The following is a 112,266-nucleotide window of genomic DNA, read 5'->3' as shown; positions in this document are numbered from 1 at the left end:
GGTCATCTGATGCAGCACTCCATCACTCTCCTTCTTGGTCAAATAGCCCTTACACAGCCTGGAGGTGTGTTGGGTCATTGTCCTGTTGAAAAACAAATGATAGTCCCACTAAGCACAAACCAGATGGGATGGCGTATCGCTGCAGAATGCTGTGGTAGCCATGCTGGTTAAGTGTGCCTTGAATTCAGCAAGTCTCTTTTTATTGGTGTCCTTTAGTAGTGGTTTCTTTGCAGCAATTCGACCATGAAGGCCTGATTCACGCAGCATCCTCTGAACAGTTGATGTTGAGATGTGTCTGTTACTTGAACTCTGTGACGAAGTTATTTGAGCTGCAATTTCTGAGGCTGGTAGCTCTAATGAAATTATCCTCTGTAGCAGGGTCTTCCTTTCCAGTGGCGGTCCTCATGAGAGCCAGTTTCATAATAGCGTTTGATGGTTTTTGCGACTGCACTTTAAGAAACCTTCAAAGTTATTGAAATTCTCCGGATTGACTGACCTTCATGTCTTAAAGTAATGATGGACTGTCATTTCTCTTTGCTTATTTGAGCTGTTCTTGCCATAATATGGACTTGGTCTTTTACCAAATAGGGCTATCTTCTGTATACCACCCCTACCTTGTCACTACACAACTGATTGGCTCAAACGCATTAAGAAGGAAAGAAATTCCACAAATTGACTTTTAACAAGGCACATCTGTTGGTTCGAATCCAGGCTCTGACGTAGCCTGCCGCGACCGGGAGACCCATGGGGCGGCGTACAATTGGCCCAGCGTCGTCCAGGGTAGGGGAGGGAATGGCCGGCAGGGATGTAGCTCAGTTGGTAGAGAATGGTGTTTGCAACGCCAGGGTTGTGGGTTTGATTCCCACGGTGGGCCAGTATGAATTTTTTTATTTTTATGTATGCACTCACTAACTGTAAGTCGCTCTGGATAAGAGCATCTGCTAAATGACTAAAATGTAAATGTAATTTCAGGTGACTACCTCATGAAGCTGGTTGAGAGAATGACAAGAGTGTGCAAAGCTGTCATCAAGGCAAAGGGTGGCTACTTTGAAGAATCTCAAATATAAAATATATATTTTTTATTTGTTTAACACTTTTTTGGTTACTACATTATTCCATATGTGTTATTTCATCGTTTTGATGTCTTCACTATTATTTTACAATAGTAAAAATAAATAGTAAAAATAAAGAAAAACCCTTGAATGAGTAGGTGTGTCCAAATTTTGACTGGTACTGTATATTATTTTATCAATTTTTTTTAAATGGGGGAAGCCTGGCTTCCCTTGGCGTCCATGAATACACAACACTTTGAGTCATGTGGCTGTGGCTTGCTATATAAAGCAGGCAGACAGGCAGACAGGCATCGAGGCATTCAGTTACTGTTCGATTGAACGTTAGAATGGGCAAAACTAGTGACCTAAGCTACTTTGAGCCTGGTATGATCGTCGGTGCCAGGCGCTTGATCCTGTATCTCTGAAATGGCCGCCCTCTTGGGCTTTTCAAGCACGCATTTTTTAGGGAGAGCTAAGCAGATCAAGGCCCCTTAGGTGCTGCCATAGATTTACATTAGAAGTGCCCATCCAAGAAGGCTCAAGGTCATTGGCCACAGATAAAATGACGTCAAACTACGTTATATCTACCATAGCTTTGATTGGAGTGATCATGTCAACATCATACTTTCAACATCTTAGCTAGCAAGCTAGTCAAGCAGTCATCACGTCGACAATCTACTGGCAAATCCTTTTCAATCCTTGTCATATGAAGAGAAATGATAAATAATCACTATTTTTGCTTCCCCTGCCTGCTATTTGGTGGAGAGGGTGTGTGGTCCAAGTCTGGGTTTAAGGATTTAAAACATCAGTCTGAAAGGGTCTCTTTTCCAAGCTTAAAAGGATAAACATTCACACGCAACACCATGGGCCAGAAAAGGTTGTATACATTGGCCATGCTGTCAATCCAACATGACTTCGGCCACGTTCAAAACAACTGGAAACGACTAGTTACCGGAGTGTAACTCCAGTTCTATGAGTGGAGCGGAGCCCCATAGGGGAGCTCTGCTCCTAGTGGTTTACCCTCTGCCCTAAGGCAGAAACAGCCTGAAGCAAAATTATGCACACACCTACAGCCAATAGGAGTACAGGTGTCCCTATATAAGGAACCCCGTTCCCTCAATCTGCCTCCCGAGATATTATCTTCAGCGAGACTAGAGAGGGTCGGCAGGGCCTTAAGTCCTATGGGGCTCCGCTCCACTCATAGAACTGGAGTTACACTCCGGTAACTAGTCGTTCTATATCGTGGAGCTCCGCCCCATAGGGGAGCTCTGCTCCTAGTGGTTTAAGGCGGAGCGAAACGCTCCAAAATGTACTCCCTGCCGAGCCTAACACTTCCCATTAAAAAATGAAAAAAGGTCAAGCCCAGCAATGGCTGCAACCAATTCCCGCAGTACTGCGACTGAGAAACCCATCAGGGCGTCACAATATACCGCGTCATCGGTTATAGACCCGCCCCATCTAGCTCAATGACAATGGCAATGGCTATTGGGCAGATCATCAGAATAGACGCCGTGCTAATCTGTACTAGCAGATAGCCGTGCCTCAATATTCTGTGACAACGCTATCGTCCACTAATGAAATGACATAAAATGTCATTCTACATTATGTGACCAATAGACCGCCTTACTCACTCAATGGAATCCAGAGATTAGTAGGCAGGGACAAAAAATACCAGTCATACTAAACTGAACCTCAGATAGATGACCTCATATTCTGTCCACTCAATACATGTCTCTACCATACTGATACAGTCAGTCAGGAGACATGTCACAAAATATGCTTTTCATCCAAAGCGGACCTGATAGAGACCTGTCTATCGTCCTGCTTCTCTCTCCTTCATCTCAAGATTCTCCTTCAGCTGCGCTGAGTGCAATCGAGCTTGAGAGTTAAAAAGCTTATTTTTTGCCATAACAAGTTTTCCTCACCAAAGCGGACCTGATTGGAACCTGTCCAATGTCCTGCTTTGTTCTCTAGCTCAAAGTCGCCCTTCAGCTCTGCTGAATACCGACCGAGCTAAAAAGTTAGAAAACATGTCCATCCAGAATATGTTACTTCTAATAAAAGCGGATTTATGAACATGGTCACAATCCTGCTTTCCTTCTCTGTCTTGCTCAAGGTCTCCCTTCAGCCACGCTGAGTACAGACCGAGCCAAAGAGTTAGAAGACATATCCAACAGATAGAAACGGATAAAAGGAGACGGTGTCGACCATGACGCTGCTCTACAAATATCCTCTACCTCTGTTCCTCTGAAAAGAGCAGTAGAAGCTGCTACTCCACGAGTGGAGTGCGCTCTAATACCCTGAGGCGGTTGTTGCCCCACCGCCTCGTACGCCGTCTCAATTCCTTCACAAAGCCAATGAGACAATCGCTGTTTTGAAAGTGGTCTACCTAATGCAGCCGCACCGTGACACACAAACAGCTGAGGCGATGACCTAACCGCTGCTGTGCGCTCAATGTAGCACGCCAAAGCGCGTACTGGGCACAGACAATGAAGCTTTTCCTCACTCCTCTCCCCATGGGGAGGGGGATGAAAAGCCCACAATTCCACGATCTGTGATCTATATGCACTGTTAATAACCTTCGGCACAAATGCCGGGTTAGGACGTAACACCGCTCTGCTCAGATCGCCATTGATGGCAAGGCAGTCGGGTCTCGTCGACAGTGCACACAAATCACTGACCCGCTTAGCGGTAGTCAAGGCGAGCAACAGCGCCGTCTTGATAGACAGCATCTTGAGGGGTATTTGATTCAATGGCTCGAACGGCGACTTACATAGCGCTTCGAGAACCAAGTCCAAATCCCACTTGGGCAGCGTAGCTCTAGGCCTCGGCCTAAGCCGTCGCGTTCCCAATAAGAAACGTTTCACTAATGGGTGACTGAACACGTTTTTCCCGTTAAACCCTTCATGACCAGCTGAAATTGCCGCTGCAAACACTCGAATGGTGGAGGGCGATTTCTGCTTATCAAACATAAACTGCAGGAATGAGAGCACACTCTCTACCTGACAGCTCATGGGGTCCACGTCCTGTGTGTCACACCATTGTGAGAAAACATTCCATCTGCTGGTATACACCTTAGAAGTGGAACTGGCTCTTGCGCCCTGTATGGTTCTGATCACTGCATCAGATAACCCACGGCGCCTCAACCTGTCCCATTCAGGAACCAAGCCCTCAGTGGTTGGCCGATTATGGGCCACTGCCCTATCGAGCCTCCCGCCTGGGTCAACGCGTCTCGTCGATGTGGAATTGGCCAAGGTGGCGCAATCAACATCTGACTCATCTCCGCAAACCACGGAGCCCCCGGGCGATCGGGCGCTATCAGTATCACTGACAGCTCCTCTGACCTCACCCTGGCTAGCAGTGGGAGAATGCAAGACAGCGGAGGGAATGCATACAGGAGAACTTTCGGCCACGGGTAGTGCGCGAATGCGTCTCTTCCCAATGGCGGTTCGTCCTGGTTTCTCAGAGAGAACCATAGGGGACACTGCGCGTTCACACGTGACGCGAACAGGTCCACCTCGGCTCTCCCGAATTGTTCCCAAATTCGTAGAACAATGTCCGGGTGCAGACACCACTCGTCGTCTCGAGGACCCCCTCTTGACATGAGGTCTGCCCCTACGTTCAAGTAGCCCGGAATGTGCGCTGCTCTCAACGAGCGAAGGTGCTTGTGAGCCCACAGCCACAATTCCATTGCCGCCCAATGGAGAGCAGGAGACCTGACTCCTCCCTGGCGGTTTATGTGAGCCACTGTGGTCCGGTTGTCTGACCAGACCAACACATCGCGACCCCGAAGGGTAGACGCGAAGTGGGTCAAAACCAGTCGAACCGTTTCCAACTCTAGGAGGTTGATGTGACGACCTGATTGAGGCCATGCACCTCCTATCGCTTGAGACTGACATGTCCCTCCCCATCCAGTCAGAGAGGCATCTGTAAACACTGGAATGTGGAATGACACCTTGCCCATCGGGACTCCGTGCGTGAGAACGCACGGGTTCCTCCAATAGTCCAGGTCTGCTCTTAGCGAGAGAGGAACCACCACCAACCGATGACGTTGACGCACTGGGTCTAGTCTTAGTTGGGCGAACCACCGCTGTGTTCTGCGCATGTGCAGAAGCCCCAGCGGGACCACAGAGTGGGCTGCCGACATGAGACCCAAAAGTGACATGATCGATAGCGCCGTTACTGTGTGATTCGGATGACACCTCCTCAGGGCTAGTAACAATGCTGCCCTTCGAGGGTCCGAAATTCGAGCCCTCATCATTACAGTGTCTAGCTGTAGTCCCAGGTAGACAATCTGATGACTGGGCCAGGGTGCGCTCTTTTTCCAATTCACAGCGAACCCCAGACGCGTGAGATGAATCACCGTCTGTGTCGTGTGAGTGAACGCCAGCTCTGCTGACGGGGCGAGAACCAGCAGGTCGTCTAGGTAGGCTAATATCCTTATCCCCTGACGACGCAGCGGTCCCAATGCCGCCTCCACACATTTGGAAAAGTGCCAGGGCGTACCCAAACGGCATCCTCGTGAACTCGTACGCCACCCCTTGAAATGCGAACCGCAGAAACTTTCTGTGGCGTGATTGTATCGGCACATGAAAGTACGCGTCCTTTAGGTCTATGCTTGAACAAAAGTCTCCCTTCTGGACACATTCCAGTAGACGTTTTGTCGTCAGCATTCGGAAGGGCCGTTTGGTTATGCTCTCGTTGAGAATGCGTAAATCCAAAATCGGCCTCACTCCCCCCGTCTTTTTGGGCACTAGGAAATAGGGCGAATACAGCCCTTTGTTCCTTTGCTCTCGGGGAACTACTGTGACCGCCTCCTTCGCCAAAAGTTCCGTAATCTCTGACATCAGAGCGGCTACTTTGTCTGGCGTTTTCATCACCGTTTCCACCACTCCCCTGAACGGGGGTGGGGTCCGATGGAATTGGAGGGCATAACCCTTCTGCAACGTCTGATCTAGCCAGCGTGAGAGGGTACAGCTTTGTTGCCACTGCCAGCGATGCAGAGAAAGCGGGCGCGCACAAAGCTGTGGTGCATCCAGTAGGAAGGACCTGTATTCCTCTATGGCCCTCGCCGCCGCTATTCCCCAGCACTGAGTTGGTGGAATAGCCCAAGGCGGGCCCCCCTCGAAAGGGAGAGGAAACATCAGCTCGTTCTGGGTGAATCGGGGGCCTTGATACGTTAGTTACGACCGTAACTCCAGTAATCCGGCCCTCCGTGAACGCAGCACGGTTCTGAACTGCACTGACTGAGGCATTGGCCTGAGACAGAGCGCTCTCCCCGGAAAGCAATTGCGTCATCACGTCATTGTCTGACTGAGACTGCTGCTTGCCATGAGACCCATCCATTGCAGTACTCAATAGAGTCTGAAAGATGTGATCACTGACTGGTACCACATGGTGGTGCCACAATGCCTCCTCACTGGTCTTATGCGGCTGTTCAACGACACACTCAATGTGTGGTGAGCTGCGCTCAGAGCCATGGGCATTGATACGTTCAGAATAGACCGGAGGCGTCCATACCTTGGTTATACCTGTAACCCCGGTATTCCCGCTCTCCGTGAACGTCGCACGGGTCTGATCTGCGCTGACTGAGGCATTAGCCTGCAGTAAGGCGTCATTCCCGGCTAGCGGCTGCGCCTTCATGTCACATTGGGACGGAGGCAACTGCCTGCTATGTGAGACCTTTACTACAGAGCTCCTAGGAGTCTGTAGTAAGAGATCTTTATTAGGTGAGCTAAGGCTGCGCCTTGCTACCTTTACCCTTTTCCTCTCTTGAGCGCGCTCAGCTACACACTCTAAGTGGGTTGAGCTACACTCAAGATGGTGAGGGAGAGACATAGAACGTGAAGTGTTCTGTACCTTATGGAATAAATGTCCTTCTTTGACAATGTCAGAGAGAACCAGCTCTTTATTCACACAATGAAAAACACTACCCTCCACGCCCTGAACAGTGGGGTGGGGGGGAACAGTAGGCCCCTCTGCGTCACGCGCCGGGCCATCCTCCGTTCTCTCCCCCTCGCCTCGTCAGAGATGCCTGCGCTTCTGGGAGACCTTCTGGTGCTGCCAGGCTGGCTTCGTGACGACCTCCCTCGCCGGCGGGACCGTCGCTGCCACCGTCGCTGCTGGAGGGGCCGAGCCCGCTCTCCTGCTGCCTGTGGTGTGCGCCTGTCGCCTGGCCCGTCGCCTCCCTGTAGCTTTGCTGGGGGCGTTGGAGGTGGACGGGTTGGCTGGGGCTTTGCTGGCCTTCATTGCCAACGGCAAATGTTTCGCCAGGTGCCTCCTCTCCTCGTCCAGTTTGGCAATGCGTTCGGTCGCGTCTTTCACGGCGAGGCCAAATAGGCCCTCGCTGGAGACGGGGGCGTTGAGCAAAGATGCCCTGTCGGTCTCCTTCATGGCTGTCATGGAGAGCCAGAGGTGCCGTTCCGTGACCACCGAGGTGGCCATGGTTCTGCCCGCACATATGGCAACCGCCTGCGTCAGGTGGAGGATGGCTCCAGAAATCTTGGAGGCCTCCTCCACTTCCTCGCTGGTCATCTCAGACCTGCCCGTTGTGAGACGGGACAGGGAGGCCGCGAGGAGGGCGATGTTATTCGCCGCCGCTACGCTCTGGGCTCCCAGCGTAAAGGATTTCTCAGCCAATTGGGCTGTGAACCTGTCCTTTTGGGCTGGCAGAGTGGCCTTCTTGGAGGCTGCCCAGGGACTCGAACCCGGCACTAGGAACGCCGTCATGGCGCCTTCGAGCCTGGGGATTCCCCTAGCTGCCCACTCATATCCGCTCACTCTGGTGAAAGGAGTATACGCTCTGGCCGGCGAACGCGCCGCCAGAGGTGTTCCCCACGAGCCCTCGACATACTTGCCGAGAGAGGGAAAGGCTGGAGCCATTGGCTCAGCTGCTCTCCTCGGCTTGGAGTAAGGGCCGCCCTCCATCAGGTCCACCTCCATAGGAAGGGGAACTGGGGGCAGCGCAATCTCAAGTCGGGTGGCTGCCTTCTCAATGAGCTCGGGAAAGTCCGAGCGCAGAGAGGCTGCCGCGAAGGACAGGGCTTCTGACCTAGCAGAGCCCATGTCGTCATCGCACAAGGATCCTTCTGACCTCGCGCTCTCAGAATGAAAGGGGGTCTTGAAGGTAGGCGCCAGAGGTCTGGATTGTCCTACTGGGATATCCGTCTCGGCGCCCTCCTTGTCATCCTCCGATTCTGCACTGTCCTCTGATGCCTCTGAAGCAGAGGCGAGTGTGGACATTACGTCATCCAGAGGGACTTCCTCCTTAAAAAACGCCCGACGCTGCTTCCTCTCCTTCATAGGAAGGAGGGCGCAGGAGGCGCAATTAGGAGGGTTGTCGAGACCGTCCTCGGCGTGCTGCGGCCCCAAACACACGAAACAAAGGTCGTGGGGGTCCGAGGTAGCCATGGTGGTACACCGACACAGGGCCCTTAAAAGGGCCTTTGGGGGTGGGAAAATCCCTGGTGTGCTCATGGTAGAAGACGTTGACGGCTGGCAGTCAACGGCGAAATTCTTCTTTGAGTCTTCGTTGTGGCTTTTTCACTAGTCCAGTCGCTGAAGATAATGGGAGGCAGATTGAGGGAACGGGGTTCCTTATATAGGGACACCTGTACTCCTATTGGCTGTAGGTGTGTGCATAATTTTGCTTCAGGCTGTTTCTGCCTTAGGGCAGAGGGTAAACCACTAGGAGCAGAGCTCCCCTATGGGGCGGAGCTCCACGATATAGAACTCGGAACTGGGAAATGTCATACTTCAGTGAGTTCAAGACCACTGGGAACTCGGAAAGAAACGAGCTCCGACTGGGAAAATACGTTTTGAACGGTCATCCAACTCGGAATTCCAAGTCGGGAACTCAGGCCTCTTTCTAGAGCTCCGACCTGAAGATCACTGACGTCATGATTCAAACTTGTTTTTTTTCCGAGTTCCCAGTTGTCCTGAAAGCACTATAAATCCAGAGAATGCCAGACTTTGATGACAAAATTTGTCCATAAGAAGGACCACCGCACCACCTTCCTGTTCAAGTGAGCACAGCACAACAACGGTGAGTCCAAAAATGTATCGTATGATGCTGCATAAATTATGTAATATGCCAGGGAGATATGTATACTGTAGCTAAGAAAGTAATACTAAGTGTATGTTGTGTTGTAAGCTGTTAGTAGCCCATGTGCCTCACCCTAATAATTTTGTCCCTTTCCCCCTCAGAATTTAGCCTACTGTTTTGTCTTGGTGGTGCACATGTAGCCTATAGCCTGTTTTAGAGAAATGTCATCATCGAATATTGTAAGAGCTTTCTTTGTCTGTTTATATGACCCCTTTATTTAGCCTACGGTTCTGAGTTGTTGTACCGGGAGAATACTGTAAGAACGGCCCATGTTCTGAATTCTGTCGCTGTACATTTCAAAAGTGCTGAACAAATAGTTATATTGTCTACATCCATTTTAGCTCACTTAATCGAAATGACAGATTGCCTCTTATCCGCTCATCGTTCCCTTATGCCATAGTTTGTACATCTCAATTGTTATAAGCCTATTGCTTATATAGGTCTATCTCATTAGTATCTTATTCATCATTTTAGGCAATGTTGGAATGATTTCATTGTTTTGCTTAATTTGTGTATTATAATTAGCTTGTGCTTTTCTTGACGACGAGGAGGAGATACTATATAATGATGTTGGGTCTGTAACCATGTTTGCCAGTGACAGTCTCTCCCCATTCAAATATTTGTTTTCAACAAAAAGTTCAGTAATAGACCTATGTAATTCCAGTTGATAATGCGAGTGTTGTTTTGTTTGAGCAATGCGCTGTGTATGCGCCGGTATATTGTATATAAAAGTTGATCCTCATGATTGTATTTTCCTTCCTTTTTAGACCACATAGGCCTAATAAAATACTTCAAATGGTAGGCTAACCTAGTCTCTCTCTCTCTCTCTCTCTCTCTCTCTCTCTCTCTCTAAGTCACCAGAGAGAGAGAAAGTTAAGGCATCAACATCTTGCTGAATTTATCTGAACTAACATCTATTTATCTGAACGAATAGGCCTACCAATGTCGCAGCTCGTTTGCTTGTACTTGCTTATACTTAGAGCTGTTAATGATATAAGAATAAACATGATGAATTTACTGAAAATAAATGTAATAATGTTTGTGTATGGTTCAAAACTCATTTTAGTGTTTGTTATTATTGAAGGAGAATGCGGTTCTTATCGACTTACACAAATCCACAAGGAGTCAGTAGTAACCATATTTGTTTAAGCAAGTCAGCCATATCAGCTATGGTTTTTAAAAAGGCAGTAAATGAGTCTCAATGAACTGTTTCGCTGCCAGACAAGGCTCCGCTGATAGCCAGGTGTAGCGGTGGTAAGGATTCACGCCATGGTGCTGAAAATAAAACTCTGATGTTGGGAGTTGGGACAGCTTTATGTAGGCCCTAACAGTTTGTGGGCACCGTTTGTCACCGTTATAGTGCAATTAATGTATTGTTTAGTGGCATTTCTGGCATGCATTAAAAAAAATATGTTGAGTTTGCCCAACCAAGAAGCTTGTGGTGAACTTGGAATGTTATTGAACCTATCCACAATTACTGTATGTAGGCTACAGGTTAGTGCTTTAGGTTGTAAAAGTGGTGGAAGTGACTGTCTAACTCGGGGGTGTCAAACGTACGGCCCGCGGGCCGGATCAGGCCCGCAAACGGGTTTAATCCGGCCCACGAGATGATAAAAAAAAAAAAAAAAAAAAAAAAAAAGAAGCTTCAAAACCATTTAGTGAGGGTGAATTTGTAAAAACATGCATGATGAAGGCAGCGGAGATTGTGTGCCCTGAAAAGCGGCAGGCTTTTGCAAATATCAGCCTGACAAGAAACACAGTTGCAGACAGGATTTCCGATCTTTCAGTGGATTTGGACAGCCAGTTGAAGCAAAAAGTAAAGTCATTTATTGTGTTTTCGGTTGCAATTGATGAAAGCACGGACATTACAGATGTTGCACAACTGGCCATTTTTTCATCCGCGGAGTTGATGACACATTGACCGTCACCGAGGAGTTCGTGGAGTTGGTGCCGATGACAGATACAACGAGGCTTTGTGTTGCAAGTCATTAAAGATGGATAACGTCATGAAGGTGGTCATCCAAACTGTTAATTTCATCCGATCCAGAAGCCTGAATCACCGTCAGTTTGACAGCCTTCTCAGAGAGAAAGACCACATCTATGGCCTGCCATACCACACTGAGGTAAGATGGTTAAGCCGAGGTGCTGTGCTGAGGCGTTTCTTTGATTTACGAGAAGAAATTGAACAGTTCATGGAAGAAAAGGGCAAACCAGTGTTAGAATTTCATTCCGCAGAATGGATGCCGGACCTTGCATTTATGGTGGATGTTACAGAGCACCTGAATAACTTGAACAAACAGCTGCAAGGGCGCAACAAAGTTGTCACGCAGTATTATGACAGCATACGTTCTTTCAAGTTGAAGCTGTCATTGTGGGAGACGCAACTTGCCGGTGGTGATGCAGCTCACTTCCCCTGTCTGAAAAATGTGTGCACGACCCAACATGTGGCAGACATGAAGCGGTTCAAAGATAAAATAACGGGACTGTTACGGGAGTTTGAGCAACGCTTTCAGATTTATGTTTATATGTTTTTATGTTGATGTGCTATTGTTTTTAATTGATTTTATTTTATTTGTATATTTAACCTATTCTTGACTCTGTGGTTCTTGCACTTGTTTGGGGAACAGGATTTCATAATTTCTATCTACATTTCTGCCTGAGAAATGACACCCTGATATAGTTCTGTGATCTGTGAAAAAGTTCTGTTAATCACTGAGGCATTGTGTGTTTGTGTGTTCTTTGTCCTCAGAACTTTCAAATAACTTGAAGTGTTTTATGATTAATAGTGATGTTGTGCTTTTGGACACTGTCCTCAGGCTCCAGCTTTATGTTTATATGTTTTTATGTTGATGTGCTATTGTTTTTAATTGATTTTATTTTATTTGTATATTTAACCTATTCTTGACTCTGTGGTTCTTGCACTTGTTTGGGGAACAGGATTTCATTATTTTTATCTACATTTCTGCCTGAGAAATGACACCCTGATATAGTTCTGTGATCTGTGAAACAGTTCTGTTAATCACTGAGGCATTGTGTGTTTGTGTGTTCTTTTTCTTTAGAATTTTCAAATAAACTTGACGTGTTTTATGATTAATAGTGATGTTGTGCTTGTACTATTTTGGACACACTGTCCTCAGGCTCCAGCTTTATGTTGTATGTTGATCGTATTAAAACAAAGAAAACAATCTGAAGTTGTTGTTTTTAAGTTATATATACCATGATTTTTCCGGTCCGGCCCACTTGGGAATAGATTTTCCTCCATGTGGCCCCTGAGCTAAAATGAGTTTGACACCCCTGGTCTAACTGAACTAGCCAATTTGGACTCAGGGCTGATCACATGACCCACTACAGTGACTGTCAATCATCAAATCATTGGAATGAGAAACAAAAAAAAATCTATAAAAAATATTAGTCTGTTTATTAGATTACATTTGCAGATCAAAAACATGAAGGACTCTGTTATCACATTCTGTGTTGTCAGGAAGCCATGACTATTAATTGGCCAAAACCTACGTTGCACGGGTTAAACCAGAACCGATATTTAAAAACACAACATTTGAATAATCAAATCATTATTCAGTTTCTCGTTAGTTAATATTTACTTTAGACAATAAAAACAAAAAACACAACCGTACACAGACCGAGAGAGCTGCATGCCTCTCTTTGTCAACAGAGCTTGGGGCTTATTATTAGATGTATTAGGTAATGAAATCCGACTTTATGGATATAAAAAGACCCCACTGAACGAATCAGAACATGAATGATATTTGTCTTGGTAAAATGTGTTTTATAACATAAGGAAGTGAAATTACACCATCAAAGTGAGTTTTCGGACCGTAGAGATCCTATTAAATGACTCTATTAGTATTGTAATTTCTAATTCTATGGGGTGAATGCCTTTTTAAGAAAGTCTGTCCCCTTAAGAACTCAGTGATGACATCCAGCTGGCAGAGTGTTTAGTTCATTACCAAGTGCAGCTCGCCACCTACTGCTGTGAACTCAAATATCTGTTTTGGACATTATTTCCTTTCTGACCAATTTATTCATCACTGTGCGTGAATACCATAACTGTAAGTAAGGTATATGTTTTCCCCCTGTTTTACTGACGAAGTTGTCAATAGTTTAAGAATATTTTCGTCATTACAGCATTATGTATCTCGTTTTCATGCTAGCTATCTAATATTGTTAGCTACATTTGTTAGCTGGTTAGTCTGATGTTGCTAGATACTTGTATTTTCGTTTCAGTCATTGGATTATTATAACAGATGAGAGTTGTATATCTGGTTTGTTATTGCTAAATGAATGTGCCTTATCTTAGTATTGATGCCATTGTATTCATGTTTATTATTTTCAGGCCACATCTTGTATGGATAAATGGACAGTTAATTGGACATGGCACAGAATTTCAAACATTGTTCATCTCCAATCAACATTAAAGAACCCTAAACTGAGGAACTGTCTCTCTCACCGTCTCTCTAATAGGAGCACAATCTCCATAACTTCACCTACTCAATCAGTGTATTAATTCCAGAAGCATCACACTCTAATACATGGTCCTTCAGAGTCGGATTGAGGAAACAAACCGAAAATATGGATCCAACACATACGGACGCACCTGACCCATCCATGCGGCCCCAGTGAGTAAGACATCCCCCAGCTCACCTGGGTGATTATACTGTTGAATGTCTCCCTCACCAGGAACAACGCCTATCCACAAATCAGGCACCCCCCTCATTAGTACAAAGGAGTAGTCGAGCGGACATCCGATCAGAGAGGAGTGCTACCAGCTCCAGATATAGAGCCCGCTCATCGGGGAGCTCTTCCCAGATCTATCCGACCTCCAAGCAGCTATGTTGGAGGAAAGAATGAAGCTCATGGAGTTTAATGACCTACGACGTCAGCTAGAGCAAGAACACAACGTCGACGTAGAGTGTTGACGCATAGCAGCCAAGCCAGAGGAGTTCAGCCACAACAGGAAGAAGCTCAGCATTGACAGGGGGAAGCTCACCGTCCCGAGAAGCAATAGCTACACAACTGAACAGGCAGCGGCATCTACAGAAGGTAGCTAATGAGCTAGAGCTAGCCAAGCTTGTCACATCCTGTCTTAAAGAAAGCGATGAAGGTGTGATGCAGCCAGAACCCAGATGACTCAGTCAGAGCAGAGGAGCCCCTCACCAGCACCGTCTGATGAATCATGTGACAACTTTGCGTCTATCCCACTGACACAACCACAACACGCCAACCTAGGAGAAACAAGGTTGAGCCTATGAAGACTCTCATCATCTTCTCCCCTGCCTACCCGAGGCACTCATCAGCAGCTCCTGTGGTTCCGTACCCAGATCCTGTGGTTCTGCACCCTTCTCCAGCTCCCGTGGTTCCACACCCAGCTCCTGTGGTTTTGCAACCAGCTCCCGTGCTTCCGCACCCAGCTCCCGTGGTTCCACACCCAGCTCCCGTGGTTCCGCACCCAGCTCCCGTGGTTCTGCACCCTGCTCCAGCTCCCGTGGTTCCGTACCCAGGACCAGCACCTGCGGCTCCATAACCCGAACCAGCACCTGCAGCTCCATACTCTGGACCAGCATCCGCAGCGCCATTTCCTGCATCAGGATTTACACCATACCATGTTCCAGGTGAACCCTAGTTACCTGCGGGACAAAGCATGCCTTATCCAGTTTCAGCAGCCCCAGGCTTCCATTCAGGTTTAGGCGTGCCCTATCTCAATCCAGCAGCACCATGTCCTGCCCCGGGACAGATGGCACCCTACGCGGAGCCTGCTCCGCCACCTGGTACAGATCAGCTGATTGCCTCATCATACGGCATGCCGAAACCGTTGTTGCCCTACTTTGAGAGCGGTAGAGAGAGTGACTTTTCCCTCCTCAAGATTGCCCTGCTGGTTGGCTGGTCCTTGCAAGGCATTACTAGCTTTGTGCAGACAGCACCAGTTGAACAACAGTGCCTGCTCACCACTAACGTTTCGCCTACCGCTGAGCTTTTCAAAAATGTGAAGTGACTTTGGCAGATCGATACCCTTCCCTATGTGAGTGAGAAGCTGGTGACTCGCTCAAAACAAGACCAGCAAGCCATGACGCTTCTCCAGAAGTCCTCCTCTAGCATAGAAGTTGATGGGGTTCCGCGCTACGCTACACCCCTGCTTCGTCGAGTCAACGATGCAACTCTCCATTCTCCAAAGGAAGTTGTACTGCCAAGCCTTCGTAGCACAGAGCGAAGACTCTCCAACGACTCAAAATGCACAGAGGTGTACTGTCAGAAGATCAAGAAGCTGCAGACGGCAGGTTACGTGTCACTGGTGCCACCCGAGGTAGCTGAACAATCTACTGAGTCCTGGTTTATAGCCCACCATATTGTGCATCACAATGGAAAGGATAGTATTGTGTTTAACTGTTCGTTCCAGCATAAAGGACAGTTGCTCAATAACCTTCTCCTCCCTGGACCAACCTTGGGGCCATCCCTGCTTGGTGTCCTCCTCAGATTCCGTCAATATGTCATAGCTGTACGTGGTGACATCCAAGGCATGTTTAATCAGAAGCAGCAGACTACATAGCCGCAGAGAACCTCCTCCTGAAGCCAAGCTCAGATGGAATCGTTTCCTGAAGAGGTCAAGGCTGTCACGACAAACCGTTCTACACCTTCTAACAGTCGTCTGGGTCCCTTGTCTCCTGAGTATGATAAGGATTCAGGACTCCTAAGAGTTGGCGGTAGACTGCGAAGAACATAGCACCTGGAGATGGATGCTATGCACCCCATCGTCTTGGATCTGCATCATCCACTGACCAAGCTACTCATTCAAGATTTTGATGAGACTCTCTTCCATCCCGGCCCGGAGAGGGTTCTGGCGGAACTGCGTCGTAGATACTGGATTCTGTGGGGAAGTGAAGCCATCCGGAAGTTTCAGCACACCTGTTTGCAATGCCAAAGATGGCGCGCCCAACCTAAAGTTCCAAAGATGGCACACCTACAGTGGGGAGAACAAGTATTTGATACACTGCCGATTTTGCAGGTTTTCCTACTTACAAAGCATGTAGAGGTCTGTAATCTTTATCATAGGTACACTTCAACTGTGAGAGACAGAATCTAAAACAAAAATCCAGAAAATCACATTGTATGATTTTTAAGTAATTCATTTGCATTTTATTGCATGACATAAGTATTTGATACATCAGAAAAGCAGAACTTAATATTTGGTACAGAAACCTTTGTTTGCAATTACAGAGATCATACATTTCCTGTAGGTCTTGACCAGGTTTGCACACAATGCAGAAGGGATTTTGGCCCACTCCTCCATACAGACCTCATCCAGATCCTTCAGGTTTCGGGGCTGTCACTGGGCAATACAGACTTTCAGCTCCCTCCAAATATTTTCTATTGGGTTCAGGTCTGGAGACTGGCTAGGCCACTCCAGGACCTTGAGATGCCTCTTACGGAGCCACTCCTTAGTTGCCCTGGCTGTGTGTTTCGGGTCGTTGTCATGCTGGAAGACCCAGCCACGACCCATCTTCAATGCTCTTACTGAGGGAATGAGGTTGTTGGCCAAGATCTCGCGATACATGGCCCCATCCATCCTCCCCTCAATATGGTGCAGTCGTCCTGTCCCCTTTGCAGAAAAGCATCCCCAAAGAATGATGTTTCCACCTCCATGCTTCACGGTTGGGATGGTGTTATTGGGGTTGTACTCATCCTTCTTCTTCCTCCAAACACGGCGAGTGGAGTTTAGACCAAAAAGCTATATTTTTGTCTCATCAGACCACATGACCTTCTCCCATTCCTCCTCTGGATCATCCAGATGGTCATTGGCAAACTTCAGACGGGCCTGGACATGCACTGGCTTGAGCAGGGGGACCTTGCGTGCACTGCAGGATTTTAATCCATGACGGCGTAGTGTGTTACTAATGGTTTTCTTTGAGACTGTGGTCCCAGCTCTCTTCAGGTCATTGACCAGGTCCTGCCGTGTAGTTCTGGGCTGATCCCTCACCTTCCTCATGATCATTGATGCCCCACGAGGTGAGATCTTGCATGGAGCCCCAGACCGAGGGTGATTGACCGTCATCTTGAACTTCTTCCATTTTCTAATAATTGCGCCAACAGTTGTTGCCTTCTCACCAAGCTGCTTGCCTATTGTCCTGTAGCCCATCCCAGCCTTGTGCAGGTCTACAATTGTATCCCTGATGCCCTTACACAGCTCTCTGGTCTTGGCCATTGTGGAGAGGTTGGAGTCTGTTTGATTGAGTGTGTGGACAGGTGTCTTTTATACAGGTAACGAGTTCAAACAGGTGCAGCTAATACAGGTAATGAGTGGAGAACAGGAGGGCTTCTTAAAGAAAAACGAACAGGTTTGTGAGAGCCGGAATTCTTACTGGTTGGTAGGTGATCAAATACTTATGTCATGCAATAAAATGCAAATTAATTACTTAAAAATCATACAATGTGATTTTCTGGATTTTTGTTTTAGATTCCGTCTCTCACAGCTGAAGTGTACCTATGATAAAAATTAGAGACATCTACATGCTTTTTAAGTAGGAAAACCTGCAAAATCGGCAGTGTATCAAATACTCGTTCTCCCCACTGTACCTCCTGCTCGTCCTCGACTGTACAAGCCACCCTTCTACTCTACCGGAATGGATTGTTTCGGACCATTCAACATAAAAATCTGACGTCGCAACGAAACTGATGGGGCATCGTCTTCAAATGCATGACCAGCCGCTGCACCTACCTGGAACTCCTGGAGAGCCTGGATGCCGATGCCTTCCTGATGTCTCTAAGACGGTTCATTGCACGTTGAGGGAAGCCTTTTCAAGCTTCTTTCGGACAATGGTGCGAACTTCATTGGAGGAGACCAAGAACTGCGAGAGGCCTTCAAGGCGATGGCCCCCCACCTGAAGGAACAGTTGGCAGAACAGAGGATAACATTCCCGTTCAACCCACCAAGCGCTCCTCACTTTGGTCGATTGTGGGAAAGAGGTGAAATCAGTGAAGCCTGTTCTCAAGGTCATACTCAAGGAACAGACCGTCACTGAAACCTTTCCCCACACTGTGCTTACCGAAGTGGAGGGAATCTTGGACGCAAAACCCCCCGGGTACATCTCCTCCAATGTCGGGGACCCAGATCGCGTCACATCGCCCCTCCTACTCATGGGACACTACGACTCATCTCTTCCTCAATTTTTGTATGACTCCAGTAACATCATAGGGAAACACCACTGGAGGCATAGCCAAGTCCTTGCCTATCACTTTTGGTCCCAGTTCGTCCGCTATCACTTGCGAAGTCTACATGAAAGACAGAAGTGGAGGAAGGAGGGAAGGGAACTTACTGTGGATCAAGTGGTTCTCATCGTGGACTCTCACTGTCACCGTCTCTCTAATAGGAGGACAATCTCCATAACTTCACCTACTCAATCAGTGTATACATTCCAGAAGCATCACCCTCTAATTCAACCTTAGAATCCCGATGTTCCATGCGGGGTTTAATTGATGAAACCCAAAACATCCGGTGACGTTTCCCATGGAAACCTACCAAGGCTAACTCACCACAGTAACATGAAAATGCAATGTCAGCTGTAAAATGTATGTAATGAATACATTTAAATATCTATATTTAACCGTATAATTACAGACACTGCAATATGCATGAAAATGAATCCTGATTGTTTCAACCCTACCCTCTCCGTTGATAAGAACCTTAGCCCAACCAGCCGAAAGATGACGCTATTATTCCTTTTACGTCGCTTGTCATTATGGTGGTGAGAAGAAGTTCTAAACGGATGCTTTTGATTTGTACCACCTATGACATGTCTGGGTTTACCCTTTTGTCTTTTGCAAAGCCTAGTTTACTAGCTGATTGATCTATCCTCCATTCGCCATGATCAGCTGACATAGCCCACCCCAGTAGTGGTTCTGGCAAATTATACTTTTAACAAACTCCCTTTCATCTGTGGTTCTAGCTTGCTTAGCCTACAATGTGTGTTTTTGCAGAAAATGTTGGCCAATGTTAAAAAATATATAATTTAGCTACCGGAGCAGTTAATTAAGGTAGATTTTTTGGGGGGGAGGTTGGGGTTTGCCTTTTTTCACTTTGACCACCTGCCGCACCAAAGCTCTGTGCATGACCCTGTCACGCTGGGAGTACCACACCATACAAGACTAATACATTTGGCTGTAACAAGCACATATTGTACTCACATGTCTATACTCAGTGAGAGTTTGGAAGTGTAAAGAAACATCCTGGGATTCGAAAAACAACAAAACGGCCGCCCCACTACTTGTTATACAGGGAAGGGATGGGGTAGGGAAATATAACACATCTCAAATTCATAGACAGTGCTCTGACCGTCTATGACATCCACATGATAGTTTTGAACTTATTTTAAAGTTACATAGATTGTTTGTTATGGCAGTTCATTCATGTTTAATAACGACTCGAGAGAAAATAATGTGTACACCAGTTTTATTGACAACAAACCACAGAACCATAGCTCAACATTTATGCACAGCAAGTGACTAAAACTTACATTTTACAGCAACAAATAATTTTCTAATTATTTGACTTTACAATAAAGTGTTCAGTTAAGATGCTGACACTATGGAGTTGCATTTTTTGTTTCAGTTGAGTGGATGTTTTGCTGTATTTATCATGTTCTTAGGGCGCACACCGAGGGCAAGTCCACAGTTTAAATCGTTCCACATGTTTTCACCTTCAGAGGAAACACGGAACAGAAATTCACTCTTAAATCAACTCCGATGTAGACACAACAATATAATTGTTTGTGTGTGTGTCAGATGTATTTGTTAAATGTACTATGAAAAACTTTCATTTGATGAATGGATCAGTGAATGATAGTGGGCCAACTGTACCTCCCGCGTTCATTTGAATACATGGCTCTCTGCCACCAGAATTACTGGGCTCTCCTCTCCCCCAGTTCTGGTAATCAAATTTGGAGCCGTCACTCCAGAACCATTGCCTGTTCTGTGGGGAAGAAGTAAGGTCACAGTTTCAAAGAAATCCCATATTATAATTATTAATATTTTTAGGATTGTTATTATTGGTATTCATGTTATCAGGTGTGCTTTCTGAAAGCAGGAACAACTTCTAAAATCCAACAAACTTATTATTTTCTTTCCTCCACCACCTGTAGCGCCAAACCGCAAAAGCTACCAACACCCAAACAACTTTAAAATGTGTAGACTGGCACTGGTACTGTTGCTTGAAAAAAAAAATGTTTTGATACTTCTTATACACTGAGTGTACAAAACATTAGGAACACCTTCCTAATATTGAGTTGCGCCCCTTTTTGGCCTCTGAACAGCCTCAATTCGTCAGGGCATAGACTCTACAATGTGTCGAAAGCGTTCCACAGGGATGCTGGCCCATGTTGACTCCAATGCTTCCCACAGTTGTGTCAAGTTGGCTGGATGTCCTTTGGGTGATGAACCATTCTTGATACACACGGGAAACTGTTGAGCATGAAAAACCCAGCAGCGTTGCAGTTCTTGACATAAACCGGTGTGCCTGGCACTTACTACCATACCCCGTTCAAAGGCACTTAAACAGTTTGTCTTGCCCATTTACCCTCAATGGCACACATACACAATCCATGTCTCAATTGGCTCAAGGCTTAAAAATGTGACTCCTCCCCTTCATCTACACTGATTGAAGTGGATTTAACAAGTGACATCAATAAGGGATCATAGCTTTCACCTGGATTCACCTGGTCAGTCTATGTCAAGAAAAGAGCAATATAATGTTTTGTATACTCAGTGCACTTAAATGAACTAAAGAGGAACAATGGGTACATTTTGAAGATGTACATGCTTATCCCCAGAATCGTTTCACCTGTCTATTTTCAAAGGATAAAGCTAAGAACATAAACAACTTCATACACTGAGCAAAAATATAAATGCAACATGCAAAGTATTGGTCCCATGTTTCATGAGCTGAAATAAAAGATCACAGACATTTTTCATACGCCTTAAAAAGCGTATTTCTCTCTAATGTTGTGCACAAATATGTTTACAACCCTGTTAGTGAGCATTTCTCCTTTGCCAAGATAATCCATCCACCTGGCAGGTGTGCGGGAGTGTGCAATTGGCGTGCTGACTGCAGGAAAGTCCACCAGAGCTGTTGCCAGAGAATTTAATGTTAATTTCTTTACCATAAGCCGCCTCCAACGTCGTTTTAGAGAATTTTGCAGTATGTCCAACCGGCCTCTCAACCCCAGACCACTTGTATGGCGTCTTGTGGGCAAGCGGTTTGCTGATGTCAACATTTTGAACAGAGTGCCCCATGGTGGTGCTGGGGTTATGGTATGGGCAGGCATAAACTACGGACAACGACTACACGGTTTAGTCCCGTGTAGCTCAGTTGGTAGAGCATGGCGCTTGCATCGCCAGGGTTGTGGGTTCGATTCCCACGGGGGGCCAGTATGAAAAAATAAAAAAATTAAATAAATGTATGCACTCACTAACTGTAAATCGCTCTGGATAAGAGCGTCTGCTAAATGACTAAAATTTAAAATGAGATCCTGAGGCCCATTTTCTTGCCATTCATCCACCACCATCACCTCATGTTTCAGCATGATAATGCACGGCACCATGTCGCAAGGATCTGTACACAATTCCTGGAAGCTGACAATGTCCCAGTTCTTCCATGGCCTGCATAATCACCAGACATGTCACCCATTGAGCATGTTTGGGATGCTCTGGATCGACGTGTACGAGAGCGTGTTTCAGTTCCTGCCAATATCCAGCAACTTCACACAGCCATTGAAGAGGAGTGGAACAACAGCCTGATCAACTCTATGCAAAGGAGATGTGTCGCATGAGGCAAATGGTGGTCACACCAGATACCAGCTGGATTTCTGATCCACACCCCTACTTTTTTTTTTTAAGGTATCTGTGACAAACAGATGCATATCTGTATTCCCAGTCGTGAAATCCGTAGATTAGGGCCTAATGCATTTATTTCAAATGACTGATATCCTTATGTTAACTGTAACTCAGTAAAATCTTTGAAATTGTTGCATGTTGTGTTTACATTTTTGTTTATTGTACATTGGAGAAAGACTACCTCTTAAGTACTGTGGTCAGTTTGTAAAACCTTGTGAATTAAATTAAAGTATAGTGGTTGGTGGGCTCTACTTGGGGAGAGTGGGTCCACCAAGAGACCGAAGTGAGAGGAGTGGAGGCACCACACATACTTCAGGTAAGTGTCTGATGTCCTCTCAGCCACCCTGTCCCAATCTCTCAGATAGAACCCATCTCCACTCTCACCAATAAGCACCATTGAATCTTAGTTATAATGACTTGACATCCTCCTAATCGGTCCAGAACTCTTATTCATTTTACAGCAGGTTTGCAGGTCACAAAAATAAATACCATTACATTGTAGTATAGATCAATCCTTCCTTCCTTCCTTCTCTCCCAAGCCAAACTTGTCCCTCTCCACCCTTTACCCCACCCAAGCCAAGCTTGTCCAAACCTCCCATCCTTGCCCACCAAACCAAGCTTGTCCCAACCTCCCATCTTTTCCCACCCTCCTTTCCTCTCAGACACATTTACACCCATCCACCAACTTACTCATCCATTCCCACTCAACATATACCCTATGCATCCACACATCCATTCTCTCCCACCCTCCTACACATATTCACCATCCCTCACAGTCCCATTCATATGCACAGACACACACACCCACACATATCTACACTCACATGCACACACACATCCATAGAACAGTTATTGACATACATGGTATATTTCAGTTTCCATTTAGCCCGTTGGCATCGGCTACCTCTTTATCATTACTTCATAGAGAAGAACAGATACTTGAGGAGTGTAGAGTATAGATTGTATTGAGGGGAGGGGTAAAGAATATTGTTTCAATTTACTATCATCAGCAAACCGCTTGCCCACAAGACGCCATACAAGTGGTCTGGGGTTGAGAGGCCTAGCGAGCTCATTGCTTTTTTCCCTCTTCGTCCTCTCCTCAGTACAAGGGGCAGTCCTCCTTCAACTGGAAAAGGTTTCTTGCAGCTTGAATAGGGCTTCATCTGCGCTTGTGAATTCCATCCTTTGCCTTCCCTTCCATTCCCACAGCACTGCCGGGAAGCGGAGCTGAGATTTGATCCCTTTTTCCTCCAGTGACTGTCTGATTGGAATGTATTCCTTGCGGGGGGGTTTTCTCAGCCTAGCAGACATGTCCTGGATGAATCGAATGGACTGGCCGTGGATTTGGATTTCCTTTGCACCTTGTGCCTTCAGAATGTTAATTTTGGTCTGATAGTTCCAAAGTTTGAAGTTTACCGTTACAAAGGTATTTAGCGTTCTTCAGTTTCACGCCGATCCTATGGCATTGTTACATATCTTCTGGTGATATACCCACATCAAGTTCCTCTGATATCAGTTTGACCACGTAGCTGGAAAGGTCTCCTTGTTCCTCGTCTTCTGGTGAGGACAATATTCTCATGTTACGTCTCATTCTGTTTTCTTGCTGATCGAATTCCTCTTCTAAAGTTTGCAACATTGTTTCCAAAAGGCTAATTTTGTTGTTTTGTTTGTTCATGTGCCTGCCTTGGTTGTGCGTGTCTGACACGATACCTTCTACTTCCTTTTCGAGCAAATCAACTTTTTTAACAACAGATTGTAGCAGTTTGTTTGTTTTGGTGTGCATTGAGAGCATTTTAGCTATGTTTTCCTGGATATCCTTTAGCTGTTCATTACTCTTGTTTGCATCTCCAAGTTGCTCCTTGTGTTTTCCTCTGGGGGAAGCCATGGCATGTTGGATTCGTGTCACCGCGCCTCTTTACCAACTGATTGGTTCGCTGTTGTACATAACTGACTGTTCACTCTCTCCTGCTTGGAGATATGTTTATTTATCGATTTTAAAGGCTTAATATAAACTTTGTTGTCTGGTTTCTACATTTAACAACAGTTTTGTCGGTACAAACCGGTGCTACTCACACCCAATGCGTCCTATCGGTATGTGCATGCGCCTCTATGTTTTTCATCTCCCACTGAAATGCCCCTGATGTCATTGCTACACCTTATTGCCACAGCCAATAGTTCTATGACCAATGAGAACAGTCCAGGCAACAAAGGACAGCCTTGGCGACAAACCCTACCAATAGAACATATTTCTGATAGCCAACCATTTGTGTTAACTGCTGCTGATGGAGCAGAGTACAGTAATTAATAGAACAATCGCCCAGATTCACCTTTACTAGTACAGATTACACTAATTCCCATTCAACTCTGTCAAAGGCCTTTTCGGCATCTAGAGAGACAATGAGTGAGAGGTCTTTCTTCCTGCCAAGATGGTTTATGATATTCAAAGTGTGTCTCACATTGTCCGTTCCAAATCTGGATTTGACAAAGACAGTCTGACCAGGCTTAATGAGGTCTGGAAGCAGGATTTCCATTCTGCAAGCGTCTTGGCAAGTATCTTATTTATTTTTTTTGTTATTTTTAAAAAAAAAAATTTTGGGGGGATGGATCAGCTTAATATTGCAGATAGATTGTATCTTCTATCAATGTAATTGTCTGCATCACTTCCAATCCCCCATGTTTTATTTTATTTTATATATATATATTCCCCTTTATTACTTTTCAACCCCACCATCCTTTCCCTACTTGGAGTAAATTAGTGAACAACAACGCCCAGGCCTCTACTTCCGGTCTATACTTACTATCTACACCTTATGGACAGAGTTAATTTTACAATAATTCTATATCTATATATATATATATATATATTTATTTATTTTTTTGCTCCTGAACTTCTTCTACTCTCAACCTCTCCGATCATTGCTTCTAAATGCCATATCTTTCTAACTGTGCTCTTTCCCAAAAGCTCCCAACATACAACCTATATACTTATTATGGACACAGTATGCTTACATTATTAGCTATCTTTGTTATTATTTGTTGTTATTTGTTATTAGTCCCATCCTTCAACTCTATTCAATACCTCCCATCTATCTCTTAACACCATCCATATAGGATTTCTATTTGCCATATATATTTCAACCGTACTGTGATGTTTTACAAAAGTTCTGAACCTTTCTATTTTCATTGCTTCTACAGATTGTGAATTAAAAATAAAAATTTTTGCTAAAAGTATTATTATATTATTGATTGATTGACTATGACTTTTCAGATCACCCAGTAATGCTATCTGCAAGGTTAGTTCCAGGTAAATATTGCAATCCTTTAGCCATTCCTGGACCTGTGTCCAAAAACAAGCTACAAATGGACAGAACCAAAACAAATGATCTAATGATTCTATCTCTTCACAGCAAAATCTGCAGAGCTGGGAAGATTGTATCCCCCATATAAATAACATTCTATTGGTAGCAAGAATTTTATATAATAATTTAAATTGAAAGATTCTAATTTTTGAATCCGGTGTCGTTTTGCGTGTCAGTTCATAAACACTATGCCATGGGATCGGTACGTCAAAGATCTCTTCCCAACTATTTTGCAATCTATATGGGACGGCTGTCAATCCTTTGGTCCTTAAGTGAAACTGATATACTTTTTTATTTATCACAGTTTTCCTTAACCAATTATGTTCTTTAATGCAAGGCCGACAGACAAGTTCCTTACTTTCTCCCCCTTCAACTTTCCTCTTCCACTTTTGCGGTAAGGCTGCAATTATTTGGTTGTAATTTTGGGTAGAGCAGACATTTCCATATGTTTTTGTTAGCTGCATGTGCGACATAACTCCACCAGTCCTACCGATGATATCATTTACGAAGATTATACCTTTTTTAAACATTCTTGGCAAGTATCTTAACATCAACTCCGACAAACTAGCTGGTCTAAACAAAGAGCACTCTAATGAACTTCTTTTTTCAGTAACAGGCTAATGGAGGCAGTTTTCCAGGACTCTGATATGTGGTCTCTTTCGAACATATCATAAGAGCAGGCATAAAGATAGGGCATATCTCAGGCCAAAACGTCTTATAAAACTCTACAGAGGAGCCATCTAGACAAAGTGCCTTTCCGGAGGGCATTGCTTTAATAGCTTCCCAAACCTCTTCGGAAGTAAGGGGGGTATTCAACTTAGTTCTATGCTCATCTGATATAGTGGGTAAAGTGATCTTATTCAGATATCTTGCTTTGTGTGGTCTAAATTGAGTTAGTACAAGTTAGTGAGTTCCAATTTACCTGAGTTGGCGGTTGTTTGTGTAAAAGTTCTAAGTTCTTTACCTCAGCTTTAAAATGTTCCCTCTTTTCCAATCTAAGCTCCTTGATCAGAGATGATTGGGAGATAATATATCCCCTTATGGTTGCTTTAGCAGCATCCCAGATGGTTGCAGCTGAGACAGGAGATAATTTATCACAGTACTAGCTTGACAAACAATTATCTTAAATCACAGTGCACAATCCTTCATTGTACAGGAGAGATGCATTCATTGTTGACCCGGAGTTCTGACAAAACGTGTAAATTATGGTATGAAATAAACCAAAACTTGTTTCTCACAAGTTGACAGTGGTGGAAAAAGTACTTGATTGTCATACTTGAGTAAAAGTAAAAAGTAAAAGCCATACATCAAATTCCTTATTTTAAGCAAACCAGACGGCATGATTTCATATTTCTTTCATTTACAGACAGACGGGCACAATCCAACACTCAACATAATTTACAAATGCAGTATTTGTGTTTATTGAGTCCGCCAGATCAGAGGCAGTAGGGATGACAACGTGTTATATTGATAGGTGCATGGATTGGACAAAGGGTGTACCAAGAGAAAGGCAGGTTGAGGTTGCCAGGATCAGAGTAGTACGTATGCTGAGGCAGTGGAGAGAGTAGTAGAGGAAGATGGGTACAGGGCGAGGGATCCTGAGAGGATCTCTGTGAGTAGGCCGAGGCCAATAGAGAGTGATATGAATATTATGTGCTTCAGTAAGGTGGGTTTCTTAGCAGTTATACCCATGTTTGTCAAATGTACTGCAGAAATGGAATGTACAGTGCCTTCAGAAAGTATTCATACCCCTTGACTTTTTCCATATTTTGTTGTGTTACAGCCTGAATTTTAAATGGATTAATTACATTTAGATTTGTGTCACTGGCCTACACACAACAGCCCATAATGTCAAAGGGGAATTATGTTTTTCGATTTTTTTTAAACAAATTAATTTAAAATGAAAAGCTAAAATGTCTTGAGTCAATTCAACCCCTTTGTTATGGCAAGCCTAAATAAGTTCAGGAGTAAAAAATTTCTTAACAAGTCAGATATTAAGTTGCATGGACTCACTCTGTGTGTAATAAAAATGTTTAAGATGATTTTTGAATGACTACCTCACCTCTGTACCCCACACATACAATTATCTGTAAGGTCCCTCAGTCGAGCAGTGAATTTCAAACACAGATTTAACCACACAGACCAGGGAGGTTTTCCAATGCCTTTTAAAGAAGGGCACCTATTGGTAGATGGGTAAATTAAAAATTAAAAGCAGACATTGAATATCCCTTTTGAGCATGGTGAAGTTATTAATTACACTTTGGATGGTGTATCAATACACCCAGTCACTACAAAAGATACAGCCATCCTTCCTAACTCAGTTGCCAGAGAGGAATACAACCGCTCAGGGATTTCACCATGAGGCCAACGGTGACTTTAATACAGTTACAGCGTTTAGTGGCTGTGAGAGGAGAAAACTGAGGATGGATCAACAAGATCGTAGTTACTCCACAATACTACCCTAATTGACAGAGTGAAAAGAAGGAAGCCTGTACAGAATTCAAATATTCCAAAACATGCATCCTGTTTGCAAAGCAACTTTTTGTCCTTTTATATAAAATGTTTGGAGAAAATCCAATACAACACATTACTGAGTACCACTCTCCATATTTTCAAGCATAGTGGTGGCTGCATCATATTATGGGTATGCTTGTAATCGTTAAGGACTGGGGAGTTTTTCAGGATTAAAAAAGAAACGGAATGGAGGAAAACCTGGTTCAATCTGCTTTCCACCAGACACTGGGAGATTAATTCACCTTTCAGAAGGACAATAACCTAAAACACAAGGCCAAATCTACACTGGATTAGTTTACCAAGAAGACAGTGAATGTTCCTGACTTGTCGAGTTACAGTTTTGACTTAAATCTGCTTGAAAATCTATGGCAATACATGAAAATGGTTGTCTAGCAATGTTCAACAACCAATTTGACAGAGCTTGAAGAATTTAAAAAATAATAATGGGCAAATGTTGCACAATCCAGGTGTGGAAAGCTCTTAGAGACTTACCCAGAAAGACTGACAGCCATAATCGCTGCCAAAGGTGATTCTTACATGTATTGACTCAGTGTTGAATACTTATCTAATCAACATATATTAGTGTTTTATTTTTCATAAATGTTTTACAAAGTCATAAACACAGGCTATTTCTCAAATTCATCTTCTTAAAAAGTTATTATAAAACCTAACCTTAACCACACTGCTAACCTTATGCCTAACCTTCAATTAAGACAAATCTAATTTTGGTTTTCATGAATGTTTACGATATAGCCAATTTTTTACTTTGTGGCTGGGGTAACTAATGGAAACCAATATTTGGTCCTCACTCATGTTGTATTTGACTTCCTTTGTGATTGGTTGACAGCTTCAGCAGCGTGAAGAATGGCAACCATGTCCTGTTCAGAGAGTTTATCTACATCAAGGCCACAGCTCATAACAGGGCCTCCTTTATCCGCGTTCTCTGGAGGTGCATCAGACAGATTGGAAAGAAGGAAGGCAGGTCTAATGTGAGTGTGTCTGTGTGATGTGGTAACACTGTCTTTGACCATATGAGAAATGTGAATATAATTTAGTAAAAAAGTTATGGAATTCTACTCTATTATAAAAAGGACCTCCTGTGTGTGCCGTTGAGTTATATACAGTAGATACAATGAATATCCCTGGTGTTTGTCAGTGTTGTTATAGGTTATGTGCTCTGCTTGCTACAGACTTCCTGGCCATGTTGGAGTACAGCTCGCTTCTGCAGCTCCTCTGTCCAGACATTCAAGTGGAGATGGTACAACATGCAGCAAGGTCTGTGATTTGGCATTATTCATTGAAATTGTCCAGTATTACATTACATTAAGTTAAGCATGCTTTCATCTCTGGATTGTCAAGACATGACTGTGAACCTTTCAAGTATACACTATGGCCATATCCAACTCATATCTTTCAACATAGGATAGTGCTGATGGATGATGCCATGGACTGCCTCATGTTCTCACACTTCCTCTACTCTTTCCAAATCCAGTTCTACTTTGAAGGTAATTTCGTCTGCACAATGCAACGACCAGAGAAATTGGTTTACTACTGCGTAGTACATTATCCAGGTCTCTGTATTTATAGCCTCCCTACTGTTATTTTATTTTACTTCTGCTCTTTTAATCTCAACACTTTTTTTGTTGTTTTATTTTACTTTTTTATTTAAAATAAATGCACTGTTGGTTAAGGGCTGTAAGTAAGCATTTCACTGTAATGTCTGCACCTGTTGTATTCGGCGCATGTGGCCAATAAAATTTGATTTGATTGAAATAAAGGTGACTAAAACAAAAATGATGATCACATAACTCCAAATCTAGAGCCCTAGCTCCTTTTCAGCCTCTGATTGGGTAGACTCTAGACTGCACAGTGTCACCTGAAATCCTGTATCCTTTTACTTTCCACTTAGAGTTCCTGGAGATCATTGCTGTGATCTACCAGGACCTGCTGTCAGGGAAGAGCCCCAACACTGTGATCATCCCCACCTCTACCTCAGTGAAACAGCTCCCCCTGGTGGCCACAGAGGAAACAGACTCAGGAAGGAGTGGGCTCATCTGTGTTCGGAGAATGCTTTGAGGGACGTTGTGAGAGGTTCAAACACAAGTAAGGAACAGTTTCATTACAATAAATTGCTCTAAATAAATCTGAAGATTACAATGACAATAGAAATAATCAATGATTTTCAGTCAACATTTGTACTCACAAGATTATACCTCTTTGTGAGGCTCTTCCTGGGATTAGTAATTGGCCTAAAAGGACAAATACAGTTGTATTCAATTTAACTAGGATACATAATGCTTGATTAAGTTAGTGATTTATTGATATTGTGTGTTTCTACATAGCCATCCTTCTACACCTGCCTTTAGAGAGGTCATGGAGAAAACACAGAGTAACCTATGGCTTTGTGATGGCTCTGGTCAGACATGAGGATGTCAACCAGGACATTGGTGAGAACTACAGTGTTGTTTTCTGTTCATAACAAAGACTACTGTTCTCATAATGCAATACAAATGCAAGCCATGCAATACTACAATGAACCTTGGCAGGCTTTTCATTTTAACATATCACCATTACAATGGGCGTGGGCTGCTTATCTGATGTTCATAACTGTGTGTTGTCGCTGCTAGGTGCCCTGCCAAAAAAGTCAGAGCTGCTCATTGACCCTGAGATGGACCAGGAGGTGGATAAACTGAGTAAACTGGAGCACAGAACCTACTTAATTTAGTTCCATTCTGACCAATATTGAAACCTTACATTCACCCTAATACTAATACTGTTGAAAATGTTTATAATTGGAATCCTTAATTGGTGCAACTGGCACATCCATTTTGGATGTTACAACAACAAAGAAGTTACTGCAAACAACGAACACTGTTTTTCCCCCCCTCGGACATCATTGCACACGCGACAGAAGAATATATATATACACTACCGTTCAAAAGTTTGGGGTCACTTACAAATGTCCTTGTTTTCGAAAGAAAAGCAATTTTTTTGTCCATTAAATTTACATCAAATTGATCAGAAATACAGTGTAGACATTGTTAATGTTCTAAATGGCTATTGTAGCTGGAAACGGCTGTTTTTTAATGGAATATCTACATAGGCGTACAGAGGCCCATTATCAGCAACCATCAGTCCTGTGTTCCAATGGCACGTTGTGTTTGCCAATCCAAGTTTATCATTTTAAAAGGCTAATTGATCATTAGAAAACCCTTTTGCAATTGTTAGCACAGCTGAAAACTGTTGTGCTGATTAAAAAAGCAATAAAACTGGCCTTCTTGAGACTAGTTGAGTATCTGGAGCATCAGCAATTGTGGGTTCGATTACAGGCTCAAAATGGCCAGAAACAAAGAACTTTCTTCTGAAACTCGTCAGTCTATTCTTGTTTGGAGAAATGAAGGCTATTCCATGCAAGAAATTGCCAAGAAACTGAAGATCTCGTACAATGCTGTGTACTACTCCCTTCACAGAACAGCGCAAACTGGCTCTAACCAGAATAGAAAGAGGAGTGGGAGGCCCAGGTGCACAACTGAGCAAGAGGAAAAATACATTAGTGTCTAGTTTGAGAAACATACGCCTCACAGGTCCTCAAATGTCAGCTTCATTAAATAGTACCCGCAAAACACCAGTCTCAACATCAACACTGAAGAGGCGACTCCGGGATGCTGACCTTCTAGGCAGAGTTGCAAAGAAAAAGCCATATCTCAGACCGGCCAATAAAAATAAAAGATTAAGATGGGCAAAAGAACACAGACACTGGACAGAGGAAGATTGGAAAAAATTGTTATGGACAGACGAATCGAAGTTTGAGGTGTTCGGATCACAAAGAAGAACATTTGTGAGACGCAGACCAAATGAAAAGATGCTGGAGGACTGCTTGATGCCATCTGTCAAGCATGGTGGAGGCAATGTGATGGTCTGGGGGTGCTTTGGTGGTGGTAAAGTGGGAGATTTGTACAGGGTAAAAGGGACCTTGAAGAAGGAAGGCTATCACTCCATTTTGCAACGCCATGCCAAACCCTGTGGACGGTGCTTGATTGGAGCCAATTTCCTCCTACAACAGGACAATGACCCAAAGCACAGCTCCAAACTATGCAATAACTATTTAGGGAAGAAGCAGTCAGCTGGTATTCTGTCTATAATGGAGTGGCCTGCACAGTCACCAGATCTCAACCCTATTGAGCTGTTGTGGGAGCAGCTTGACCGTATGGTACGTAAGAAGTGCCCATCAAGCCAATCCAACATGTGGGAGGTGCTTCAGGAAGCATGGGGTGAAATCTCTCCAGATTACCTCAACAAATTGACAACTAGAATGCCAAAGGCCTGCAAGGCTGTAATTGCTGCAAATGGAGGATTCTTCGACGAAAGCAAAGTTTGAAGGACACAATTATTATTTCAATTAAAAATCATTATTTCTAACCTTGTCAATGACTACATTTCCTATTCATTTTGCTATATTTCCTATTCAAACTCATTTCATGTATGTTTTCCTAGAAAACAAGGAAATGTCTAAGTGACCCCAAACTTTTGAACAGTAGTGTATATATATTTTGTTCTCCACATTGCCGAATCCTCCTCTCCTCTCCTCCATTTTCAGAAAAATAATACAAATAATAAAAGGTGCTGGGCGACCAGTGTTTCCCCTAATGCAGATTAAATATTTAATATTTAACTTGTAAACTGTGAACAAAGCTTTAGGTATAGCTAATAGCAACTAACTTCAAAGTACTGTTGTTATGGAGTAGGTCATAGAATCACATATTTGAAACTCACATTGCATACCTTGAAATTAATCTAATATTACCCTTCAGTGTTGTCACCCTCAGCATCAAATAGTATTATATTGTAATAATAATAATAATAATAATATGCCATTTAGCAGACGCTTTTATCCAAAGCGACTTACAGTCATGCGTGCATACATTTTTTGTGTATGGGTGGTCCCGGGGATCGAACCCACTACCTTGGCGTTACAAGCGCCGTGCTCTACCAGCTGAGCTACAGAGGACCATTGTATCTCTTTCCACAGCATTACCCAGATTGCTATCAGTCCCACGTCCAACAGAAGCGCACCCGGACACAAAGAGCCCCTGAGGAAAGCCTCCCCACGCAAGTCCCACCACCACCGCAAGAGGATCAAGTTGGAAAGCGATGGATCCACAGAGACGACTCCTCAGAGAACTGAGGCTGACCTCACAATGGCCCTGTGAGGCTGTGTTTACACAGGCAGACAAATTCTGATATTTCTTTCCACTAATTGGTATTTTGACCAATCAGATCAGCTCTGAAAAAGAGCTGATGTGAAAAGATCTGATGTGATCGGTCAAAAGACCAATTAGTGGAAAAAATATCAGAATTGGTGTACCTGTGTAAATGCAGACAAAGATGATCTATTATACCGACAACATAGCCGAGTGACCGCTCTAACACTGGAAATACATTTACATGTCCTCAATGATTGAAGGCAGTCGAGATCAGGTGGGACCATTCTAGCCAATGAGTGGGCAGATATGCGTGTGAACAACAGGTACTTTTCCTCAAAGTTGCCAAAATGCCACGTGCATCCACTTATATCTGTACATTTGTAACAGCCTAAACATTACGAAACTTATTTTCAATCAAATAAGCCCCACATAATTCGACACTCATAGAACTCAATACGAAAAAGGGTTTCTCACGTGGACAGATTCTTGGGTGGAGTAAAACCTCTCACTTGGCCTCCTCCTCTATGACACAGCCATAGAGACTCACCTACTTCCCCAATGGTCTACTCTCTAAATGGCCCTTGGCCTCCTGTGTTATACTCCCACTGACTGACTAAAAATCTTATTGACCCTGTTACATCTATAACCCCTCCCTCTTGACAGCAGAGAAAAAAACAATTTTGCCATGGGGCGTAGAGAGGATTTAGACATTTTAAATCAAGTTTGCTGCAAATATACACATTTTGCCATGGGGCGGAGAGAAGATTTTGCAATTTTATAAATAATTTCTTGCAATTCTACTCATTTTTCCATTGGGCGGAGAGAAATGTTTGCAGTCTTTATTATGATATCCGAGTGACAGTGACAAGAAAATCAATGGGGGCTCCAGTCGGTAATTCGACCACGATTACTACAAGTTTAGATAGCTGGCCGATAGACTAATTTACCAATCTAAAAAATGTTAGCTGACATGGGCTAATTGAGTGACTTGCCAGTGACTGACATAATAGAAAAACTGCTGATGCGCAACCAAATTTCAAAATCGCACCTTGTGTGTTCTAACTCTCAACAGTAAGTTGAGACCCCGACTGAGTTTCAGAGAAGTTCAGAGAGGATTTAAACACCTTCAGATTTAATGACAAGAATTGACCTCCTGTTTCTTTCTCTACATCGTTTTGTTTGACATTGATATCATGCAATACACGTTGGGTTTGATCAAATCTACTGTAGGACATTTCATTTACAAACAGCATATTGTACAGGTAATACGTCTGTCCCACAGTGCCAGGAGAATAATCTCAAATAAAAAGGAAATACATACTGTAAACAGTAATCACAATAATTAGAAAATAGGCACTACTTGTGGTTTTGATTTCCGAACACGTGCCTTCTGGATGACTTTTAAAGTGGTAAGACCACAGTGATTCCAAGATCATATGTATTTAAATATTTTCCTTATACAGTGATTCCACCTTACAATTTTGGCCAAACATATTGTTTCCAGGTTACAGTAGGAGTAGTATTAATACGTAGGGCTTTTTTGTCTGTAGATTGTCATTTTTGAGGGTCACCCGGATAGAATTCCAAACAGAACGTGATAGAGCATGATGTAATTATGTAGGAAACAATGTTATTAGGCTACCATTCTTAACTTACACCTGCTTACCCACCAATAGACATGAATTCTTAAATAACAGACTACTATTTTCCATTTCTTAAATTGAAATGACATTCCTTTCACGACAGTAAAAAAATAAGAGTCAATTTACCTTTTTGGTATTGGCAGATAGATGACAAGCCCCAGTCAGAGTTAATTTTCACATAGTTAATTGGTGAGAATGCACTGACGGACTGCATTTCATTTAAAGCCTGTCATGATGTGATGGACCATTATTCCATAAATAAACTTTCCAACATACATACTAACTGAATCTGAAATCAAACAGTGTGATACTAAAAACAGTCCAGGGACACGTAGACAGATTGAAATCACTGCCACTGTCTTCCTCCGTACAGAGACGAGGTTTCCAGGTGACTTGATAGTGATCTCATATAATTTGGAATAGCTCATAAAGCCACAAACATATTCTATCTTGATATTGAGTGTGATCTGTAACTACTTGTTGGTTTCTCTGTACAGTAGTACCGTCCTCACATTTGGCTGCACACTTTACAGTTAACAGTACTGTACCTTTGGCCAATAACCTTTGTGAGGAAGATGCATCTATGCTCTTTTAGATAGGACTGGTAACGCTTTAGTTTGGGTATTTCTGTAGACATGTTTGTGCTGTAGAAACATGACAGTGAGTAGAAAGCTGCACCAAGGAGATTGTGTTGCAGATCAGTATTACTAAATGGTTATTTACTGGCATATTGTAAATATTTATTTTAGGAGGCGGCCAAAGCGTTACCATTCATTGCAGTTTAAAATCCACCATGCAAGTTGTTTCATCATGACACAATATTGGAGAAATATACTATTGAGAGAACGCTATTCAATGAAGATGTCCTCTGTTGGGCAGGAGTATCCCACTGTTTCCTTGTAGTACAGTTGGAAGGCTTTCCTATATGTACAGGAACAACAAAAGAGGAGTTAGGTACAAATAGTCAGTAGTAATTTGTTAATAGAAACATGTGTTTATATAAACAGTGCGATGTACATGTACATTAGCATATTTGGATAGTAAGAAGGGATGAGTGGTAGAGAGAAAGGAGGAAAGATTAAGTTGAGAGCTTACCCAACAGACGCAGCCAGTGGCATCATGGAGTCATCTGACATGAAGACATGACAAGCAAACCGCTTATGATCAGGATGTTTAGTGATGAATCCAAAATACCTGGATGGGAGAGCGCAATGGGAGAGACATGATGCAATATGCTCCAGATACAGTGTCTAGAGTTGAGTAGCAACTCTCAATTGCTAGTCTTTGTACCCTTGAGTTACAGCTTTTTAAAATCCCATATTTCTTTATGCAATGAATCCGCTTTTGTACAGTATTTATATAGCTTTAAGTTGAATTACTTCCTTAGTTTAGTATGTGTCATGATAGTTAATTTACTCACTTGTTATGTTTTGGGTGACAGCCGCAAAATGAGATGTTCTTAAGCTGAAAAAAGTGAAAGCACTTATCCCCCTGTGAAAATATACATAGAGATGAGAGATAGTCACGGTCAGTTGCTGCACTAGCGTGTGATGTCAGAGAAAGTACAGTTATAGAATTAGAACAAGTACTCATAGAATGTATCCTACTCATTCTGTTGCTATGGGCACAGTTACTATTGAGCCTGAGTGAAGGCATCATGCTAGCATGGAAGCCCGTCTGTTTCTGCTCATGTTTGGCATGTCATCCAATCGGCAGAACCAGACTGACACGCAGGCCACAGCACACCAGTTAAACAGAATATTAAGCTGAGACCCTATGGTCTGTGTCTGAGAGCTTGTTCATACAGTAAGCCAGTCCAAAAGGGCACACTGTCGGTGCACCACGAGTGAGGAGGCTTAAAAAGTCTTAAGACTGAGTGGTCATAATGCAAGACTGTGAACAGACTGGCAGTGTCCACCCTGCTAACACACTGTGAACAGACTGGCAGTGTCCACCCTGCTAACACACTGTGAACAGACTGGCAGTGTCCACCCTGCTACCACACTGTGAACAGACTGGCAGTGTCCACCCTGCTACCACACTGTGAACAGACTGGCAGTGTCCACCCTGCTACCACACTGTGAACAGACTGGCAGTGTCCACCCTGCTACCACACTGTGAACAGACTGGCAGTGTCCACCCTGCTACCACAACATGTATCTAGCTAATCCAAATGAAACATGGGCCTTGAACAATGATGCATAAACTAATAACAGTGAAGCATGGAATAAGGCCATTTTAGGGTATAAGAGAGGACATACTCTTTCCGAGGTCCTGCATTCATCTTGCACTATGATCTTCACCCCCTTCATGTTGATCTCCAGAATACATGTCGAGGGAGGCTGCATGGTCATCCGCCGGTTGGTAGCAATCTATTGACCGAACAAGAACAACATAGTCAGATTCAAATACCGTGTTTACTTGTGTACCTTTTAATTTAGCAAATCCAGTCTCAGACTTTTCTGTAAGTACAGTTAACTTCCAGATCACATTCCGTCTACATTATTCCAAATGAGGATTGTGAAACGAGGGTTTAGATTAGAAACTCCAGCACACCACTAGGGGGGCTAATACTCTACCTTTTGCATAGCAGCACAAAGCACATCGTTGCCTTTGTGGTACGGTACGTTAACAGAGCCAAGGAACTTCACACGGAATCTGTCAACCCAGTCATCTTTGTCATCTAATTGATATAAGAGGAGAGAATGGTTTGATTTACAGTTAGGAGCATTACATACTGGTATTAATAGCAGTGAATAGCTGTCATTATTTGGGTAAGACAAGGGCAAATTTCAACAACATTCAATGCTGGTCCACACAGATTTCATTTCATCAGCATAGTATACAGTAGAGGTTCATTCAGAGCCAATTACTGCTTTTTAAAGAACCTTTTTGTGCTCTCTCCAAAAGACCAACTCCTACTGGCTGTTTGGTATGACAATGAGTGGCAAGGAGTTGGCAAGAGAGCACGAACAGACTGGCACTCAGGCTAATTTATTTCAGGCATTTCGTAGAATGCCCATATTGATCCTATAACCAAACATTGATGCCCAAAGTGTATTGATGGCATTACCTTTGCTATGTTCAAATCCCTTATAATGGATTAAATCAAATACAATAAAACACTGTGTAATGGGTTAAATAAACCATAATAAACACTGTGTCATGGGTTAAATAAACCATAATAAACACTGTGTAATGGGTTAAATAAACCATAATAAACACTGTAATGGGTTAAATAAACCATAATAAACACTGTGTAATGGGTTAAATAAACCATAATAAACACTGTGTAATGGGTTAAATAAACCATAATAAACACTGTGTAATGGGTTAAATAAACCATAATAAACACTGTGTCATGGGTTAAATAAACCATAATAAACACTGTGTAATGGGTTAAATAAACCATAATAAACACTGTGTAATGGGTTAAATAAACCATAATAAACACTGTGTAATGGGTTACATAAACCATAATAAACACTGTGTAATGGGTTAAATAAACCATAATAAACACTGTGTAATGGGTTAAATAAACCATAATAAACACTGTGTCATGGGTTAAATAAACCATAATAAACACTGTGTAATGGGTTAAATAAACCATAATAAACACTGTGTAATGGGTTAAATAAACCATAATAAACACTGTGTAATGGGTTAAATAAACCATAATAAACACTGTGTAATGTGTTAAATAAACCATAATAAACACTGTGTAATGGGTTAAATAAACCATAATAAACACTGTGTAATGTGTTAAATAAACCATAATAAACACTGTGTAATGGGTTAAATAAACCATAATAAACACTGTGTAATGGGTTAAATAAACCATAATAAACACTGTGTAATGGGTTAAATAAACCATAATAAACACTGTGTAATGTGTTAAATAAACCATAATAAACACTGTGTAATGGGTTAAATAAACCATAATAAACACTGTGTAATGTGTTAAATAAACCATAATAAACACTGTGTAATGGGTTAAATAAACCATAATAAACACTGTGTAATGGGTTAAATAAACCATAATAAACACTGTGTAATGTGTTAAATAAACCATAATAAACACTGTGTAATGGGTTAAATAAACCATAATAAACACTGTGTAATGGGTTAAATAAACCATAATAAACACTGTGTAATGGGTTAAATAAACCATAATAAACACTGTGTAATGTGTTAAATAAACCATAATAAACACTGTGTAATGGGTTAAATAAACCATAATAAACACTGTGTAATGTGTTAAATAAACCATAATAAACACTGTGTAATGGGTTAAATAAACCATAATAAACACTGTGTAATGGGTTAAATAAACCATAATAAACACTGTGTAATGGGTTAAATAAACCATAATAAACACTGTGTAATGGGTTACATAAACCATAATAAACACTGTGTAATGTGTTAAATAAACCATAATAAACACTGTGTAATGGGTTAAATAAACCATAATAAACACTGTGTAATGGGTTAAATAAACCATAATAAACACTGTGTAATGTGTTAAATAAACCATAATAAACACTGTGTAATGTGTTAAATAAACCATAATAAACACTGTGTAATGGGTTAAATAAACCATAATAAACACTGTGTAATGTGTTAAATAAACCATAATAAACACTGTGTAATGGGTTAAATAAACCATAATAAACACTGTGTAATGGGTTAAATAAACCATAATAAACACTGTGTAATGGGTTAAATAAACCATAATAAACACTGTGTAATGGGTTAAATAAACCATAATAAACACTGTGTAATGGGTTAAATAAACCATAATAAACACTGTGTAATGTGTTAAATAAACCATAATAAACACTGTGTAATGGGTTAAATAAACCATAATAAACACTGTGTAATGGGTTAAATAAACCATAATAAACACTGTGTAATGTGTTAAATAAACCATAATAAACACTGTGTAATGGGTTACATAAACCATAATAAACACTGTGTAATGGGTTAAATAAACCATAATAAACACTGTGTAATGGGTTACATAAACCATAATAAACACTGTGTAATGGGTTAAATAAACCATAATAAACACTGTGTAATGGGTTAAATAAACCATAATAAACACTGTGTAATGGGTTAAATAAACCATAATAAACACTGTGTAATGTGTTAAATAAACCATAATAAACACTGTGTAATGTGTTAAATAAACCATAATAAACACTGTGTAATGGGTTAAATAAACCATAATAAACACTGTGTAATGTGTTAAATAAACCATAATAAACACTGTGTAATGGGTTAAATAAACCATAATAAACACTGTGTAATGGGTTAAATAAACCATAATAAACACTGTGTAATGGGTTAAATAAACCATAATATACACTGTGTAATGGGTTAAATAAACCATAATAAACACTGTGTAATGTGTTAAATAAACCATAATAAACACTGTGTAATGGGTTAAATAAACCATAATAAACACTGTGTAATGGGTTAAATAAACCATAATAAACACTGTGTAATGGGTTAAATCAACCATAATAAACACTGTGTAATGGGTTAAATCAACCATAATAAACACTGTGTAATGGGTTAAATAAACCATAATAAACACTGTGTAATGGGTTAAATAAACCATAATAAACACTGTGTAATGGGTTAAATAAACCATAATAAACACTGTGTAATGGGTTAAATAAACCATAATAAACACTGTGTAATGGGTTAAATAAACCATAATAAACACTGTGTAATGGGTTAAATAAACCATAATAAACACTGTGTAATGGGTTAAATAAACCATAATAAACACTGTGTAATGGGTTAAATAAACCATAATAAACACTGTGTAATGGGTTAAATAAACCATAATAAACACTGTGTAATGGGTTAAATAAACCATAATAAACACTGTGTAATGGGTTAAATAAACCATAATAAACACTGTGTAATGGGTTAAATAAACCATAATAAACACTGTGTAATGGGTTAAATAAACCATAATAAACACTGTGTAATGGGTTAAATAAACCATAATAAACACTGTGTAATGGGTTAAATAAACCATAATAAACACTGTGTAATGGGTTAAATAAACCATAATAAACACTGTGTAATGGGTTAAATAAACCATAATAAACACTGTGTAATGGGTTAAATAAACCATAATAAACACTGTGTAATGGGTTAAATAAACCATAATAAACACTGTGTAATGGGTTAAATAAACCATAATAAACACTGTGTAATGGGTTAAATAAACCATAATAAACACTGTGTAATGGGTTAAATAAACCATAATAAACACTGTGTAATGGGTTAAATAAACCATAATAAACACTGTGTAATGGGTTAAATAAACCATAATAAACACTGTGTAATGGGTTAAATAAACCATAATAAACACTGTGTAATGGGTTAAATAAACCATAATAAACACTGTGTAATGGGTTAAATAAACCATAATAAACACTGTGTAATGGGTTAAATAAACCATAATAAACACTGTGTAATGGGTTAAATAAACCATAATAAACACTGTGTAATGGGTTAAATAAACCATAATAAACACTGTGTAATGGGTTAAATAAACCATAATAAACACTGTGTAATGGGTTAAATAAACCATAATAAACACTGTGTAATGGGTTAAATAAACCATAATAAACACTGTGTAATGGGTTAAATAAACCATAATAAACACTGTGTAATGGGTTAAATAAACCATATTTGATACCTTTGCTGTGTTCCAGTGTGACCTTGGCAGCGTAGTAGGCAGGGAAGATGCCGCTGGCCCCAGTCCTCATGTTGTAGGCCTTACACCACAGGTCATCAGCCTGAACCTCCATCAGCAGGGGGTCATCCACCTCTAGCATCAGCTCATCGTCATGGCGAGGGATGAACCTGTCAATCACACAGACAGCATGGGTAATCAATAAATCAATCAAAATGTATTTAGAAAGTCGTTTTTTACATCACCAGTTGTCACAAAGTGCTTTACAGTAACCCAGCCTGGACCCAAAGAGCAAGCAGGAGCACAGTGGGAAGGAAAACCATTCCACAGTGGATGCAAAAGAAACACTGCGAGCATGGAATTATGCATGGTACATCTTGCTAACGAGGTGGTGATTACATGAGGACACTAACTAAATGTCAGACCATTATGATGTTGTGTTTGATGTTTATCCATGTAATGAATCTTTAATGCGTTTGTCAGCGCCTGAAGGAGGACCCTGTGTAAGACTGCTTTAAGCATTCATAAATATGTATAACCCATTTACAGTGCATTCGGAAAGTATTCAGACCCCTTCTCCACATTTTGTTACGTTACAGTCTTATTCTAAAATGGATTAAATACAAATACATTCTCATCAATCTACACACAATACCCCATAATGGCAAAGCGAAAACAGGTTTTTAGAAAGTTTAGCAAATGTATTAAAAATAAAAAACAGAAATACCTTATTTACATAAGTATTCAGACCCTTTGCTATGAAACTCGAAATTGAGCTCAGGTGCATCCTGTTTCCATTGATCATCCTTGAGATGTTTCTACAACTTGATTGGAGTCCACCTGTGGTACATTCAATTGACTGGACATGATTTGGAAAAGGCACACACCTGTCTATATAAGGTCCCACAGTTGACAGTGCATGTCAGAGCAAAAACCAAGCCATGAGGTCGAAGGAATTGTTCGTAGAGCTCTGAGACAGGATTATGTCCAGGCACAGATCTGGGGAAGGGTAGCAAAAAATTTCTGCAGCATTGAAGGTCCCCAAGAACACAGTGGACTCCAAAATTCTTAAATGGAAGAAGTTTGGAACCACCAACTCTTCCTAGAGCAGGGTGCCCGGGGGAGAAGGGCCTTGGTCAGGGAGGTGACCAAGAACCCGATGGTCACTCTGACAAAGCTCCAGAGGTCCTCTGTGGAGATGGGAGAACCTTCCAGAAGGACAACAATCTCTGCAGCACTCCACCAATCAGGCCTTTATGGTAGAGTGGCCGGACGGAAGCCACTCCTCAGTAAAAGGCACATGACAGCCCACTTGGAGTTTGCCAAAAGGCACCTAAAGGACTCTCAGACCATGAGAAACAAGATTCTCTGGTCTGATGAAACCAAGATTGAACTCTTTGGCCTGAATGCCATGCGTCACGTCTGGAGGAAACCTGGCACCATCCCTACGGTGAAGCATGGTGGTGGCAGCATCATGCTGTGGGGCTGTTTTCAGCGGCAGGGACTGGGTTGAGGATCGAGGGAAAGATGAACGGAGCAAAGTACAGAGAAATCCTTAATTAAAACCTGCTCCTGAGAGACTGGGGCGAAGGTTCACCTTCTAACAGGACAACGACCCTAAACACACAGCCAAGACAATGCAGGAGTGGCTTCGGGACAAGTCTCTGAATGTCCTTGAGTTGCCCAGCCAGTGCACGGACTTGAGCCTGATCGAACATCTCTGGAGAGACCTGCAAATAGCTTGAGAGGATCTGCAGAGAAGAATGGGAGAAACTCTCCAAATACAGGTGTGCCAAGCTTGTACCGACATACCCAAGAAGACTCGAGGCTGTAATCGCTGCCAAAGGTGCTTCAACAAAGTATTGAGTAAAGGGTCTGAATACTTATGTAAATGTAATATTTTAAATTTTTAAAACATTTGCTAACATTTCTAAAAACCTGTTTTTGCTTTGTCATTATGGGGTATTTGGTGTAGATTGATGAGGGGAAAAAACTATTTAATCAATTTTAGAATAAGGCTGTAACGTAACAAAATGTGGAAAAAGTAAAGGGGTCTGAATACTTTCTGAATGAACTGTATAATGGCTTATTCATGAAGGTTATTATACAGAGTAACCCCAGACAATGTCTCACCTGAACACAGCTCTGTGGCTCTGCTCCTTCTCTACCCCATCTAACACACAGGAGAACAGGCCAAAGGACTCTGCACCTGGAGGACACAAGGCAGGAGAAGAGCTTTATGGCCCTAGTACATTAATAGTGCCAAAAAAACCTGATACGGGAGTGACTTTGGGGACTGGTCATTCTTGAACCTTTGTAGCTCCTGTGTAGTAAGTGGTAATCTAATGTTTCTTCCTTCAGAAATATGGTTTAAATGAAATTGCAATACAACTGAGAAATAACATAACCTTGAGCCAGGTCTCCCTCGAAAAAAGGTTATTCATCCCAAGAGACTTCCTGGTTCAATAAAGGTTTAAAAAGAAAATAAAAAAAAAGGATGGCAGCAGCCGGTCATAGAACTCACCAGAGGAGCGTAAATGTCCGTTCACAAACACATTGAGGAACTTGCGTGTTCGAGGTCCCCCGCCAACCCCTGCCTCAGATGACGAAGCAGCCCTGGACAAGCGTGATGACTTTCTCCTTTCTCTTTTCAGCTCGCTGCGATCCACCTCATAGTCCTCCTCCTCGTTGGCTGACTCATACACTGTCTCTGTGTCGCTGTCCTCACTGTAGCTATGGTAACACTGCTTCAAGCTCACCAGTTCTAGCTGGGCGTGCTCGTCCACCACCAGGGTGTACTTTACAGAGTCATAAGACAGGCCATCGGCCTCGGCGCTCCGAGTCCGCAGAGCCCCCAACTCACCCTTAGATCTACACTTAGAGCCTCTGTCACACACCCCCCTGTCCTGGTCCCCTCCCTCACTGACGGATGGCCTAAAGCACGAGGAGGAGGAGCGTGGAGGAGGTGCAGAGGGGTGCAGGTAGACCTCGTCCTCCTCGCTGATGGAGGGGTTTGTTCGGTCGGGGAGGGCGGTGTTTGGGTATGCTGGGGGTCCCTCTGCATCGGAGCTGATGGACATGCGATTGCCCTCGCTGCTTTGAGACAGGAAGGGACGGACAGTGTCACAGTCAGTGTCAGGGTTCTTCTGGTGTACCGGGGTCAGGTAGATCTCCTCAGTGGCCTCTGGCTGGAGCTCCTCCTCCTGGCAGCAGCCCCGAACCTGCCCTCGCCCCTGTCCTCCACCTTGCCCCCTGCTACCGTCCCTATTCCTGTCCCCCTCCACAGCAGTGTCTCTCATGCTGCCTGCTTTGGGTTTTGCTGCTTTAACCTGGTTGTGTGGAGCAGCGGAGGGCTTCTTAGTCCGCTGTTTGGCGTCTCGCTGTCGGCCCCGTGTTTCTGTAGCTCCGTGTGAGATGAACGTGGCGTAGTCCTTGCTGTGTGCCTTGACTGCCTTCTCTGTCCCTCTGTTTTGTGGTGGTTTGGCCACGGAGCCGTCACCGTTGTGCTGCTGCACAGCCTCGTCATTCACCTGCTCATTAGTGGGCGTTAGATCCCCTTTAACACACACGAGGCACACAAAGAAACACAACAACAACGCACGCAAAAACAAAAGATTATTCATTAGTCACCAAACTTTACAGTGAAGGATTATTAAGGGCTACAGTAATAATAGGATCCATTCTGCATACTGTATAGAGTTTCAGAATGAGAGCCATTGGTGTGTTTCGAATCCAACATGTTCTGTTATACAGAAATATGAGAATACTGAGAAAGCGCTGGGCTTCCATGTTCCCATGTTCCCACAGTCATTTTATGAAGGAATGAGCGGAGTAGAGTATGGTGAAATACGGTCGCATTGGCTACAATATGTGCAATTACTCTGTGCTCATTGACATTAAATAAAACGTGTCTAGACAAATTTCATAGAAAATTATTAATGATTAATTACATTTACATTTACGTCATTTAGCAGACTTAATTATACATTTCCTTAATACTTTAACTTCTGCAAAATCAAACATTGTTGCTTTGTTTAAAGTTGATGTTGGTATTATTCTTAAAAGAAAGTACTGTCTACCAGTAGATGTTTATGGTTTAAACCAGTGGATATTCCATTCTCACCTGTTATGTGGGGGGAGGAGGAGTTTGAGTTTGATACATTGTCCTTCCACGTGTCCTTCTTTCCAAACGAGTTGTTGTTAATGGTGTCCTTGTCCTACAGTGATATTACAGACACACAGAGAGAGAGAGAGAGAGAGAGAGAGAGAGAGAGAGAGAGAGAGAGAGAGAGAGAGAGAGAGAGAGAGAGAGAGAGAGAGAGAGAGAGAGGGAGAGAGAGTTACATTTTAAATTTGATAAACATTACATCACCCTTTAAGAGTGTGCACAGTGCACAAGCACACACACAAAGGAGTGGCTTTTAGAAAGCCTGAGTGTTGTTTTGCCTAGCTATGGCTGTTTTTTTATTCTCTATTATTACCAGAGAGCCAGTCCAGCCCAGTCCCGCCCAGCCCACAGCTCTTTTAGCCAAGCAGCACTACGATCAATGACTGTCTCAGTTTCCAATCACATATACCCAGCCCTAGACTCCGTTCCAGGCTTCCTGCAGCCGAATGAAGAACCAGAGCCACCTAAATCTAAACCCATCTAAATATATGGCTCTGCGCGAGACTAACCAAGCACTGATGACATCACACACGCCACCACAATCTGATCCGGCTGCCAGGAAGAGGAATCAGGAATGAGCCAGTAAAGAGGAGGAAGTCAAGGCTCCTACACTAACACAGCTCACTGTCTGTCATAGAGACCATTCACAGTGATGGTGCTGACTCACTGTGGTGATGCAGCTGCTGCTGCCGGGCACTGCCACGGTTACCATGGTTACCGTGCCCCACAACCCGGAGGAAAGAGAGAGTGTGTGTGTGTTTATTTGGTGTGTGTGTGTGTGTGTGCTGATAGAACAGTTTGATGTTGAAATGTTCCTCGTGAAGAATTGGTTCTATTTATGAAATAAAGGAGAGTCATTTTGGAGTTCATGAAATCCCCCGGGTATCAAACTCATTACTTACTGTGTTAGCCCTCTGGTAGCTAACAAGTCTTCATGTCTCCAGTAAGGTTTCTCATCATTAGAACCTAGCTGGATTACTCATCATAGCTGGAACCTCTGGAAGACTTCACCCCCAGAAGCTGATACCCATCAACTGTGTAATCTGATTCATGGCACCAACATAACCAGGTTAGCCCACGCTACAGCCTAGACATATTTCCTCTGAGATACAAGTCTATTGAGATGTTAGACACATCACCTGGCACAGTTAACAGTGGATTCCCTATAGTTTCAAGTTTTATTAGTCATATGTACGGGATACGTGTGGTATACACCGTCCAATGAAATGCTTACTTGCAGGTTCCTTCTGGACAATGCAACAACAATAAGAAATAATAAAATATAAGAATATGAACATAAAGTCAATGGCAGTAGACTATAATAAACATTTTAGCATCAGTATAATACAGGAAGGCACAATTTATAGTCCAATATTTACATGTGTTTTGGGGAAGGGGGGATGGGGGGCAAGTATTTAAACGGTGCAGTATTTAGCAATCATAATAAGAGTCTGGTAGGTGCCATGTCGAATATCCATGATCAGATAAGTGGCTATGGCTTATGAAAAGCACAGCTGAAATAAACAACTACGATGGCTGTCATGATAATTGAACTGCCTTGAGCTCCATAAGCTCCATTGGCTACCCACACACACACAGCTCAACCCATCCCTCACAACAGCCTGATGTAACCAGGTGGGACACGTAGTGACGGCAACAGCCATGGTGACATATGGCTGGGAGTCCCTCTCTCTAGTCTAAACAAAAAGCTAAATCCTCCAATGTACTCGTTCACCTTGAACACATTATAAACCTGACTGGGTGTGGTATAGAGACACTTGATCTGGAGGGGGTCTGAAAATAGGTAGTGCCAACATTCAGATAACAGATCTGGGACCAGGCTAAGTGCTGCATTGCTACAGCACAAGTTTGTGCGGTCTTGCTACAGAAACAGATCTGGGACCAGGCTATTACGCCGATTTCACTGCCTATTCCACAGTTCTTGAGAATAGCTCCTTATGGATGAAGTGTCTCTGTCTGTATCAGGCTACCACTCTGACTGTAGGAGTGAGACATAAAACATGGTTAGCCTAATCCTCTCCGACCCCAACACAGGGTGAGATCACGAGCAGCAGGGCTCAGGAGCAGAGTTCAGGCCGTGCCACACACAGAGACGTGACCAGGACTGACAGGGCCAGAATTAGGAATTACACTGCCTGAGGAACGGCATCCACACAGGCCTCCCTCTATCCTCCTCATGAACCATGCTGCCATGGGTTCAAATACTATTTGAAATCTTTCAAATATGTTTAGCATTTGCTTTAGCCTGCCTAGAGTGCCAGAGGAGCGGGGTTTGATGTTTTGGGACTATGCTATTGGTCCATTAAACCAGGCAAGTGTAAAAACAAGCACAGCTGAAGTATTTTAATGATTTCAAGTGCTATTTGAACCCAGTTCTGCCACACACACACACACACACACACACACACACACACAGCGGGCCTCTCTCTATCATCCCCAGACATGGAAGTGATGTTAGGTTATCTGATGGGAAGGAACCCTGACAGGATCAAGATTAACCAGTCAGTGAAATACTGGAGCTGTAGCAGGTTGTTATCCTACATCTGGCCACCTTATCCTGATATTTCCTGATCTTCTGTGAATTTCACTACATACTCAGAAAGACATTGTGCTCATCATGAAATATATTTTCTGGACCTTTTCTTTTTACCATCGTAACAACTGGTGATAACTGATTATTACTGGTTTCAACTGGTTGTAACTGATTATTTAGATGGTCATAACTGATTATAACTGGAAAGGGTTGGGGCTGTTTGGGTGAGTTCATATCATTCTTAGGCTACATACTGGACATGCATGACAATAATTGTACTAATAGCCTAGGTTAAAGATGAAACAGTCAAACTTCAATGTACACTCTGAGAAGGAAGTATATTATACTACTAGAGAGACTCAGTTGTGCTGAGCATTGTGGGCAATTACTGAAATCATTCCAAGTCTACTTCAGAGAAATGACAGCCCTCTCCTCGTCGTACACTTCTTCCATGAAGTCAGGACTGTAGCTCACTAGACTATGTCAAAGCATGCAGGCGTTAACAAACCCTGTTTAGTCACGATAAATACTAACTAGCCTACAGGATAGCACTCTGGCAAGAGGTGTATTCTGAGGGAAAGATCAAAGATCTTCTACAGATCAACATGACATGCAAGGGATGAAAGATTATCCTCATTCCTCTACCCATTGCACATAGGATTGTCATTGTAAACCGCCCTGCCGTTGGACTGACGGACTCTGACCTGTCCTTTTCCATTGTTATCCATGGTGAGCACACCCTTACTTCCCTGTCTGTTGCCATTCAGCTGACAGGGAAGCTGACAGACTCACAGAAGGGGATTTCTATTTTCAGACAGCAAAGACCAAGGAAAGGAGCATATGCTACATACACAGTCGTAAACACTGGCTCAGTCAACTAGAGGGAGTAAGAGCACATTCATTACCACATGAATGAACATTCCCTCTACTGTAACAATGCCTTGATTGAGAACCACAACAGTTTCAGCACTATGATATCCAAATACACGTTAGCAAATAATGAGAAATGATAATCCTTTTCATTTAAAGACATTAACAGTTAAACTGAAGACATTTACATGACAGGAGGTCTGTGTATCGGTGCCTGGGTAACTGCCTCGATACAGATCCCATTCTATCTGATCTCCCATGAATGATTTAAACCAAACAGATGATATGGAATCACAGAGGAGAAGAGCAGGATCTCTACTGTATATTGGTGCTCGGTAAGCTACCAGCCTCTACACCTCCTATACAGATCCTATCCTGTCAAATCTGATCGTTGAAACAGACATAATTTAATCTGTCATTACAGGGCAGATATAGAAGCAGGCCCTCTACATCTTCATCTATTCTGTATCTAATCCAACATTATTTGAACCAAACGGATGATCTGATGATCCGTGTCCTCACAGGGTAGAAAGAAACAGCCCTCACCTGAGTCCTGGGAGGCTGAGGCTGCACCTGTGGAAACAGCGCTAGGGTGGTGGGTCTCTTGGGCCTGTACGTATCCATAGCGACCGGATGTTCCGCAGATTCTGATTCTATCACATTAGTCTGTTTCTGTCTGACAGGCGTTAGAACGACGCACCCTCTCTCTTCCTGGTTGAGCCTGTGGTCGTCTTGGGAACCATGGATCAGGCCCCAGTGCTCCACTTCCTCTTGGATATCCTCCTCAGCGTCGATCAGGTCCAAGTGGAGCATCTCTGCCTGCAATTCCCTGAATCCCCGCCCGTCTGCCTTCCCGGCCTCGCTACTGGCTGGCCACGTCACATGGTCCTGGGAAGATCCAGGCAGCATCAGCGTTGCAGCAGAGAGAGAGAGAATGATTCAGTGAGGAGGAGAGCAGAGGGAGGGAGGGGGAGAGAGCAGAGACGGAGCCAGCCAATCAGCGATCGCCAATGACATCAGCAGAGTCTGTGGCTCTTTCTCTCTCTTGCTCACTGTAATGTCATTCTAATCCAATCATACTGTAGCAGGATAAACCTCCCTGAAAACAAACACAGGCAGGGCTGGGCTATTGTTTTGTTCTGTGAGGAATACAACACCAGTGTGTAACACCCTTACTGTCTTTACACTGATGTCAAATCTAATGATAATGTTAATACTGAATCATTTAATTAACCACAAAATATTAAGATGTACACAAACCTACTGGAGGCTACATCAATGGCATCCTAAAAATCCTACAACCTTCCCCTAAGCGAATGCCTGTTCTGAAGTCTCCATTTGACTGATATTAAAATGACAGTTTGCCCAAGCAGCTAGTGTAGTAGAATCTCTGCATGGCTAAAGGCTGCGGGAAATGAAGTGATGACCAGGCTGTAACGATGAGTCATATGTTAGATCTACTTAGCTCTGGACCAGGTGTATCAGGACTATCCCTGCCTGCAATCATTCATCTGATAAGTGACTCTGGACTTTACTCAGATTCTTCTATTGCTGCAGCTACTCTCATTCTCACCTCACAAAATAAAATCACATGATGGGAGCAGCATTTATCTAAATGTCTCAACATTCTATATTCTATTATGAACATTCATATTATGAAAAGTAGACTACAGCAGAGTCAAGTCAAACAGAGTGCATTGTGGTCGAAGGGAGGTAGGGGGGAGTTAGTTGAGGGAAGCAGGTGCAGAGGAGCTTGAGGCTGTGTGTACCAGACCTGGGTTCAGATATTATTTGAAATAATTGCAAATACTTGATCTGTGCTTGATTGAGCTTGCCTGGCTTAATGGACCAATATAAGTCGCAAAACTGCAAACCCAAACAGTATTTGAACCCAGGTCTGGTGTGTGTACATGTAGATTATCTTACCTGTGAGTCAAGGTCGTCGTAGTTGAGGCTTGCTCCAGCCTCGTCAGTGATCTCTGTGACCTGAGAGAGATCCTCGTCCTCAAACTCCTCCAGGCTGATGTCAGCCTGGACACACACGTCACACACACACACACACATCAATGAGAGGGGTGAACACACACCACGTTCTCTGTAGCTCAATTGGTAGAGCATGGCGCTTGTAACGCCAGGGTAGTGGGTTTGATCCCCGGGACCACTCATACGTAAAAATGTATGCACACATGACTGTAAGTCGCTTTGGATAAAAGCGTCTGCTAAATGCCATATTATTATTATCAAAGGGTAAACACAGGCGTGTCTGTCTGCAGATCAGTCATACTTTCATTTTATAATGGCAGTCAAAGTAAGGTACTGCCAGAATATACTTCTACTCTACATGCCAGGTGGACAACCATCTGTGATATCAAAATGCTCTAATAAACCCTATAACACATTAAAATTGTTGTAGAGAGAGAATGCGTGGAGAGAGAAAGAGAGAGAGAGAGAGAGAGAGAGAATAGTATGACTTCCATGTACATCAGCATAGTGCATTACTGCCAAGCAGTCTGGATTTTTATGGCAAAGGGGCTGGTTTGCTTATCCAGTAAACACAAGGCCGCTGCATGTCCCGCTTAGGCTGTTCTTCTTCAATTACTACACCAGTCAGACTTTCACTACCTACCTCTGCTTACCAGGGATGTATTCATTACGCCGATTCTGTTGCAAAATGTTTTGTCTGGTGCAAAACGTTTTGCAACAGAAACCGTTTACTCTAAACAGAAAACGGTTTGCAACGAAAACAAGAGTTTCTATTGGACAAATTCAGGTAGGTCCCTCCCCGTTTTGTTTGCTTCCGTTTGGTTCTTAAAACTGTAAACGGTTTCCGTTGCGAGACTTAATGAATACACCCCAGATTAAATATTGTCGTTCAAAAAGAGCTGCGCAGCATACACATAATGTATCTTCATTTCTCATATGCATTGTGCAGAAATGCTTGACAACAAATATGAAACCGACTATGTAAAACTTGTAGCACAGTGGTCTGTGGTTCCATACTTAGGAAATACATGAATCGGTATGTTATGCAAAGCTACTAATGTTATGCACTGAATTCATGTTAATTCTATACCTTTGACTTCCGGCCTTGTAATTCATTACCTTAGGTGGGAAGCTGCTAGTATTTACAGCACATACTTTGTTTACATAATGTGGACAACATTTCCTGGTACAACTTTTTAAAGCATCCTAATAGCATAGTAGAGGTTTTCCAGGAAGCAGTCTATCATTGGACATAATATCCTACAACCGTTAATATCTCTCTGATTTCACACCATATCACATCTAAATAAGGCATCCTGGCTTCTGCTGTTACCCTGTTAGAAAAGAACCCTCTGATGAGACTATGCACAGTGAATCTTTACCCCAGGTAAAGGTCTATAACTCAGCCTGAGACATTAATTAGTCACCAAATGGAAAATATGGACTGAAACTGGGATGGAATCACTTGAAGTAGTCCAAACATAAACACTTGTTTTTGTTTTCCATTGCAAAACATTTAGTTACGTTTTGCCCTAATGAATACTACCCTGGTTTAACTCTAGAAGTGCAGCCCTACTGTACCATTTCTCCCACTGGTCTTCCATCCACTTCTCTCCATCCTCCTCCTCCCTCCACTGTTCTCCATCCTCGTTGTACTCCATGGCCAGACTGAGGCAGAGTAACATCAGCTGGGCAGAGCAGGGCAGGCAGAGGGACCAGGAAGTGATCGATTCAACAGTCAATTAAGGCACTTCCCCCTTTCAACAGAGCATCATTCACAATCTTCCCAGACTCTTCACTCGCCATCCACTCTGGCCCACACAACAGCATCAGCACCACAACACTGAGGGGACACACACAATTTTTTTTAGTTGTATTGTTTGTATAATTTGTTGTATTGTTTGCATATCGTTGTATTTAAAACGTGTGTGACTGTCCTTGTCTATCAGTGTAGTTACTTGTCATGTTCTGTGTTCTTTGTGGACCCCTGGAAGAGTTGCAGCTGCCTCTGCAAAAGCTAATGGGGACCCTAATAAACAAACACTGAGGGATCCAGTCAAAAGATAGACCAGCTTATTTTCGACACAGCATAGATCTCGTCTTCACCGAAGCACTTAGTGGGGAAAAAAAGTATTTAGTCAGCCACCAATTGTGCAAGTTCTCCCACTTAAAAAGATGAGAGAGGCCTGTAATTTTCATCATAGGTACACGTCAACTATGACAGACAAATTGAGAAAAAAAATCCAGATAATCACATTGTAGGATTTTTAATGAATTTATTTGCAAATTATGGTGGAAAATAAGTATTTGGTCAATAACAAACAAGCAAGATTTCTGGCTCTCACAGACCTGTAACTTCTTCTTTAAGAGGCTCCTCTGTCCTCCACTCGTTACCTGTATTAATGGCACCTGTTTGAACTTGTTATCAGTATAAAAGACACCTGTCCACAACCTCAAACAGTCACACTCCAAACTCCACTATGGCCAAGACCAAAGAGCTGTCAAAGGACACCAGAAACAAAATTGTAGACCTGCACCAGGCTGGGAAGACTGAATCTGCAATAGGTAAGCAGGTTGGTTTGAAGAAATCAACTGTGGGAGCAATTATTAGGAAATGGAAGACCTACAAGACCACTGATAATCTCCCTCGATCTGGGGCTCCACGCAAGATCTCACCCCGTGGGGTCAAAATGATCACAAGAACAGTGAGCAAAAATCCCAGAACCACACGGGGGGACCTAGTGAATGACCTGCAGAGAGCTGGGACCAAAGTAACAAAGCCTACCATCAGTAACACACTACGCCGCCAGGGACTCAAATCCTGCAGTGCCAGACGTGTCCCCCTGCTTAAGCCAGTCCAGGCCCGTCTGAAGTTTGCTAGAGTGCATTTGGATGATCCAGAAGAGGATTGGGAGAATGTCATATGGTCAGATGAAACCAAAATATAACTTTTTGGTAAAAACTCAACTCGTTGTGTTTGGAGGACAAAGAATGCTGAGTTGCATCCAAAGAACACCATACCTACTGTGAAGCATGTGGGTGGAAACATCATGCTTTGGGGCTGTTTTTCTGCAAAGGGACCAGGACGACTGATCCGTGTAAAGGAAAGAATGAATGGGGCCATGTATCGTGAGATTTTGAGTGAAAACCTCCTTCCATCAGCAAGGGCATTGAAGATGAAACGTGGCTGGGTCTTTCAGCATGACAATGATCCCAAACACACCACCCGGGCAACGAAGGAGTGGCTTTTCAAGGTCCTGGAGTGGCCTAGCCAGTCTCCAGATCTCAACCCCATAGAAAATCTTTGGAGGGAGTTGAAAGTCCGTGTTGCCCAGCGACAGCCCCAAAACATCACTGCTCTAGAGGAGATCTGCATGGAGGAATGGGCCAAAATACCAGCAACAGTGTGTGAAAACCTTGTGAAGACTTACAGAAAACATTTGACCTGTGTCATTGCCAACAAAGGGTATATAACAAAGTATTGAGAAACTTTTGTTATTGACCAAATAAACAGCGCCGGAGAAGATGGCTGCCGTTTTACAGCCCTCTAACCAATTGTACTATTTTGTGTGTTTTTCTGCGTTATTTGTAATTTATTTTGTACATAATGTTTCTGCCATCGTCTCTTATAACCAAAAAGAGCTTCTGGATATCAGGACAGCGATTACTCACCTCGTATTGGACGAAGATTTTTTCTTCAACGAGGCGGCCGCGAAGGATATCATACAGACACCCGACAAGGCCCAAATCCCCGTCATTCGCGTGAGGAAGAGACGGAGATATCGTGGACGTAGATCGGGGTGCCTTGTAAGGATCCGACGGCGAGCGAGTAAACTGCCTCTTCCATCAATCCTATTAGCCAACGTTCAATCATTGGAGAACAAATTGGACGACTTAAGATTACGGTTATCCTACCAACGGGACATTAAAAACTGTAATATCTTATGTTTCACCGAGTCGTGGCTGAACGACGACATGGATTTCATACAGCTAGCGGGCTATACGCTACATCGGCAGGATAGAACGGCTGACTCCGGTAAGACAAGGGGTGGCGGTCTGTGTATATTTGTAAACAACAGCTGGTGCACAAAATCAAATACTAAGGAAGTCTCGAGGTTTTGCTCGCCTGAGGTAGAGTATCTTATGATAAGCTGTAGACCACACTATTTACCAAGAGAGTTTTCAGCTATATTTTTCATAGCTGTCTATTTACCACCACAAACCAATGCTGGCATTAAGATTGCACTGAATGAGTTGTACAAGGCCATAAATTAACAGGAAAACGCTCATCCAGATGCAGCGCTCCTAGTGGCCGGGGACTTTAATGCAGGGAAACTTAAATCCGTTCTACCTAATTTCTACCAGCATGTTAAATGTGCAACCAGAGGAAAAAAAAACTCTAGACCACCTTTACTCCACACACAGAGACGCATACAAAGCTCTCCCTCGCCCTCCATTTGGCAAATCTGACCATAACTCTATCCTCCTGATTCCTGCTTATAAGCAAAAACTAAAGCAGGAAGCACCAGTGACTCGGTTAATAAAAAAGTGGTCAGATGACGCAGATGCTAAGCTACAGGACTGTTTTGCTAGCACAGACTGGAACATGTTCCGGGATTCTTCAGACAGCATTGAGGAGTACACCACATCAGTCACTGGCTTCATCAATAAGTGCATCGATGATGTCGTCCCCACAGTGACCGTACGTACATACCCCAACCAGAAGCCATGGATTACAGGAAACATCCGCACTGAGCTAAAGGGTAGAGCTGCCGCTTTCAAGGAACGGGACTCTAACCCGGACGCTTATAAGAAATCCCGCTATGACCTCCGACAAACCATCAAACAGGCAAAGAGTCAATACAGGACTAAGATTGAATCGTACTACACTGGCTCTGACGCTCGTCGGATGTGGCAGGGCCTGAAAACTATCACAGACTACAAAGGTAAGCACAGCCGCGAGCTGCCCAGTGACACAAGCCTACGAGACGAGCTAAACCACTTCTATGCTCGCTTCGAGGCAAGCAACACTGAAGCATGCATGAGAGCACCAGCTGTTCCGGATGACTATGTGATCACGCTCTCCGTAGCCGATGTGAGTAAGACTTTTAAGCAGGTCAACATTCACAAGGCCGCAGGGCCAGACGGATTACCAGGACGTGTACTCCGAGCATGTGCTGACCAACTGGCAAGTGTCTTCACTGACATTTTCAACATGTCCCTGACTGAGTATGTAATACCAACATGTTTCAAGCAGACCACCATAGTCCCCGTGCCCAAGGACTCTAAGATAACCTGCCTAAATGACTACCGACCCGTAGCACTGACGTCTGTAGCCATGAAGTGCTTTGAAAGGCTGGTCATGGCTCACATCAACAGCATTATCCCAGAAACCCTAGACCCACTCCAATTTGCATACCGCCCCAACAGATCCACAGATGATGCAATCTCTATTGCACTCCACACTGCCCTTTCCCACCTGGACAAGAGGAACACCTACGTGAGAATGCTATTCATTGACTACAGCTCAGCATTCAACACCATAGTGCCCTCTAAGCTCATCACTAAGCTAAGGATCCTGGGACTAAACACCTCCCTCTGCAACTGGATCCTGGACTTCCTGACGGGCCGCCCCCAGGTGGTAAGGGTAGGTAACAACACATCTGCCACACTGATCCTCAACACGGGGGCCCCTCAGGGGTGCGTGCTCAGTCCCCTCCTGTACTCCCTGTTCACCCATGACTGCATGGCCAGGCACGACTCCAACACCATCATTAAGTTTGCCGACGACACAACAGTGGTAGGCCTGATCACCGACAACGATGAGACAGCCTATAGGGAGGAGGTCAGAGACCTGGCCGTGTGGTGCCAGGACAACAACCTCTCCCTCAACGTGACCAAGACAAAGGAGATGATTGTGGACTACAGGAAAAAAAAGAGGACTGAGCACGCCCCCATTCTCATCGACGGGGCTGTAGTGGAACAGGTTGAGAGCTTCAAGTTCCTTGGTGTCCACATCACCAACGAACTATCATGGTCCAAACACACCAAGACAGTCGTGAAGAGGGCACGACAAAGCCTATTCCCCCTCAGGAGACTGAAAAGATTTGGCATGGGTCCTCAGATCCTCAAAAAATTCTACAGCTGCACCATCGAGAGCATCCTGACTGGTTGCATCACCGCCTGGTATGGCAACTGCTTGGCCTCCGACCGCAAGGCACTACAGAGGGTAGTGCGTACGGCCCAGTACATCACTGGGGCCAAGCTTCCTGCCATCCAGGACCTCTATACCAGGCGGTGTCAGAGGAAGGCCCTCAAAATTGTCAAAGACTCCAGCCACCCTAGGCATAGACTGTTCTCTCTGCTACCGCACGGCAAGCGGTACCGGAGTGCCAAGTCTAGGTCCAAAAGACTTCTCAACAGCTTCTACCCCCAAGCCATAAGACTCCTGAACAGCTAATCATGGCTACCCGGACTATTTGCACTGCCCCCCCACCCCATCCTATTTATGCATAGTCACTTTAACTCTACCCACATGTACATATTACCTCAACTACCTCAACTAGCCGGTGCCCCCGCACATTGACTCTGCAACGGTACCCCCCTGTATATATAGCCTCCCTACTGTCACTTTATTTTACTTCTGCTCTTTTTTCTCTCAACACTTTTTTTGTTGTCGTTTTATTTTTACTTTTTTTGTAAAAAATAAATGCACTGTTGGTAAAGGGCTGTAAGTAAGCATTTCACTGTGATGTCTGCACCTGTTGTATTCAGCGCATGTGACCAATAAAATTTGATTTGATTTGGCAAATAAATTCATTAAAAATCCTACAATGTGATTTTCTGGATTTTTTTTTCTCAATTTGTCTGTCATAGTTGACGTGTACCTATGATGAAAATTACAGGCCTCTCTCATCTTTTTAAGTGGGAGAACTTGCACAATTGGTGGCTGACTAAATAATTTTTTCCCCCACTGTATCTAGTCTCTGTATTTATGTGTTCCCCCTCTGGTCCAGTATAATGACTGGGGGATGATGGGATGGGAGGATAGGGGAGGTGCAGCCCTGCCTGACGGAGAGTAGAGAGACTGGGGATGGGGAAGAGACTCCTCCTGTAAGACCCTGCCTCCTGTATGATGGATGGCTTGGATCGATGCAGATCTACTCAGGTTTCCTGCCTCCTCCTCCACAGGACAGCCAGCCATACACAGGCAGGGCCAGGCTGAAGGAAGGGAAGTGGTGACTCCCAGGATCAATGGAGCTGCTGCTGAAAGAGTCCTCTCCTCTTCATCTTGATCTGAGCGAGGACTTGGAAGGTCCCTGGCCCTTCTTAGAACACCATGGCTTCCACTGTGTTGTTGATCTGAGGGAGGAAGGATTTGGAAGGTCCCTGGTCCCTGGCCCTTCTTAGAACATCATGGCTTCCACTGTGTTGTTGATCTGAGAGAGGAAGGATTTGGAAGGTCCCTGGCCCTTCTTAGAACATCATGGCTTCCACTGTGTTGTTGTGTAGTATGGTTCATGCCCTCCTCTTCACACTCTGAACAAATTGTGTAACGGTGCAGCAGAGAGAATTTACAGCTTACATACGTCTAGTGTATCATGTTTTAAATGACGGGGGGTGGGGGGGCAAGTGGGCTAAGCAGTCATTATATCACTACATCCAATGTGATTTGCTGTCCCTATGGACACGTCATGACATGTACACACATTACACACTACAACACTGGCTAGCCACCATCTAACACACACACAGGGCTTGTAAAATACAGTTCCTATAAACTGAATACACTTACACTAATTCCCATCAACTCAAGCATTGAACCTCACCAGAAAAGGAGGGTAAAATCACACTATGAAAGTGTGACATTTACTTTACTGTTGTAATATGTAAATTAAACTGGGCCTGTGTGTTCATCCATCGTAACAATACCATGTCTTTAGTTTATCAAGTTACAGATCAGGATAATTATACTGTACATGGAAGCTCAAATTTCAGTTTCACTGGGAGAAGTCTTTACCAGATATGCAAATTGTGCTTAAAGAAAGCCTTTAGCTTGTTTGTCCGTCATCCATTTCTCCTCTACTGTTCACTGTAAGAGAGGGAGCATCAGAGGATGTTACACAACCATACAGGCATGTGTTTCTATCAGAGTAGATATCAGGAGAGAGAGAGCGAAAGGAAGAGGAGGGAGGGAGAGAGAGAGAGAAAGAGGAGGGAGAGAGAGAGAGAAAGAGGAGGGAGAGAGAGAGAGAAAGGAAGAGGAGAGAGAGCGAGAAAGGAAGAGGAGGGAGAGAGAGAGAAAGGAAGAGAAGGGAGAGAGAGAGAGAGAGAAAGGAAGAGGAGGGAGGGAGAAAGAGAGAGAACGGAAGAGGAGGGAGGGAGAGAGAGAGAGCGAAAGGAAGAGGAGGGAGGGAGAGAGAGAGAGAACGGAAGAGGAGGGAGGGAGAGAGAGAAAGGAAGAGGAGGGAGGGAGAGAGAGAGAAAGGAAGAGGAGGGAGAGAGAGAGAGAGAGAGAGAGAGACAGAGAAAGGAAGAGAGAGAGAGAGAGAGAAAGGAAGAGAGAGAGAGAGAGAGAGAGAGAGAGAGAGAGAGAGAGAGAGAGAGAGAAAGGAAGAGGAGGGAGAGAGAGAGAAAGGAAGAGGAGGGAGAGAGAGAATGGAAGAGAGGACTCCGGCCATTAGTAGCGATCACATCAGTGTTACTGCTGGTCAACAAAGCACTGTTAAACCTCATCCTCACAGATTACAACTGGCCTGCACAGTAAGAAATAATTAACCTCTACTGCTATAACTGATCTGAGCCTACCCCTTAAATAAACAAACTTTAACCTCTACTGCTATAACTGATCTGAGCCTACCCCTTAAATAAACAAGCTTTTGGCCATAAAAGTGTTAATTGATTGTTGATTAAGTCACTGCAATCAGTAAGTCAATCCTATTTTCACAAGACAATTAAGGTTGTTGGAGTGAATTTGTATTTATTGCATCAATTAATATTTCTAGCTCAGTCCTAGACCTTAACTAGATTCAATACAATCTTGTCTACCAGATACCTAACCTCCTGTATATTCCTGTTTTAACGTACTGCATGTAGCCATCCAGTGGCTAAGTTACATTATAACCTCCTCCTCCTCCAGTAAATCACTAAATATACAATGCAATGAATTAACTACATTTATTACAAACTAGACTACTACTACAGTCATTTTCATCATTACAATAGTGAATTCCAGAATGTGATAGTAAGGTCCATAAAACAATTACAAACAAGAATACTGAATGGGGTCACAATTATATCAGCGCTTTAATGAAAATAAACTCCTTTGTACAATTCTAAAACAAATAAATACAACTATTTAACAAAAGCTCATCATGGCAACTTAAATTATAGTGAATGTACACTTTTGCTTGGGATGTACAATATTTGGTGACTGACAAATGATGACAAGATGGTCTCTGTGTTAATGGGAAATATAAATGGAGGTTGACTCGGTTAGTATTTCCCACTCAACTCGTACCCTTCTGAGTAGTTCCACAACACTGGGGTGAGTTTCCCAACACATGTGTAGCACCAAGATCATTGTTCATCAACTGCCTACCAACGGACATAAGATGATCTTAATGCTACCAAGGTTTTGGGGAAAGTCATGTTCGTTTTGATAAAGATCAATTTTTACGGTAAAATACACACACACACACGGCTGATAAATGCGTAAATATAAACAGAATATAGCGGGAATTAATACAAATCCTTTACACATATGGTATTTAGCAAAACAAGTAATTATTGTATTATTATAGACAGTATTATCATTAACTGTAGTGTTGTAGTGTTGAGGCCTGACAGATTTTGTGAATCCGTCAAAAACATATTGAGCCAGTGGATGTTCTGTTGGTTGATGGGCTACAGAAATTATAAAATGTCTATCAGCAGTTTTGTCAGTACATTTTTTACATAAGCAACTGATATGTGAGAAGTTTAAATAATCAACTCATACGTGACAAGCTTAAATAATCAACTCGTCTGTGACATGTTTAAATGGTGAATGAACAGTGACGAATACATATGCATTTTTCATACGTTTCATCATTCTGTGTGGCCGCAGCCTCACTTTCCATGGTGGGTAGAAGCAGCTGACTGCCGTTCTTTTTCCAGTAAGGTTTGACAGATTATGATTCTCCATAGTTTTAATTGTTGGTTATTTCACTGATTGATAATATATCTTCTCTGCCACAGGCAAAATATTAAGTTTCCAGACCAATCACGTAATTGTGATCGAAGTCAAAATAACATACAGCAAAATAGCAAACAGATAAATGGACAGTGGAACCTCAGAGATATGAACACATCGAGAATTGAGGTCGTTCGGAACACTGAAATATGCACAACTTTGAAATGCACATAAAAATCGTATCAAACCTTTATAGAACATATGAACTGCGTATTTACATGCATGTGTTTTGTTATCGTGTGTTCAGTTTTCTGGGGATTTGAAACATTTCCCCCAGTTTGAGATTGCCCGGTGAGTTCCTAACTCTAAGGTTAGTATCTTTGAGGGTCTATTGTAGTCTTAAAGCGGTTATTCACACACTAATAAAATGTGGTAAAAAAAAAGAAGCCAGATTAGGAAAGCTGAAAGGAAAGGTGTAAGCACTAACCTGCTATATAATACACTCGTTGTAACCTTGCTGTATACACATACATTATTGGCCAGTATGGTGCTGTTTTTAACACTGATCTGGATTGGCTGTTATTAGTAGATTTTATAAACCGGTTATGGTATGTAAAACACTGTGTGTGTGTGTGTGTGTGTGTGTGTGTGTGTGTGTTTGTGTGTGTATGTATGTATGTATGTGTGAATGTATGTAAGTGACCAGTCTTGCCAGAAGGATAGGGGTGAGCGCAGGACATCAGAAGTCTTCTGCCATGTCTTTCTGCCATACACCATCCCACATGGCAAGCTCCTAAAAACACATAACAAACCAAAATCACAGTTAAAGTCGCACTCCAGTCTCCTTTCACCTCATTTATCACCAGTAGAAAAAGGATGCAGTTCATCTCAATATGTGGTAGGGGTGTGACGTTAAGAAAACTGCCGAACGGAAAAACAATGTTATTACATTTTGGGGGGGACGTAGATGCAGAAAGTAAACAGCATTGTGGGTAAATTTCCACAACAACTAAGAGCGGTGAAGCGAACCAGTGCACATGCGCAGACACAGTGTGTGACCGTGTGAGAGCGAAGTGTTGCATCTCGTGCATCTCAATATCCTAGCTTATTCATTGATGATAGGCCCTGCTTTACTGAAGTTGCGAGACATTGCAAGCCAAGACATTTCGGGATACAGCATTCAATTGCGAGATACAGCTTTTGATTGCCGATAGATCGGCCTAGTACATGGTTCTGACTGTCTGCATGATGGCCGACCTACCTATACTGTGCCCCTCCCCTCTCTGTCCCTCGCTATGAAAGATGCGAGTGTTTGTGTTCTCAGAAAGCAGGCAAATAGTCTCCTCCCTTCCAAAAAATATTGAATATTAGGAGTCGATTCCTTGTAGAATCGAATCTTTACACTCAAATGGGAGTCAACACCGGGAGTCGACGTGCAAGGAGTCGAGGAATCAATTATTTTGGGGGCAGTTTAAACGTTAAGAATTTTTTTCTCCATTTGTCACATCCCTAATAAGGGGTCCAGGTATCCTCATGACATGGCACAAGTAGGGGGTGGGGCTTTCCTCTTTTGTTCTCTATTGATCCTCTATTGTTCCCGCAAGCAAGCGAGGAGGCCGATGACATCACATCAGACCAACTCCTTGAAGTTTGCAGTTATGTCAACAACAAAACAACTATTTTGCTCAAAACATATTTTTTTTTACCCTTAAGAGTGCGTACATTACTGTATTTATACATGGGATATTGAATGATTTTATTTTACTTTATTTTAATAGATTGAAGTAAAATGAATCTCTTAAAAAAAAAAAAAAAAACTATTAAGAACAACCCAGTGTCTTCAGATAGTTTTGCTAATTACCGTGTGTCACTGCAGATCCACTGGCTGATGTTCTGACTGTTCCTCCCATTGCTGCTCCTGGTCTTTGCTAGGGCTGGTGTGCTGGTGTTTTGTGTGGGTGCACGTCTGGGTGCTTTGTGGTTCAGAGGGCCTGCCTCTCTTCAGAGTGTTGGACTGGGCAGACGAAGTGTGTGGGGGTGAATCTGCATTCAGTAGAGTTTAGATTAGTAATGTCTATTCCTGTACATTTATCATTCACTTTCTGTTATAAAGACGACATTTCCTTGTCTAGCTGATGCATTGAAACTTTAAGAAAAGAAAAGCCAATGTCATTGTGTTGGTAGCTTCAAGTGATCAAATTCCAAATGATTTGCTTGTTTTTTTATTTATCCAACTAAGCAGCAACTAAAATGTGAAAAATGCTGCTTTCTTGATCAGGACTTCCCTGGTTAATTAAAGGATAAATAAAAATAAAAGACTACAAAATACGAACTACACCGTCCAACATACCACAGGTGCTGCTGCTGGCCTGAGAGTCGTCTGTCGGGGGAGGCTCCGCCTCTTCCTGAATGGTGGGCACAGATGCCAGGAGACCTGACAGACAGACAGACCAACGTTAAGTCAATGTTACCATGGCAGCCACTGACTGGAAATAGCCTACATAACGACTGATGCAGCATGAAAACATAACAAGGGCAAATCATCCAATGTAAAAACAACTAGGAGGCTCTCTAGGGCCATAGAATAAACCAGGAGATGTGCTTCATGAAACAGGATGCTATGCTATTCTGTGCTGTTAGAACTCAGACAGACTGACAGCCCCATCCATAAGACAGCAGAACTTGGAGTGTTCCTGGAGTGACTCAGGGATTGCAGGATGTTGTCCCAGCCAGGCACCACACTGAGCTACTAAGCTAATTGATCAGTTCAACGATTGTCTAAATTCAACACACCTCGTCTTCCAGGTCGGTTAAAACATGAAGTGCCTACCCCTGACCTGCATGCATGCATACATGCAGCTATCCATTCCCTGCAACAGTGGATGTACGGTACTTCTGTTGTAACCATAATGCTTCTGATACATGATCAGTGAGAGAAGACATAATGGACAGACAGAGTGGGGTCATCATGACAGACATGCAGCTCTTAGAGAAATGACAGGAGGAGTATGGTGGAGCTGGGGGCCGTTAAAAGATTACCCATAAGAGCCAAAATGCTACAGTTATCTCAGCAGGAACTGTGAGAGAACCAGGATGTGGTTTCAGACGAGAAAGAGCCCCTTTCAGACTATATGAAAAGAAACCAAACCATGGTCGTGACTCGAGTTCAATAGGGCAAACCACAGCGAAACGGTTTTCAACGGAAACCAAAAATCTGCGGCGTTATTGGACAAAACCTCTCCCCACTGAACACGACCACTGTAACCAACCTCAGATGTCTCGGCCACATGGGGCCTTTAGTGAGGACGGGTGAGGTGGACTTTTTCTACTGCTGCCGTCTTCAGAGCTTGATCCTAGGTTGTCATTGTAAATAACTATGTTCTTAACTTGTTCACCTGTATTAATCAAGGTTAAATAATATAAGTTAGACTCACTGAGGCCTCTGTAGTGGGAGAGTTGCTGGTAGACCTGCTTCATCCTCTCTATGTTGAGCCTGCTGCCCTCTGCGTGGTTGATCATGGGCTGGGGGTAGTCCACTCCCACGATGCATTTGGCTGCCTTCTGGACAGACTCTGGGGCTCTCCACGGCTCATAGATGTATCGGTTGGGATAGTCCTTCAACTTAGGAATGTAGCGCCTGAAAGATAGACAATCACAGATATGTTAGAGACATTCATTGTTATCGTTTATGCCATAGAATTACATATAGAACTGATTCATATGATCTCCGGTTTATGCAGTTTATTCTATTGATTCCATTGATTGTTTATTCTACTGATTTAGGAATTGTACTTGAAAAAGAACGCCACCAACTGGTCTTTCGAGCCGGATAGGTGCAATTGGCCTGGGACATGACCAGTGGAGACAGGATGCAATTCATGCCGCATGCCATGACCCAGACGAGGTGCACACGCTGGCAAGAAGAGGACTGGGAAGTCCAGCAGACTGGAGCCATGAGGACAGGGAAGTCCAGCAGACTGGAGCCATGAGGACAGGGAAGTCCAGCAGACTGGAGCCATGAGGACTGGGAAGTCCAGCAGATTGGAGCCATGAGGACTGGGAAGTCCAGCAGACTGGAGCCATGAGGACAGGGAAGTCCAGCAGACTGGAGCCATGAGGACTGGGAAGTCCAGCAGATTGGAGCCATGAGGACTGGGAAGTCCAGCAGACTGGAGCCATGAGGACAGGGAAGTCCAGCAGACTGGAGCCATGAGGACTGGGAAGTCCAGCAGATTGGAGCCATGAGGACAGGGAAGTCCAGCAGACTGGAGCCATGAGGACTGGGAAGTCCAGCAGACTGGAGCCATGAGGACTGGGAAGTCCAGCAGATTGGAGCCATGAGGACTGGGAAGTCCAGCAGATTGGAGCCATGAGGACAGGGAAGTCCAGCAGATTGGAGCCATGAGGACAGGGAAGTCCAGCAGATTGGAGCCATGAGGACTGGGAAGTCCAGCAGATTGGAGCCATGAGGACTGGGAAGTCCAGCAGACTGGAGCCATGAGGACTGGGAAGTCCAGCAGATTGGAGCCATGAGGACTGGGAAGTCCAGCAGATTGGAGCCATGAGGACAGGGAAGTCCAGCAGACTGGAGCCATGGAGAGGTCTTACCTCAGGTTGCTGTTCCCCTACAGAAAGGAGCGGGTCAGACAGCAGTTGGAGGCCTACCAGAACTTCTTCAGGGAGACCATGGCACTACGCAGGCTCAGAAGACCTGCAGTATAAGTCCTGAGTCCTGTTCCTGCCCAGCAGCCGGAACCAACCCAGCCTCCACGGCGCCAGCCCTAGAGCCTGCCGAGCAGTTGCCAGAGCTGCACCCAGTCTTGGTGTCCAACACGCTCCAGTGGTGTAGTCAGGCCAGTGACTGCCAGTGCTCGAGCCTGCCTCGTGACAGCCACAGAGGCTCAAGTCGTTCCAGCATCTGGCCAAGCTCCATTCTACACCCCAGCCGGTGACACCACGAGCAGCACCGGAGCCAGACGGGCCGTTGCCAGTGCTGCAGCCTGACCAGCAGCTGCCAGCGCTCTAGCCTGCCACTGGTGCCTGAGCGGACACAACAACTGACACCCCAGCCAGTGTGTCTCCTGGACCAGCCATCACCGGACTCAACTCTGGTCCAGATCCCTACTACACCTGTTGCCCTTGCAGATATGCCTGACCTTGGCCCATTGCCAGACCCAGCACTAGCCCGGAGTCCAATGTCCGGCCCTGTCCTTGACCCATCTGCCGACCAGGTTCCAGTCCTGGGACCACAGGCAGACCCAAAGCACAGCCAGACCCACAACCAGTTGATGCTCAACCCTGCCATTAGTGCTCAGATCCATGTGTTCTGAAATATGCCTGTGTGTCTTTATTGTGCCTGTATGAGTCTTACATTAGTGAAAGATCCAATTTCCCCTCTCTGGATCAATAGTTTATTGAATTATTCAGCCAAAGCACATACGCGGTAATCACAGACCAATCACTGTCCTCTGTCCGAAGCCCACAGGTCAGTGTGTGTACCTGATGTAGTCTCCGCTGGGGTCGGTCCTCCTTCCGAAGCCCACAGGGCAGTAACAGTGGAAGAACTGCTGGAAGAAGGCACTGCAGGAGAGCCACATCCAGCTGCCTGCGTTCACACTCCAGTCTGCATCCAGCAGCAGCTCCTCGAACACCTGACAGGCAGAACCAACCAGCACAGAATACAGTAGATACCAGGGAAGCGGCACCACTACCGTCTCACGTTATGTCTTTCTGCTTTTTATATACATTAAATCCCCACGTTTTCCCTTGTCAACGTAAACCCCCAATGTCTTTGTGTGTGTGGATTGCTTTATGGAAGTACTAAGGTAAAGTAAACACTGTGTGTTGACACTGTATTCAGTAAAAGCTCTTCTAACACCTGGACAAACGACTAGAGAAAAGCCCCAGCGTTACATGATATAAGACATTGACAGGCTTTGTGGCTTATCCCAGAGCTACCTACACTGGCCAGAGCTACCTACACTGGCCAGAGCTACCTACACTGGCCAGAGCTACCTACACTGATGACAAGCTTTACAGGTTACTGCTACGTGTCCTCCTAATATACTAAAGCTTCTCCACAACCTTTGTTATGGCATGGTAGTTCACGTTGGGTGACACTGGTTCTTTCTCAATTAGTCTTTGATTCCTTGCACGCCCTCTCCTCGCCTCCTTCTCAAAGCCCATTGGAGGAGAAGGTCAAAAGGGAGACCTTGGATCTTCTCCTCCAATGCAGAAAAAGTTGACTTAAACTACTGGAGTTAAGGGAATCTAACCTACCCTCATGCCGCTCTCCCAGCTGATCCACAGGTCTCCCCGGGTCAGGAAGCAGGCCACAGCGTGTCTGGCCAGGTGGTGGATCCAACCCTCCTGCCTTAGCTGGGTCATGATAGCGTCTATCCAGGGGAAGCCTGTGCTCCCCTCTGCCCACTTGGCCAGGGCCTCAGGGTTATGGTCCCAGGGGATCTGAACACAGATGGGGTTGCCCTCCATCCGGTCGAAGTTTGGATTGTTGGTGCCCGCTGCATAGAAGAATTCTCTCCACAGAAGCTGGCCGAATAAAGAGAGCGGGGGGCTGCAATGCTTCCGCAACTGAGTGGGAGGGATGGATAGAGAAACACCAATCAATCAAAATCACTTTTTCCATCAGCAGTTGTGCTTTACAGTAATCCAGCCTATACCACAGAGAGCAAGGAGAAACAAATGGTATTTTACATCGATATTACCATTACATGATCAAATAGCTTCTTTATCCCATTCCAACAAACACCAACATGTTTTCTTATAAAAAGAAGATCTCCATTGTGGTTATCAAAGCGCTCGGTACCTTCATGTAGAGTTCCCTCAGGTTGTAGTAGAAGACTCGACATGATAAGCATCCAAAGCGTAGGTAGGGGCTGAGGCCTGTGGGGCTGGCGATCAGCGAACACATGTTGATCCTGGGTCGCTCAAAGTTAGCCACCCAGGCTTTTCTGTCTAAGTGTTTGTTGAGTCTCTCTAGCGCTTCAGACTCCCCTCCCTTCCACACCGCAGGGTTCAGGCCTTGAGTCTTGAATCCTGGAGAACAGAACAGAGAGCACAGAACAGTCAGATACCTTGTACACTGTGACTACATTTTGCCTCACAGACAGTACATGGTAATTAACAGGATGTTACAGTTCTGGAGAACTCAATGGTATAAATGCATTGGTGACTAGCACTATTATAGTAGCTCAATTGGTAGAGCATGGCGCTTGTAACGCCAGGGTAGTGGGTTCGATCCCCGGGACCACCCATACGTAAAAATGTATGCACACGTGACTGTAAGTCGCTTTGGATAAAAGCGTCTGCTAAATGGCATATTATTATTATATACATTGTTTTAACAGGTGATAAAAAAATATATGGTACACCCAAGTCAAAATGACAATCCATAATTGAATGTAATTATTTCACATGGTCTGGATGGAGTCTATGCAGGGTTACTCTAAATGTACTATGTGATTGCTGCTGTCAAAGGGGCTTTAAAATACATTTGATTGATTGATTGATTGATTACCGAGCTCTTCCAGAGAGGGGACGCTGTAGTGTTCGTCGTGGTTGTCAGCGATCTTCGTCCGACAACTGTCCATCTGTTCTTGTGTGATTGTGGGCAGGGGTTTCATTGGTAGCTCTAGCCTGTTCACTAAGGCCTGGAACCTCTTGAAGGTCAGCGGGGGACTGCCGTTGTTCATCTCAATGACCCTGACAACAGTAGAAACATGAAGGATAGTGAGATTAAAACATATTGAGATATGGGACCGTATTCATAAAGCGTCTCAGAGTAGGAATGCTGCCCTAGGATCAGGTCCTCACCCTGCCCTAGGATCAGGTCCTCACCCTGCCCTAGGATCAGGTCCTCACCCTGCCCTAGGATCAGGTCCTCACCCTGCCCTAGGATCAGGTCCTCACCCTGCCCTAGGATCAGGTCCTCACCCTGCCCTAGGATCAGGTCCTCACCCTGCCCTTGTTATCTTATTCATTACGATCTAAAAAAGGCAAAACTGATCCTAGATCAGCACTTCTACTCCGAGACGTTTTGTGAATACCAGGCCCGAGGTAACTTTGTTGAAATGTCCATAATAATACTGTTGATGTGATGAAGTGATGCTGTGAAGAAAACGCACGGGTGATTCTTGACCGTGAGCGGAGGGCAGTTGTTCAGCTCAATGATCCTGAAGATAACGGCGTAAAGGTAGAGGTAGAAATAATTAAAACATTTAAGGATTAAAAACAGAACATTACTTTTTGAAATGCCAATTGATACTGATGTGGTGATCTTTGCACGTCAGCAAATTGGTTGTTTAAATTAACTGCCCGGTACATCATTTCTCAGCACAATTCAAAACATGATAATATCAATACAGTTGTACTTTTCAGTCTGACATTCTGTTCCATCTAAAAACGTACAGTATAAATGATTGATAGTCAACTTGTAAAGTAAACATAGTAATGGTACTGGATTGGATCATTAGTTATCAAGTTGTTATTCATCTTCTCCATTACTCATATACAGTTTATACATAAAGTACATCAAAGTATAATTTTTTAAAAATCTGCCAACATCATGACTCATAACAGAACAAAGCATTGTTGGTGAGGGCACAACCTGGTTATCCTCTAACTATGGCCTGATTAAGTTACAACGTGCATCTCATAAATATGTCCCATCTTATACAACGGCCATCTATATTGGTGCCGTTTGGGCCCTTTGAGGTATTCCTATTGGATCAACTCATATTGTGGGTCGGGCCGAGCAGGCGTGTCAGAAGCCCCCATGTGTCTCCAGCAGCAGAGAGGATGCAATGGCTGAGCACCGCCATCCCACCTGCCTGCCACGCACATGTCTGCCACAGTGACTGCCTCCCTGCTCAGCCATTTCCTCCTCCCACTGCCTGGAGCCTGCACATGTTGTGAAGTGTGACTGTCAGTTACATTAAACCACCAATAGACGGCAGCACTGAGCTATGGGACTCTATGGGACTGTCTGTTAGTAAGAAGTAGAACATCAAAACTCTTTCAGCTGGTTCTAGGTCAGTGAATGCTTTTACCATTTGAGCTCTGGAGCTCTGTTTGCAGCATGTGTCTTTAGAGCATCGAATCACATTTATGTTACCCACTGCATTGCGCTCTAGTTTGACTTCCGGTGGTATACGGACGCCGCTTAGCCTACTGGTCAGACAAAATATGCTGTCAAAATCTTATGGATTTCTCTCTGGTCAAATAATCTGTTAATTTGGGATTTTACAGTATTGCTGGGGTAAGTTTATTTCCCACACTGTTCTGTTCTGGTTGTGATGACACCAGACAGTCAGCTGGCTGTCCCCATGGCATAGTTAAAATGTAGCATCATCTCAGATGTGTTACAGCACCAGTGCAGTTAGATTTTCCCTGGGAGACAGTTTGCTCTGGTTTATCCAACAAGGTGTTGAATAGCACTGGGAACAGTGTGAGCTCAACATTCAAATCACTATTGGATGTGCTCATCAGAGGAGGCTGTTGGTAGGAGTGATAGGAGGACAGGTTCATTGTAATGGCTGGAATGGAATCAATGGAATGGAGTCAAACACGTTATTTCCATGTGTTTGGTACCATTCCATTGATTGGATTCCAGGCATTACAATGAACCCGTCCTCCTATAGATCTTCCCACCAGCCTCCTCTGGTGCTGTTATTGGACTAATCGGAAATGGGAGACAACTTAAAATATGACTTGGGTAGGTAAGCACTAGCCTGATCGCAGATCTGTTTGTGCCGTCTTGCCAACTCATATAGTCATTGTCCTGCGGCTATACAGCACAAACCGATTTGGGACAAGGTTAGATAAGCAGTAGAACGGGGAAATAAAAAAATTGACAAATTGGACCCTTCCTACTGAGTGTGACAGTCAGTGACTAACCTGTCCAAGTTGTAGAGTGTGTGAGAATTCCTCACTATGGTCTCCACTCCAAACTCCTGGGCCATTTTAATGATGGCTCCATCTCTCTCCTTCCCATAGGGCTCAGAGTCATACTCAAAGGTCAACCGGGTGACGTTCCACTCCTACAGACAGGAGGAGGAGGAGGACAAAGAGACAGAGAGAATAACATGCCATATGTACTACCTTAAGTCACAATGAAACGCTAACTGGGGTAGAGATAATTTCTCTCTGATGTTATTGGGACCTTCTGTTGCCAGATATGCCAGACTAGCCTCATCTCCCAGACATAGGCCTACAGATCAGTAAACATTAATATTACAATCTAGGCTACATGGCAGATGGATAGAATCTAGGCTACACAAAGGGGAAAGGTCAAAACAACAGGATTCTCCATCAGTGCTTGCTGAAACCAGTGGTCAGTGCAGGTCACAGAACCCTCTAAACATCCTACTTGTTGAAGCAGTGGCTGAATAAATGCAGCAATGTATGCTGCTTCAGTGTACTGCTCCTATAGTGATCTGCAGAACAATTTGATCACTATAACCACATTCACTAGGTCTACAGACAGCAGAGGGCGCTGTATCTGCATCGCTGTTATTGGAGTTTATAGACATCTGACCTCTATAGCTTTTCCTCTATCTACAGTAGGCCTTGCTGCTGAGCCCATGATAATGAGAGCTTACTACTGAAAGTGAAATATACAGAGTGCCCTCGCCCCCTCTCCTCAGACCTGAAGGACTCTTGCATAAACAACCCCTTCTCCAAACGGCTGGTCAGTGCGTCACACACTACATGTTCACAACATGTATTCTAGCACTGTAAATTGGACATCTGAAAAACTCAAGTGTGGCAAAGTGGTAATTCAGAAGCAAATATCTTCCGAATTACTGTATTATGACAAGCAGCCTTGAAGACAGAGGCAATCTGAGGTGACGTGTGCAGCTCTGCTCTTAGTCATCAACCTTTCATAGAGGTGAATTGGTACCTGCAAAATAAGTGCCATTTCTCAGACGTGAGAACAGGTGAGTGGATGTGCAGATTGCTTGGTACTGGCAGCAGATAATTTGTTCTTTACAGTTTGTTCAGTGTTCCTTGATTTACTCATTGGCTATTTCCTAAATGTTCTCTCAAGACTAAATGGTGATTCATCATCTTGTCTCATGCATGACCAAACTTCACTGTCAGATTAAAATGAGTATGTATGGTTGAAAATGTGGGTAATTAATTGAGATGTAACGATTCACAGATAAACATTTGAACTGGGGACCGATGCGTAAGATAGGAGTGCATCGATCTGCGGGACCCCAAACAGATACAAATGTAGCACGCGTCAGTCAGGAAATCGATTAAAAACGTTACGAATTGTCAGTTCACAATATTTTTTTGCTCAAATTACTATACCTTCCGAAAATACCTCTCATCTTTTGTGACAACTTCGTCCTCTCCTTCAGTGTCGAACTAAGCATGTAATTGTGTTGACAGTCACTGATCTACAAGTCATTTTGCATACTGAACAACCTCAGGAAATATCAGTAGCCTAGTCAAACTGGGCGTTTTGTGCAGCTTCGCGCGCTGACCAACGAGAGATAGGCCTTTTCCCCGATCTGGCACATCTGTGCGGCACCTTCAGCATTCAAATGCTTGTGCAATGGCTTGCGCAATAGTAGGCTTTATTAGTTGAGTGACAACCAGTGTAATTTGCTAGGTTCTTTTTTAGCAAATGCACTGTAGAAAATTGTGTTTTACCGGAATAAAAGTAGCCTAAGCTACTGCCGGAAACAACTCTCATCTGGCTATAAATGCCGATTTGGGGAGGGAAAATGTATTCCCATTCAAATCATATTTTCCCTAATCCCAATGTACTACTCAAGTCATTTTTTGGGGGGTATCTGTACTTCACTATTGATCATTTTTACAACTTACACTTGTCCTAAAAAAAACAAATGTACTTTTTACTCCATACATTTTCCCTGACACCCAAAAGTGCTTGTTACATTCTGAATGCTTAGCAGGACAGGAAAATGGTCCAATTCATGCAATAATCAAGAGAACATCCCTGGTCATCCCTACTGTCTCTTATCTGGCGAACTCACTAAACACATACGCTTAGTTTGTAAATTATGTCTGAGTGTTGGAGCGTGCCCCTGGCTATCTGTAAATGATGTCTGAGTGTTGGAGCGTGCCCCTGGCTATCCGTAAATTTAAAAAAAGAAAATGGTGCCATCTGGTTTTGCTTAATATCAAATCACATTTTATTTGTCACATGCGCCGAATACAACAGGTGTAGACCTTACCGTGAAATGCTTACTTACAAGCCCTTAACCAACAACAATGCAGTTCAAGAAATAGAGTTAAGAAAATATTTACTAAATAAGCTAAAATATTTTGGCTGGTACCTTATTTACCTAACTATTCATACCCTTTGCTATGAGACTAAAAATGGAGCTCTGGTGCATCCGGTTTCCATTGATCATCCTTTAAATATTTCTACAACTTCATTGGAGTCTACCTGCTGTAAATTCAATTGATTGGACATGATTTGGAAAGGCACACACCTGTCTATATAAGGTCCCACAGTTGACAGTGCATGTCAGAGCAAAAACCAAGCCATGAGGTCGAAGGAATTAACTGTAGAGCTCCGAGACCGGATTGTGTCGAGGCACAGATCTGGGGAAGGGTACCAAAACATTTCTGCAGCATTGAAGGTCCACAAGAACACAGTGGCCTCCATCATTCTTAAATGGAAGAAGTTTGGAACCACCAAGACTCTTCCTAGAGCTGGCCACTCTGAGCAATCGGGGGAGAAGGGCCTTGGTCAGGGAGGTGACCAAGAACCCGATGGTCACTCTGACAGAGCTCCTCTGTAGAGATGGGATAACCTTCCAGAACGACAACCATCTCTGCAGCACTCCACCAATCAGGCCTTTATGGTAGAGTGGCCAGACGGAAGCCATTCCCCAGTAAAAGGCACATGACAGCCCGCTTGGAGTTTGCCAAAAGGCACCTAAAGGACTCTCAGACCGGCTCTGTCGTAGCCGGCCGTGACCGGGAGACCCATGGGGCGGCGCACAATTGGCCCAGTGTCGTCCAGGGTAGGGGAGGGAATGGCCGGATGTAGCTCAGTTGGTTGAGCATGGCGTTTGCAACGCCAGGGTTGTGGGTTCGATTCCCATGGGGGGCCAGTATGAAAAATAAAAAAATAAAAATAAAAATAATGTATGCACTCACTAACTGTAAGTCGCTCTGGATAAGAGCGTCTGCTAAATGACTAAAATGTAAATGTAATGAGAAACAAGATTCTCGGGTCTGATGAAACCAAGATTGAACTCTTTGGCCTGAATGCCAAGTGTCACGTCTGATGGAAACCAGGCACCATCCCTACGGTGAAGCATGGTGGTGGCAGCATCATGCTGTGGGGATGTTTTTCAGCGGCAGGTACTGGGAGACTAGTCAGGATCGAGGGAAAGATGAACGGAGCAAAGTAGAGAGATCCTTGATGAAAACCTGCTCCAGAGCGCTCAGGACCTCAGACTGGGGCGAAGGTTCACCTTCCAACAGGACAATCACCCTAAGCACACAGCCAAGACAACGCAGGAGTGTCTTCGGGACAAGTCTCTGAATGTTCTTGAGTGGCCCAGCCAGAGCCCAGACCTGAAAATAGCTGTGCAGCGACGCTCCCCATCCAACCTGACAGAGCTTTAGAGGATCTGCAGAGAAGAATGGGAGAAACTCCCCAAATACAGGTGTGCCAAGCTTGTAGCGTCATACCCAAGAAGACTCAAGGCTGTAATTGCTGCCAAAGGCGTTTCAACAAAGTACTGAGTATAGGGTCTGAATTCTTATGTAAATGTGATATTTCAGTTAAATTTTTATACATTTGCAAACATTTCTAAAAACCTGTTTTTGCTTTGTCATTATGGGGTATTGTGTGTAGATTGATGAGGGAAAAAAACAATTTAACCCATTTTAGAATAAGGCTGTAACGTAACAAAATGTGTAAAAAGTCAAGGGGTCTGAATACTTTCCGAATCCACTATATGTGAAGAGTGTGTATGAAAGTGTAGCGTCAATACGCATTAGCGTGTGTGTGAGCATATGTAGTGTGTGGGTAGAGTCTAGTGAGTGTGCATAGAGTCATTGCAAGAGAGTTAGTAAAAAAAAAAAAAGAGGGGCAATGCAAATAGACCGGATAGCCACTTGATTAACTGTTCAACAGTCTTATGGCTTGGGGGTAGAAGCTGTTCAGGAGCCTTATGGCTTGGGGGTAGAATCTGTTCAGGAGCCTTATGGCTTGGGGGTAGAAGCTGTTAAGGAGCCTTTTGGTCCCAGACTCGGCACTCCGGTACCGCTTGCCGTGCGGTAGCAGAGAAAGCAGTCTATGACTTGGGTGGCTGGAGTCTTACAATATTTAGGGCCTTCCTCTGACACCACCTGGTATAGAGGTCCTGAATGGCAGGGAGCTCGGCCTCCGTGATGTACTGGGCCATACGCACTACACTCTGTAGCGCCTTACGGTAGGATGCCAAGCAGTTGTCATACCAAGCGGTGATGCAGCCAGTCAAGATGCTCTCAATGGTGCAGCTCTAGAACTTTGAGGATCTGAGGGCCCATTCCAAATCTTTTCAGCCTCCTGAGTCGGATGAGGCATTGTCGTGCCCTCTTCACAACTGGGTTGGTGTGTTTGGAACATGATAGGTCCTTAGTGATGTGGACACAGAGGAACTCGAAGCTCTCGACCCACTGCACTACAGCCCAGTCGATGTGAATGGGGTGTGCTCAGCCCTCCCTTTCCTGTAGTCCACGATCAACTCCAGGTTCCAGTTGCAGAGGGAGGTGTTCAGTTCCAGGGTCCTTAGCTTAATGATGAGTTTGGAAGGCAGTATGGTGTTAAACACGGAGCTGTAGTCAGTGAACAGCATTCTCACGTAGGTGTTCCTTTTGTCCAGGTGGGAAAAGGAAGCATGGAGTGCAATAGAGATCGTGTCATCTGTGGATCTGTTGGGGAGGTATGTGAATTGGAGTGGGTCCAGGGTGTCTGGGATGATGGTGTTGATGTGAGACATGACCAGCCTTTCAAAGCATTTCATGGCTATAGATGCGAGTGCTACGGGGCGATAGTCATTTAGACAGGTTACCTTGGCGTTCTTGGGCACAGAGACTATGGTGGTCTGCTTGAAATATGTAGGTATTACAGACTGGGTCAGGTAGAGGTTGAAAATGTCAGTGAAGACACTTGCCAGCTGGTCAGTGCATGCTATGGGTACGCATCCTGGTCACGTACACAGTTTAGCAGATGTTATAGCAGGTGCAGCGAATGCTTGTGTTACTAGCTCCTAAATGTGCAGTAAAATGTCAAACAAGTACAGAAATAATCAAAAACTAGACAAAATAAATCTGTAGCTTAACTTTACAATAATGAGGGTAATATTATGTTATTCGTGGTCATATATTTTGTGACTGGAGATCAAAGGTGACCCTTCCAAAACAATGCAGCTCTGTCAGACACACGTTATCTAGGGTCGCACTAGCACAGGTGACACAATACTCACATTGCAGTATTACTCAAATGCATGGTGCTGTAGAATACTATTATGATAATCCGAATGAAGCCATACCATGGAGGATGTTCACTGCATTGCCCCATGATTCAAGGTGTAGTGAACCATCACAACTCAATACACCCACTGATTCCAGTCATTAAGGAGTAGTAGCCTCGTCTACATCACATCCAGGTAAGAAAAGACTTGGGTATTGACAAGGCTGGCAATGAGAGAATGAGATAGCTCAACTGTCTTGTGCTAAAGTACAGTAATACGTTTTGGCCAATATGTTTTTAAAAGTCACTGCTAGCAACTGTAGACATATGTGCTTTTGCTGTAGCCAATTCAATTAAAATGCTTATTACATAAACCAGTATAACCCAAAATCAAAGTTGTAGGGCTAAACGTCACTTGACACTGTACCTTAAAGAGACTGGGAAACACGTTGGCAGGTTGGCCACGCACCACAAACAGTCTAGAATTCAGCTTCCTCAAACTGCTGTCCAGGTCCTCCAAAGACTCCAGCAGAAACCTGCAGAAAGAAAGAATAACTCAACCAATCAACAAAATGTGAACATTTCTTTTAACAAGGAAATGTGTCACTGTTCCAGAGCTCTTAAGAAATCGAAACTTAGATAGGGCCGGGACGATACTATTGCGATACTCTTTAGTATCGTGGCAAGGAAACAAAACACAAATCGAATTTCACTTCTTTAGGAAAACAGCCCTAATGTTGGAAACTAATATAATTATGTTGTCATCCAGTCACATTTATTTATTTATTTTTCCAAGCTAAAGCACACAATATTTTAAAAATAGCAGGTTTTTAAAGGAACAAATAGTTGTCTGCTTCGTGTTTTCATTATTGCCATGGATAAATTATAGCGATACTGGTATCGTCACGGCCCTAAACTTACACGCCTTTTTAGACTAACACAATGTGTGTTGCCAGCGCTGCCTTTCTTTAACATCAGATTTGGCTTTGGATGTGGTGACTGTTGACAGTGATAACCATTGTGATGTCACGAGAGGCTGTGTCCTGGAGGGACGTTACATCCCCCTGAGGTGGCTGCAAACCCAGACAGCTATGGCTCCATCTGCTGGTATGGTCGGGAACTCCACCCCTCTATGGCCAATCTTCCCACGCAGCTGAAACAAATCAGGAGCTGATGAGCTGAAGGGTTTGGGAAGGGAAGAGACACACGGAGAGGGTGTGTGGGGGGTGAAGAAACACAGTCTCCAACCTGGGCTCTCTGGAGGACAAGAGTGCTGCACGTCCACTTCCATGAGGAATATAAGGATTTGGAGATACTTACCTTTGGGAAATACTCACCTTTGGATATATGCACCTGTGGAAATACGTGAGAGACATTTGGAAGGACTTTTTGCTGGGTTGGCCACTAGCTGCAACGTGGACTACAGTAAGGCTGGGGAAAAGTTATCTGAGCGAGTGAGAATTATGATTTTGGACGTGGAAGAGACATCCCTGAACTGTTAACCCTTAAAGAGCCACAAGAGAACAGAATTTTGTTATATTTTCGTTAATTTCCCAAGACCTTTAATAAAAATCCTTGTTTTGTTTGAACCTTGTCTCCTTGCACTACTTGAGCAATCCCGCTGAAAGCCGTGTAGCCTCTCGTGACGTCACAGATGGTGGAGAATACGGGCAAGCTCAAGCGTTAATAGTGCATGTCAGAGGAGGATATCGAAGGTTTGATCACCCAGTTTTCCAAGTTGGCCGTAGGCTCCCCGCCGACGGAAATGGAGGACATATTGAAAGCCCTTGTTGCTGGCCAGCAAGCCCAGATGCAAGCAAACGTGGCTCTCTTGGAGGAGCAAAAGAAAGCCAACCTTCTGAAGGCAGAGGAATTGCAGTTGCAGAGACAGAGGGTTGTCCAAAATACCCGCCCAATAAAGGCAAGTGACTTTATATCTAAGATGGGAGCTACCGATGACATTGAGGCATACCTGCATGCATTTGAGGCCACGGCCACTAGGGAAGCCTGGCCCAAGCAACAGTGGGTTGGTCTGTTAGCCCCCTTTCTAACCGGGGAATCGCTGAATGCTGTCCGGGACCTGGGCCCTGACCAGGTTACTGACTATGATGCCCTGAAGTCTGAGATCCTCAGCAGATATGGACTCACAAAGTTTGGTATGGCCCAGCGCTTTCACAGCTGGACCTTCCAACCAGACCAACCTCCTCGGGCGCAGATGCATGAACTTGTCCGAATCGCAAGGAAATGGCTGGATCCGCAGAGGAATACAGCAGCGGCGGTGGTGGAGGCCGTTGTGGTGGATCGTTACCTACGCGCCCTGCCTTATGAGGCAAAACGGTTCATCAGTCAACAGGCCTTGACCACGGCTGATCTGACCGTGGAAGCTGTGGAAAAGTACCAGGCCACAGCGGAGATGCTGAATGCTTCCCGAAAAGACCCCAGGAGTGCGGCCCCACCACAAATGGGAAGAACCCGTCCAAAGGACCCCAAGGTCTCGAACCCAGCCACGTCAGGACTTATCCCGGCTCCAGGGGGAGCCAGAAACCAGGCGGGTCCAAGAAGAGTACACCAGGAGGGGGAAACTCGACAGTGTTACCGGTGTGGGGAGATGGGACATATCTCCTGGCAGTGTGGGAAACCAGCCGATGAACCTATGCCCACTGCGGAGTCCTCCAGCTCAGCACCCACACACCGTTTTGCCTCGCTCTTGGGAGTCGTAGATGGCGGCCCAGATCGACCCCCCACCTGCCCGGTAACTGTGAATCACCATGATGTGGAGGCCTTACTGGATTCTGGTAGCCGGGTCACCCTGGTGCGTAAGGATTTGGTGGGCCCAACGTGTCTGACCCCGGGGAAAGTCCTCCCAGTTTCCTGTGTCCATGGAGACACCAGAGAATACCCCATGACTGAACTTACAATGACCAGCACACGGGGAACCATACACACGACGGCGGGGGTGGTTGATTCCCTCCCCGTCCCTGTCCTAATTGGACGAGACTGCCCAGCCTTTTACCCACTCTGGAGAGAGTCTCAGGAGAGGATAACCCGAGTACCTCGGAAACGGAGAGGCAAGACTCATCCTGGGAAGGCTCCGGTGCAATCCTCCGAGTTACTCACTCCCGCCCGGGCTCTGATAGGGATGGCAGGTGCCCAGACCGACACCGAGACTGGTCCGGATACGGGAGAAGAGAACGCAGCCCAGGAAAGTGCTCCGTTCTCCAGTGAAGAAGACGTCCCAGGCACCCAAGAGCTTCCCCCTCTCACAGGCCAGTATGGTACGGCTCAATTACAAGATCCTACTCTTGCAAATGCCTTAAGAAATGTGCAGGTATTAGAAGGTGTAGTGTTAGGTGATAAGACAAACCCTACTTACCCCCATTTCGCAGTAAACCGGGGGTTAGTATATCAGATAGTCAAGAAAAATGATGAAGTGCATGAACAGCTCCTCGTGCCACAGCCCTATCGGGCCACAGTACTCAACCTAGCACACACACACCCGCTAGGGGCCCACTTGGGGGTAGAGAAGACTAAGGAAAGAATCATGCAACGTTTCTTTTGGCCAGGAGTACACAAAGAGATAGAGAACTACTGCCGTAGTTGCCCTGAGTGTCAGCAGGTTGCGCCAAAGCCCACATATAGAAACCCGCTCATTCCCTTGCCCATTATCGAAACTCCTTTTGAGAGGATTGGATTAGACATAGTCGGGCCCTTACCGAAAAGTTCCAGGGGACATCAATACATTCTGGTCATTCTGGACTATGCATCCCGGTACCCGGAGGCCATTCCGCTGAGGAAGGCTACATCCAGACAAATCGCCAAGGAGCTGTTCCGTCTCTCAACTAGTCTGGGAATCCCAAAAGAGATATTGACGGACCAAGGGACTCCATTCATGTCCAGGGTGATGAAAGAACTCTGTGCTTTACTGAAAATCAAACAGCTGAGAACCTCGGTCTACCACCCCCAGACAGATGGCCTAGTCGAACGTTTTAACAAAACACTAAAATCCATGCTGCGGAAAGCGGTAGGGGAAGATGGGCGCAACTGGGATCAGCTGTTACCATACATATTATTTGCGGTGAGAGAGGTACCTCAGTCTTCTACTGGTTTTTCACCCTTTGATCTCTTGCTTTCCTACAGACCCAGAGGACTGCTCGACATCGCCAAGGAGGCCTGGGAGGAGCAGCCATGCCAACAGCGGACACTGATCGACCATGTCGGGGCTATGAGGGAGAGAATGAAGGCCATCTATCCCATGATGCGGGAACACCTGGAGGCCAGTCAGCGGCAACAGCAAGCCTCCTACAACAGATCTGCTCAACCCAGGGAGTTTAAGCCGGGGGACAGAGTGCTGGTCCTGGTGCCAACCGTTGAGTGTAAATTCCTGGCAACCTGGCAAGGACCATATGAGGTCATTGAACGCATGGGAGAAGTAAACTACAAGGTGAGGCAACCAGATAAAAGAAAAACTGAGCAGATTTATCATGTTAACCTTTTAAAGAAGTGGCACGCCAGAGAGGCGATGTTCAGCTGTCTACCCCCCACCGAGACCAAGGAACCGGCGCGAGAAGAGGTTCAGCTGGGTCCAAATCTGTCCCCACATCAACGACAGATGGCCCTGGAACTCGTGGAGCAGAACCAGGATGTCTTCTCCTCCCTTCCCGGTCACACAGAGGTGGTCCAACATGAGATCCGCACCCTGCCTGGCCGAACGGTAAACCAGCGCCCGTACCGCGTGCCAGAGGCTCGTAAAGTGGTTATACAGAAGGAGGTAAGGAAGATGCGGGAGTTGGGAGTAATCGAAGAGTCCCACAGTGCCTGGGCAAGTCCCATCGTACTAGTTCCCAAGCCAGACGGTTCAGTACGATTTTGTAATGACTATCGAAAGTTGAATGAAGTGTCTGAATTTGATGCATACCCAATGCCTCGTGTCGATGATTTAATAGACTCCTTGGGGCATGCTCGTTTCCTAACCACTCTTGATCTCACAAAAGGCTACTGGCAGGTGCCCCTGACCCCGGCGTCCAAGGAGAAGACAGCCTTTGCCACCCCGGAGGGGCTCTACCAGTATACCCGACTTCCGTTTGGTCTCCACGGGGCACCTGCCACGTTCCAACGCCTGATGGATCGAGTCCTTGCGCCCCACAAGAGGTACGCAGCGGCTTATTTGGATGATGTTGTTATACAAAGTCCGGATTGGGCCAGCCACATACCCCGGGTACAAGCGGTGCTGGATTCGCTCAGGGAAGCAGGGCTCACGGCAAACCCGAAGAAGTGCAAGCTGGCCTTCAGTGAGACAAACTACCTGGGGTACACCATTGGGCGGGGGTTGGTCAAACCACAGGAAGCCAAACTGCGGGCCATACAGGACTGGCCGCAGCCCATCACCAAGAAGCAAGTAAGGTCATTTTTGGGCCTCGCTGGCTACTATAGACGCTTTATTGCAGATTTTGCTACCATAGCTGCACCGTTGACGGAGCTGACGACCAAACGGCACTCACGAATGGTGAAGTGGAACCCTGCGGCGGAGGCGGCTTTCCTCAACCTGAAGCGAGCACTCTGCTCCAGTCCGATCCTGGTGGCACCAGACTTCAAGAAGGAATTCATTGTCCAAGCGGATGCTTCGGAGGTGGGTCTGGGTGCTGTCCTCACCCAGGCACATGACGGTGAAGAACATCCCATTCTCTACCTAAGCAGAAAGTTACTTCCAAGAGAGAAGAACTATTCAACGGTGGAGAAAGAATGTCTGGCTGTAGTCTGGGCCCTGGAGTCCCTTCGGTTCTATCTCCTGGGCCGACGTTTCATGGTGGTATCTGATCACGCCCCTCTGCAGTGGATGGCCAAGAACAAGGAATCAAACAGTAGAGTAACCAGATGGTTTTTGAGCTTGCAACCGTTTAACTTTTCTGTTGTCCACAGGGCTGGCAAGCACCACGGCAATGCGGACGCCCTCTCCCGGCGTGATGCCTTCTTCGCTGCCTTTACCCCGACGAGGACGTCGGTCCCGAGGAGGGGGATGTGTGATGTCACGAGAGGCTGTGTCCTGGAGGGACGTTACATCCCCCTGAGGTGGCTGCAAACCCAGACAGCTATGGCTCCATCTGCTGGTATGGTCGGGAACTCCACCCCTCTATGGCCAATCTTCCCACGCAGCTGAAACAAATCAGGAGCTGATGAGCTGAAGGGTTTGGGAAGGGAAGAGACACACGGAGAGGGTGTGTGGGGGGTGAAGAAACACAGTCTCCAACCTGGGCTCTCTGGAGGACAAGAGTGCTGCACGTCCACTTCCATGAGGAATATAAGGATTTGGAGATACTTACCTTTGGGAAATACTCACCTTTGGATATATGCACCTGTGGAAATACGTGAGAGACATTTGGAAGGACTTTTTGCTGGGTTGGCCACTAGCTGCAACGTGGACTACAGTAAGGCTGGGGAAAAGTTATCTGAGCGAGTGAGAATTATGATTTTGGACGTGGAAGAGACATCCCTGAACTGTTAACCCTTAAAGAGCCACAAGAGAACAGAATTTTGTTATATTTTCGTTAATTTCCCAAGACCTTTAATAAAAATCCTTGTTTTGTTTGAACCTTGTCTCCTTGCACTACTTGAGCAATCCCGCTGAAAGCCGTGTAGCCTCTCGTGACGTCACACCATATAGAAGGAAGAAATCTTGTGAGGAACTGGCTGAGCCCATCATCATCTGGTAGTCAGCCACAGCAGCATACATACAGTGGTTCTTCCTTTAAAAGTTGCGTCATACTGCAGCACAGCTTGCAGGGTGCTGTGTAATGGTATGGCATGTTAGAGTGCATGACATCATATTATTTTACTGTCAGCCATTGTTGCCATTAGTGCTAGTTTGAACACCAGAGAGCATCTTTGAGAAGCTAAGTTACTGAAATGACATGGAGCTGTAGGCCTAAGTCCTGTTTACTGTAGCTGTTTTAGCCTAACTTACTTATTGGCATAAAGGCCCAGTTCAATATACAGTATATCAATCAATCATTCATTCATTTGTGAATGTCATCACACAAGTCATCCATGTCTTTAAATACAGTCAAGCATTTTAGTTATAAAACGAAATAACAAAAGGACGCCTTGAATAATTAAACAATGAATAAACCCCAACATGTCGGCTAAAGCGATTGAATTCACGAATGCATTTGACCGTTTTTAATATTGGCTGTACAGACGAAACGTTTTTTGTTGTTGGTTAGAACAGACTATATGGGATTGATTATAATTTATTTTACAATTATTATAGTATTTGTTGTGCTGTTTATACTGTTAGATATGTAGCTTCATTAAATTGATTAATATTATGGTGTTTCTATTCCAAGAAAAACTAAAATGCATTTTACAGGAGCCCATGTAGGCCTCAGGGTTTCCATTAGGAAAATATGGCGCTGTCCAACGTGATCGGTCGGGTGGTAGGCCTAGGCTACTAAGCGACTGCGAGTGAAGAGCAAAATAATCCTAACATTTCCACAGCCTGATTGTAGGCTAACCAATACCCAAATGGAGATTCAGTGAAAATAAACATCTGATTGATTTATCAAGACCAGTCCCCATGCTTGTCTCAAAGCAGCGCGGAACGATGCTGAAATAGTTGACCACACGCAGGTAGGCCATTGCTTCAAACGTATTATAACAATTGGATGACTTTGTGTGTTTCAGTTAGCAACAATGTTGCCTTCATTAGCCTACTTAATTCCAGTGTCTGTCATTCAGTGATATTTATTCCCATAGTAATTCATTATGGATCCATCCAGACGTGGTTTTTAGAGGGAGAGAAACCAAAAGCCCACCATGCCTATTTTTTGAAAAACGTCAGTCCACATGTCAAGTGTAATTGCGCCATTGTATTTACCCAAGTTCTCACTCAACTCCATTAATTTACGAAAAGATAGTCAATTTGCGCCACAGTTTAAACTACCGATAGATCAGCGTTCCAACTCCTCCTTGTGATAGTGTGGTGCAATGACAGAATGACGCAATTTACCACCATCTGCCACCATCTGCCACCATCTACCACCATCTACCACAAACGGTTGCGGCATAAGCTGGAAACTTTTAAAGGAAGAACCTTTTAGATGGGAGAATAGGCCCATATACAGTTCAACTTCAACAGGGTTTCCCCAATATTCATTTAGCAGTATTTAAAAAGAGTATATATATATACACACACTACCGTTCAAAAGTTTTGGGGTCACTTAGAAATGTCCTTGTTTTTGAAAGAACAGCAATTTTTTGGTCCATTAAAATAACATCAAATTTATCAGAAATACAGTGTTGACACTGTTAATGTTGTAAATGGCTAATGTAGCTGGAAACGGCTGATTTTTAATGGAATATCTACATAGGCGTACAGAGGCCCATTATCAGCAACATTCAGTCCTGTGTTCCAATGGCACGTTGTGTGTGCTAATCCAAGTTTATCATTTTAAAAAAAGGCTAGTTGATCATTGGAAAACCCTTCTGCAATTATGTTAGCACAGCTGAAAACTGTTGTGCTGATTAAAGAAGCAATAAAACTGGCCTTCTTGAGTATCTGAAGCATCAGCAATTGTTGCTTTGATTACAGGCTCAAAATGGCCAGAAACAAAGAACTTTCTTCTGAAACTCGTCAGTCTATTCTTGTTCTGAGAAATGAAGGCTATTCCATGCGAGAAATTGCCAAGAAACTGAAGATCTCGTACAACGCTGTGTACTACACCCTCACAGAACAGTGCAAACTGGCTCTAACCGGAATAGAAAGAGGAGTGGGAGGCCCCGGTGCACAACTAAGCAAGAGGACAAATACATTAGTGTCTAGTTTGAGAAACAGGCGCCTCACAGGTCCTCAACTGGCAGCTTCATTAAATAGTACCCGCAAAACACCAGTCTCAACGTCAACAGTGAAGAGGCGACTCCAGGATGCTGACCTTCTAGGCAGAGTTGCAAAGAAAAAGCCATTTCTCAGTCTGCCCATCTTAATCTTTACTTTTTATTGGCCAGTCTGCGATATGGCTTTTTCTTTGCAACTCTGCCTAGAAGGTCAGCATCCGGTAGTCACCTCTTTACTGTTGACGTTGAGACTGGTGTTTTGCGGGTACTATTTAATGAAGCTGCCAGTTGAGGCTACAGGACAATAGGCAAGCAGCTTGGTGAGAATGCAAGTTCAAGATGTCGGTCAATCACCCTCGGTCTGGGGCTCCATGCAAGATCTCACCTCGTGGGGCATCAATGATCATGAGGAAGGTGAGGGATCAGCCCAGAACTACACGGCAGGACCTGGTCAATGTCCTGAAGAGAGCTGGGACCACAGTCTCAAAGAAAACCATTAGTAACACACTACGCCGTCATGGATTAAAATCCTGCAGTGCACGCAAGGTCCCCCTGCTAAAGCCAGCGCATGTCCAGGCCCGTCTGAAGTTTGCCAATGACCATCTGGATGATCCAGAGGAGGAATGGGAGAAGGTCATGTGGTCTGATGAGACAAAAATAGAGCTTTTTGGTCTAAACTCCACTCGCTGTGTTTGGAGGAAGAAGAAGGATGAGTACAACCCCAAGAACACCATCCCAACCGTGAAGCATGGAGGTGGAAACATCATTCTTTGGAAATGCTTTTCTGCAAAGGGGACAGGACGACTGCACCGTATTGAGGGGAGGATGGATGGGGCCATGTATCGCGAGATCTTGGCCAACAACCTCCTTCCCTCATGATAAAAATTACAGACCTCTACATGCTTTGTAAGTAGGAAAACCTGCAAAATCGGCAGTGTATCAAATACTTGTTCTCCCCACTGTATATGTGTGTGTGTATATATATATATATATATATATATATATATATATATATATATATATATATATATATATATATATATATATATATATATATACACACACACACACACACATATACACACACACCTGTTCTGAAAGGCCCCAGAGTCTGCAACAACACTAAGCAAGGGGCACCACCAAGCAAGCAGCACCATGAAGACCAAGGAGCTCTCCAAACAGGTCAGGGACAAAGTTGTGGAGAAGTACAGATCAGGGTTGGGTTATAAAAAATTATCCGAAACTTTGAACGTCCCACGGAGTACCATTAAACCCATTATTAAAAAATTGAAAGAATATGGCACCACAACAAACCTGACAAGAGAGGGCCGCCCACCAAAACTCACAGACCAGGCAAGGAGGGCATTAATCAGAGGCAACAAAGAGACCAAAGATAACCCTGAAGGAGCTGCAAAGCTCCACAGCGGAGATTGGAGTATCTGTCCGTAGGACCACTTTAAGCCGTACACTCCACAGAGCTGGGCTTTATGGAAGTGTGGCCAGAAAAAAAGCCATTGCTTAAAGAAAAAAATAAGCAAACACGTTTGGTGTTCGCCAAAAGGCATGTGGGAGACTCCCCAAACATATGGAAGAAGGTACTCTGGTCAGATGAGACTAAAATTGAGCGTTTTGGCCATCAAGGAAAACGCTATGTCTGGTGCAAACCCAACACCTCTCATCACCCCGAGAACACCATCCCCACAGTGAAGCATGGTGGTGGCAGCATCATGCTGTGGGGATGTTTTTCATCAGCAGGAACTGGGAAACTGGTCAGAATTGAAGGAATGATGGATGGCGCTAAATACAGGGAAATTATTGAGGGAAACCTGTTTCAGTCTTCCAGAGATGAGACTGGGACGGAGGATGACCTTTCAGCAGGACAATGACCCTGAGCATACTGCTAAAGCAACACTCGAGTGGTTTAAGGGGAAACATTTAAATGTCTTGGAATGGCCTAGTCAAAGCCCAGACCTCAATCCAATTGAGAATCTGTGGTATGACTTAAAGATTGTTGTACACCAGCGGAACCCATCCAACTTGAAGGAGCTGAAGCAGTTTTGCCTTGAAGAATGGGCAAAAATCCCAGTGGCTAGATGTGCCAAGCTTATAGAGACATACCCCAAGAGACTTGCAGCTGTAATTGCTGCAAAAGGTGTCTCTACGAAGTATTGACTTTGGGGGGGTGAATAGTTATGCACGCTCAAGTTCTGTTTTGTCGTCTTATTTCTTATTTGTTTCACACAAAAAAATATTTTGCATCTTCAAAGTGGTAGGCATGTTGTGTAAATCAAATGATACAATCCCCCAAATTTTTTATTTTAATTCCAGGTTGTAAGGCAACAAAATAGGAAAATTGCCAAGGGGGGTGAATACTTTCGGAAGCCACTGTATTTTTTTTCAACAGATGGCTTCCTGAAGCTGTTCGTTCGTTATGTCGATTATATCACACGTGCGCTGCACACATATAGCCTATAGATCAGTGGTCACCAACCGGTCTATCTTTAAGGCATTCCTAGTCGATCACCAAATATTTCTGTAGAAAAGCCAACCATAAAGGCTTGCGCTCCTTTTTTAATAATATTCACATTGCGCTGTTGGCGGTAGTTGCACTTGATTCAGCAGCCCTGCTCACCGGGTAGGCAAAGTGTTCCCATATTGAACCATTTCATTTGTCTGAAAAGACAAAGTCAGTCTGCCTGGCGGACCGGGAAATCTGTGGCTAAATCGAGTTTGACTACTGCGCTGGCCAATCGGATAGCTCAAATCACCGTTCCTACAGCTTCCACGACCCCAGCAAAGTTTGATACTAGCCTACGTGAGATTTCATAACTTGTAAAAACCTGATTAGAGAGAGACTGTCAAAGAATACAGCAAAGAGCTGCAGTTATGAGTTCATGTCTACATTTTTATTAAATAAATGTTTATTGGTCACATACACATATTTTGCAGATGTTATTGCGGGTGTAGCGAAATGCTTGTGTTCCTAGCTCCAACAGTGCAGTAGTATCTAACAATTCACAACAATACACAAATCTAAAAGTAAAAGAATGGAATAAAGAAATATATAAATATTAGGATGAGCAATGTCAGAGTGGCATTGACTAAAATACAGTAGAATAGAATACATATACATTTGAGATGAGTAAAGCAGTGTGTAAACATCATTAAAGTGACTAGTGTTCCATTATTAAAGTGGCCAGTGATTCCATGTCTATGTACATAGGGCAGCAGCCTCTAAGGAGCAGGGTTGAGTAGCCGGGTGGTAGCCGGCTAGTGATGGCTATTTAACAGTCTGATGGCCATGAGATAGAAGCTGTTTTTCAATCTCTCGGTCCCAGCTTTGACGCACCTGTACTGACCTCGTCTTCTGGATGATAGCGTGGTGAACTGGCCGTTGCTCGGGTGGTTGATGTCCTTGATCTTTTTGGCCTTCCTGTGACATTTATTCAGCACCGTCACTGTTTTTATTCAACACTATTAAAAAACATGAAATGCGCTTCTCCCTACTTCCACTTGCACTGCAGCTGCAATTAATGAGTAGCCAAGTGTATCGATAGCAGCTCGTCGTGTCTATTTTAATACAGAGGAATATTTCACTTTCTCTGGTCATAGGAACATGAATTTGTGCAGATGCGGTGCGACATCAGGTGGAAGACTGTGTCCCGTCTCTCTGGTCAGTCTCACCAAAGGAAAGGAAGGAGAGAGCAGGGACCGTGAGAGGCGGACCCTCTGCTGAGACTAATGCAGTGTTCAAAACAACTGGGAACTAGGAAATCTCAGACTTCCGGCTTCAGTGCGTTCAAGAGATCCGACAGGGAAAAATAAGTTTTTTATCGTCATCCAACTCTGAATTCCAAGTTGGAAACTCTGGCATCTTTCTAGAGCTCAGACTTTCTGACCTGAAGATCACTGACGTCATGATCTGACCTCGTCCGTCCCCCCGTCCCCCCCCACCAACACCAACTGATCTATTTTGTTATCAAAGCTCGAGTTTTTAAATACAATATGGTCTGAGAAGAACAATATTGGCAGGCCAGGCATATAGTCAATATGCTGTGATAATGTCTGCCATTAGGCCTACTGCACAAACCTAATTTCTACAGAACTGTGATTATTACGTTAAATGATAAAAAATGTAAGTCTGAGCGGTAGATCACAGCTTGATTTTTTACTGCGAAAGTGATCTTGACTTAGAAAAGGTTGGTGACCACTGCTATTGATAATCTGTTGTTTGCGAGAGCAAACAGCTGGTTGTGGTGTGGAGCGGAAAGTGGTTCAAAGTGTTGGTTAAATATGTGCGATGCGCAATTCAGTCAGTATTCAGTCAATAGTCTACCCTGAAAATCTGACATTTCCTCTAGGCTATTTTGTCCTTGAAAAGTAATTGAAGTTATGGTAGCCGATTTATAAGTTACTACTGCTCCAATATAATTATGTGATTTCATTTCTGATCATTTTTTATGAGAGATGTATGTAGGCTCTTTCGTTTGTTTCCCGCCGTTTCAATTGAAGGGTGTTGCGCTAGTCTGTTGTGCTTGTTGAGGTAAATAAAATGTTGGCTTCAACTTGATTTTCCATACAAAGCGTTCCATTACAAAGGGAACCCGTTTTTTGGTCACTTTCTCGTAAAAAATATTTTAAAAAAACTCTTCAACATCTCAAATGGCGAGTTCATGTGTTTGTGTCGGGAGCTGTGGCGAGAAGTGCTAGACATCTCTCTCCAATAGTGTGTACTGGCTACCGCCAAGTCCTGCATATTAATTATGTGAATAGTTTGCCCTTTGTTTGTCAATGTATTATCAACTGTTTCTCCTGTCTTGAATGAAGAGGTCATATTTTGCAATCTCTAGACTAGGCTCGCCTCCATCTTTTGTGTTGTGAAACCCTCCCTATGTTCTCCATCCAGTCAAAGACAGTACAGTATGTAGATAGGCTAAAACTGCTTCTCCAATAGAAATCCCCGATCACACATGAAGGCAATGTCATGGCGATGTTGGCTAGCTAAGCTCATGAGTAGAAATACGTTATGGGGTCAAACAGTCGTCTCGCCCCCGAACTGCGCATGTGCAGGCCGTCAAATCAAAGGCACTACTTCGATATAAAGTCGTTTTTGAAAAAAATAAAAATGTGTCAGTTTGTCACTTCCACAAGGTTGGAGTAATAACATTTTCAACTACTTAAGTCATTGGCTCGACTCTAGCTTGTGCCTCAAGATTTATCATACCCCAAACCCTGGCCTGGTCAGTTTGGTCTGTTTCGCAAGCGTTCCCGGTAGTCTCTGGGTTTAGAAATTCTGTGATCCAGTAGCGGAACTAGATTGCATGAAGACGACCGATGGCATAATGAAGTACGGCGTAATTAAATATGTCACGATGTAAACGTGCCTCGTACACAACGGTTGCTTCACACTGCATGTGTTCTGGCAGAAGTCCATTAATTTCATTGGGAGGCAATCCGCACCGCTGCAACTCAACTGCTGGACTAGGTGGCAGTGTGTGGCACTACATGCAGTGTGTCACATGCTTTGGATTTTTTTCCAACTTGTGGTTGCTAATGTGTATATGCCCGATATCTAGCCAGCATTTTCAGTACTTGATGCACGTGCTTCACTTTTCAACTAGCTAAAAGCTTGTTGGAGTCTGTGTGTGTACTTCCGTTTGTCACGAGTTGTAAATATTGAACGCATTGTCAATGGAGAAGTCCGCAATGCTACGTTGGGGGTGCCGCATTTTATGCCTCGATCACACCTACAGTGCCATTGCGTTTTGGTATACCAGAAGTACATTATACATCAAATTGTATGCGTAGACAGCTTGATGGTAGCAGAAGGTGAATGTTGAACTTTTGTTGCACACATATCCAGATGATGCTGCGTACCATTTTGCTCAATGAAACTGTAGGTGTGCTCGAGGCGCTACCATTTCTGTCAAGCCATCTACTCATACAATTTGATGCATACCTTTGATTAATGCAATGTACGCACCACACAGAACGCACTGCCTCTGCAACCCAATGCTGTAAGACAAATGCAGCGTTCCATTGGAGATGAATGTACTTCTGGTGTACCAAAACGCAATAACGATGTAGGCGTGATCAAGGCATAAAACGTGGCTCCCCAAAGTAGCGTTGCGGACTGCTCCATTGCCAATGAATGACTTCCGCCGGAACGTAAAGAGTTGCATCTGGTGGACATGAGGCGTACCTAAGATGTACCTGCGCGCGGTGTTCAATTACGATAATGCCAGCAAGCAAAATATTTAAAACTAGATAGCTAAGTAGTTGTAAGCCCAACTCCTCTGTGGGACTAGATTGATGTGTGGGACCCATCTGTCTATCTCCTCATTTGAATTCCACGCTGTCACAGTCACTAGCCCATTTAAGCTTAATATCCTTGTCATCTATCGCCCTCCAGGTTCCCTTGGAGAGTTCATCAATGAGCTTGACGCCTTGATAAGTTCCTTTCCTGAGGATGGCTCACCCTTCACAGTCTTGGGGGATTTCAACCTCCCCACGTCTACATTTGACTCATTTCTCTCTGCCTCCTTCTTTCCACTCCTCTCCTCTTTTGACCTCACCCTCTCACCATCCCCCCCCACTCACAAGGCAGGCAATACGCTTGACTTCATCTTTACTAGATGTTGCTCTTCTACTAATCTCACTGCAACTCCCCTCCATGTCTCCGACCACTACTTTGTATCCTTTTCTCTCTCGCTCTCCTCCAACACTACTCACTCTGCCCCTACACAGATGGTAACGCGCCGCCGCAACCTTCGCTCTCTCTCTCCCACTACTCTCTCCTCTTCCATCCTATCATCTCTTCCCTCTGCTCAATCCTTCTCCCTCCAATCTCCTGATTCTGCCTCCTCAACCCTCCTCTCCTCCCTTTCTGCATCCTTTGACTCCCTGTGTCCCCTATCCTCCCGGCCGGCTCGGTCCTCCCCTCCAGCTCTGTGGCTTGATGACTCATTGCGAGCTCACAGAACAGAGCTCCGGGCAGCTGAGCGGAAATGGAAGAAAACTAAACTCCCTGCCGACCTGGAATCTTTTCACTCCCTCCTCTCTACATTTTCTTCATCTGTTTCTGCTGCTAAGGCCACTTTCTACCACTCTAAATTCCAAGCATCTGCCTCTAACCCTAGGAAGCTCTTTGCCACATTCTCCTCACTGCTGAATCCCCCCCCCCCCCTCCTCCCTCTCTGTGGATGACTTTGTCAACCACTTTGAAAAGAAGGTTGACGACATCCGATCCTCGTTTGTTAAGTCTAATGACACTGCTGGTCCTGCTCACACTGCCCTACCCTATGCTTTGACTTCTTTCTCCCCTCTCTCTCCAGATAAAATCTTGCGACTAGTGACTGCAGGCCGCCCAACAACCTGCCCGCTTGACCCCATCCCCTCCTCTCTTCTCCAGACCATCTCCGGTGACCTTCTCCCCTACCTCACCTCGCTGATCAACTCATCCTTGACCGCTGGCCATGTCCCTTCCGTCTTCAAGAGAGCGAGAGTTGCACCCCTTCTCAAAAAACCAACACTCGATCCCACTGATGTCAACAACTACAGACCAGTATCCCTTCTTTCTTTTCTTTCCAAAACTATTGAGCGTGCCGTCTTTAGCCAACTCTCTTGGAATCTCTCTCAGAATGACCTTCTTGATCCAAACCAGTCAGGTTTCAGGACTGGTCATTCAACTGAGACTGCTCTTCTCTGTGTCACGGAGGCTCTCCGCACTGCTAAAGCTAACTCTCTTTCCTCTGCTCTTGTCCTTCTAGACCTGTCTGCTGCCTTTGATACAGTGAACCATCAGATCCTCCTCTCCACCCTCTCCGAGCTGGGCATCTCCGGCGCGGCTCACTCCTGGATTGCGTCCTACCTGACCGGTCGCTCCTACCAAGTGGCGTGGCGAGAAGCTGTCTCCGCACCACGTGCTCTCACCACTGGTGTCCCCCAGGGCTCAGTTCTAGGCCCTCTCCTTTTCTCCCTATACACCAAGTCACTTGGCTCTGTCATATCCTCACATGGCCTCTCCTATCATTGCTACGCTGACGATACACAACTAATCTTCTCCTTTCCCCCTTCTGATAACCAGGTGGCGAATCGCATCTCTGCATGTCTGGCCGACATATCAGTATGGATGACGGATCACCACCTCAAGCTGAACCCTGGCAAGACGGAGCTGCTCTTCCTCCCGGGGAAGGACTGCCCGTTCCATGATCTCGCCATCACGGTTGACAACTCCGTTGTGTCCTCCTCCCAGAGTGCGAAGAGCCTTGGCGTGACCCTGGACAACACCCTGTCGTTCTCCGCCAACATCAAGGCGGTGACCCGATCCTGCAGGTTCATGCTCTACAACATTCGGAGAGTACGACCCTGCCTTACACAGGAAGCGGCACAGGTCCTAATCCAGGCACTTGTCATCTCCCGTCTGGATTACTGCAACTCGCTGTTGGCTGGGCTCCCTGCCTGTGCCATTAAACCCCTACAACTCATCCAGAATGCCGCAGCCCGTCTGGTGTTCAACCTTCCCAAGTTCTCTCACGTCACCCCCCTCCTCCGCACACTCCACTGGCTTCCAGTTGAAGCTCGCATCCGTTACAAGACCATGGTGCTTGCCTATGGAGCAGTGAGGGGAACGGCACCTCCGTACCTTCAGGCTCTGATCAGTCCCTACACCCAGGCGAGGGCATAGCGTTCATCCACCTCTGGCCTGCTGGCTCCCCTTCCTCTGCGGAAGCATAGTTCCCGCTCAGCCCAGTCAAAGCTGTTCGCTGCTCTGGCACCCCAATGGTGGAACAAGCTCCCTCACGACGCCAGGACAGCGGAGTCACTCACCACCTTCCGGAGACATTTGAAACCCCACCTCTTTAAGGAACACCTGGGATAGGATAAAGTAATCCTTCTACCCCCCCCCCCCCAAAAAAAAAAAAAAGTATAATTGTAAAGTGGTTATCCCACTGGCTATAGGGTGAATGCACCAATTTGTAGTCGCTCTGGATAAGAGCGTCTGCTAAATGACGTAAATGTGCCCTTGAGCAAGGCACTTAACCCTAATTGCTCCTGTAAGTCGCTCTGGATAAGAGTGTCTGCTAAATGACTAAAATGTAAATGTAAATGTAATGTGTTCGTAGACCAATACTTTCAAGATACTTTATTCAGAGGTTTACGAAAAAAACATAGGTTGCTCCAGCTAACGTAGTCATAAACGGACTCGTGGAATAGGCCGGTCAATGAAGTGGTCATTCCAACACATAATGATAATTGTTCATGCTCCAATGTATGCAATGTGCAGTCAGTGAACTTCACCAGCAATCATGCATGTCTCTTTTTACAACAGTGTTAATTCACAATTGTCTTTATACAGCTATGATTTCATAAAGTTACAGCTAGTCGTTTTAGTCATGTGTACATTGATACTAACCTCCATCTGTTGATACCGACGTTGGCGGACCCAGCAAACCACGGATCCAAAATATAAACACATCGCACAGTGTCAGCGCCATTTAGAGCTTCCTGTAAAGCGGGATTATCGTGTAAACGCAGTCCCTTCCGAAACCAATGCACTGAATTCACAACCATGATTACAAGTTAGTCCATAGTAATACCAAAAACGACAAGATAAATCCTAAAATGTCTTCATTTTACGATGTAACAGACACGCGTTGAGTCTTCCAAGTTCGAGACCTGTCAACAACAGCACGAAATGCGGAATAGACGGATCAAAAGCACCACTACGTAACCACTTTCTTCTTCTCTCTTCCTCCATTGGCCAGAGAATGACCGTTCAGCTCAGCGTCAATTGGTTGCTTCGCACGTGTTATACCAGAATGCCACGTTTTCTGAAAGTGGAACCCTTCTTATTATAGCTCAATGAGTGGAACACAGATAGAAGAAGGAGCGTTAGTTATAATTGTTAAATTCTAATAGTTTTTTGTTGATGTTGTTTTTGTCTTCTCACTTTTGTTTATTGTTTATTTCACTTGCTTTGGCAATGTAAACACATGTTTGAATTGAATATAACAGAGAGAAAGAGGTGAAGCGAGAGAGATAACTGTGCCCAAAATCTGTCTTCTCCAGCAGGTGGCATTTTTGTTGTTGTTTTTCGTTCACCAAGTGAAGAGGTTAATGAGAGAGTGTCGAATTTGGTTAACAACCAATGTATGGCTTATTTGCTACGTGTGGCTTATTTGTTCGAATATACGTTTCGTAATGCTTAAAGTTGTTACGAGTGTACTGATATAAGTAGGACACGTGACATCCCGGAAACTTTGGAAAAACAACAACACTTTATATCGGAGTTGTGCCTGGCAGTCACACGCGTATCTGCCCTTTCATTGGCTAGAATTGTCCCACCTGATCTTGCCTCCTCCCGACTGCCTTCCATTTTTGAAGACATTTATTTTCATGGTTAGAGCCGCGACTTGAGTATCTTTCGGATCAATATAATGGATAATCTGTAGATATAAAAAATATTTGAGTGGAAGCTGTTCTGTAATATAGTTAGTAGATTGAAAGAGTGTTTGCCCTAACATTGATTTAAGATCAGCGCCCAATGTCTCATGTCTCAGATTTTAGCAGTGAGTGTAATCCAACATCTAACTGCTCTTGGACCAGTTATTATGGAAACAATTTACAGTACTCGTATTTTGTCAGTCGATCACAGTCCTGTGCTGTGGTAACGTTGCAGGGTTATAGATGAACAATAAGCAATGGAAGCAACTGAAGGTATCCACCGATGTACTCTTAAAGGTTACCATTAATGTGTCTGCTTAGTGATCTGTGCATTGACCTACATTACGTCAAGTATTTAGACCAAAAATGAACTGAACCAGAGAAGGGCGGCCTGAACCCTAGCGGAATAGTCTGAACCTGCCCTGGCAAAAAGTTTTCAATGTGAAGTCTATACTACCCTCTAGTGGTGAGTTATATTAATTGCAGAACGTTTCAATACAGAAAGATCAAATCACTTTTTTTTTTGCCACATGCGCTGAATACAACAGGTGTAGATATTACAGTGAATGCAGTGCAAATAGTCCGGGTAGCCATGATTAGCTGTTCAGGAGTCTTATGGCTTGGGGGTAGAAGCTGTTGAGAAGCCTTTTGGACCTAGACTTGGCGCTCCGGTACCGCTTGCGCCGTGCGGTAGCAGAGAACAGTCTATGGACTAGGGTGGCTTGAGTCTTTGACCATTTTTAGGGCCTTCCTCTGACACCGCCTGGTATAGATGTCCTGGATGGCAGGAAGCAGGTGGTGATGCAACCAGTCAGGATGCTCTCGATGGTGCAGCTGTATAACTTTTTGAGGATCTGAGGACCCATGCCAAATCTTTTCAGTCTCCTGAGGGGGAATAGGTTTTGTCGTGCCCTCTTCACAACTGTCTTGGTGTGTTTGGACCATGATAGTTCGTTGGTGATGTGGACACCAAGGAACTTGAAGCTCTCAACCTGTTCCACTACAGCCCCGTCGATGAGAATGGGGGCGTGCTCAGTCTTCATTTTTTTCCTGTAGTCCACAATCATCTTTGTCTTGATAAATAATAATAATAACATAATATGCCATTTAGCAGACGCTTTTATCCAAAGCGACTTACATTCATGCGTGCATACATTTTTTAATTTATTGTGTATGGGTGGTCCCGGGGATCGAACCCACTACCTTGGCGTTACAAGCGCCGTGCTCTACCAGCTGAGCTACAGAGGACCACAATTGATCACGTTGAGGGAGAGGTTGTTATCCTGGCACCACACGGCCAGGTCTCTGACCTCCTCCCTATAGGCTGTCTCATCGTTGTCAGTGATCAGGCCTACCACTGTTGTGTCGTCGGCAAACTTAATGATGGTGTTGGAGTCGTGCCTGGCCATGCAGTCATGGGTGAACAGGAGGGGACTGAGCACGCACCCTTGAGGGGCCCCCGTGTTGAGGATCAGTGTGGCAGATGTGTTGTTACCTACCCTTATCTCAGATGTACAAGTGCATTCCTTTCTTATATCTGACCTCACAAGCTAAGGGGAGTTTTCTTTTCAGCCTTGGGGAAAATATGATTTTTAATCAGTCTTATATGGCCCAAAGTATGTAATCATGTGGAGAATGGAACCCCACAAAATATCCACCCTCATCCATGACCAAAATGAGAAAATACAATTTTGAGTTCATTATTCAGATCACATCAAGAGAGAGTATGATGGAGACATTTACAGTTACAGTATTTTGATTTCAGGTGTGAGACGCTTTAACCACCAGGTGGTATGTTTATCCAAGTTATGTTAGAGAACAGCTTCTCACTCTCTCTCTATATATCTCCATCTCCAACTCTCTCTCTCTCTCTCTCTCTCTCTCTCTCTCTCTCTCTCTCTCTCTCTCTCTCTCTCTCTCTCTCTCTCTCTCTCTCTCTCTCTCTCTCTCTCTCTCTCTCTCTCTCTCTCTCTCTCTCTCTCTCTCTCTCTCTCTCTCTCTCTCTCTCTCTCTCTCTCTCTCTCTCTCTCTCTCTCTCTGTGTGTGTGTGATGGTTGGGCAGAGCTTCACACAGAAAGATCTAACAGATGTAGCAGCATTGAGGTGCTGATCTAACTTCACATCCTGTTTTTCTGCAGCATGCCAATGTGAGCCTTCTGCAAGGGAAAGATATGGCTTATGATTTATCATCAGGATTGGTAGAATGACAAAGACTGACTTATATTAGCCCCATAAGAAAGGTGTGCATTCATGATCTACTAATGTACGAACACACACATCTATCACAAATAGGAAACTGTAGAACATTTGTTTTTTACTTGTCTGGAGCTGAAATCTACCAATCATTCTCCCCCACTGTAAATTACATTTACGTTCAGTAAAGTATTGTGGGCCTAACTTATCCTTTAGGTGGTGCTATAACCATTTATTATGATGGACCCCATAGGCCCCATTTAAGGATCCTCTTTTGAGGACAGTCCCTCAGGAATACATTGTATTATGAACAATGAACCAGAGCATGCTGCTTATCATCACTGTTTAAAAACGGAAGCTTGATGTGAAAAGGATGCATCAAACTATCAATCAAATGTATTAAGTTTAGGTTTGAATTTGTGTTTATCTTTGAAGTATATTTTATTTGTGTCTATTTTTATGAATTGCAGGATGATCTCAGGTCTCTGTGCATGCAGGAAGATTTCAGATGACCTTGTATTTGAAACTTTACCGCTTTATTTTTTTCTTCTAACTATTTCAACTATCTGGGATGATGACATCTCTTCAATAATTGTGTTAATCCCTCAATTTCGGTAATCCTTTTTTAATGCATTGGGGCCATATCAAGAGTGAACAGAAAGTACAGTATCTTTCAATGCATGCTAACACTGTGATTCCTCTAATCTCTCTAAAATTGACCAAGTGGAGAATGAATTGTATAGAGTAACAACCTCAGTCTCTGCTATGTAAATCTCTTTTTAATACGAAAAAAATAAATAAAATAGTTATCACATCTTGAACCGTAGGATGTTATAAAATGTTGACTGTGCCATTTTCCTACACTTCTAACTGGGAGACATTTGAGGGATATTGATCATATTCCGTCGCTACAGTGAGGGAAAAAAGTATTTGATCCCCTGCTGATTTTGTACGTTTGCCCACTGACAAAGAAATGATCAGTCTATAATTTTAATGGTAGGTTTATTTGAACAGTGAGAGACAGAATAACAACAAACAGTGAGAGACAGAATAAATAAAAAAAATCCAGAAAAACACATGTCAAAAATGTTATATATTGATTTGCATTTTAATGAGGGAAATAAGTATTATACCCCTCTGCAAAACATGACTTAGTACTTGGTGGCAAAACCCTTTTTGGCAATCACAGAGGTCAGACGTTTCTTGTAGTTGGCCACCAGGTTTGCACACATCTCAGGAGGGATTTTGTTCCACTCCTCTTTGCAGATTTTCTCCAAGTCATTAAGGTTTCGAGGCTGACATTTGGCAACTCGAACCTTCAGCTCCCTCCACAGATTTTCTATGGGATTAAGGTCTGGAGACTGGCTAGGCCACTCCAGGACCTTAATGTGCTTCTTCTTGAGCCACTCCTTTGTTGCCTTGGCCGTGTGTTTTGGGTCATTGTCATGCTGGAATACCCATCCACGACCCATTTTCAATGCCCTGGCCGAGGGAAGGAGGTTCTCACCCAAGATTTGACGGTACATGGCCCCGTCCATCGTCCCTTTGATGCGGTGAAGTTGTCATGTCCCCTTAGCAGAAAAACACCCCCAAAGCATAATGTTTCCACCTCCATGTTTGACGGTGGGGATGGTGTTCTTGGGGTCATAGGCAGCATTCCTCCTCCTCCAAACACGGCGAGTTGAGTTGATGCCAAAGAGCTCGATTTTGGTCTCATCTGACCACAACACTTTCACCCAATTCTCCTCTGAATCATTCAGATGTTCATTGGCATACTTCAGATTGCCCTGTATATGTGCTTTCTTGAGCAGGGGGACCTTGCGGGCGCTGCAGGATTTTAGTCCTTCACGGCGTAGTGTGTTACCAATTGTTTTCTTGGTGACTATGGTCCCAGCTGCCTTGAGATCATTGACAAGATCCTCCCGTGTAGTTCTGGGCTGATTCCTCACCGTTCTCATGATCATTGCAACTCCACGAGGTGAGATCTTGCATGGAGCCCCAGGCCGAGGGAGATTGACAGTTCTTTTGTGTTTCTTCCATTTGCGAATAATCGCACCAACTGTTGTCACCTTCTCACCAAGCTGCTTGGCGATGGTCTTGTAGCCCATTCCAGCCTTGTGTAGGTCTACAATCTTGTCCCTGACGTCCTTGGAGAGCTCTTTGGTCTTGGCCATGGTGGAGAGTTTGGAATCTGATTGATTGATTGCTTCTGTGGACAGGTGTCTTTTATACAGGTAACAAACTGAGATTAGGAGCACTCCCTTTAAGAGTGTGCTCCTAATCTCAGCTCGTTACCTGTATAAAAGACACCTGGGAGCCAGAAATCTTTCTGATTGAGAGGGGGTCAAATACTTATTTCCCTCATTAAAATGTAAATCAATTTATAACATTTTTGACATGCGTTTTTCTGGATTTTGTTGTTGTTATTCTGTCTCTCACTGTTCAAATAAACCTACCATTAAAATTATAGACTTATCCTTTCTTTGTCAGTGGGCAAACGTACAAAATCAGCAGGGGATCAAATACTTTTTTCCCTCACTGTATATTCCTCCCACCTATTCCTCCCACTTGAACTAATGATATATTCCACAGTGGAATGTGATAAATAGCTTGTCTTATAAAGATAGGAAATCACGCAGTCTTCTTATTTCTGTAACACAGTTATTTTAATCAGAGCAGCTAAACGCTCTGTGATTTAAACTTGATTTCACAGAAGCTGGAGCTGATGACATTTGGAATTTGATCTGGGATGTGATTACATTATCTAATGGTAAATGTAACACCTCTGAACACCTCAATGAAAGGCACAGCATCTACCGATGACGCTTATGGTACCTTTGAGTTTATGGTACATTTGGGGTTACATTTGGGCTGCCTGATATGACAAGATAATCATATGTGTTAGATACAATTTGTGTCTAAGAATTCAGTAATATTCAGCGAATGGTGCATTTGGGTAGTCTTTTTTAATGTATTTTTTTATGTAACAAATCTGTGTGGGAGGAATATTGCAAGCCTTTGCCTGCATTAAGCATGTTTTGATTGTTCCTTTTGTGAGACTATCTACTGTAGATCAAAGAGTAGGATCTCTGCAGGAAAATCACTGACGAAAATCACATATTATATATTATAAACTGGGTCATTATTGCTTAATTATATTATGCATAATGTGATTTAATAACAAGATACAGTTATATGATAGAATATTGACCTTGAATTTCACACCTTAAAGAATCCTATTAATACTTCCAGAACTACTTGAAGACCACTTTAAGTTTTCAGAATCCTATGAATACTTCCAGAACTACCTGAAGGCCACTTTAAGTTGCCTCCAATTCACCTCCTCCCAGGACCTTCTCCTTGTGGGAGAACAGGTGTTAGTGTGGACATGAAGCTAGGGTTAGGGTTGTGGTTGTAGTTGAGGCTAGGGTTAGGGTTGTGGTTGAGGCGAGGGTTAGGGTTGAACCGGGATGTGGATATGAAGTTAGGGTTGTGGTTGAGGCGAGGGTTAGGGTTGAACCGGGATGTGGATATGAAGTTAGGGTTGTGGTTGAGGCGAGGGTTAGGGTTGAACCGGGATGTGGATATGAAATTAGGGTTGTAGTTGAGGCTAGGGTTAGGGTTGAACAGGGATGTGGATATGAAGCTAGGGTTAGGGTTGTGGTTGTGGTTGAGGCTAGGGTTGAACAGGGATGTGGCTATGAAGCTAGGGTTAAGGGTTGTAGTTGAGGCGAGGGTTGAACAGGGATGTGGATATGAAGCTAGGGTTAAGGGTTGTAGTTGAGGCTAGGGTTAGGGTTGAACAGGGATGTGGATATGAAGCTAGGGTTAAGGGTTGTAGTTGAGGCTAGGGTTAGGGTTGAACCGGGATGTGGATATGAAGCTAGGGTTAAGGGTTGTAGTTGAGGCTAGGGTTTGGGTTGAACAGGGATGTGGATATGAAGCTAGGGTTAAGGGTTGTAGTTGAGGCTAGGGTTAGGGTTGAACCGGGATGTGGATATGAAGCTAGGGTTAAGGGTTGTAGTTGAGGCTAGGGTTAGGGTTGAACCGGGATGTGGATATGAAGCTAGGGTTAAGGGTTGTAGTTGAGGCTAGGGTTAGTTTGAACAGGGATGTGGCTATGAAGCTAGGGTTAAGGGTTGTAGTTGAGGCTAGGGTTAGGGTTGAACCGGGATGTGGATATGAAGCTAGGGTTAAGGGTTGTAGTTGAGGGTTAGGGTTGAACCGGGATGTGGCTATGAAGCTAGGGTTAGGGTTGTGGTTGTGGTTGAGGCTAGGGTTGAACAGGGATGTGGATATGAAGCTAGGGTTAAGGGTTGTAGTTGAGGCTAGGGTTAGGGTTGTGGTTGAGGCGAGGGTTAGGGTTGAACAGGGATGTGGATATGAAGCTAGGGTTAAGGGTTGTAGTTGAGGCTAGGGTTAGGGTTGAACAGGGATGTGGATATGAAGCTAGGGTTAAGGGTTGTAGTTGAGGCTAGGGTTAAGGGTTGCAGTTGAGGCGAGGGTTAGGGTTGTAGTTGAGGCTAGGGTTAAGGGTTGTAGTTGAGGCTAGGGTTAGGGTTGTGGTTGTGGTTGAGGCTAGGGTTGAACAGGGATGTGGCTATGAAGCTAGGGTTAGGGTTGTAGTTGAGGCTAGGGTTAGGGTTGAACCGGGATGTGGCTATGAAGCTAGGGTTAAGGGTTGTAGTTGAGGCTAGGGTTAGGGTTGAACCGGGATGTGGCTATGAAGCTAGGGTTAAGGGTTGTAGTTGAGGCGAGGGTTAGGGTTGAACCGGGATGTGGCTATGAAGCTAGGGTTAAGGGTTGTAGTTGAGGCGAGGGTTAGGGTTGTAGTTGAGGTTAGGGTTGAACAGGGATGTGGCTATGAAGCTAGGGTTAGGGTTGTAGTTGAGGTTAGGGTTGAACAGGGATGTGGCTATGAAGCTACGGTTAAGGGTTGTAGTTGAGGCTAGGGTTAGGGTTGTAGTTGAGGTTAGGGTTGAACCGGGATGTGGCTATGAAGCTAGGGTTAAGGGTTGTAGTTGAGGCTAGGGTTAGGGTTGAACAGGGATGTGGCTATGAAGCTAGGGTTAAGGGTTGTAGTTGAGGCTAGGGTTAGGGTTGATCCGGGATGTGGATATGAAGGCTGATAGTAAAGATCAAGTAACAGTCTTATTACCATGTTTTTTCCCAGTAAACAGGGACAGTTTAAGGTGATAAGGTCCTCTGTGAGTACCAACCAGCATCTCTTTAAGCAGATATTAGTGGGCTAGAGTGAGGTGAGTAACCAAGACAACAGAGAAAGTCATTATGTTAGGTGCCTTGGCAGTATGATTACTTTTTCCTTTCTGGCAGTAGCAAGTGGCGACATATTGGTCACAGAACGCTGTCCAAGAAAATACCCCACTGCTCCTTTTAACACTGTGGAAAAATGTCCAAAGTAAACCTTTCAAAGCTAGTCTTTGAATTGGCAATAGAATAGCACATTGGAAAGTCGAAGGGTTTGATGTACAGTGGCTTGCGAAAGTACTATTTTGTTGGCTTACAACCTGGAATTAAAATAGATTTTTGGGGGGATTGTATCATTTGATTTACACAACATGCCTACCACTTTGAAGATGCAAAATATTTTTTTGTGTGAAACAAATAAGAAATAAGACAAAAAAACTGAAAACTTGAGCGTGCATAACTATTCACCCCCCCAAAGTCAATACTTTGTTGAGCCACCTTTTGCAGCAATTACAGCTGCAAGTCTCTTGGGGTATGTCTCTATAAGCTTGGCACATCTAGCCACTGGGATTTTTGCCCATTCTTCAAGGCAAAACTGCTCCAGCTCCTTCAAGTTGGATGGGTTCCGCTGGTGTACAGCAATCTTTAAGTCTTTAAAAACATCCCCACAGCATGATGCTGCCACCACCATGCTTCACTGTAGGGATGGTGTTCTCGGGGTGATGAGAGGTGTTGGGTTTGCACCAGACATAGCGTTTTCCTTGATGGCCAAAACGCTCAATTTTAGTCTCATCTGACCAGAGTACCTTCTTCCATATGTTTGGGGAGTCTCCCACATGCCTTTTGGCGAACACCAAATGTGTTTGCTTATTATTTTCTTTAAGCAATGGCTTTTTTCTGGCCACTCTTCTGCAAAGCCCAGCTCTGTGGAGTGTACGGCTTAAAGTGGTCCTACAGACAGATACTCCAATCTCCGCTGTGGAGCTTTGCAGCTCCTTCAGGGATATCTTTGGTCTCTTTGTTGCCTCTCTGATTAATGCCCTCCTTGCCTGGTCCGTGAGTTTTGGTGGGCGGCCCTCTCTTGGCAGGTTTGTTGTGGTGCCATAATCTTTCAATTTTTTCATAATGGATTTAATGGTGCTCCGTGGGATGTTCAAAGTTTCTGATGTGTTTTTTATAACCCAACCCTGATCTGTACTTCTCCACAACTTTGTCCCTGACTTGTTTGGAGAGCTCCTTGGTCTTCATGGTGCTGCTTGCTTGGTGGTGCCCCTTGCTTAGTGGTGTTGCAGACTCTGGGGCCTTTCAGAACAGGTGTATATATACTGAGATCATGTGACAGATCATGTGACACTTATATTGCAAACAGGTGGACTTTATTTAACTAATTATGTGACTTCTGAAGGTAATTGGTTGCACCAGATCTTATTTAGGGGCTTCATAGCAAAGGGGGTGAATACATATGCACGCACCACTTTTCCGTTATTTATTTTGTATAATTTCTTGAAACAAGTTATTTTTTTCGTTTCACTTCACCAATTTGGACTATTTTGTGTATGTCCATTACATGAAATCCAAATAAAAATCAATTTAAATTAAAGGTTGTAATGCAACAAAATAGGAAAAACGCCAAGGGGGATGAATACTTTTGCAAGGCGCTATAACAGCATACATTATGTCCTGTCAGCAAACTGCCTGGATAGTCTGCTGTTGTACAAAGACCAGTCATACCTAACCACTGCCATTCAATGTATTTTTCTGCCAGTGGTTTCAATGCAGATAACAAAAATGAATGTGATGATAGCTAGACATAATGTCGATAGTGTTGCCATTCTTCTATGCATCAATTTTTACAGCAGAATGTATTGAACGGAATACTAGAAGTAGGGAGATATATCAATGTTTACATGTGGGATTTGTATTTATTTTACCTTTATTTAACTAGGCAAGTCAGTTAAGAACAAATTCTTATTTACAATGACGGACTACACCAGCCAAACCCGGACGACGCTGGGCCAATTGTGCGGCGCTCTATGGAACTCCCAATCACGGCCAGTTGAAGGGGGGAAGAGGGATGAGGGAGCGGGGAGAGAGAGAGCGAGTGTGACACTCTGGCTCCATGGACTTTATTATTGAGCCAGGGTTGTTCATTTTCCTTGGTTGGGTGTATTTCTATGTTGGGTATTCTGGTTGTTTCATTTCTATGTGTGGTGATTGTTCGTGTTTATTCAGGTGACTCCCAATCGGAGGTAACGAGTGACAGCTGTCGGCTCGTTATCTCTGATTGGGAGCCATATTTATACTGTGGGGTTTCACCTTGGTTTTGTGGGTTTTTGTTTCCTTGTTGCTGTTAGTATTTATCAGTATTTGGACTTCACTTTCGTCCTATTTGGTTTGTTGTTTTTGATCGTGCTTTAACTAAATAAAGACTACGATGTTCGCTCAACACGCTGCGCTTTGGTCTCATCCTTTCGACGATCGTGACAGAAAAACCCACCAAAGAAAGACCAAGCAGCGTGTCCAGGAGCAAGGAGACTGGACATGGGAGGAGGCGCCGGGCAAGGAGATGGAGAGGCTGGCGATGGCCCAGGTGGGCACATCGTGGTCCTGGGAGGACATGCTCGGAGGCAAGGGACCTTGGGGAAGGATCAAGGCCCTGGCGAGAGAGGAGCATCGGCGGCAGCAGGTTCATCGTCGGAGGGTCGTGAGTCAACCCCAGAAATTTTTTAGGGGGGGGCACACGGCATGGACGACGGGGCTGACGGAGGAGAAAAGGGGGAGTATCCAGGAGGCCACCAGGCCAGGGGTACACCGCCCTGTACGTCCTGTGCTGATGCCTCACACAGAGTGTGTGAGGGTAGGCATTCAGCCAGGACGGGTGGTGGCCGCTGTGCACTCCAGGCCTCCTGTTCGTCTCCACAGCCCGGTCCGGCCTGTTCCTGCCACCCGCACCAAGACTACGGTGCGCGGCGCCAGCCCAGCCCGGCCTATTCCTGCTTCACGCACCAGGGATACGGTGCGCTTCGCCAGCCCGGCTCGGCCTGTTCCGGCCACCCGCACCAGGGATACGGTGCGCGTCGCCAGCCCAGCCCGGCCTGTTCCTGTTCCACGCACCAGGGATACGGTGCGCTTCGCCAGCCCGGCCCGGCCTGTTCCGGCCACCCGCACCAGGGAGACGGTGCGCGTCGCCAGCCCAGCCCGGCCTGTTCCTGCTCCCCGCACTAGGCCTTATGAGAGTCCCCAGGGTCCAGCATGCCCTGTTGCTGCTTCCCGCACTAGCCCTGAGATGCGTGTCCTCAGCCCGGTACCTCCAGTGCCGGCACCACGCATCAGGCCTACGGTGCGTCCCCAGGGCCAAGCATGCCCTGTTGCTTCTCCCCGCACTAGCCCTGAGATGCGTGTCCTCAGCCCGGTACCTCCTGTTCCGGCACCACGCACCAGGCCTACGATGCGCCTCAGACGGCCAGAGTCTGCCGTCTGCCCAACGGGGCCTGAACTGTCCGTCTGCCCAACGCCGTCTGAACTGCCCGTCTGCCCAACGGCGCCTGAACTGCCCGTCTGCCCAACGCCGTCTGAACTGTCCGTCTGCCAAGCGCCGCAGGAGCTGCCCGTCGGTACTGAGCCTGCAAAGCCGCCCGTCTGCCATGAGCCTTCAGAGCCGTCCGCCAGACCGGAGCCGCTAGAGCTCTCCGCCAGACAGGAGCAGCCAGAGCCTTCCGCCAGACAGGATCAGCCAGAGCCTTCCGCCAGACAGGATCAGCCAGAGCCTTCCGCCAGACAGGATCAGCCAGAGCCTTCCGCCAGACAGGATCAGCCAGAGCCTTCCGCCAGACAGGATCAGCCAGAGCCTTCTGCCAGACAGGATCAGCCAGAGCCTTCTGCCAGACAGGATCAGCCAGAGCCTTCCGCCAGCCAGGATCCGCCAGAGCCTTCCGCCAGCCAGGATCCGCCAGAGCCGTCCAGCCAGGATCCGCCAGAGCCGTCCAGCCAGGATCCGCCAGAGCCGTCCAGCCAGGATCCGCCAGAGCCAGCTAGTCAGGTACTGTCCCTTAGCCCGGTGCGGCCCCTTAGTCCAGGGCTGCCCCTTAGTCCGGTGCTGCCCCTTAGTCCGGTGCCGCCCCTTAATCCAGTGGGGTTTAGTTGGGGGGTGGTCATGCGGAAGGGGCTACGGAAGCGGATAGTGACTAAGGTGGGGTGGGGACCACGACCTGGGCCAGAGCCGCCACCATGGACAGACGCCCACCCAGACCCTCCCCTAGACTGTATGCTGGTGCGCCCGGAGTGCGCACCTTTAGGGGGGGGTACTGTGACACTCTGGCTCCATGGACTTTATTATTGAGCCAGGGTTGTTCATTTTCCTTGGTTGGGTGTATTTCTATGTTGGGTATTCTGGTTGTTTCATTTCTATGTGTGGTGATTGTTCGTGTTTATTCAGGTGACTCCCAATCGGAGGTAACGAGTGACAGCTGTCGGCTCGTTATCTCTGATTGGGAGCCATATTTATACTGTGGGGTTTCACCTTGGTTTTGTGGGTTTTTGTTTCCTTGTTGCTGTTAGTATTTATCAGTATTTGGACTTCACTTTCGTCCTATTTGGTTTGTTGTTTTTGATCGTGCTTTAACTAAATAAAGACTACGATGTTCGCTCAACACGCTGCGCTTTGGTCTCATCCTTTCGACGATCGTGACAGCGAGAGAGAGCAAGAGAGAGAGAGAGAGCGAGAGCGAGAGAGAGAGAAGGCATCAGGTGTGAATCTGGAGCTCTAGAGCAGATGGTACAAAGCCCGACTCTGTCTGGCTGCTGTCTGTCTGTCTGTGTGTATGCGCGCATGGACACAGATAATGTTCCCAGGGCTGAATGTAGTTTTTCCCTGTTCCCAGGGCTGAATGTAGTTTTACGCTGGTCCCAGGGCTGAATGTAGTTTTACCCTGGTCCCAGGGCTGAATGTAGTTTTACCCTGGCCCCAGGGCTGAATGTAGTTTTACCCTGGCCCCATGGCTGAATGTAGTTTTACGCTGGTCCCAGGGCTGAATGTAGTTTTACCCTGGTCCCAGGGCTGAATGTAGTTTTACCCTGGTCCCAGGGCTGAATGTAGTTTTACCCTGGTCCCAGGGCTGAATGTAGTTTTACCCTGTTCCCAGGGCCCAGGGCTGAATGTAGTTTTACCCTGGTCCCAGGGCTGAATATAGTTTTACGCTGGTCCCAGGGCTGAATGTAGTTTTACCCTGGTCCCAGGGCTGAATGTAGTTTTACCCTGGTCCCAGGGCTTAATGTAATTTTACCCTGGTCCCAGGGCTGAATGTAGTTTTACCCTGGTCCCAGGGCTGAATGTAGTTTTACCCTGGTCCCAGGGCTTAATGTAATTTTACCCTGGTCCCAGGGCTGAATGTAGTTTTACCCTGGTCCCAGGGCTGAATGTAATTTTACCCTGGTCCCAGGGCTTGCATCAACGACCATCTGGTATTGGTCTCCTTCCTCTGGCTTTCTCTGTACCATCTTCGTCTCTGTCGACTTGCTCTAAAAACTCAAGGCCTCCGGGTTTCCCACTCTTCTCTTCCTCTTTGCCTCTTCCCCCTCTTCTCCTGGTTCCCACACTGGCTGCAGCATCCTTGTAGTCTCTTCCCATAGCTGCCATGTCTCGATGAGTCTGTCAAGCAAGAGGACCCACCTTATGAATAGAGGACAAGGATGCTGAGCATAGATGTCTCTCACATACAGTAGCTGGGGTTGAGGGTTGGGTTTTGAAGAGGACAGTTATTTTATGTCCAGAACAATGAAAACAAAGCTTAACACTCTAAAGGGAAAAGTACAGTCAGATATTCATCCCCAACATCATTAGACTTGGCACTTGATACCGTCCGAGGTTTAAAACCAGCCAAATAACCATAAACTTTGAATGTGTTACAATACTTCCCACTTATACTGTATGTTTTGAGTGAGATGAGCGTTCAGGGAGGCCCAGCTCGTTAGACGTTTTTCTCCTGTTCTTTAATTTATGTAGTCATGCTGAGGTATTAAAGCCGCTGCACAGCAGATCAACGATTAAGGCATCAGAACCAAGGCCTGGCTGGGATTCTAGAATGCATTACTGGAATTCACAATTTGCAGAATTAGAATGAGTAAATCTTGCTCGGAGCAGGCAGTGTGCTATGAAGTAATCAGGGAGAATGCATGTTGAATATGAACTTGGGGGCCTCCTGAGTGGCGCAGTGGTCTAAGGCCAGGCTCTGTCGCAGCCGGCAGCGACCGGGAGACCCATGGGGCGGCGCACAATTGGCCCAGCGTCGTCCTGGGTAGGGGAGGGTTTGGCCGGCAGGGATGTTCTTGTCCCATCGTGCACTAGTGACTTCTGTGGCGGGCCGGGCTGACTTAGTCGCCAGGTGTACGATGTTTCCTCCGGCACATTGGTGGGCTGGCTTCCGGGTTAAGCGGGCACAGTGTCAAGAAGCAGTGCGGCTCTGCATAGACAGTCTGCTCAGCTGTCAGTTAGTCCGTCAGCCTGCATTACATGTTGACCAAACCGGCGTCGCGTGTGTGTCCGCATGTTGATTTTGTCTATCCCCCTCCCACGCAGGTTAAAATACCAAAACCAACTGTGAACTAACTATATTAATTTGGGGACAGGTCGAAACACACATGAAACATACAGTGCATTTGGAAAGTATTCAGATCCGTTGACTTTTTCCTCATTTGGTTACCTTACAGCCTTATTCTAAAATGGATTAAATTAATTGTTTTCCTCATCATTCTACACACAATACCCCATAATGACAAAGCAAAAACAGGTTTTTAGACATTTTTGCAAATTTACTAAAAATAAAAAACAGAAATAACTTATTTACATAAGTATTCAGACCCTTTGCTATGAGACCTGAAATTGAGCTCAGGTGCATCCTGTTTCCATTGATCATCCTTGAGATGTTTCTACAACTTGATTGGAGTCCACCTTTGGTAAATTCAATTGATTGGACATGATTTGGAAAGGCACACACCTGTCTAAATATAGTCCCACAGTTGATAGTGCATGTCAGAGCAAAAACCAAGCCATGAGTTCGAAGGAATTGTCCGTAAAGCTCAGAGACAGGATTGAGTCGAGGCACAGATCTGGGGAAGGGTACCAAAATATTTATGCGACCAAAAACAAGCTACATATGGACAGTACCAAAACAAATGATTGTATGATTCTGTCTCTTTGCAGCAAACTCTGCAGAGCTGGGATGGTTGTATCCCCCATATTTATAACATTCCATTGGTTGCAAGAATTCTGTATAATAATTTAAATTGAAAAATTCTAAGTTTTGAATCCGGCATCGTTTTGTGTATCAGTTCATGAAACATGTGCCATGGAATCGGTACATCGAAAATCTCTTCCCAACTATTTTGAAAATCTATATGGCACAGCTGTCAATATTTGGGTCCCTAAATGAAACTGGTATACTTTTATTTATTTTTCCCAGTTTTCTTTAACCAATTTTGGTCTTTAATGCAGGGCCGACAGACAAGTTCCTTACTTTTCCCCCTTCCACTTGCCTCTTCCATTTTTGCGGTAATGCTGCAATTAGTTGGTTGTAATTTTGGATAGAGCAGACATTTCCATATATTTTTGTTAGCTGCATGTGTGACATAACTCCACCAGTCCTATTTATGATATAATTTACAAAGATTGTACTTTTTCTTTTTTTTAAAACGTTTTTTAAAATCAATTAGTATATTTGAGTTTAACCATAATATTTGTTGTAATTTTGTTCTGTCTTTTCTGGTGGATTAAACTGAAATTGAAACCAACTTTCTATGGCTTCTTTTAAAAATAGCGATATTTTGGAGATTATTTTATTTTCAAATGACCGAAAGTGAGAGGTTGTAATCTGAATAAAGGGAAAAAGGCCATTCTTGAACATGGGGTGAGACATTCTTACTAATCTGCTAGAGAACCAGTAAGGATTTAAGTATAACTTGTGAATGACTGAAGCCTTTGGTGAGAGGTCTAATGCTTTAATATTTAATAATTGCTGCCCTTCAAATTCATATTCATTATATAAATATGCTCGATTAATTTTGTCTGGCTTGCCTTTCCAAATAAAATGGAATATTTTTTACTCATATAATTTTTTTAAACAAGTCGTTAGGTGTAGGCAGCGCCATAAGCAAACAGGTAAACTGAGATATGACTAAAGAGTTAATCAGGGTGATTTTTCCACAAATAGACAGGTATTTTCCTTTCCATGGTAACAAGATATTATCTATTTTTGCTAACTTTCCATTAAAATGTGTTGTAGTGAGATAATTTATTTCTTTCAGGATATGAATACCGAGTATGTCCACATCACCGTCAGACCATTTTATTGGTAAACTACACGGTGATGTAAAAGTTTTTTCTTTTAGAGATCCAATATTCCAGGCATTTATATATAAATTCCAGTCGTACTGTATCAAAAGCCTTTTCAAAGTCAGCTATGAATCCCAGTCCTGGTTTCCCAAATGTTTCATAGTGTTCTATTATTTCCAGTACTTGTCTTATACAGTGCCTTGCAAAAGTATTCATCCCCCTTGGCCTTTTTCCTATTTTGTTGCATTACAGCCTGTAATTTAAATGGATTTTTATTTGGATTTCATATAATGGACATACACAAAATAGTCCAAATTGGTGAAGTGAAATAAAAATAAAAATAAAATTCAAAAAATTCGGAAAAATAATTAACGGAAAAGTGGTGCGTGCATATGTATTCACCCCCTTTGCTATGAAGCCCCTAAATAAGATCTGGTGCAACCAATTACCTTCAGAAGTCACATAATTAGTTAAATAAAGTCCACCTGTGTGTAATCTAAGTGTCACATGATCTGTCATGTGATCTCAGTATATACAGTGGGGAAAAAAGTATTT

At 44.4% G+C, this 112,266-nt stretch overlaps 2 protein-coding genes and 1 pseudogene across 3 annotated transcripts; 1 reads left to right on the top strand and 2 right to left on the bottom strand.

Annotated features, from left to right (window-relative positions):
• The first annotated feature begins 15,238 nt into the window (after positions 1-15,238).
• On the top strand, positions 15,239-33,136 carry LOC311134856 (centriolar satellite-associated tubulin polyglutamylase complex regulator 1-like; annotated as a pseudogene). Its single transcript has 9 exons — positions 15,239-15,475; positions 23,570-23,613; positions 28,774-28,919; positions 29,117-29,201; positions 29,349-29,431; positions 29,836-30,029; positions 30,269-30,373; positions 30,527-30,619; positions 32,931-33,136. The product of its transcript is annotated as a centriolar satellite-associated tubulin polyglutamylase complex regulator 1-like (transcript).
• Positions 33,137-33,939: 803 nt separating this feature from the next.
• LOC311134512 (C-Jun-amino-terminal kinase-interacting protein 1-like) lies at positions 33,940-49,911 on the bottom strand. The gene is made up of 10 exons (XM_084168210.1): positions 49,630-49,911; positions 45,615-45,708; positions 44,016-45,047; positions 43,625-43,700; positions 41,495-41,661; positions 37,353-37,456; positions 37,035-37,145; positions 36,194-36,264; positions 35,869-35,967; positions 33,940-35,694 (listed from the first exon to the last, which is right to left on the bottom strand). The coding sequence occupies exons 1-10, from the start codon at positions 49,894-49,896 to the stop codon at positions 35,622-35,624; spliced, it is 2,094 nt and encodes a 697-aa protein (XP_084024336.1). The 5' UTR covers positions 49,897-49,911; the 3' UTR covers positions 33,940-35,621.
• Positions 49,912-60,348: 10,437 nt separating this feature from the next.
• cry2 (cryptochrome circadian regulator 2) lies at positions 60,349-95,293 on the bottom strand. The gene is made up of 12 exons (XM_084169420.1): positions 94,954-95,293; positions 77,140-77,248; positions 71,156-71,298; positions 69,385-69,432; positions 68,778-68,962; positions 68,067-68,296; positions 67,520-67,831; positions 66,740-66,891; positions 64,675-64,877; positions 63,591-63,674; positions 63,102-63,283; positions 60,349-62,033 (listed from the first exon to the last, which is right to left on the bottom strand). The coding sequence occupies exons 1-11, from the start codon at positions 95,109-95,111 to the stop codon at positions 63,108-63,110; spliced, it is 1,800 nt and encodes a 599-aa protein (XP_084025546.1). The 5' UTR covers positions 95,112-95,293; the 3' UTR covers positions 60,349-62,033; positions 63,102-63,107.
• Positions 95,294-112,266: the final 16,973 nt, after the last annotated feature.

Source organism: Coregonus lavaretus (assembly GCF_964263955.1).
Source record: "Coregonus lavaretus genome assembly, chromosome: 9".
Lineage (NCBI taxonomy): Eukaryota > Metazoa > Chordata > Actinopteri > Salmoniformes > Salmonidae > Coregonus > Coregonus lavaretus.
This window is presented reverse-complemented; position numbering and strand designations above follow the sequence as displayed.

Excerpts from the sequence above, each read along its gene's own strand:
- LOC311134512 (XM_084168210.1), bottom strand. The coding sequence starts at position 49,896 with ATGCTCCACTTGGACCTGATCGACGCTGAGGAGGATATCCAAGAGGAA. Across the intron at positions 45,709-49,629 it reads CTCAGCCTCCCAGGACTCAG|GACAAGGACACCATTAACAA; the intron begins GTGAGGGCTGTT and ends ATATCACTGTAG. Across the intron at positions 37,146-37,352 it reads TTTGTGCTGCTATGCAAAAG|ATTGCTACCAACCGGCGGAT; the intron begins GTAGAGTATTAG and ends TTCGGTCAATAG.
- cry2 (XM_084169420.1), bottom strand. The coding sequence starts at position 95,111 with ATGGTTGTGAATTCAGTGCATTGGTTTCGGAAGGGACTGCGTTTACAC. Across the intron at positions 68,297-68,777 it reads CCCCTCTCTGGAAGAGCTCG|GATTCAAGACTCAAGGCCTG; the intron begins GTAATCAATCAA and ends TCTGTTCTCCAG. Across the intron at positions 67,832-68,066 it reads TGAGGGAACTCTACATGAAG|TTGCGGAAGCATTGCAGCCC; the intron begins GTACCGAGCGCT and ends CCTCCCACTCAG.